At 39.2% G+C, this 121,662-nt stretch overlaps 1 protein-coding gene and 1 pseudogene across 1 annotated transcript; both read right to left on the bottom strand.

Annotated features, from left to right (window-relative positions):
- Positions 1 to 2,887: 2,887 nt before the first annotated feature.
- On the bottom strand, positions 2,888 to 120,392 carry sspo (SCO-spondin). The gene is made up of 111 exons (XM_062992294.1): positions 120,340 to 120,392; positions 118,422 to 118,631; positions 118,232 to 118,314; positions 115,538 to 115,708; positions 115,164 to 115,387; positions 113,641 to 113,743; positions 113,088 to 113,246; positions 111,510 to 111,595; positions 110,802 to 110,927; positions 110,558 to 110,714; positions 110,144 to 110,384; positions 109,213 to 109,354; positions 106,837 to 106,963; positions 105,687 to 105,859; positions 104,439 to 104,657; positions 101,961 to 102,126; positions 101,551 to 101,803; positions 97,821 to 98,004; positions 97,094 to 97,188; positions 96,455 to 96,711; positions 95,338 to 95,472; positions 95,009 to 95,211; positions 94,782 to 94,909; positions 93,507 to 93,616; positions 93,269 to 93,418; positions 92,971 to 93,064; positions 92,380 to 92,789; positions 91,874 to 92,110; positions 90,408 to 90,638; positions 90,170 to 90,292; positions 89,481 to 89,578; positions 88,863 to 89,079; positions 88,136 to 88,288; positions 87,299 to 87,436; positions 86,471 to 86,653; positions 86,046 to 86,196; positions 85,264 to 85,423; positions 85,050 to 85,101; positions 84,815 to 84,925; positions 84,216 to 84,464; positions 83,746 to 83,873; positions 81,473 to 81,614; positions 81,123 to 81,296; positions 79,938 to 80,188; positions 79,645 to 79,666; positions 79,015 to 79,135; positions 77,033 to 77,246; positions 76,809 to 76,950; positions 76,136 to 76,291; positions 74,963 to 75,157; positions 74,509 to 74,661; positions 74,250 to 74,411; positions 71,291 to 71,455; positions 71,018 to 71,209; positions 69,481 to 69,603; positions 63,695 to 63,824; positions 63,449 to 63,582; positions 63,278 to 63,367; positions 62,923 to 63,099; positions 61,790 to 61,960; positions 61,415 to 61,667; positions 61,252 to 61,298; positions 57,315 to 57,485; positions 55,847 to 55,981; positions 55,578 to 55,720; positions 55,356 to 55,450; positions 54,459 to 54,508; positions 54,205 to 54,375; positions 53,934 to 54,104; positions 51,547 to 51,626; positions 50,313 to 50,482; positions 50,156 to 50,202; positions 49,780 to 49,980; positions 48,873 to 49,043; positions 47,828 to 48,025; positions 47,492 to 47,591; positions 47,156 to 47,376; positions 46,002 to 46,151; positions 45,111 to 45,277; positions 44,771 to 44,916; positions 44,214 to 44,434; positions 43,960 to 43,995; positions 43,639 to 43,803; positions 43,255 to 43,464; positions 42,353 to 42,520; positions 41,988 to 42,122; positions 41,665 to 41,908; positions 39,819 to 39,971; positions 38,637 to 38,683; positions 37,981 to 38,151; positions 37,299 to 37,475; positions 34,862 to 35,043; positions 34,595 to 34,696; positions 32,063 to 32,199; positions 31,937 to 31,983; positions 31,559 to 31,828; positions 30,283 to 30,444; positions 29,982 to 30,098; positions 29,403 to 29,541; positions 27,420 to 27,616; positions 27,128 to 27,298; positions 23,502 to 23,629; positions 22,233 to 22,378; positions 20,075 to 20,121; positions 18,828 to 18,992; positions 16,485 to 16,708; positions 14,961 to 15,056; positions 13,007 to 13,067; positions 12,000 to 12,130; positions 4,287 to 4,437; positions 2,888 to 2,964 (listed from the first exon to the last, which is right to left on the bottom strand). The coding sequence occupies exons 1-111, from the start codon at positions 120,390 to 120,392 to the stop codon at positions 2,942 to 2,944; spliced, it is 16,914 nt and encodes a 5,637-aa protein (XP_062848364.1). The 3' UTR covers positions 2,888 to 2,941.
- On the bottom strand, positions 26,661 to 26,797 carry LOC134311009 (U1 spliceosomal RNA; annotated as a pseudogene).
- Positions 120,393 to 121,662: the final 1,270 nt, after the last annotated feature.

The following is a 121,662-nucleotide window of genomic DNA, read 5'->3' as shown; positions in this document are numbered from 1 at the left end:
ATTGAAAATGCATTTTGACACTTTTTCTCTGACCAATGCAGAAGGTGGATTGGTTGCTGTATGTTAACCCCAGGTATATGCAAGTGAATTGTATTGAGCAGTGGCTTGGCATCCTGCTCAGGGTGCTTTCCATGCAGCAGTGGTCCCACTAAGAGCAAAATGAAGCAATAAGTTAAAAAAAAGAAAGAAAAAAAAGAATGAATAGACACAGGTGAAGCCACCAACTGCTTCTTTTACAGCAGCCAGCAGCATGTTTTTACTAAGAGTTTAAACAGCATGCTGTGTACTGGAGCCACAACCAGCAGCAAGAAAATGATTCCCTGTCTGACCCTCCTTTTCCCTTCCCCAGGCACAGTCCATTGTGCCAGTGGCACTGCTGAGACTCAGATGCTTAGACTGCTGCCCCACCTGTCCACCCCATGATTCATATTATGGCTAATCACAGAAGTTTTCAGATTCAGGATTGTGTTAAGCATGTTTAGACATCTAAGCTTGTAGCCTTTGTTTATTCAACAAGCATGTATGCAATAAATATCTTAGTTTTTGAGTAAGTACTTTTTGAATTGTGACAATAGCATAACTGTACAGTTGACATTTATCTATTGGTTTTATATGACTAACTATAGCCAGATCAATAATACAAACAAACACCGACAGTTTTCACACAATAGATTCATGTTGTAGATGTAAAATACTATAAATGTTTAGTGCTGGTGGAACAATTCTTTATATCTGACTGGTTAATGCACCCTCAAAATTCACTCCTGGTAAACTTTTTTTGATGGATGATGGCGCATCATTTTGACTGATACTTCTCACTACTTCAATGGTAGCAGTACGTTTATGATGGAGAGTGTAAACACAGCATCACACACACACACACACATACTCAAAATAATGTGCATAATAAGACTGAATTATAACAATAAACACTACATTTTTTATATTTTCATTTTATTATCAACATCTTTAATCTATATAATATATATATATATATATATACAGTGTATCACAAAAGTGAGTACACCCCTCACATTTCTGCAAATATTTCATTATATCTTTTAATGGGACAACACTATAGACATGAAACTTGGATATAACTTAGAGTAGTCAGTGTACAGCTTGTATAGCAGTGTAGATTTACTGTCTTCTGAAAATAACTCAACACACAGCCATTAATGTCTAAATAGCTGGCAACATAAGTGAGTACACCCCACAGTGAACATGTCCAAATTGTGCCCAAATGTGTCGTTGTCCCTCCCTGGTGTCATGTGTCAAGGTCCCAGGTGTAAATGGGGAGCATGGCTGTTAAATTTGGTGTTTTGGGTACAATTCTCTCATACTGGCCACTGGATATTCAACATGGCACCTCATGGCAAAGAACTCTCTGAGGATGTGAGAAATAGAATGGTTGCTCTCCACAAAGATGGCCTGGGCTATAAGAAGATTGCTAACACCCTGAAACTGAGCTACAGCATGGTGGCCGAGGTCATACAGCGGTTTTCCAGGACAGATTCCACTCGGAACAGGCTTCGCCAGGGTCGACCAAAGAAGTTGAGTCCACGTGTTCGGCGTCATATCCAGAGGTTGGCTTTAAAAAATAGACACATGAGTGCTGCCAGCATTGCTGCAGAGGTTGAAGACGTGGGAGGTCAGCCTGTCAGTGCTCAGACCATACGCCGCACACTGCATCAACTCGGTCTGCATGGTCGTCATCCCAGAAGGAAGCTGACGCACAAGAAAGCCCGCAAACAGTTTGCTGAAGACAAGCAGTCCAAGAACATGGATTACTGGAATGCCCTGTTGTCTGACGAGACCAAGATAAACTTGTTTGGCTCAGATGGTGTCCAGCATGTGTGGCGGCGCCCTGGTGAGAAGTACCAAGACAACTGTATCTTGCCTACAGTCAAGCATGGTGGTGGTAGCATCATGGTCTTGGGCTGCATGAGTGTTGCTGGCACTGGGGAGCTGCGGTTCATTGAGGGAAACATGAATTCCAACATGTACTGTGACATTCTGAAACAGAGCATGATCCCCTCCCTTCGAAAACTGGGCCTCATGGCAGTTTTCCAACAGGATAACGACCCCAAACACAACCTCCAAGATGACAACTGCCTTGCTGAGGAAGCTGAAGGTAAAGGTGATGGACTAAACCCAATTGAGCACCTGTGGCGCATCCTCAAGTGGAAGGTGGAGGAGTTCAAGGTGTCTAACATCCACCAGCTCCGTGATGTCATCATGGAGGAGTGGAAGAGGATTCCAGTGGCAACCTGTGCAGCTCTGGTGAATTCCATGCCCAGGAGGGTTAAGGCAGTGCTGGATAATAATGGTGGTCACACAAAATATTGACACATTTGGGCACAATTTGGACATGTTCACTGTAGGGTGTACTCACTTATGTTGCCAGCCATTTAGACATTAATGGCTGTGTGTTGAGTTATTTTCAGAAGACAGTAAATCTACACTGCTATACAAGTTGTACACTGACTACTCTAAGTTATATCCAAGTTTTAGTTCTATAGTGTTGTCCCATGAAAATATATAATAAAATATTTGCAGAAATGTGAGGGGTGTACTCACTTTTGTGATACACTGTATATATATAAAAAGCCACACTGAAAAAAGGTATTCTGTATTTACTGACAAAATGTAGAAATCTTTGGTTATGCAGTCATGCAGTGCAGAGCAGAGTATAGGATTTGACTGATACAGCTCATTTTTAAAATGAAGTGTCACAGAATGTAAAACTGTTTGTCCTTTAAATTTTATAAGTCATAAAAAGCCATAATTTAAAAGCTGTACAAAACATAGTTATATAAGAGCTTCAGAAAGTTCTCTATAATAAGAATTCAGTCATATAATGACTACAAGCTACACAAAAATATACTGGAGGTGATAAAACCTTTTTCTTCTCCAAAGCTGTCAACTCCTTGAAAAGCGTTTAACGTTTGGACAGATCTCCTCCTGTAAGAAAGAGCAGAGAACATTAAATCAACAGCAGAAAACATAAGGTTAAGTACCACCTGCTGTGTGTGTATATGAACTTGAACTAAACATCATTGTTCACTGATCCATCAAATGACTGAACCAAAATCAAATGATAAAAACAGCTTGAAAGTATAGATTAAAAATGACCTGCCAATCCACACAAATCACTGTTTCACACTGTAGCTTATATATTACAGTCTATCACATTCTGACTACTGTTGCAGAGTCCATTAGAGTAAACATGGTTCTGTAACATCACACGGTGACAAATGTGAGCTGCTGAGCGACAGTCCAGCTATTCAATTAGCTAATGTAATCTGGCCCGCTGATGAATGGCTTAATGTGTCATTGCCTGAAGGGAGGGGGCGATACAATTACGCATGTCTGAAGCTCAAACACACAGCATAGCTAGAAGAGGGCTGTTTTTTTAGAAAGCTGAGATGGTAAACAGAGAGAAGGAGACAGGGTTGTCACGACAACAGAGAACGAATACCCTGGATACAGTAGCTTTGTGCAATTAGTCCCATGCTGAGGAACAGGGTACTGGATAATCTTTATAAATAAATCTATATCTATAAAAAAAAAATCTACTTAACAGATTAGATTTGCTTTACAAAGTTTGTATATATTTGCTTTAAATGACTTCATAAATGTGTGTGATAAGAAAGGAATCGTTTTTGGGTCCTTGATTAATGCAGCGCCAAAGTGTTACGCCAGTTCATTGTGATTCTGCATTTCAAACCTCGAGTTTAAATCTCAGCTCTGCTACTGGCCAACCAGGTGGCTACATGGACAAAATTGGCTTGACCAGGGAAGGGTGGGCAAGAGGGATTCTTAGGTGCTGCATTTATGACCTCTGCTGGTCGATAACACCTGCACCGGTGTGTAACTCTCCATGGGTGATAAGGATTTCCATATGAACCCGTTCGGTGCAGGTGAAATAAAGCGGTCGGCTACTGCACATGCCGGAGGCGAATGTGTTAGTGACGACTCTTCTCAGTCAGGAGTGGAGGTCAGCAGGAGTGGAGGTGAAATATGATCGGGTAACTAGATACGACCAGATTGGGAGAAAAATTGTGGGAAAATGCACTAAGAAAATAATAATAAATAAAGTGCAAGGATTTGCTGAATTTTAAGAAATGATAATTAGCTAGTCTAGCTATCATTTGGTAATATGCAAATATATGTTTGTATCCTATAAATGATCTTGTATGTAAGGAAAACTCACTGTTCTTAACAATTTAATAAACTGCTCATGGCCACAGCTTAGTGCCCTTGCTGACCCATCCTGTACTCACCCTGGCAGCTGGTACACTCACAACTATGTATGACAGGCAGCACCACTGGCTCGCTCTCCCCACTCAGACATTCCAGGCTTAGAAAGCGTACTGGGGTTAGAGGATCCAGCCTGTAACTGCAGCAGTCACACACGGTCTGCAAGTACGGCTCCTGTTACACACATACACACACACACACACACACACAGAGATAAAGACACAAAAGCAGTTAGTGAGTGACATATGACTGCCTGGTGCACACAACATATCAGAATAATTAAACTGTGCACACTACATGAATTATCGTAATTATTTTATGTCAGTGGTACAGGATTATTGATCAGAAGGTCACTGGTTCAAGCCCCACCACCATCAAGTTGCCACTGTTGGGCTTTTGAGTAAAGCCCTTTACCCTCAACTGCAAGTCATTTTGGATTTGCTACATGCATATTTAATGTAACCACAATCAGTCAGTGATAAAGAAGCAATTAAATAATTTAATATGGTTTACATACAGGGGTTGGACAAAATAACTGAAACACCTGTCATTTTAGTGTGGGAGGTTTCATGGCTAAATTGGACCAGTCTGGTGGCCAATCTTCATTAATTGCACATTGCACCAGTAAGAGCAGAGTGTGAAGGTTCAATTAGCAGGGTAAGAGCACAGTTTTGCTCAAAATATTGCAATGCACACAACATTATGGGTGACATACCAGAGTTCAAAAGAGGACAAATTGTTGGTGCACGTCTTGCTGGCGCATCTGTGACCGAGACAGCAAGTCTTTGTGATGTATCAAGAGCCACGGTATCCAGGGTAATGTCAGCATACCACCAAGAAGGACAAACCACATCCAACAGGATTAACTGTGGACGCAAGAGGAAGCTGTCTGAAAGGGATGTTCGGGTGCTAACCCGGATTGTATCCAAAAAACATAAAACCACGGCTGCCCAAATCACGGCAGAATTAAATGTGCACCTCAACTCTCCTGTTTCCATCAGAACTGTCCGTCGGGAGCTCCACAGGGTCGATATACACGGCCGGGCTGCTATAGCCAAACCTTTGGTCACTCGTGCCAATGCCAAACGTCGGTTTCAATGGTGCAAGGAGCGCAAATCTTGGGCTGTGGACAATGTGAAACATGTATTGTTCTCTGATGAGTCCACCTTTACTGTTTTCCCCACATCCGGGAGAGTTACGGTGTGGAGAAGCCCCAAAGAAGCGTACCACCCAGACTGTTGCATGCCCAGAGTGAAGCATGGGGGTGGATCAGTGATGGTTTGGGCTGCCATATCATGGCATTCCCTTGGCCCAATACTTGTGCTAGATGGGCGCGTCACTGCCAAGGACTACCGAACCATTCTGGAGGACCATGTGCATCCAATGGCGGTGCCGTGTATCAGGATGACAATGCACCAATACACACAGCAAGACTGGTGAAAGATTGGTTTGATGAACATGAAAGTGAAGTTGAACATCTCCCATGGCCTGCACAGTCACCAGATCTAAATATTATTGAGCCAATTTGGGGTGTTTTGGAGAAGCGAGTCAGGAAACGTTTTCCTCCACCAGCATCACGTAGTGACCTGGCCACTATCCTGCAAGAAGAATGGCTTAAAATCCCTCTGACCACTGTGCAGGACTTGTATATGTCATTTCCAAGACGAATTGATGCTGTATTGGCTGCAAAAGGAGGCCCTACACCATACTAATAAATTATTGTGGTCTAAAACCAGGTGTTTCAGTTATTTTGTCCAACCCCTGTATTTAGGTCATAGCTTAAGTTTGCAAGTATTTTTGTTTTTCATAATTATACTAAACATCAAATATGCAAAACTAATAAATAAATACATTTAAAGTTTTAACCCATAATATAGATTTTAATGATGGGTCTTTTGTTTGTGAGTTTCCAAAAAAACAAAAAAAAAAACAGGCTTGGTCAGATTTATATACTAAGCAACTAAGATTATCAATTTTACTTAATAATTAAATTAAAATGTCATTTAATGTTGTGGCATGGCTTTCTAATTGTTGATCATTCACAATAACTGATGATCATTTTGTGCCCTTATAAACAGGGCTAGTTTTTCTCTGCCCATATAAAATACCTGAAACAATACCATGTTTCCAGGTCAACTAACCCAAACTGTCATATTACGCTAAGAGAACGTTTGTCCGAAACAGGTCTGCCATGAACACAGATGCCACTGTCCACAGTTAAGTGAGCTTGAAATCACCATGAGCTCATAGGCTGATGTGCAAAGAATCGCTAGTTCAAAAATCAGCATCTTAAAGCTTAACTGATAACATGCTGATCACATGGACAAAGAAAAAGCAGGAACAGGGTCTTCTAACACAGCAGCCTCTAGGCACCTGTATTATAAAGCTTGTGATGTTTATAAAATTTTTGACCTCATCACCGAAATCTACTCACTCAAATGGTCAGTTTATTTACCAAACAAGTGGCACGTGTGCACCAGACATAAGGGTGATGAAAATAAAAGGAGAGAACAGGAGAGAACACAAGGAGAATCACATGTGAAAATAGAGAAAAGAAAGAACATAAATGACATAATTAAGAGGACGAGATACTGGGACTAGCAGTAGAGGGTGAAGGGGTGGAGGAAGAAAATATGAAATGCAACAACCAAAATCATTAACAATCTAAATATTATATTCACGGATCATTTATTTCTCTGACAATGAGCTTCTCTCTGCTTGAGTGGCATGATTGTGTAATTTATGGAAATGTCAGGAGGAACTGACTGTACGTGTTCAGCCGCAGGGAAAAGGGGTTCAAATAAGGGTGCTGCCACAAATATGAATGGGAAGAAAGGGGAAGGTGATAAAACTAAGATGCAAGGATATCAGACAGCAAGTGCTCTGCTTCTCGTCTCCATGGTAACTTGGGAGACTTTCCGAGCTAAAACATATTTTTAACAGTCACAAAAAAGAATGACAAAGATAGAAGTCACCAGAACTGATGGGTGGCTCAAAGAAACCTGGCCAAGACAAATCAGCACTTGAGAAGTTGCATGTTACCTTAGATCTTGTGTACTCTTAATTGGTCATAAAACAGACAAGGAGTAAGAAAAAAATCAACGTAATTTAATGTAAAGCAACTTTTAATCTGATCAAAGGGGCGTTTGACCCGCTGCCTGTAACATGTCCATTTAGGCTGATTACACCTAGACAAGGTGGTAGTCCGTGACAGTTCATCACACTCAGGGTATTTCAAACAGTTTAATGGGTCGATCCATGGTTTGGGGCCCACATTTTCATACAAACAAAAACCAGGATGCTAGAAATGTGCAACATCAAGACTGCCGTTAAGGGATGTCCCAACAAAATTAAGCTTGACATAATTAACGACCTGCTAACACAATGTTGACAAGTAAAGTATAGGTCATCCACCTGATATATTTTTTTATATTGGACTCAACATATCTTAAATCACACCAAAAATACAGATTAGCAATTACAGGTTCATATATTTATTACTATAGGAAATAAATAGCTGTTATAGCAGTGTACATAATTATTTTATACATTTATAGCATCAAGCAAATGCTTTAATCCAAAGTGACTTACAGCTAAGACTGCATACAGTGAAAGCAACTGAGAGCCCAACTAGTGGCAACTTGACAGTTGTGGGGCTAGAACCAGTAACCCTCTGATAACTAGTTCAATACCCTAACCACTCAGCTACCACTGCATACAAATCTCCAAGGTTACAAAAATCCATCTGATCGACTCGCTACCGCCAGGCAGTGTTATTGGTAAACACAACAGTACTGGTACTGGATTATTGATCAGATGGTCTCTGATCCCAGCCCCACCAACATTAATTTGCCACTGTTGGGCAAACAAAGCTTTTAACAGTTGCATATTTAATGTAACCACACAATCAATCAGTGATAAAGAATGAATAAATATTACATATATACGTATATACGTATATATATATATATATATATATATATATATATATATATATATATATATATATATATATATATATATACAGGGGTTGGACAAAATAACTGAAACACCTGGTTTTAGACCACAATAAATTATTAGTATGCTCAATAATATTTAGATCTGGTGACTGTGCAGGCCATGGGAGATGTTCAACTTCACTTTCATGTTCATCAAACCAATCTTTCACCAGTCTTGCTGTGTGTATTGGTGTATTGTCATCCTGATACACGGCACCGCCTTCAGGATACAATGTTTGAACCATTGGATGCACATGGTCCTCCAGAATGGTTCGGTAGTCCTTGGCAGTGACGCGCCCATCTAGCACAAGTATTGGGCCAAGGGAATGCCATGATATGGCAGCCCAAACCATCACTGATCCACCCCCATGCTTCACTCTAAGCATGCAACAGTCTGGGTGGTACGCTTCTTTGGGGCTTCTCCACACCGTAACTCTCCCGGATGTGGGGAAAACAATAAAGGTGGACTCATCAGAGAACAATACATGTTTCACATTGTCCACAGCCCAAGATTTGCGCTCCTTGCACCATTGAAACCGACGTTTGGCATTGGCACGAGTGACCAAAGGTTTGGCTATAGCAGCCCGGCCGTGTATATTGACCCTGTGGAGCTCCCGACGGACAGTTCTGGTGGAAACAGGAGAGTTGAGGTGCACATTTAATTCTGCCGTGATTTGGGCAGCCGTGGTTTTATGTTTTTTGGATACAATCCGGGTTAGCACCCGAACATCCCTTTCAGACAGCTTCCTCTTGCGTCCACAGTTAATCCTGTTGGATGTGGTTTGTCCTTCTTGGTGGTATGCTGACATTACCCTGGATACCGTGGCTCTTGATACATCACAAAGACTTGCTGTCTTGGTCACAGATGCGCCAGCAAGACGTGCACCAACAATTTGTCCTCTTTTGAACTCTGGTATGTCACCCATAATGTTGTGTGCATTGCAATATTTTGAGCAAAACTGTGCTCTTACCCTGCTAATTGAACCTTCACACTCTGCTCTTACTGGTGCAATGTGCAATTAATGAAGATTGGCCACCAGACTGGTCCAATTTAGCCATGAAACCTCCCACACTAAAATGACAGGTGTTTCAGTTATTTTGTCCAACCCCTGTACATATAAAACAAACAAACAACTAGTGGAAACTTGGCGGTAGTCGAACCAAATCACTCTGATCCTACATATATTTTCACTCACTCACTCACTCAACCGCTTATCCAGTTCAATGGGCGCAAGGAACACAGTTACACCCTGGACGGGGTGCCAGTCCATCGCAGACACACGTACATACACACACACACACACATACATACACACACCCATCCATCTATAGGGCAATTCAGTGTCTCCAGTTAACCAGACTGCATATATTGAACTGTGGGAGCTCCCAGAGAAAACCCACGCAGACACGGGGAGAACATGCATACTCCGCACAGAAAGGACCCAGACCGCCCGCCTGGGGATCGAACCCAGGACCTTCTTGCTGTGAGGCGACAGTGCTATCCCCTGAGCCACTGTGCCGCCCCATATATTTTCAATGGGATTCAATCATAACATTTGCAATATAATTGCCTTCACCTTAAAACAAGACTTGAGTGACCCTACTACACCAAAAGTATTTGTTCACCTATCCTAACTATTAAGTTCAGTTGTTTCAGCCACACCCATTGCATATATATAACAAGTGCATATAATCAATGTAAAATAAAACATACGCTTCCAACTTTGTGGCAGCAATTTGGGGAAGACAATTTCCTGTTACAGCATGACTGTGCCCCACATCCACATGCCAGGCCTTCACATCCAACAACAGTGTCTGACCTCACAAATTCTCTTTTAAATTAGGATATATACAGATATATATAAAGATTTATACAGATATACTCCTGGAAAGGCTTGAGAAATAATTCATTGTTTCTTTAAATAGGCCAGGAACTCCTGGTCCTTTTAGGGTCTCATCCAAAACTTCTTTAGAAAGACTTCGTTTATATTAACACTGCTTGTTTGGTGTTTGCCTGATGTTGGACTTACAAAAGCAGCAACTGTGCAAGAGTGGCCTGTTAGTTTTTTATATGTTAGCAAGGTTTTTGTGATTGTTGCAAGGAATAATATTTAAACAAATCCCATTTTTGACGTGTTTTTTCTCTTTAGAGTTTAAGCAGTTTTATGAACTTTCTCATCTGTTGATCAGAGAGGTCAGAGGTGAGTAGATTGACATAACGTCATCTTAGGGCAACAGAAGCAGAAAACCACATTGGATTTCTCTCCAAACAGGTTTAGCAGGAAATTTAGGCTACAGTGGGCACAGGCTCACTGACACTGGACATTTGAAGTAAACAGTATAAACAATATGGACACATCCTAACTTTTGTAAGCAGTTCAGATTTCTTGGCACACAATAAACCCTCTAATACAGCATATTTGGTATGGTATATAACAACTATTTACTATCCTATAATACCCATCTCCAGCATGATAATGCACCATTTTACATAGCACAAGTCTTTAACTGGCTCCATCAACATGACTAAAGTATCCAGATTTGAATTTAATACCTATATTTGACATGAGGTATGCTAGAGAGATTTGCACATATGTGTTGCAATATTGTAAACATAAATAAAAATCTCAAAGGAATGTTACTAAAACATTAAAGAATCTATACCATAAAAACCAGGGCTGTGCTGAGAGCAAAGCAGGGAAAGGGTTTGGATTCTACACAGTACTATTATGGTGTTCCTAATAGCATGGGGAGTGAGTATGTCATCTGTATGATGTCAAATCACATAATAAAGAAAATTACAATAATAACAAGAAAATTCCCTTCTGCCTGCACATTAGGGTCTGGTGTGGAAAATGAGATTGCATAAACAAGAACAAGCCCTGAGCAAAATAGTTCCTAAAACATGATTTACGAGGTGCAATAGCATCTAATACTCTGTAAAACAGAACAACATAAAATGTCCAAAGAGTGCTTAAGGCAATAAGGGTTTCCCTTGATTCTATTGTCTATTAACTGCAAAATAGCAAGCTTTGCCATTTCAGAGTAGCATAGCTAAACAAAAGGGCCATAATAATGAATGTTTATTTTATTTATTTATTTATTAGGATTTTAACACTTCGGTTACATGACAGAAATGGTAGTTGCTTGTTTCACAAGATTCATCAGTTTAATTTTCAAACACAGTCAATTTTGTATCTCCAATTCACCTCACTTGCATGTCTTTGGACTGTGGGAGGAAACCGGGGCTTTCGGAGGAAACCCACACAGACATGGGGAGAACATGCAAACTCCACACAGAAAGGGCCTGGACCGCCCCACCTGGGAATCGAACCTTTTTGCTGTAAGGCAACAGTGCTACCCACTGAGCCACCGTGCCGCCCAATAATGAAAGGAAACCAGTCTAATAAATAATGCAATCAAAATGGAAACAAAAGTGATTTAATGGTAGCAGTGGTCACAGAATAAAAGATTGGAAAAAATGTTATTGTCAGAGTTTGGCATTGACTGTCTTTGGTCACAGTGAATGTTAAAAAGGGTGAATCAGTTGCTAGCAAGCAGGCTGTATTGCGTGTTCTAAAAGCGATGATTTTAAATAACTTCCAAAGCTTTTTCTTTCAAATGAAGTGACAGCAAAACCAGACTAAAGATCAAACAGTGAACAGCAAACAAATTATTAAATAACAGAGCACATTATCCACCATGCAGTTTATATTTTTGTTATCGATTAGACCATACCTCCAGAATGACATCCGTTCCAGACAAACAGTGCCCCCTGCAGAAGCTGACTTCCACGTTGTCCAGACGACAGTCGCCCTTGGTGATGTTTCTGATTTCAGTGTGACGGTGGCACTGAGAGCTCGGCTCTTCTACACAAAAGAAAGGAGCACAACGGGAATGGAAATGGCCATTAAGGGACTAATTAAACAAAGTCGTTTGTTGCCGAGTTAATGAAAAAGGGAACAATTAGAGTGGAGGCCCACAGGGGCCATACTGAGTGTGAAAATCTTTAAGCACTGATTAGAACGCATGACAAATTGTTGTTGTGTTTAAATCCTTAAAAGAAATAATTATAACATTATAAGGACAATATACCTCATGGTAAGAAAATTTATTTTATTTATTTATTAGGATTTTAACGTCATGTTTTACACTTTGGACAGGTAACTACTGGTTACACAAGATTCATCAGTTCAAGTTTTAATGTCAAACACAGTCATGGACAATTTTGTATTTCCAATTCACCTCACTTGCATGTCTTTGGACTGTGGGAGAAAACCGGAGCTCTTGAAGGAAACCCATGCAGACATGGGGAGAACATGCAAACTCCACACAGAAAGGACCCAGACCACTCCACCTGGGAATCAACCCAGGACCTAATTGCTGTGAGGCGACAGTGCTACCCACTGAGCCACCGTGCCGCCCTTATGGTAAGAAAAAGTCAGAGTTTTTTCCTAGGTTTTATGTTTTATTTAACTATTTTTTGAAAGAAAAAAAAAAAAGACCTGCTGACGAGATGCCTGCACGCTTCTTGTGTGAAAAGTAAAATTCTGGCAACTTTTCTGATGAGTTGTTCAGTCTGCTAACAACTTTTCGTATCCATGTCAATGTGACACATAACAAAAGCATCTTCAGGATCACTGACAAAGTTCAGCAACTCCGGCCGGGCCACAAAGTCTAAAATGCACTAATAACCGAGTGTGTGAGTTGATGTAAGACATTGGCCAGTGTATTTTCATTCCTACCTGTGTATGCTTTCCTGCAGACTGGGCAACACTGTCCATCTTCTAGCACTTTGACTTCGCCCTGGGCACAACGAAAAGGAAAACAGAGCAAAGGAGCAAAGTCAGCGACAAACATCTTAGAATATCTCACAGACATTCGTGATTCATCTCTCCAGAGATGGTCAGTGACAGCAGGATAAGCCATCAGGCAGCAATAGCAGTCACTCTATATATCTCCCACTGTGCCCGGTTGTGGCTCTGCCCTTGAAGGTTATGTGTGCGATGGGGTGGGGTTAAAGGTCCACAAATTTTTTTTTTTAATTTAAAGCCAGAGTGACTGCAATTTACACGGGGAGAACAAAACATAAGAGTAAACTCTTATAATGATGTGGTGCATTAGCAAATACACCATAATTGTCTAATAATAGGTGTCACAGCTTACTAGAAGTAATCAAGTAATCAAGTATTCCTCACCCTACCGGCAGACCGGGCATCTATACAGACAATGATTAGCTCGTCTGTCAGGGTGGAATTGCCAGAAAGGGGTTCCTTATAACCGCTTCTTATTTATTTATTTATTTATTAGGATTTTAAAGGCAGGTTTTACAATTTTCGTTACATTCATGACAGGAACGGTAGTTACTCAATACACAAGATTCATCAGTTCAAGTTTTAATGTTAAACACAGTCATGGACAATTTTGTATCTCCAATTCACCTCACTTGCATGTCTTTGGACTGCTAGAGGACCCAGACCGCTCCACCTGGGAGTCAAACCCAGGACATTCTTGCTGTAAGGCGACAGTGCTACCCACCGAGCCACCGTGCCGCCCTATAACTGCTTCAACAGAAACAGGGAGAATGGAGATCGGTGCTTTACTCTCTATGGGTGACATGGATCTCCATATAAACCCGCCTGGTTAAGGTGAAAAGCAGTCGGGTACTGCACGTGTCAATAGAGAGAAAGCGAAATGCAATTGGGTAATTGGATATGACTATACATTGCAAAAAATTTAGATTTCCAATGCTAGTAAAGGCAGATTTAAACAGACTGATGGTTGTAATTATAGAGTCCCCTGATTAAATACTTGGTAGATTTTGCATAGACACTGTAAATCTCAGACTTATCACAAATGGACATTTTGGCCATAACACGTGGTAGTTTGTGTTACACCTCAGTTTTGTACATCTACTCCTGAGGATCCAAAATCAGTACTTAGTATCATATAATTGCAGCCCAGGATCTAATTTTCATACAGTCAGTAAAGCTAACAGCTCCTACTGTTCTAAAATAAACAAATTCTGTGTATTCAGGCTGTAAAGGCACATTTAAGTGTGAGGTGTGAAAACCCATAAAGAACAGGACATGTGCTCCCTTTTTGAGTGTTATGCAGAATGACAACAGAAATGAAATCTAAGATACAATGTTTGACCGGAGCAGTGGCCTGCACAATGACTCACTCTAACCACTTACTGTGTACAACACTCTTTTAGTCCTAAAGGAGCGGTGGATAGAAATTTGGCTCTAGTGATGACAAGGTGAAGTATACAGCAGCAGATTCCATTTACCCGTTGTAACCATAGTATCATAAGGTGCTAGCCATTCAGCCAGGAAGTGATGTTTTTATTTGTAAGCATAAAATTTTGGAGTAAGGGCACATCTATACTTGTATGATCACATTGTTTTAATGATGCTACACCTTATTTGTACTAATAACAACAATAAAATATTAACAGAAATATTTTTGCTCATAATTTGGGCTTCATATCCATTTATTCCACTTCTGCTGGACAGAATAAGTGCAAAATGTATCCAGCATACATGCGCCAACTCTAGTACATCATTTGGGTATTAACTGTACACTAAATATCTTTGCATACTCCATAAAAGAACACTTCCGATGCATTAACAGTACTTCACTTAATAAATAGCCATACTATTTTATAATGAAGTGAGCGGCCGGTGTATGCCTTACCTCGTCACACAGAAGTGGAGGGCAGTTGGATTTACACTGCTTTAGGCCATTTACACAAAGACAAGTTTGGCACTCTTCCTCCCACTCATAGCCAGGCTAAACAAAACACACACACACACACACACACACACACACACACACACACACACACACACACGAATTATGAACAGGAAAACAGAAAACAATATTTAATTTATAAAACATATTAATCTTTTAGATGATATCAACAAACTAGTTATTGATGAGAGTAATTATTACAGCAGCATTCTCTGAGCATTGAGCATTGAGAAGTAATCCATCACATTAATTAATAAGGTCTCTGAAAAATAACTTGCAAAGTAAACTACATCGCCATAAGTATGTGGATACATGGCCAGAAGCTTGCTGGACAACACAATTTAAAAGCATGGGCAAAAATCCCACAACAAGTTGGACTATAACCCTAAGAACGATTATATATATATAAAGTATTTTATTTTAAAAATACTTTATTTGACTGTTTGGGGAACAATTGTTGGCTTCAGTTTTAGCTCCAAGGCTTCATGACATACAATTGCAAAACAGTCATTAGCTGGTGGGGTGCAGGACTAAAAATGAAGCTACATAAATCAACAATTAATTTACTGTCAGACTAAGATGAACATATTTAAAATGTTCGTACTTTGGTTGCACAAAATAGCTAAAATAAATACCATCATGAATTTGCCCAGTACCTAATAATTATTTTTAAAACAGTTGTTAAGCAAACCAAACTATTTGTTAATACAGAAAACAAGACAACATGTTTCTATAGCTACATTAGAACTGTCAGCTTTAGAATTATGGGCACCATTGGTACAAATGAATAATTTTCATATGTCATTGTAGTTATTCACCCTAATCTTTCACTAAACTAAGATATAAAACTATTGCTATTTGAAGAACAGAAAATTACATTTGAATTATTGATTTTTTTAAATCCATATTTTAGTGTTATTGAAACCCTTGATGTACCCTAAATGTAGCATTATTTATATGCAAAACAGCATCAAGTCTTCCCTTACAATGACAATGACACTATTTTTTTATCCTTTACCATAGTTCTGGTGCTGACAAATATGATTATCTGGACAAACATACAAGGTAAGATTAGAAAATAAGGTGCAAAAACGCAATGAACACCACAGAGAGGTAGAATGTTCTCTTTGTGGTCACATGTGTTATTCTCTAATCTTTGGTCACTACAGCATATGTTACTTTGCTTATATCAGAGCCAATTAGTAGCATTTAAACACTAAGGTTTTGTATGTGTTTTGCCTAAGCCAGTGGCTTTCAAACCTTTAACCTGGGTACATAACAAGCTACCACAGTGGCCAAAAGTCAGGCTTGGGGCAGCACATGTGCATTAACGTAAAGAAATAATAAAACTATTGTTTTTAAGTGCAGGGCATGCCTACGTATGTTGTGGGTCACAGGTCAAGAACCCCTTGCCAATAACTAAGTATAATCTTACAATGGGAGGGCATGACTCAATGTTTTGAATACCTCTCTCAGTGTGCCGTCTTTCTCCTCACACTGGCAGAGAGCCGGGATCACACACAGGCCTTCAGCATTACGATAGTACCCGTCCTCACACACACAGCCCTCCGTGAGGCTGTTCAGTTCAGTGCAGTTTAGAGGTTCACTTCTGTAAATGTCCACACAGCTTCTCTCACACACATGCTCGGTTTCAGACATTCTTCTTCTCCAGTGTTCACCATCAGGACAGGCTGCAGCAACAAACACAGACTTTGGTGAACACTCCTCATACATACACACAGATATCATCGATTTCAATAACATCAAACTACAGTTGTTGAGTAGTAGAACTGCTAGAGGTAGGTATTTCGATTTCCAGTATAGAAGTGGTAGCTTGTTAAACTACACTACATTGCCAATATATAGTTTATTATATTGTATTATGGGCAACTCCATATTAACGTATGGAGCTACATATTATATGCGGCTATAACAGCCTCCACTCTTCGGGGAAAGCTTAAACTCTGTCTTTATAAACCTCGTTTTGTGCACAGTAGGAGCACAGTTATTAGCTTATAATTTGACATAATTCATTGCAAACACCTAAACTCAATAATTAAAAGGGTTGTAGAGAGGTAGCAAAATTAAGGTAACCTGGTTCAATGCCCACTCCACCAAGTTGCCATTGCTGGGCCCCTAAACAAAACCCTTAACCCTGGATTGCTTGCATTGTGTTTAGTCACAATTGTAAGTCGCTTTGGATAAAAGCATCTGCTAAATGCCATAAATGTACTTTTGGCCATATGGTGAATTTTAGTAACCAATATTCCTGTCATTTGATAAAGAGCACAACTGACTAGAGCTTAACCCTTTTAAGTCTGTATTTTCTGTATTTTTGAGATAATCTGTTAAATGACTACAAATGCTTAAGTGCCCTTATTTGTCTTTTGAAGTATGATGTTTGGTTAGATGAGATAAATATCACTGAAGTCACACTGTTGGTAACAGCAGTGGTCAAGTTCCAGGGGTTCAAATCCCAGGCTAAGCTTACAAAGGTAAATGGCGTTACATGATCCTAGACATTAAGGGGGCACATGTCAGTGCACCCTTAGTGCTGGTCCCAACCTTGAATAAATAAAGAGCTGTGTCAGACAGGGTTTTCGTGTGTTAAAACTATGCCAAATCAATTATTCCAACCCTTGATCCACTTTTTATGTATTTTTGGGCTATGTTGTGGATGGCTGCTAATGTCACTAGAAGATGTGTAAAGTTTAGCTTTACACTTACAATTCTGCCATTTGACAGACACTTTTATCCATACAAAATGAGCAATTAAGGCTTAAGGGCCTTGCTAATGCCAAGTTCACACTACACGACTTTCTGATTTGTCGGGTCGCTGTACAGTTCACACTACACGACTGAATCTTTTGCACTCGGGAGTCTTTAAGTCGGCGTGTATTTCACACTACACGACTGATCGGTGATAGGGGGTTTCACACTACACGATCTATCACCTACTGGAATCGCAGGCAAGCTTCTATGGTCTCCCAAACTACTTTTTTTTTTTTTTTTTTTTTTTTTTTTTTTTACAAAAACACACGTGAGAAGTGACGAGGGGTTTAATGATACCACGTCCAAAAATGCATGTCAACAAGTAGCGAGCGATCAAAGTTTGTGCGCTTATGTGAAGCGTAAAATCAAAGAGAAAAAAATAAATGAATCTGAGTGGATTTGGCAACACAAACAGTATGGATTGTTCTATTGAGAGTTGGAGGTTAATAAATATTTTTGCAATGCAGTGTTGGTGTTATGTTTTGTAGAGAACGAAGTCAGAAATACTGTAAAACGTGTGTGTGCCGGTGTATTCTGATATAAACTATATTATCCCCCTGTCCCACCTATTTACACTCCTCTCCTGCGTTTCCCCTCACACCGTATCTTGCGTTCTCATTGACTGTTCGACATAGCACTCATTGCCAGTCGGGCAACTGAGATCAGATATCTGACATGTTAGAAATCTCGATCCGGTCGCCGAGCGCTCGGCAAGCCGGTTGGATCGAGTTGTTGGATAGTTCACACTTAGCGATTGAGAGCCGAGTTTTGATCGCTGAGCGAACGCCGAGTTGCTCCCGAGCCGGCAAATCTAGCGCCGACCAGTCACCGAGCGAAAATCAGGGCAAAAATCGTGTAGTGTGAACTAGGCATAACAGGCCCAACAGTGACATCAGTGAGCACCAATAGCCCTAATAGGGAATAGCATTGTTAGAAAAAATCTCATTGAGAGTAAAATATAACACAATGGATACTCTTTGAATAGAAATGAAAAGATAAATAGAAACTACATTTATAATTCAATTTCTAAAATCTTACCACAGTCAGGCCCAGTACAGACTTTGGTCCTGTGGCTTGGGCCTTCACACTCGTGTCCCATGAACATCTTTGACTGTACAATAGATCGTCTAGAGTTCTGCACTCCAGAGCCACATGTCACTGAACACGAACTCCATTCGGACCAGCTGCCCCATTCACAGTCAACTATTACACAAAAATACACACTGATCATCAGTACAACATTTGTTACCATGCACTCTGTGTATTCCAGATGAACAAGAGTTCACACAGAAATAAGCTACAGTGTATAAATCAAGATGACCAATTGTGTAATCGTTTTAAATGAATCATTTTTGAATCAGCGAAGAGACATATTGGAATACGAGGTCTGTTCACATGATTAATTACAATTCTGCTCACTTTAAAGGATTAAAATGTGTGTGCTGGTCCTTTGACATTCTCATTTATTCTTTCTTTCATTTATTTATTAATCCATTTGGTCAAGGTAGTTCCACCCGGAAACACAGAGCACAGGGCATAAATACACTTTGGACAGAGCTCGATTTATCAAAGGTTAGCGTGTTCATTATTTCACTCGCTCGTTTAGACCTAGGGAAAATTTAGAGCAGACAATTAACCTTAGATTACCCCGAGGAAACCCACGCAGACATGAAGACCCTGCAAAAATCTGCACAGACAGTGTGCAGAGGCTAGAATTGAACCCAGGTCTGTGGAAAAGCCTAAGGATTAAACAATTTGTCTTGTCTTAACTACAAATCAGCTTCAATTGTTTATCTAAAAAACACAGTCAACTTGCTAACAAACAACATATGTATCAATACTGCACAAGCATGCAAAAAAGGTTCTTAAAACCTTCATCCAGGTCCTCCAGGCCATTTTAAAGCAGCCTTACAATTACTGCAATATTATTATTAACAATGGGATCACCATTCATGCAAGAGAAGTGACATTATAGAAAATCAACACCTTCTGACCAATCAAAAACCAGCAGTTTCAATGAAACCCCATTAGGATTCCAGTTAAAATATCACTGCATACTACTTTAAGGACATTTAAAAGTCCTAGTCAGAAATGGGTACAGCTGAAAAGAACGGAGGCTTTCGAATGACTGTTAAATGCATTTACATCACAGCTAAATTTACAGTGCCTCCTCCTAACAACCTCAAGTCTTGTGTTTTAAACTGTTTAAAAAAGTGCTACAACATTATTTTTTAGCTGACATAGTACACTGTGTTAAAAGGACACAAAGCTATATCTGCACTCACCATCACAGGAGTCCTCTGTACAGCTGAATACTCCATTTTCACAAATGCTTTAGAAAAAAGAAGAAAAAAAGTAAATGTACAACAACCATTTTTCACTATCTTCACTAGCTTCCTATTAAGTACCATGCACACTTCAAAACCCTGCTTCTTACATATGAAACTTAACCTCACTACACCTTATCTGTCCAATGTATTTCACTACAAGCTCACTCGCGGTCTTCTGCTGGTTGCTTACGGTTTTTCTATCCAACCTTCTTAGCTTCAGTGGCCGAGCCTTTTCCACATGTGTGCCATGCCTCTGGAACTCTCCCTTCACTTGTTCATCAATCTACTCCTCTCTCCATACCTTTAGTCTAGTCTATTACCTTCCTCAAGCTTAATCTTTCACTGACTTTTACTGTGCTCTTTTTATGTCTTATTCAATGCTGTTGTCCTGGTGTTAATGATTATTGCAAGCATCTTCCAGTTCTTAATAAGCACTATAAATCTCGTGTATTATTATTATTACCTAACAGCTTTTTCTGAAAAAGCTGGGACATTGTGTATAATGCAGTAAAAACAAGAATCTGTGATTTGTTGATTCCCTTGAATTGTTAACTGACAAAAGTAGTTGTCACTGATCAACTTTATTGTACTGTAGTTTGTAAATAGAAACACATTTAGAATTTTATGCCTGCAACACACTCCAAAAAAAGCTGGGACAGATGTATGTCTAAGCACTCTGTTCCATTACCTTTCCTATTAGTGAGAATTTTTAATGGTATGGAAACTGAGAACACTAAATGTTAATGTTTTGCAAGTGATTTTTTTCTCCATTCTTGCTTGATACAAGACTTAATCTGAGGTTGCCTGATTCTCCACTTCTTGTTTACCATACATTATTTATAGAAGACAGATCCGGACTGCAAGCCCACATACTCAGCGTCTATGAAGCCATGCTGTCATACTGCGTCTTGTTAAAATAATCATGCACTTCCCAGGAAAAGATGTTGTCTTGATGACAACATGTGTTTTTCTAAAATCCCTTTGCATCAATGGTGCCTTCACACATAACCCATGCAAGTAACCCATGCTCTGGGCACAGATGCTCCACATGCCATGACAGATGTTGGCTTCTGCACTGTTTGCTAAGAACAGTCTGAATGGTGCTTTTTATCTGAGCATGAAGAACTTACCCTATTGTCCTGAAAACAAGCTGAAATGTGAACTAATCTGACAACAGCACATGTTTCTACTGACTTTTAGTCCATCTCAGATGAGCTAATTTTCCAGCATTACTGCATAGAATTGATGTTTTTCTCTGTATGTAATAGATTTTCAGGTTGCATTTCTTCTTAGGTGACAATGGTTTTCCAAAGTACTCCTGAGTCCATGTGGCTACGTTTATCACAGCAGCATGACTGTTTCTCATGCAGTGCCGTCTAAGAGCTCGAAAGTAATTTTCAACCGTAGTTTCCAGACTTGCCCCACAGTCTGACTGAGATTACAATATAACGTACAGTAGATGGCGTTAGTAAGATCTAACTTACTAACATTCTTGCATTGAACAATGTCTTTATTTTTTTAAAGAAAGTGGTGTTTGCAAAGACTGAGTCTTTGGTGGATCCTCCTTTTATAGCCAATCATGATTTCCTCACCTGTTGCCAATTCACCTGCTTAGGTGTGGAATGTTTCAAAATGATGTAACTTGAATATTCTATAAACTTTTCACTCTGTTTTTACTCTGTTTACAAAATACATTAAGGTTGGTCAGCCAGAAAATGTTCCTTTGTCAGTTATGTAAAGATTAAGAGAATTCACATCACACATTTTTTTTAATTAATCGTATTTTACAAAATGTCCCAACTTTTTTGGAAATGGAATTTGTAATTTAAACAGTTACACACATGCATTCAAACAATGTCATAGTTTTGCAGTAGAATGACCATAACTTACACCTAACATCCACCATGTAAAAGCAACCTCACTAAACTATCGTAATACTTCTTACAGCAAGTTAACTGAGAGACAAATATTTTACGTGACACCATACATCTCATTTTTTTTTGTCACCTAGCATAAGTGACTTGATTGTACTCTGACTTAGGACATACATCACCTGTCATAATCAACATTTCAGCAATATCTCAAAGAAAACAGATGACTCTGAGATTATTACCATGCGTTACAATGATGTGGTATAACAGTGCCAGGAGGAAACTCCTCTTGTCCAAAGTCTAGTGTGACATTGTCCAACCTCAGCTGCAGTGACAGTGGGGAACAAGGGCATTCAGAGTGGGGCACACATGACCCATTAAGCATAACCTGTAAGCAAATAAGAAGGTTAGTTGAACTATATAGCTTTCTGTTTAAATTAAAGCTGTGTGAGTAAATAACAGTTCTATAAGCCATTGTTTGGTCATTCTTAACATAATTATTACTGAGTCCAGGGGAATTAAAAACAGAATGACTATTACTAGCACTTGAACTAAGTGCTGCAAAAAACAACATATTTCTTCTCTTAACATCTCAAAGCTGCAGTTATTAAAAACAGCTTCCCAACAATGTACTAATGTTAATAATTGGTGGTGTCTAAAAGGTTCCCCCTTGTGAATGACTGTTCTGGTAATTCCTGTTGATTATACAGCTGTTCTAAAGTATTTGGATTAAGTACAAAGATGCTTAATATCAATAAGATTGCATATAGAGTGTTTTTCTAAATTATTTACATTAACATAGAGCTGTTTTAAGTATTGCGGACATGACTGCTCTAAATAGTTTGGATTGAGTACTGAAGATGTTACAGTTGCATATGTGGTTGTTCAGTTAAATACTGTATATATGTGTTACATTTAGTTCAGTTAAAGAATAAAGCTATTTTCATTATAAGCTGTTGTTTTCAGGTGTTTAGAGCACAAGCTCTGGAATTGTGTGCTATTAATCTGACCAGGTGTCTGTGCCTGAAAGAGGGAGGTCATCATTATTACATGCAAATAGCATGACTCTCAATGCATACCTTATCGGCAGGTAAAAAGAAGCAGCAGTAAGAGCAGTGGTAGCTCAGGGGTTAAGGTACTGGACTAGTAATAATAAAATTACTGGTTCAAACCCCACCACCACAAGTTACCACTGTTGGGCCCTGAACAGGACCCTCAACCCTCAATTGCTCAAATTGTATTCAGTCAGAATTGTAAGTCGCTTTGGATAAAAGTGTCTGTTTTTCCAGAAAAGGGGGTGCAGAGGGGGTGAGTGGTAATCTGCCACTCTTCTCAGTCAGAGCAGGAGTGTTGCAGTTAGCAGAGGAACTGCAATTAGGAACTGTTTACCAGGAAGAGGTAGCAAATATTGGCTTTCCAATTAGTTAAAGGCACTGAGCAAAGCTGTTCTAAGACAATAAGGATTAATCAAAAGATGTTCTAAAACAATTAATCTAAGTACTTTGACTCACCATGTCAGGAGGGCAAGCACAGCCTGGCTTGCAGGGTCCCGGCAGACACTGGCTCTCAGGCCAGAGATCCTGGCAGGAAAACGGGCATGCACCTACACAAAGACTGAACACCTGGCCCTCAGGACACTCTGATGATTGTCAAAAATAAAAGGGCATTTATTTATTCATTTAAATGACATTTAGCAGATGCTTTTATCTAAAACTACTTACAGTTGTCACAGCATTCAGTGCAAAAAATTAAGGGGTTAAGACCCTTGCTCAGGGGTCCAACAGTGGGCCCAACCGAGGTGGGGCTTGAACCAGCAACCTTCTGATCACTAGTCCAGTACCTTAACTACAGTACTACCACTGCCCAATATTAATACAAATTGTTTGTTTTTGTGTGGTGCTCAATTGTGCCACTGGGGCTGAAGGGCTGCATATTGATGCCCATGGTTTTAGAATTGAAAGCAATGCATTCTGTCTTAGAATTCATAAAGCAGGACAGTAACCAAGTATTTTCCCCAAAGACTGTATACAGGTCATCCAGTCAAGGAGAGGCTATGGTCGCTCATATTCACTAACTCGGCCATTTGGGAATGATAGCGTAATCCATCTCCTCACAGCTTAGATTTAGTGCAAGCTGAAGGGCAAACCCTTACTTCTAAAGCAGTGTTTAAGGAAAATTGTTTAAACTAAGATCCTAATAATTTCTCCAGGATTTATTGCATGTTTTGCTGTTATTTGGAACAGTAATGTAATTTTAACATAATTTAGAAAATAATTTAGCTCAAAGGTGAAAGCTTGTAAGAATGGCACTGTTCTCTAGGAATGCCAGCTTCCATTAAAAATGCAGTGGGTACGTCATAAATGTGAAAAGAGAAAGGCTTTTTTATCTTCTGTTTTTTTGCAGCCCAGAAAAAAAATATACATTAAAATCTAAAACCTTTGTAGAAATACATATTTTTATGTGTATATATAAGGTCCTCATCTTTTATAAGAAACAAATTAGCCAAGTTTTAAATGAGTTAATACTTATACACCTAAAGTAGTACACTAAAGGCTTTAGGTATTAATTATTTAGATTTTAGGTTGGAGGTAACACTCTACTTAAAGACTTTTGGGATTAATTGGAATGTAAATTGCGAGCCAGGCCTTCTTGTCAACATCGGTGACTGATCTCACAAATGTTCTTTTGACTGAATGGTCACAATTTTAAATCTTGTGGAAAACCATCCTAGAAGAATAGAAGCTGGAATAGCTGCAGAGAGGCCCGAATTTGTATAAATAAGAAGAGGAGAGAAAGGACCTTATTTGTCATATACAGTGTATCACAAAAGTGAGTACACCCCTCACATTTCTGCAGATATTTAAGTATATCTTTTCATGGGACAACACTGACAAAATGACACTTTGACACAATGAAAAGTAGTCTGTGTGCAGCTTATATAACAGTGTAAATTTATTCTTCCCTCAAAATAACTCAATATACAGCCATTAATGTCTAAACCACCGGCAACAAAAGTGAGTACACCCCTTAGTGAAAGTTCCTGAAGTGTCAATATTTTGTGTGGCCACCATTATTTCTTAGAACTGCCTTAACTCTCCTGGGCATGGAGTTTACCAGAGCTTCACAGGTTGCCACTGGAATGCTTTTCCACTCCTCCATGACGACATCACGGAGCTGGCGGATATTCGAGACTTTGCGCTCCTCCACCTTCCGCTTGAGGATGCCCCAAAAATGTTCTATTGGGTTTAGGTCTGGAGACATGCTTGGCCAGTCCATCACCTTTACCCTCAGCCTCTTCAATAAAGCAGTGGTCGTCTTAGAGGTGTGTTTGGGGTCATTATCATGCTGGAACACTGCCCTGTGACCCAGTTTCCGGAGGGAGGGGATCATGCTCTGCTTCAGTATTTCACAGTACATATCGGAGATCGTGTGTCCCTCAATGAAATGTAACTCCCCAACACCTGCTGCACTCATGCAGCCCCAGACCATGGCATTCCCACCACCATGCTTGACTGTAGGCATGACACACTTATCTTTGTACTCCTCACCTGATTGCCGCCACACATGCTTGAGACCATCTGAACCAAACAAATTAATCTTGGTCTCATCAGACCATAGGACATGGTTCCAGTAATCCATGTCCTTTGTTGACATGTCTTCAGCAAACTGTTTGTGGGCTTTCTTGTGTAGAGACTTCAGAAGAGGCTTCCTTCTGGGGTGACAGCCATGCAGACCAATTTGATGTAGTGTGCGGCGTATGGTCTGAGCACTGACAGGCTGACCCCCCACCTTTTCAATCTCTGCAGCAATGCTGACAGCACTCCTGCGCCTATCTTTCAAAGACAGCAGTTGGATGTGACGCTGAGCACGTGCACTCAGCTTCTTTGGACGACAAACGCGAGGTCTGTTCTGAGTGGACCCTGCTCTTTTAAAATGCTGGATGATCTTGGCCACTGTGCTGCAGCTCAGTTTCAGGGTGTTGGCATCTTCTTGTAGCCTTGGCCATCTTCATGTAGCGCAACAATTCGTCTTTTAAGATCCTCAGAGAGTTCTTTGCCATGAGGTGCCATGTTGGAACTTTCAGTGACCAGTATGAGAGAGTGTGAGAGCTGTACTACTAAATTGAACACACCTGCTCCCTATGCACACCTGAGACCTAGTAACACTAACAAATCACATGACATTTTGGAGGGAAAATGACAAGCAGTGCTCAATTTGGACATTTAGGGGTGTAGTCTCTTAGGGGTGTACTCACTTTTGTTGCCGGTGGTTTAGACATTAATGGCTGTATATTGAGTTATTTTGAGGGAAGAATAAATTTACACTGTTATATAAGCTGCACACAGACTACTTTTCATTGTGTCAAAGTGTCATTTTGTCAGTGTTGTCCCATGAAAAGATATACTTAAATATCTGCAGAAATGTGAGGGGTGTACTCACTTTTGTGATACACTGTATACATATACAGTTGTACAGTACAACAAAATTATTTCTTCGCATATCCCAGCTTGTTTGGAAGCTGGGGTCAGAGCGCAGGGTCTGCCATATTACGCCGCCCCTGGAGCAGACAAGATTAAGGGCCTTGCTCAAGGGCAGAGGTGCGATTCGAACTCTATACCTTTCAATTGATAGTCCAAAGCTCTACCCACTAGGCTACCTCTGTCCCAAATCAGGGGAGAGCACCAAGGCAGTCCCCCACTATCAGAAATTATGCAGTTGAGATTCCCACATTTGGGAACACAACCGAAGTGCAATGGCTGAGCCTCGCCCTGGGTGAACCATGGTCTCGCCCTTGCCAGGTAAGTATGAAGAACAATGGTGGTGCAGTGATTTACTGCGCTAAGCCACTACAGCTGGGATCCAGGATAAGAATCCTCAGTGGTGCTATCAGTCAGTCGGCCATCAAAAAACAGACATGGTTGGCTACGTCTGGGGGTGGCCGAGGTCCAACGATGGATCAGCATCCTGTCCGGTTTGTGTTGCTATATTGCGCCCAGTGATTCTGGGAAAACCAGACCCACCATGACCAAAATAATACAACGGTTAAACATAAAATTAAAATAACAATGATACAATTAATTATTGTTTGTATTACTGCATGTGATTAAGCTTAATAATGTATGTGTGTTTTCCTCACCTGACAGACAGCTGTTAGTGTTGCAGGTAATGTGCTGCTCGATAGGAGATGGGCAGGCCAGTCCTCCAGGCTCTGGCTCCTGTAGAATGTTCTTCCTACGCATTGACATTCCTCCACCACAGGAAGCACTACACTCACTCCAGGAAGACCACTCACTTAGGACACAGCTCGCTAAGTACACATAACATCAGTGAGTCAGAGCAGCCCTGCGACCTGCCTCATATACAGCTGTTTAATAACATCTCAAAGTGTAGCTATACTGAAAACACCTTGAGATGAAGGTAGTGCATACCTGGGCAAGTGGGCAGAGTGCACTCCTGGTGCTGGATGGTTTCTGCACATGATGGTCCACTGGGTAAAGGTGTGCAGGCACGTGTGCGTGTTTTCTGTCCAGTCCCACATGACACTGAACATTCGCTCCAGGAGCCCCAAGGGTCGTAAACAGGGCAGGGCCGGTCTGTGCATACCAGTGACCCATTCACACACTTGCTGCAGGGAATAATTTAATTTCTTTAAAGCTCAGAAAGCACCATGTGTTCACAGCAGCATGCAACTAAGAGACATGCATCCACTCATTGGTCATGGTGAATGAAAAAGACACATCATATTTGACATGGACAGAATTAAAGGCTACCGTCCCTAATACTTGACAGAACAACCTTTGGCAACAATGACAGCCTTCAAACATTTTTGTAGCCATCTGTGAGCTTCTTGTAACTTATTGTCTTGCTGGTAGTTTCTTCCACTGGAAGTTACCAGTAGCAGACTGCAGCTCTTTACAAAGATTTTCAATTGGATTGAGATCAGGACTCATTGCTGGCCAGTTAAAAATAGTTCATTTTACATTATTAACCATTCTTGTGTTCTTTTGGGTGTGTTCTGTGTTCCATTACCCTGCAGTAGGAGCCATTTTTTCCTCTTCCTAAACCTAGTTTTCTTCTACATGAGAGTGGACTGCACTAAAATACTCTGACAATCATCTGATTTCATCGTTCAAGGCATTTAGTCCAAAAGGCAGCAAAGCAGCCCCAAAACATTATGGATCCTCAGCCACATTTTACTGCAGGTAAGGTGCACTTTTCTTTATAGACATTCATAAACATCACACAGCTATGCATTTCCAGAGCTCTATATTGGTTTCATCTGTCCATAGAACATTTTCCCAGAAGGATTGTAGTTTGTTTATGTACGTTTTGGCAAAAATTAGTTGGTCTTTGTATGACTTTCTTTAAGCAGTTGGGTACTCTTTGGCCTTTGTCCTTAAAGCCCTTTTTCATCCAGGGTGTGGTGTACTGTACAGAATGAAACCATCACTCCAGATATCTCCAGCTCAGCCTTAAATTCTTTGGATGTTTGTGGTTTCCTGACAACACTTTATACCACTTTTGATGAGTTTTCTTATCAATTTTCCTCCTTCCACCACATCCTAGAAGGTTCTTGACTGTTCCATAAGTGGCAAATTGAAAATCATTTTAAACTGTTAAAGAAACTGTATTTTTTTTACTGTACTGTAGCTTATGGTGATAATGCCACACCCCATTCATTCTACTCATTTATATATAGTTTCTTATGCAAATGTTTTGTGTAAGTCTTCATGGCTAATATTAGTTTTTGTAACTTACTGTCTGTGTCTGTATATTTAGTTTGTCTGGGTGTGTGCTCTATAAGTGCTTTATCCAGTCCTTGGCTTGCATTGAGCTTGAGCTGTATTTCCTCCTGTCACAATGGCGCACCTTTCTCCTCTTTGCTCAATAAAAGCCTTTAGGTAAGTAATCAATTTAAAGTGGACCCAAACCTTGCAGTACACATATTTTCCCCTTAGATGTTTAAGGTTTTTCTGTAGATTAACAATTAAAAGTTTTAGTTGGCTCAGGGTAACACAAAACGTTTGGCAGAGTTCAAGATTTAAATAACGGGTGTTAAAAATGCAAGGACTGGGTGCTCGAGTTTGGAAGAGGAATCACCCCATCAAACCCACCCCATCCTTCTCAGCTGCAGTTGCAGCAACTCCCTATGGTCCAATCAAGACACCGGAACAAGTGGTGGAGGAATAAAGAATGTGTAGAATGATTCTCCCTATATGTCATGGCTCTGAGCAAGGATGTCATGCTAGAAACAGGGGTTGCCAGATTGCGTAGAGAAACTAAATACATACAAATTCAGACAGATTATAAAAATGCAGAGATATTATAACTGAAAGTTTATATATGGTTTGGTTTAAAAACCTACCCTTACTAAATCCCCTTTTTTCACGTGTGTTTACGTGTGTTCTTACCAGGTGTTGCAGTCAACTGTGATATTCTGTCCAGGCATAAGCTCTAGCATGCCGTTCTCTGTAGAAAGCCCACAGCGGCAAGCTGGCACTCTTACACACGCCTTGTCCTGCAACAACCAGCCATCAGGACACCGGCAACCTGCACACACAAAGAGACGCTCTCTTAAAAAGGTTTTAATAAATAGTGCAGTTTTAGAAAGACACATACAAATTTGAATTGTTATAAAGCAGCAGTGATAAGAACCAGGTGTCTAGTAAGCTTAAAGTCTTTAAAACCTACTTCACAGAACGTAGATACTTTTGAGACATATTATGCAAATTTTATTCCATTTACTCCTTATTTAGTTACTGCTAATTTCCTTCTAGGACTCCCTCATCCCATGGCAACCACCAATCTGGGACGGTGAAGACTAGTGTCTAGGGGACAGTCTTTATAATTATTATTGCATCTTAACTGGCACTCAGAAAGCAGACATTACTGTTAGAACATTGCAGTTGTTGTAAGCCTCATGCTTCCTTGCGCCAATCAAAAACATTAAAGTTTAATGTCCCTAGAAAGGATAATTTTCTCAAATGTACCTGGATGGCAGACTCCTTGTAAACACTGCACATGCTCCCATAGATCAGCACAGCTACGAGGACACCGATTAGCACAGGAGGCGTCATAGATCCGTCCCCTGTCCTCGCAGCGCTCACCTGTAAGTCAACACAAAAAGCAAAAAAGATGAACCCTAAAATAAAAACCATAAAGTATAACCTGCCAGTTAATCTGTGTTTGTTTTTGCAATGTTCTATCAGTGTGCATTTTTATCCTTCGGCATGTGTAAGTTGATATATGTGGCTATTTACTATGTGTGTATATGAGTGTGTGTGTACATACTTGGACAGAGTCCCGTGTTGCAGCTCTGTGATTGGCTCTGGCGTTTCATGCAGTGGGGTGCGAGGACTGTCGCCAGGGCTTGGCGCTCCCGTTGGCGGAATCCCCCACTACAGGGCTCCTGACACACACTCCATGGCCCCCACGCACTCCACTGGCATGGGTCTGCAAATAACAACAAAATAATCTTTACATTTTCCAACCCCTTGAACACAGAAGTCTAGGATTATGAATTTGTCGTTATGCCAGCAACATTTATAAAGCTATAGTTAGAACTAAATAATTTATGTGTGTCTAAAACTGAAATCTTATATTCACAAATGTACTCAAAATGCTTATTGCTGTGCCCAAAGAGATAATTTTTTATCCTTTTAATTATGTTTTCAGAGTCCTTTACATGCTGCTTAACAAACTTCTTGCAGGCTGTTTTGTGCATTTAACTTAACTTAGCAATTCATGGATTGTGGAGGACATTGTTCTGTTCAATAGGTTCTCATATCTGTGCACAGGTCCTTTAAAGCTCTTTTAGAGTGACCATTGGGTTTCTTCTTACCTCTCTGACCAAGACTTTCTTGCCTGGATGCCCAATTTGGCAGGACAGCCAACTTTAATAAGTTCTAGGTTTGTTCCAAGCTTCTTCAATTTTAAATTTATTAAGTCCACTGTGCTCCTAGGAAAACCTAAAGCCTTAGACATTATTTTATATCCCAACTTGATCTATGCATCGACAACAGGCAGCTTCTTGGACTTTATGGTTTGTTTTTTTTGTCCTGTCAATGCAGTGTAAATTGTGAGCCCTTATAGACCCAGACCTGTGCATTTCCAATCTATGTCTAATCAATTCAGATAACAACAGGTGGACCCCAATTGCATTCTAGACACGTCTCAAGGACAATTAAAGCAAACAGGATGCACCTAAACACAGTATAGATGGACACAGTACAAAAAGGGTCCAAATACAATTTTCCATTTTAAATACATAATATATTTTAAAAACTTTTTGTATTCCTCTTTATGGGTGATTAAGTGTAGAGAGCTGAGTGAAAATGGAATTACATCCATTTAAAATTAAACACAACACAATCAAGTGCATCAAATGTCAAAGGATCTGAATTCTTTTTAAACCCACTGTGTAATAACAAAGATGGGTGTTTACACATGTAGTTTTGATGCAGAATGCACCGCATCTGCTTCAACGATGCACTGTTGCAAGGCCAGAACTTTTGTCCATAGACCTCAAGGTCATGACTCAGCGTAATTGAGACATCAGAATAACCACCTTTGCAAAGGTCAGGCTGGGGGCAAATCCTTTCCTCCAATAGGGGTCCGGAGCACTCTCCATTTTTTTCGTTGATAGGAAAACCAGAGACCAAGTCCAGACACGTTCGGTAGCGCCTTTGTACTGACACCAGACCTGAGGCGCCTGGGTGTACTTCTGCACCTCCGTCAACATCTATACCCTCACCCAGATGAGAGTCAAAATACTGAAGAGAGGAGGCAGGGATGCATGGAGAGCAGGAGGTCCACTCTGACCACTCACTGAGTGATGCTGTATAACAGAGAGAAGAATAGAAAACAGGAAACAATGAAAGTAAGCAATCAGCATAGTTTTTTTTTAGATTTGTTGATAAAGTTCCAGGCGTCTAGATACTGTTACCTTTACATTCTTGAGAATCACACCTCAAAGAACCATTATGGCACAAACTGAAAGATAAAAGAGAATATTTGAGAAAAATACATTTTAAATGTATGAATCTCAAAAATCAAGCATTGCTGTTCTTACCATGTGTTGCAGCCTATAGTGAGCAGTTCCCCTTCTGGAACAGTGACAGGGACAGGTGAGTCTGAGTCACTCTGGGGGAGGTGAACACACCCACATTGTTCAAGAGGCACACATGTCCCATTCTGCTGCAGAAGACCCTGCAAGCGCCCAGAGAGACATTGCATTTTTGTATGCTAATCACACTACAGTACATTGTGTCACCCTACTGCACAAAATTTATTAATCAACAAGGAACCCCACAGCACTCAGGTGGCACAACAATAAAACATGCTAGCACACCAGAGCTGACATCTTCAAACATGAGATCAAATCTCAGCTCTGCTACCGGCTGGCTGGGTGCCTACAACACCAAAAACAATAATTTGCTCATTCGTAGGGAGGGTGCCGGAGGGGATTCCTAATAACTGATGCAATTACAACCTCTGGATGCAAGCTGGCTGACTGTATATCAGTTTATGGCTCTCCGTGTGTGAATTTGATCCACATATGAACTCGCCTCATGCAGGTGAAAAGATGCAGTCAGCTACTACACGTGTGTGTTAGTCACAGCTCTCTTTGGGCAGGGGTGGAAGTCAGCATCAGTAAAGAGTATGCATAATGCAATCTGGTAATTGGATATGGCTAGATTGGGAGGAAAGTTGGGGGGAAAATGCAAAAAAAGGACCCCCACAAGACACCCTTCTCACCAGATTTAATGTAGGAGTTGGACCATTCACAACATTGCAATGACATGACTTATATGGTAATGACGTAGTGTTTGTTGGACTTGTATATTAGGTGCATAATAGCATACTATACAGCTGAGCCAGCGGTGGTAAAACACACAATGAATGAATGAACGAATAGCATGCTTAGCATGACATAGGCATTTTGCAAGTCAATACAAGCAGATGTCCTTTCTGAAATGAATGTTTTATAACTTGTTGCTATGCATATCCTTAGAATAAAGACTCGCAAGAGCAGTTGAGGATGCTTCACCTTTTCAAATCAAAGGAATTTATTTACGATCTTACAACTAAAGGCAAATGGCAAACAAAAGAGAACTGCTTTTTTAAACTTGTAAGTTGCTTGCAAGTGCTAGACCAGTATAATGCTATGCCTTACTCAAATACAGTTGTGCCTGCTCGCACTGTGTGTCCTTTGCAACCATAAGTCTATAACAGTGGTTTCCAAACTTTTTACAGTCCTGGACTACTGGATCATTAAACCTTGTGTCACCTCTTTAGCCCCTCTAACATGCATTTACATATGGTAAAAGATAAATGAGAAGTCTAAGAATAATGAGAAGGATATGTTGTAGGGCAGTTGTGGCCTAGCAGTTAAGGTAGACTAGTAAGCAGAAGGTTGCTGGTTCAAACCCCACCACCGTCAGGTTGCAACTGTTGGGCCCTTGAGCAAGGCCCTTAACCCTCAATTGCTTAGACTGTAAGTCACTTTGGATAGAAGCGTCTGCTAAATGCTGAAAATGTAAATGTAAATATGTTTGATGAGCCAAAACTTTGAACAGCAAAGGGTTTTCACAGCCAGCCATGATGAGTACCCACAAACAATAGACAAGAAGGTACAAGCCACAAACTGCAAAAAGGTCATTGGGCAGTCAAAACACACTGATGCCAGATGGCATGAAGGATATGGCATATGGTATGGACCATATGACACAGAAGGGCTACTGTGGCTCAAATTGCAGACCATATTAATACTGGTCATAAGGTGAACACATCACAATACACAGTGCATAAAACCTTTCTGTATATGGGGTTGCGAAGTCATAGGCCAGTCAAAATGCCCATGGTAACTCAAAAAGTGCCACAGCCTGAATGCAGGCATCAAAACTGAACATTGGAGCAAGACAAATCCTGTTTTCTCCAGGATCATGTGGATGGATGATTGTAAATGTGTGCATTATTTACTCATGTAAGCGATGGCACCAGGATGCACTGTAGGAAGTAGCAGAGTCCATGTCTTGGTGGGTCAGAGCTGTTTTGGCTCATCAGAACAAGTCCACAATGTTTGGTTGTAAATTAGTGTTTTGTTATTAAATCAATTGTCATTGGACAATCAAGAACTTTTTGCACAATAAGGTATGTACTTATACTGATGAAATATACTGACTATCTTATACTGATGAAAACAACATGTAGTTTTCAGAATTCATATCTAGTAGACATGTCTCCCAGTCCACATTATTCTATACTGAATACATGACAAATGAATACACCACCATTAGTGCCAATACTGTTTCATCTGCTATTTATTATTCTGCATGTGGTTTAACTTGAGAGCTTCCCAGTGATGAGAGAAAATAAGAAAACGCCCACAAACACACCACTAATGCACATCCGAAAATAGTCAGATGAACGCCACTGTGTTGATGTTAAGTCAGCCTTGATGTGAGTTATTTTTACCACTAAAATTAAAAGCACACATTTTTTTAAGCGCAGGTGAGACCCTATATAATTTAGTAACATAATTTAAATAGACTACTTTCAAAATATAGCTCATTAACGGCTCAGGTGAAAATGTAGAGCTGACCTGAGGGCAGTAGCAGCCTTCTGTACAACCTGAACGTCCCACACATGCATCTTGCTGGCCCTGTAGTGCACAATGCTTTTCACAAGGAGAAGCACAGCCTGGCTGGAATGGCTCCACACAGTCTAATGAAACCAACCACACACACACACACACACACACACACACACACACACACACACACACACACACACAAAGAGAGAGAGAGCTTCGTAAGCATATACATCAACACTACAAGAATGTACTAATGACCTGAACTTTTTCAGTCACCCACAAATGTTCAGCAGTAGACTCACCCAGGCAGTCCTTAGGTTCACATGGTCTGTTCTGCTGCTCAAGGTCTTTGCAGTGCTGCCCCCTAGTGGCTAAAGAGAGTGGCACACGATAGCGGTGCTGCACCTGAGACGTACAGGAACACGCTGTCCACTCGCTCCACTCGGACATGGGGCAATCTGAGAAAACAGGGAATAAGACACGTTAAGAAAGCAATAGTAAGAGAAAATGATGTCGTGCTTTATAAAATGTAAAATAACCTGTTAAAGCCTTTACTCGAACTGAAAGAATTCAGAAGAAAACATGTGTAACATGAAACTTAAATAAATAAACTTAAATAAAGCTTAGTTTTATTTTGTTTTTGACATCACATTTGCCTGGTTAAGGTTTGGTGATACTATGTCTTGTTTAGGTTTCTAATTTTTTTTAATAAGATATCTGAAGAAGGCGAAGAAGGACATCTGGAAACACTGGAGTGCTCATGAGTAAGAAGGGTGTGGTAATGGGGTGGATGCTAAATAGAGATTTGGCAATCCACCACTGTTGAGTCGTGCCCTACTGTGTGGCCTAATTTGGCCGGTAGAGGAGGGCACAGTGTCATTGTGAGAATAAAAAGTCACACTATGACTGTCACCTGTGACTCGTGAATGCTAACATGCTCCAGGTGGCAGGTGTCCTCTATATTGTGACCTATCCTGTCTTCCTTGTCAGCGCATTGGCTTGACGGTGTGATGTCGCATTGCTCGGTCCACTCAGGTTTTCGCTGACGCAGAGTGTCAGCATTCTGTCGATTTCTGGGAACTCGCCATTTAACGTCACGCCTTTCAAAGTCACAACTTTTACGTGGACGGACTCCCAACTCTCCATTGAGCATCCACCATTACATTATTATGAAGTTACTATAAAACATTAAATATAACATTATATATAATGTTTTTGCTCACACTGGTTTACTTTTGACTCGTCAGTACACCAGTGTGAGAGTAAGAATTGCATAAAAAAGTATTAAAAGTCCTGTTTTTGTAAAACTAAATTCCATTTCATTTTATTTACACTCCTCCATACAATGAAGACGATTCCCAAATAGAGTTTATTTCAGTCTGTGGCCTTAATTACATTGCAGGACTGTAATATTAACAGTGCTGTGAAAATGTATTTGCTCCTTTTCTGACTCTGTTATTGCATATTCTGAATGAATTTAGATCAATAATTCTCAATAAGTAAACAGTAATATTACACTAAGAGAATATCAGTAAAAACTAGGGCTGTCGAAGTTAACGCGATAATAACGCATTAACGCGATTTCAATTTAACGCGATTAAAAATAATAGTGCCGTTAACGCAAATTCTAGTTAATGTTGAGACTTGACTGGTAAAACTACAACGCTCGGTTACATTATGTTAACAAAAACGTTCTAATGTCGGACTTGCCACCGTTTTTCATTTGCGGTTTGTTAACATAATGTAACCGAGCGTTGTAGTGATGCACTTATAAAGAAATAAATACACGCTATATTCACAAGTTGTCGGGAGCAGAACACTTTTATTAACTTATTCTGTTACGTACCAAATACCGGAAAGCTGAGTCAAGCACGTTAGTCCATGCACTATGGAAGCCCCAAAGGGTCAAAACACACTCACTTCGTGTAGAAACGTCCATCAAACCATTGTCACGATACAACCACAGACAAGTCTGTTACAATAACTACGCCTTATCCCACCTGAAGCACCGCTGATCTACAATGTTTGCTGATGGAGAAATTCTAAACTACAATCTGACATTTACTGCCTAGTATGTGAGTGAATAAACTCCCTTACAGTTTTCTCTTGTCCCAGCAGTTTTTAACATCAGTACATTTAGCATAAAATGTGTTCACCATTTTAATTGTAACATTTCACATAAAAATCCTTGTTTTCTATAACATTTACACAGATTTTTTTAAATGCGATTAATCGCGATTAACTATATGAAATTCTGAGATTAATCGCGATAAAAAATTTTAATCGTTTGACAGCCCTAGTAAAAACACTTTTATTAAAACAATTGTATTGCTGTGCAGGACAAGGTCGTCCAGCACTTACATTACTGAAAAAAATAATTGTCTTCGTAACTTAATAACTGGTTGCATCACCATTAACCATTACAACTTCCTCATTTCCAGAAAAGTTGGGACGTTTAGTAAAATACAATAAAAAGATAAATGTGATTGTACTTTTGTCAGTTAAATAAAGACTCATGAACACTCAGTGTTTTCTGGTTTCCAGCTGCACTTTCTTCTTAATTTTCAATCCTTTTTAGAAAATGAGTTCTTTTTAACTTCTTTTGTTTAATTGTTAACAAGGCTGTGCAATGTTTTAAAGCAGTTTACCATGTTATTATATTTCATTTCTTTCTGTCTGTGCTCTAACACTATAACTAGAATCATGAGCTCACCTGGACAGGGACGCTTGTAACACAGACGTGTCTCTTCTTTGTGTCTCTCTGTATGTACATAAACAGGGCAGGCATCATCACCTTCATCCTCACACACACACCTCCTGTGTCTGGACACCACACCTGCACCGCAGCTCCGTGAACAGGAAGACCAGCTGGACCATGGACACAGGTCATCTGACAGTAGGACACAAGACCAGGATGTTGTTCAGCATCATGAGTCTCATGTTTCTCATAACATACACAATAGAAAACTGCTTGTTTCAATGCTTACATTTATAAATTCTCAAATACTGTCAAATATCAAACATAATTACAAAAATCTCCATGTGTCTTATTACGTATAAGCCAAAAGTAGAAATGATAATGGTTGAAGAACATCAAGCATGATGTTAGAAGTTAAGTAGGAGTCAATAGTAGAGTTAGTAGATGGACAAAATCAAATACTGTGAAAGCACAGATGTGTTAGCATTTAAATAAAAAAAAAGGAAGAATGTATAATTGAACTTTTGACCTATATTTTAATCAAATATCTGGATTTTGTCTCAGTTATAAATGATCATAACATAACCATTTATATTAAATGAAAATAAGTTTTGACATTTGGTTTCTTCTGTAAATAAGTAGTACCAACAATGAAACAAAAGCAAGAGCACTCAACATGAAAAGAGCATATGCATACCAAGACAGGGAGCTGCATCACACTCTTTGGTCTCTCTCTCTGGTCCAGAGCAGTGTGTGCCGTTGTTTCGGGGTGGGGGGTTAATGCAGGCCCGAGTGCGGATCTGACTTCCATGACCACACATCACAGAGCAGTCAGACCACACAGACCATGGAGTCCAACCTCCATTCACTGTAAAAACATCAAGCTTTTTAGGTACTAAAATCAATAATTTATAATTAACAAAATACAAAGTTATTGTTACATAATAATAATAGTCACTATTATGTCATTATTTTAGTACTATTATTGTTGTCCCTTTTATTATTATTATTGTTATTATTGTTGTTTTGTTTAAAATGTTAATTTTGTTTAATTTTATACTATTACAAAATAATTTTGTATATAAATTTTATGTACAAAATACATTTTAATAAAAAGTAAACTAAAACACTAGGATGGAAATTTAATAAATATATACATAAAAAAAAAACAAGATTTAACTAAAAACATAAATGTAATTAAATTACATGCTAAATATGCATAATGCCTGCATCCAGCTGAAACTGTACACACAAAAAGATTTCGATCCAAAGATTATTTTAGCTAGAATGTGTGTGTTGTTATACATTTATTTTGAATGTTATACATTTCAGGAAAGTATGGGCTGTTCCTACCTTGACAGTCAATGTCTTGGCAATACTCTCCTTCAGGTATACATGTGCTAAATACAACATAAAAAAACAACAATTATACAGCATGTCACAGTGTACATAACCTTTAGATGTTTTACATTACCATTTTATTTACTAGGAATTTAACGTCATATTTTACACACTGTAATTACATTAATGACAGGACAGGTAATTACTTTTTATACAAGGTTAATCAGTTTAAGTTTAATGTCCAACACAGTCATGGACAATTTTGTATCTCCAATTCACCATTTTGTATCTCCAAGTCTTTGGACTGTGGGAGGAAGCCGGTTCTCCTGGAGGAAACCCACACAGACATGGGGAGAACATGCAAACTCCACACAGAAACACTGCTTCACCTGGGATTTGAACCCAGGACCTTCACGCTGTGAGGCGACAGTACTACCCACCTAGCTACCATGCCGCCCATTACCATATTATTAGTCTTGCAAAGCCACGCTTTAAATTTGACAAGCTTAAGGTCCCGAGAATCTTTCGGCTTTTTTAGAATATTTTGTCTTAAGGGGTGACAGGAACTAAACCTACATGCACGGTAAAGCTTAAAGTTATGTTGATACTAAAAGCGGCTGTGTCTCAGATTGCGCACTACTGTACCAAACATCATGTCTATGTCTAATTTGTCACATATGTGACATATGTCTAATTAGTGCACATCACGTGGTACAGTTACACAGTATGACACACACACAGGATGCGATTTGGGATGCACGTAGTAAATCACCACTTGTGTAAAAGGAAACGTCTGCATGTGTAAAAATCATCAGATAACATGCCAGTTAAGTGTGAAGTTGTGTCCCACAAATAAGAACAATAGTGTAAAAATAAATATTATTCTATTCTGTTGTATGGTATAAACTGGATATTGAGCTGTAACTGTGCTAAGTGATGTTTTGTCACCCATGAGGATAGATACAAAAAGTACAACAGTACATCAATAAACTCAAATTGCAATTCAAAACACATTAACCTTCAAGCTTAAGCTTGTTTCTGTGCTGCTGTGTCTTACCTCAACACCTTTCATTGACAGATTTTTCAATAATGTATCCCAGATGTCAAATAAAGGCGAAATTTGTCACCCTATATCACACACACACCTAGCCAGATGTTTCACACAGAACCATAAAGACCCAGCCTCTCACTCACCACTGTTTACATTCTCCTTCTAACCATGTGTCGCCGACAGACAGTGACTTGTTGCCATGGAGACACAGCGGCGGGCAGTGCCCTAGGTCACATGGTTTGTGTTGAACTTCCTCAAACTGACAGTCAGCATCTGGAGTATCAGGAATCAGTGACCTAGAAAGACAGAACAGTTGTAAGTGCTCTACTGAAGAGAGCATGCAAAGTAATCTGTTTCTGTTTACTGTCTCCTGCTTCTCTCTGTTTCCATTCATCTGTCAATCTTCAGCTTTATATTTATTTAGACCCTTTACTATCCCCTTCACATTCGTCCATCCTCTTTTACCCAATTACAAGGTCACCAAAGTAAGTTTAAGCATGTATTGAAACTACATAGAGGTCTAGTCATCTTCAATAACAAACCAAATAGTTAGTGCTCTTTTATTTTTTTTAAAATAAAAAAACAAAGACGTGTTGAAGTATCTTTAATTAATTCATGTGATTAAGAGTTAGATTACTACAGCTGGGGACTTCCCTGTGCCTGTATATATGGGACCAGATTGAGTGCATCAATTCAAATGTATATGAAACATACATTTGCTAAAACAAAAAATTCAAGAAGCACCAGAAGCTACGTCTGCCATAAATTGGAAGCTGCCGGAACATGGGTGACATTGTCCACTGTCAATCATGCGGTATGGGCTGGGCTTAGAGGCAGCCAGGCGAATAAGAAATCCAGCTTTAAATAACTGGCACCTCACAGGGGCAATTAAAATATGTTGATGATCATAGACAAAGAAAAAGCATGTTGGTCTTGGATGCTGTAAAGATGCTTTGAGACAATGTCTATTGTAAAAAAGTGCTATTCAAATAAATTTGACTTGACTTGAATGCTTGATTAATTTCAAGTGTAGCTAAAACAGCCAAATCCACCTGATAACAAGCTTACAATTATTAACTACAAAAGTTAATCTGTAATGTCAGAGTGGCAAACAACTTTTAGTCACAATGGCTGGCAACCACAAACAGGGGAACCTAAAATGTTACTAGTTAAAAACCAACAGTTATTCAATAAAAAAGTAAGGTAAGTATATTTGTTTGTTTCTCTGGATGTTTAATGTCATGTTAACCCATTGGTACAAAAGCAGACATTATGCTGTTCTGGTGGTCTTTAAATGTGTCTTCAGATCAATATTTGTAAGGAGTTTGCTTCTGAGAAAAATCTTTGCTTTGGTTTGGCTGAAGATGTCTTTCACTGTATTGGTGAGGTGTGCAGTGTCTATAGGTTCTTAGGCCATGGGCTTCTGCTGTGTGCTGGTATAATTTTCTTGTCCATATATCAGTCGGTTCCCACTACTGCTGCTACCTGATCTGTGAACATTATTGTGTGGGAAGGGGAAGAATTTCATAAGGTAAGTGTTTGGGTGAATAAGTGGTTTTTATAAACTTAGCTATGTCCAGGACAATGTTGGGGTTAATGAGATTCCAAGGAAGGGAGCATTAACATTTGGTTTGGTGAGAGTGTTTATGCCCAAGTTAACATTCAGGTGTTTGATTCTTATTCCAAAAAGTTGTATGTTTGGTTTAGCTCTGTACAGTTGAGGGTACAGTGGTTCAAAGGAGTCAGTGTAGGATGGGTTTTGTGGGTTAAAGAGAAGTATAAATATAACAAAAGCTGAAATATGAAGCTCAAATAGCTTTGTTGTCATAACATTTTAATGTACAAGACATAGGCCTATCAAGGGGTGTAGCATCACGTTAACATTTTAACAAATAAATTTGACCTCCTGTCTAAACACAATCAAACAAAATCCAAACCAAATACATCATTTAAATTCTTTCACACATGTACTTAGCTGTAAGTCCTTACCTGAAGCGTGCTCTCTGTCCTGACCCACAGGTGACACTGCAGGAGGCCCAGCTGGACCAAGTGCTCCAGGAACAGCTGCTCTCTCTGGCACAACTGTGGTTGGTGCAGGACAGCACCCCGTCTACACAGCTGCAGTTATTGCAGCCCACTTGGTGTGTACTGCCTGCAGCCCAGCTCTGCCCCAGAGCATCCACACAGTCACACTGCCAAACCTTCACACACATGCCATCCTGCTGCAGCTCGCCTAAAATAGACATACAGACAAATGCTGAATCTATTGGCAAATAAACAAGTATGTAAGTGACAGGAATCTGTGTCCTTACCTCGAGGGCAGCGACAGCCTGGCTGGCACTCTGTATTGTTCTGGCACTGAATCTCCTGCTGTAGGTCTGAGCATCGCTGAGGGCAGTTGTTGGCGCATGGGACAAACGCATGACCTGGTGGGCATCCACGCTCATCTGGAATTTACAAATGAACTCAACAGCATTCTCAAACAACAATGCATACTAATTACTGTACATATTTCAATATGCAAATACAAAAAACCCAAAACATCCACATTTCTGTTTGAAACACTGCAACTGACTTAAAGGTGCCTGTTCCAGTGTTCCACAGTCTATTTACTTGTCATTCACTGATTAATAGCTTAAATACTATATCTAAATGACTGGTGGTTGGTAAATCATACCGCATGGTTTGGTGTTGCAGGGTTTGACCTGGTTTTTCTCTCCAACACAGTTGTGTCCCCCATTTTTGGGTGGAGGGCTAGAACAGGAGCGCGTGCGAACGGAACGCCCACCACCGCAAGTCTTGTCACAGAGGGACCATTGACTCCAGCGAGACCAGCTTCCATCCACTGAGAAATCACAAACATGGAAAGATCAACAGCTGTCATATTAAACTGAATTTTTAATTGTACAGACATGTAAAGTGAATAAAAATATTTTGTAAGGGCCAGGGTGAATCTGGTTTGAAGCTTAAGAGGTATATCTGTTATCTGAATAGGGTTTTCAGTTTTTGCTGTTCCTCATTTGGACAGCGGTTAACAGTACAGATACAAAAATGCATTTATTGTAGATGCAGAAACAGACAACATATATAATATGATTTTAATGGACTAAAGAACTACATAGTCAATCATCCTTTAATATAACATGTCTTGCTGCAGCCTTCAGAGAGAAAAAGCAGCAGAGATGGATTGCTTGATCGGTATGGACTTACTGTGTGCTGCAGACTGTGTGCTCAAATCGGGGCTGTAGCGGTCAGACTGACACTCTTAATTAATGTCTGGCTTATATTTGTATTTTGTCTTGTGCTATCTTATCTTAAGTAGTAGGCAGCAAAACAATAATGCAAAATACAAAAGGTGTTGTGGTGAGAATTAAAATGAGCAGTTCTTGACCAATTTGAAGCAGTTTTGCAAAGATGAGTGAGCTAAAATTCTTATACAGTAATATTAAATTAAAGTAAGTTACAATCATCGCTGCTAAATAAGGTGAAAAACTGAAAAAGGAACCATGTGTAAATGTAAGTAAGATGTAATATAGTCATTACAAATGATAAGCATAAGACACGTGGTAGGTCTCTAACCGCGGCAGGCACGGATGTTGCAGAAGCGATTCTCCACGTTTCCATCAATGACGTCTGGGCACCAGGTTCCATTAATACCAGGGGCAATGAAGCTGCGGACACGTTGCTGCTGACCGACACCACAGGAGCGTGAACACACACTCCATTCACCCCAGTTTGTCCACGAGCAGTTCCTATGGGCACATGCCTCATCCACACACACCCCACCATCTTCCATACAACAACACAGCCAGGTAAGTTTAAATGCAATTCAGAACATTGTGTCTGTGTGCCAGTGACATAAAAATTAACATATAACAAAATTGACGGTCAGATATACTAAGCTCAAGCTCAATTTGAGTAGATATGGTAATACACTATTTTGAAAAGTAGCTGCAGCTATACCAGGACACTGGGGAAGGTTGCAGATTCTCTGCTGTTCGCTCTGTCCTGAGCAGGCTGCACTGATGCACTTTCTGTGTCGAAACTTTAGTGCAGGAGGACCAGCATCACTACATGTTTTAGAGCATGAGCTCCATGATGTCCACTGGGAGAACCCCGAATCGTCATCTAAAAACAGAGGGAAGTCAAAAACAATGACACAATAACAAAGCAACATGGTTAAAATGGTTTTCTTAGTTGAGAAAGACAATAAAAATGTTTAAAGTATACAGATTGTAGATACAGATCCAGTTCAAATGATAAACATTGTGGTTGCAGGAGTACCTAGTGTAGGAGGCTCTTCTGTAGGAAGTACATTCACTGCAGGTACAGAGAAATATAAACAAATCAACTATAATTATCAACTAAGTATCAACTGACAATATGCATGATGCAAGCATTAAAAAGAAAACATGGTACTAAAGTTACTGTAAAGGCCATGCTCCTGGGCTAGACAGATATAATGTTATGTCGGATCACCATTTAAAAAAAATAAACAGAGATAACAAAATGTAGAGTAAACTTGTCATTTGCCTCACCTGGGCAGTCTGGTGTCTGGCAGTAGGCCATTTCCTGCAGGTCTCCAACGCAATCTTGACCCCCATGTGCAGGGCTTGGCTCAGTACAACTCCTATTGCGCACTTTCTGCCCCAGACCTCCACAGCTGAGTGAGCAAGGCCCCCAGGGTCCCCACTGACTTAGACCTCCATCACGAGGACAGGGCACCAGAGAGCAGTTCCAGACACCATGTTCACACAAGCTGTGAGGGATATCCAACAAGATCAAAGTTAAATTACTAATCAGGCTCAGTTTTAAAATGACAGTATTGGCTGGGCAAACTGAGCCATTGCAATGTTATTAGGCTTGCTGTATTTCAAATACATGCCAGACAATTTTATCAAGTGTATTAAATAACTACAGAATTAAACAACATAAAATTTTGTACTTTGTTACTTTTGTATATTTTTATATTTTGTATATCAGTCCACTAAAGCAAAAACACTGAGAATCTTGTGCTTGACCAAGGCAATTGATTCCACATTACTAAAATACACAAAAAACTTTCTGTAATAAAAAGAATTTTAACTTTTCTTACCAGGAGCTACACTCATGCATCAGCTCCTCTCCAGACATCAGTTCAGTTCCCATGGTAATATTCTGTAGGTCTGGTGTTAACTCTGGGGTCAGAGACACTCTCTGAAGTGAAGTCAATAGCTCCTGGCCCACTAGACATGGACACTCCTACACGTGACATACCAATTACAGTTAAATTATACAAGTAATTCATAACTAGCAACAGGGCAAAAATAACCCAGCTGCCTGTGAACATTCCTGGCTGTTTGTGGTCCTAATATTTTGGTTGCTTGATGCATATGCTCTCACTTGTCTACAGACATTAGATTAATAAACTAAATTAAATGTTACATTATTAATACCTGTAGGCAGGCTCCTTGGTGCTGGAAGGTGTTGGGTGGGCAGTGGCAACCTTCCTCACAGCCTTCTGAGTAACAGCCTTCAAGACCACTAACCTGAGCACAGCTGAACGGACAGCCCTCACCTCGCTCACACTCTCGATACAGACGGCCTGGAGGGCAGCCCACCTCTGATACAAACACACAAACACACATAGACAAATGCCCAGTTAGTATAAATACCACTCTAACCTGAATTTTATCTGATAAAAAAAACATATTTGGTGGACATGTAATTTTTTTTAATAGAATTTTTTGCTTGATGGTCTGTGGTGAAATGTTGGTGCGACTGCATTCTAGTACTTTGAGAGACATGAGGTAAATATTAGATTCACAGTCTATTAAAATGTCTAATAAAATGTCCAGTAAAATGACATCATGATTGTTTCGTGCTTTATGACCGTGGAAAGCAATCAATGAACCAAATCATTTCCATTGAAGTGGTTACCCATACATTTTGGTTCCACCTATTATGCTCAGCTGGCAGCAGAAATTGTCAAAAAAGGCATCCTTTGAATTTTACCAGGTATAAATGCCTCCAAAGTGCAAATAGGTCAAAGTTTACTCATTAGAGTAAATATTTTAATTGTTTTCATTGCTTTGAAGTTCACACTGGCTGTGATAAATAAAACATCAACTGGCTAATTGACTACATTTGATCAATAGTGTAATTTTACTTAAAATTCCTTTACTACAGCCAGAAAACATCCATTATTATAAATTTTTTTAATAATGCTAATCCTATTATTATTCTGTGTAAATCAGATTAGTCAGTGCTCTAAACTATAAGCTTTTTTTTCTTTTTTCTATTATTTTTTTTATTTAATTGTTGGATATAAAGTGTTTGTTACTTACCTAAGCATACTTGTGTGTTGCAGGTCTTGCTCTGTCGTGTCATACCACTGCAGGGGGGAATACGGCAGGATCGAGTGCGCCTCTGTTGTCCTCCGCCGCAGGTAACCGAACACACAGACCACGCTGACCAGCTGTACCATGGGCCAGTATCTGACGTAAACAGTAAACAAGCATTCAGACTTCTTTTCAAGCAAAAAAAAAAAAGAAAATAAACTTAAATTATGTATGAGTAAATAAATCATGAATGAATTTACATGCATATAATGTCTAAATTTAATATGCTACCATAAAATAATCTCAGTTTTAGTTTTTAACTGATTTTCTAAAAACTTTAAAAACATCTTTTTACTATGTTATTATGAATAACTATGTAAATCCACATTATATTAAATCCCCAACACAATAAAGTGAGCAAGGAATCAAGAGGTCTGAACATGTTTTGAATCCACTGTATAAAATAATATAACAAATATAAATGGGCAGAGGTTGCGGTTATAGTGCGTGTCTGTTAATCAGAAGGCTGCTGGTTTAAGCCCCACCACTACCCAAGTTGCCACTGTTGGGTCCTTTAATCCTCAGTTTACATTTTACATTTACATTTACATTTTCAGCATTTAGCAGACGCTCTTATCCAGAGCGACTTACAGAAGTGCTTCCATAGTGAACATTTCATTCCTTAAGTTTAGATAGACAACAGTCGAAGAACACAACTCTGCTAAAACCTGTTAGAACCAAAGTGCCTGTTTTTTTTGTTTTGTTTTTTTTTAATGGAAAAGATTGGAATAAAGTGTTAGTAAATAAGTACAAATCAGCCTAAGTGTTTAGTAAAAAGGTGTGTACAGTTAAATGCATTTGTGCATTTACTATAGTAAGTTGCTTTGGATAAAAGCATCTGCTGAATGCAGTCAATGTAAATAACATAAAATATAATATAAAAATAAAACCAACCAATAAAATCTGTAATTACAAATATTTATATAAATCTATATATAAATCTATATATAAATAACTCTTAAAATAAAATCTAATTTTAAAATCTAATATCATAGTATAGTGTTTACCACATCTGGTATATACCTGAATTAGACAAAATATAATTTGTACACTAACTTACTACAAAAGAGTCACCAGCAATTATGTTCCAGATTCTGTACCTGTGCATGCATGGTTGTTGCACTCCCTCTGCTGGTCACCAGCTCCACTGCACTCTCGTCCTTCTCCCTGAGGCACAGGGTTGTTACACTGCCGAAGCCGCAGCTGGATTCCACCACCACATAAGGTTGAACACTCTGACCAGGGACCCCACTGGCTCCAGCCTCCATCGATAACACAACCTGGAAGTGAGTCGCACTGCAAGACACCTGCCTGACAGGTGCTGAGAAAATAATAACATAAGTTCCAGAGACAGTAAGCTAAATACATGTCAAGAAATAAATATTTTTATGATGTATTTTTAAGGTTTAAATATTAATTGTTTTAGCTGAGGTTACCAGTTGCTGCAGTCAGTGAGGATGTTTTCTCCTGACTGTATGTACTGCCAATCCATCCTGCCCGGCCACTCCCATGATGAGTTGCTGATATTTAGATCCACTAAAATATGAGGGAAAAAAACAGAAATCCAGTTACTATAAGACTTTATTAGTTTTACGATTACAAGATTACAAAACCCCCAGATAAAAATAAAAGTTGTTTTTTATTAAAACCAGACATAAAATGTGAGCTATTTTTAATTTATATATTTAATACCTCACTTATTAAAAAGAAACATTATTTCATACATTAATAGTTATAGATTAACTGTCTATACAATTTTGTGTGTTTAATACCATTGGTGCTGTTTTGGAATTTGCAGCGACACTCCTCTCTTTCCACACACACTCCATCCTGGAGAACCATGTCACCCGGGCACCCACAGGTCAGACTGCACCCAGACACATCTACACACTCGGTGTCACCATGAAGATCTTCACATGAACGAGGGCATGGTTTTCCGCAAGGCCACTCCTCCTGACCTCCCCCACATTCTGAAAACAAGAGTGACAAAACAGTGAAAAAGTGATGAAATAAAGCTGAAATATTGTTAGCATTTATACATTTATAGTTGAATTACAGACTTTTCACTGCAAGCCAAAAACTAATACAATGTTAAATAAGCTTTCTCAAACAACTACCTACAACTATTATGAGTGAAGAAATAATATTGAGTTAATATCTAGTTGTTCTGACTATTGTAAACATGAAAATATCGATTATGAAACCCAACTATGGAAAATGTGTTATAAACAGCATCTGATAAACACACACATGTTGTAAACATGACCCTCACTCTAAAATATTCTCTATATTATGGTGTTAAATACATGTACTGAAACAATGTAACATCATTTTGCCAAAAATATTCCCTCATTTAATATTTTAATCATGGTGCAAAGAGCACTGTGTAGCACGTCTGTTCAAAATCCACCATAACTGTTTAATTTAATTTAATTTCCACTTGATGACTGCATATGATTGAACATTTTTATCCTGATGGAAGTATTGACCATTAGACAGGACACTAGGGGTCACTGAATAGTTTGCTGAGGATGAATATGATACTCATGTTAATCAGGTGTTGGAGTTAATTCACAGTGACCATTATATATGTCAGGTGATGAACACTGTTTGGCAAAGGCATCTGTTTTTTGGCATTTGAATGAAAAATATGTCCGTTAAATATAGTTAAAAGAGGAAAATGAGTGGAGCATTTAGATATACTTCAGCTATGTAAACTATGTAAAATACTGCATAAGAAAACTATACTGAGCTATTTTATATCATACTGTATGTACAACACAAGCTTACAACCCTGAATGCTGAAGGAAGACTGACCTGAGCAAACGGTTTGGTTGTCGTGGCAACCACGACTCTGCAGAGACTCGCCATGGCATGCTAGTCCTCCAAATCGAGCAGGAGGGCTGTTACACTCCCGCCTTCTTACAGACACACCTGCACAGGCGTCACACTCTGACCATGCACTCCACAAACTCCAAGATCCATGAACTACAAATAGAGAAGAGAGTAAGACAAACCCACAGTGAGTATCTTCTTCAACCAATAATCAGACAAAAAAGCTGTCCCAATAGAGAATGTGTGGAGAATTTTAAAAATGAAAAATGTGATGACAACACCGTACTGTTGCACACCTTAAGTCTTGTTTGTAAAAACAATGAGACAAAATAAATGAATTAATGCCTTTACCGTAACACTGAAAATTTCTGTGAGTGCTTGAAGACAAAGCTAGCCAGGTATTCAGTAACATTACTAGATGCTCTTTGATTTGTGATAAAAACATTGTATCAAATTTGCGAGAATCATTGTCACTAGTTGTCTAACACATTTGACCCATACTGTAGTTAGAATCCCAAGTCAAAGCTGAACTAAAGGAAGCACAATAGTAGACTGATTCCAGCTAAAAGAGATTTCAAACAACACCAAGTAAACTCACAGGATGGCTAACTGGGCAAAAATCTGTGTAATTTTTTTTCTTTCAATTCACTTATTTTTTACTGTCCTTTCCAAGGTTTCAAGCAATCACTGTGGTTGCAGTTTAGCAAGATTAACTTGGTGAAGTGTTCTTATTAGGAAGCATAGACCCCAAACTTGCAAACAAACGCAAATTTCCGTTTTTGGCTTTTTGTGACAGAATACGTTCCTTTCACTTCCTTAGAAAACTGTTGTATTAAACATTTGATGTCAGTATTTCCTGCATGATAGACAGTTGTACAATGTGTGCAACCTGGGCAGAAGGTGATCGAAGAACAAGGTTGTCTTTCTATTTCCACCCCAAGGCCATTGTGCACCTCCTGCTGGCCTAGACACGCTGCCCCTCGGGACACAGGAACCGGACAAGCACAGCTCCTATAGCGAGAGACCCATTCAGCCCCACATGTCTTTGAGCATGGTGTCCAGGTAGACCATTCACACCAGCCACCATCCACTGACAGAGAGAAAGAATAGAAGTAGAATTATTATTCTGTATTATTATATTAATTAATTATATAATTATTATATATGACAAGAGTTCACTGTATAAAGAGTTTTTACTTAAGAAATACAAAAGCATGTGTGTAAGAATGGAAGTGCATTCTCAAACAGGAAACTTGTTGGCAAACCTGGACATGGGTGGCTGCTACAAGTAAGCTGTCCTGCATGACAGGTACTGTAAAAAACAAACATGTCTATTAAATAGGTCACAAACGATGTCACAAAGGATACAGGGGCATTAATGATCTTTTAGTTCCATATATGATCTCCCTATGTCTACCTTACCAGTTGTTGCAGCCATCAGGAGTGAGGATTGTTTCTCCAGGTTCGATGCGCTGTCCGGTGGTCAGGTCCAGGCAAGGACACTGATCTCTTTCTACACATGCTGTGCCATTAACACTCAATACTTTTTCATCCGTACAGTAACATCCAGGCTCACATCGCCACTCACAGTGCTGTGTGATAATTATTGTTATTATAATTATCATCATCATCATCATCAAAGTAATTTACATCATCATTATCATCATTAGATTTGGCATCGGTATCTTTAGTAGTATCTGACTTATTCCTATTTCCTAACTGTTCCTTAAATTCTTTTAATAAATTTTTGTAGTAAAGTAAAACAAGAGTAGGGTGCTGTGGCTCAGTGGGTAGCATTGTCACCTCACAGCAAGCGGTCCAAGTACTTTCTTTGTGAGGTTTGCATGTTCTCCCCATGTCTGTGTGGGTTTCCTCCAGGGCTCAGGTTTGCTCCTACAGACATACTAAAGTCCCTCTAGGTATGAGAGTATGTGTGTGTGTTTGCCCTGTGATGGGCTGGACCTGTCCGGGGTCTCTGCCTTTCACCCAGTGAATCGGACCCACCGCGACCGCAACAAGATTAAGCGGTGGTAAAACAGACAATGAATGAGTGAATGAATAAAATAAGAGTAAATGTGGGAGCTGCTTTCCAGGCTGTAAAAACATACAGTGCACAAAGGGGGGCAACATTGTATGTAAAACTGAGTTTTCCTCTTCTAGTCAGATAATTTCATCATTACAGTAAACACAAAAATTTTATTTATTTAACAACATTCTTAGGACTATGTTTACATGAAGTCACATTCATGTCAGGGGAGTCTAAGTTTATGTTAAGGAATATGTCTGTTAATAATTTTTACATTAGTTTATTGGGGAGACAGCATTTTGAGCACAGCTGAATATTGGGGCAGACAGGGTTGCCAGATTTGTATTACAAAATCAGCTCAGAACAGGCTTTAATAAGTGGCCAAGCTCTTACAGCTTTACTCGTTTTTTACAGACCCACTTTTGAACATATATTTTTCAAATGCATAAGTATGAAGCTGAGGTGCACTTTGAAGGTTGCCAAAACATAAAACATGAAACATAAACCTAAAAATTAGACTTGGTTGCCAGTTCTACACACAAAGCCGTTTACACAGAGTGTGGCCTAATGGCTTTTGAAACTGGTGCAAAGACCTTAGTAAATCTAGACAGATATTTGCAGAGTACTTACAGCAAGCTCGTCACATGTGCGTGGACACGAGGGCCCACAGCTACTGAACACGGAACCTGGCACGTCTGAACATGAACTCACTGAAAACACAAAACAACACACAGTTAATATTTATAAGCAAGTCACACAAACAGTCATATCAGATACAGACTGATATTACATTTTGCAGTCACACTTATTTTAAGCAGATAAAATTAAAAGTGTAACAATACTGGTCCATATAATTTTCATTTTATAGTAAATACATATGTAATTGACAATTGAAGATATAATTGACAATTTATCTAACACCACAGCTATACAATTAAAAATAATATAAATAAATAAAAATACAATTAAAGTGCAACACAGCAACATACGTAGGTCCTGGGATTCTGGGTTTAATTCTTGCCTTCGATTATTGCCTATAAGGATTTCTCCAGGTTTAAGTAACTGTATATATGGTAATTTAAAATTATTAAATTATGTAATCATGTCAATTATGGAATATGATTGCAACCAACCAGAATGGTCAAAAAAATATAAAAAAAAAACAATCTTATAAAGTTTGAGATTCACCATCAAGCATCATTTTAAGGTGGGACTGCCTTTTCTGACACATGGTAACAGGAGCAAAACATGAGATTTTTTTGCTTTATTAATCTTATTTAAAATAACTTGGACTGTAAATAAAAAATATGTGCACGTGTATGAAGGTGTAAAGAAGTCGTCTGTCGGGTTTTATGAAGTTTATTTTATTTTGCATGTTTAGAAATTTGTTTTTCTCTTTTTGTTGCCTCAGGGCAACGTTGTGCATTAAGGGGTACTTTTCAAGGATGTTTTTGACTATGTTTTAGAATGTTATAATGTATTATCACATGTATTTGTGTACAGTATAAGCTCCGAATTCAAATGTGGTTTTTTTCTCATTTAAATTAACTTTTTTCATACTTTTTGATAAAAAAAATGGACATAAGGGTGTTTTTATGGAAGACAGGAACAGGATCGCCATGTTAGGCAAATGCCATCTGAAAGTGAAGACAGCACTGACAATGAGGAGGAGTGGAGTGTAGAAAAAGGTTTGAGCAAAAATGAAAATATGGGGTTTTAATTTCATACAGCAGACAACATACAAAAAAGTAGTTGAGGAATATTGGAGCAATATCAAGCTGTGGCAATAATTGTTTTAATATTGTGTTTTTGTTTTTGTTTTTGTAGTTATTCCTAAATCCCTTGATGGAAAACACACCTTTGCCTCTACAGTACCCCCTGAATGGTTACACATTTCTTTGTCAGCCAGTGAAATGTTGGCATGTATACAGATAGAATTGTGCTAACAATGGCATAATAAGAAGTGACCTCATGCATCTTTGTGTCTAAGTCCCAATTTGCACATAGTTTGTGCAATTACAAATAAGATGTCAGGAAGAGAGAGCGACCCAGTGGTGGGATTTCCCAACAGTATTAGGAGAAGAAGGGGAAGCAGGGCCCCACAGCACCTATCCCTAACCAACATATCAGACTGGACAATATCTTACACTGGCCAATAATGTGTGACAAGAAGGGAAGATGCGGGGTTTTCTGGGTTCACTAGAATGCCCAAAGTTATGTGCAAAAGTGTAACGTACCACATCACAGCAGAGAAGAAATGTTTTTTAAAGTTTCATGAGCGAAGTCTTAGTCTTAGTGCATGAGACAACACATTACATAATACAAACCTATGTCCATGTCCAAAAAAATACACGTTTCACGGTTTTTTTTTTTTATTGTTTGTTGACATTGTTGAAGATTTTCTGATTTTGTATTGCTCTCTGAATAGTTAATTATGATCTGTTTATTCATAATTTTCTCTGAGAATCTGTACCATTGTTGCACAACGTTGCCCTTAGGCAACAAAAAATATTTTGTGATGGGGGGATACAAATATATTTTATCAATAAAATGTCCCAAAATAAAAAAATAAAAAATTCATGTAACACCAAAATGCATGCAGTAGAGGGTTAACAGTCAAAAAGTCCAGCAGCATAAGTATATGGACACTTAAAATATCAAACAGTTTGTTTATAATATTAGGGAAAACCCTGATTAAACTTTGCTATTTATTTGACTTTAAGTACATTTGTTTTGTTTGTTTGATTCTTAGTGCCATGCCAGCTGCTATGGCTGTTATCAAGGATGAACAATAGATTCCATCTTTAAAAAGTCAAAGTGGGGTTAGATCTATAATGTGCAAATAAAGTGCAAACAACAGCCATGCATTCCTGATTTCTTCTATGTTTACATTTTTGTCAAGATTAGTTATTTTAATTGTTCAAGACAACCTGAGTAAACAAAAATTACTGAAATAAATCAGTCTGGAAAGGGTTACAAACCATCTATTCAAGTTTCTGGTAAAAAATGTTATTTACCTGGGCAATGCTCTGTGTTACAAGCGATAATTTCAGTTTTGAGCCCTTCACAGAAGTCTCCCTCTCCATCAGGGGTCGGGCTGTCGCATTCACGTCGGCGGCTCTGCACACCACCACCACAAGACCTGGTACAGTCTGTCCAGGAAGACCACTCACTCCATCCTCCATCACCTTTCAATGAGACCGGCGGCATTTAATGAAAAACTTTTTTTCTCTTATGTAACAGTTTCTTCTTAAGCTACTGTTAATAAGTGTGAAAAGGTTTACTCACTGCTGCATGGTGACTGTACACACACTTGGTCCTGCCGGTCTGGTCCTAGGCAAGGCAGTCCAGCACCAGCCCTCTCAGGATTAGAGCAAAAATGATAGCGTGACTGAAAACCAACTCCACATGACACAGAACACACACTCCACGGAGTCCACACTGACCAGCCACCATCCACTGTAAGGAGATTGTATCTAATTATTAACTCAATACAATACAAATCTACAAGGGTAGAACAAAGAAACACACAGAAAACTTACCATTACACTCCATATGTGTGCAGTTCACCAGTCGACCAGATTCACAAGTGCTGTAAGACAAAGTATTGATGAAAAGTATTGGTATTGAGACACTAAATACAGTAAATGCATTTAAAAATGTAAGAATTTAAGACAGGTGTCATTGGTAATTCATCAGTTTTATAAATTACTTCATACTCATATTGAGAATTAGGGCGATTTCTGAGCAATTTCTGCACTTCTTTAAATGTTCTTCTGAGATCTTTTGGATTAGTCATCACAATGTATTGTTTCTGGCTTTCTCCATTCTGAATTAATGACACTCGCTGTGGTTCTACTGAGTACTAGGCTAAGAAATGGCTTTGTGATTCTTTTTGACAGAAATATTTCTGGTAATTCTCATGATAGAGTGTTCCTGCCGAACATCCTGGTAAGGTTCAGAATTGAGGGGAGTGGTAGTTAAGTTCAGAACTTAAAGGCAGTGTAGCTCAGTGGTTACGGTACTGGACTAGTAATGAGAAAGTTTCTGGTTCCAGCCTAACCACCAACAAGCTGCCACAGTTGGGCCCCTAAACAAGACCTTTAACCCACAGTTGCTTCAATTACTTAAACTGTGAGACTGTGATTCTGCTAAATGCCATAATGGAAATGAAAGATGTTTACTGAAGTCAACTTAATACTCTACAGAACTGGCTGAACTTAAGCCTGCCTGTGTTCGCTTAACTAAAGTGGCTTGTCCATTAAATTTTACAAAGACAATATGGGTGTCGAATAAATTCCTAACCAGTGTGCTGGCACTGTATTATCTTTTGTCAGTTTAAGTTCAAAAAGTCAAAAGAATGAACAGATCTCAGACTTTTTTTCTTGCATTTTACAGTAATGGGGTTTGAGTGTGCTGTTTGGATGTGAATTTATTACCAGTTGTTGCAGTCTTTATTGACCACAGCTCCAGGCTCATACTGTTCACCATCCACATCACAGCGGCACAGAGACAGAGGTACACATCGTCCATCCTAATAAAAGCACAGCATGATCATGCGTTACCCTGAGGACCAGCAAAAAGTAATACAAAACAGAACAGATATCCTTACATCCACCCCTCTCTGAATCAAAAATACCAGTACACAACCATAAACATACCTGGAGGGCAGAACCCAGTGGGCACTGACATCCAGGAGAACAGGAGAAGTTCAACGCGCTTTCTTTTCCTAGATCAGAGCAGAGCAAGACTTCTCTCAGACAGTCCGTCCACTCCTGACCCACAGCACAGCCACGCCCATCACCTACCACAGAAAACATTCAAAGTATTAGAAAAAAAGGTGATGGTTTTAAAATAATAGTTTATATAAATAGATATAAAAATGCTAGCACTTTCACACATGAATACACTATCATCTTTATGTACTCACTGCAGGGATGCAGGTTGCAGGCACTAAACTGTTGCGGTGTGCCATGTACCCTCAATGGTCCTCGAGTTCTGTTCCTGTATCCCCCACCACATGGTACTGAGCATTCAGACCATGGACTCCATGGACCCAGTATGCCTGCAAGCACACAAATATAACCTCAAAGACAAATCCAGGCTTCTGTTTAGCCATTTAGCACTTTATATGTGTAAATTCATTCACCAGTAAATACCATTTAACCAGTACATTATTACAGTCACTGCTGTTACACTATGACTGAAAAACCAGTATAGTTGTACTTGACTGCACTACCTCTAGATGCTGCTGGTGTCTCAGCAACAGCAAAAACAGGTTTGTGTGTTCAGTTCTATTATGTATGTAGTATTGTGTATCATGATAAATATCTTTAGAAGCAATACAAAACAAAATCTGCTACAAACTCACAATATTTGATTATAAGTAATAGGAAAATGGCTCCTACATTCTTTAATTTCAACACAGACAGTTTTTGGAACAGATAACATGCAGGAAGCTCAGTTTAAGTAAATTGGAACATATTTAACGATTTGTCTGAGTCTGACTTTTTTTTTTAAGTATGCCTCCTCTAACACATGCACAGTTATAGCCGGCCACTTCTTAATCAGCAGCCAGCAATGAGGGCTCACACAGAGCTTTACTGCATACAGAGTCAGGCCAATGTCCACGCGAGTCTCCCCAACAATCAGCCAGCACCTTAGCTATTGACAGGAACGCATTATGAAGCGACCCCATCAGACCTCTCACCAGCAGACATAGCCAGTTATTGACACCCAGCCAGATCAAGGGCACAGCTGAGATACGAACTTAGATATAGTGTGCTAGCACATTAAACCATATTGGCGCCACCCGAGCACCCACAGCCACTAACATTTAACTTCAACACAACTGTTTGGTTAGATTGAATTCTGCCTTGCATCTTGGATGATCTTGGATGATTACTTTAAACAAACGTAGCAGTTAAAATGTTACATTAAAACATAAAAAATAATGAAGCTATAAATAAATTATTTACATTTAAATATAGTGCTGTGAAAAGTATTTGCCAACTTTATGGTTTCTTATGTAAACACTGCTCGAAAAGCCTCCAATGTATCCAGAACTATTATACAATAAAGAGTGGGCCAGCTATGTAAAATACTCATTGTAAGGGTGGCACAACAAGTTATTAAGTTGTGAAGAGTGGGGGAAATTATTTTTTCACATTGGTGATATTGGTTTCAAACTAATCATTTAAAAACTGCATTTTTTGTTTAATCGTGTTGTCTTTATCTTATATTAAAAAACTTGGAAGACCAAAAATTTAAATGTGACAAATTAGCAAAAATACTAGAAATTGGATGAGGTGCAAATACTTTTTCACAGCACTGTATGTTTAAAACATGTCTGTTTAATAAGTAATATAATCTCCACAAAATAGCCCATTAATACCTACCACTACAAGGGTAGATGCTACATGTGTCCAGCTGAATGCGATCACCCCTGCACGAACGGCCCCCGAATGCTGGTGGTGGGTTGGTCCCTGATCTGTAACGCCTCCTGACGCCCACATCACATGTCCTGCTGCATGAGCTCCAGGAGGTCCACTCACTCCAACCACAGTCAACTAAGTTAATGAGTGACATAAAATATGACAAGAAGTATTTTTACTTTATAGTATCTTTAAAACAGTACTAATATTGACACTATAAACATTAAATGTTTGTGAGACAGTGTTAAAAGGTCACCCTGTTTGTAATTAATGTCAGATACCTTCAGTATGCACTGCTTAAGAATTACAAAAGTTAAGATAAAAACCTTCAGTCAACGTCACCCAAATTCACAGGTGTAAAATAGTTCAATAAATCAATTTTTAAAAAGTTTAATATTTTAGCTCAGTACTGGTGATTTTGGTTAATAATAAGAATTCCATAACCACTAACATTTATTTGAGCTAACCTTGATATTGATACATGAATTTTGTTTATATATATACAGTGTATCACAAAAGTGAGTACACCCCTCACATTTCTGCAGATATTTAAGTATATCTTTTCATGGGACAACACTGACAAAATGACACTTTGACACAATGAAAAGTAGTCTGTGTGCAGCTTATATAACAGTGTAAATTTATTCTTCCCTCAAAATAACTCAATATACAGCCATTAATGTCTAAACCACCTGCAACAAAAGTGAGTACACCCCTTAGTGAAAGTTCCTGAAGTGTCAATATTTTGTGTGGCCACCATTATTTCCCAGAACTGCCTTAACTCTCCTGGGCATGGAGTTTACCAGAGCTTCACAGGTTGCCACTGGAATGCTTTTCCACTCCTCCATGACGACATCACGGAGCTGGCGGATATTCGAGACTTTGCGCTCCTCCACCTTCCGCTTGAGGATGCCCCAAAGATGTTCTATTGGGTTTAGGTCTGGAGACATGCTTGGCCAGTCCATCACCTTTACCCTCAGCCTCTTCAATAAAGCAGTGGTCGTCTTAGAGGCGTGTTTGGGGTCATTATCATGCTGGAACACTGCCCTGCGACCTAGTTTCCGGAAGGATGGGATCATGCTCTGCTTCAGTATTTCACAGTACATATTGGAGTTCATGTTTCCCTCAATGAAATGTAACTCCCCAACACCTGCTGCACTCATGCAGCCCCAGACCATGGCATTCCCACCACCATGCTTGACTGTAGGCATGACACACTTATCTTTGTACACCTCACCTGATTGCCGCCACACATGCTTGAGACCGTCTGAACCAAACAAATTAATCTTGGTCTCATCAGACCATAGGACATGGTTCCAGTAATCCATGTCCTTTGTTGACATGTCTTCAGCAAACTGTTTGCGGGCTTTCTTGTGTAGAGACTTCAGAAGAGGCTTCCTTCTGGGGTGACAGCCATGCAGACCAATTTGATGTAGTGTGCGGCGTATGGTCTGAGCACTGACAGGCTGACCCCCCACCTTTTCAATCTCTGCAGCAATGCTGACAGCACTCCTGCGCCTATCTTTCAAAGACAGCAGTTGGATGTGATGCTGAGCACGTGCACTCAGCTTCTTTGGACGACCAATGCGAGGTCTGTTCTGAGTGGACCCTGCTCTTTTAAAACGCTGGATGATCTTGGCCACTGTGCTGCAGCTCAGTTTCAGGGTGTTGGCAATCTTCTTGTAGCCTTGGCCATCTTCATGTAGCGCAACAATTCGTCTTTTAAGATCCTCAGAGAGTTCTTTGCCATGAGGTGCCATGTTGGAACTTTTAGTGACAAAGTATGAGAGAGTGTGAGAGCTGTACTACTAAATTGAACACACCTGCTCCCTATGCACACCTGAGACCTAGTAACACTAACAAATCACATGACATTTTGGAGGGAAAATGACAAGCAGTGCTCAATTTGGACATTTAGGGGTGTAGTCTCTTAGGGGTGTACTCACTTTTGTTGCCGGTGGTTTAGACATTAATGGCTGTATATTGAGTTATTTTGAGGGAAGAATAAATTTACACTGTTATATAAGCTGCACACAGACTACTTTTCATTGTCAAAGTGTCATTTTGTCAGTGTTGTCCCATGAAAAGATATACTTAAATATCTGCAGAAATGTGATGGGTGTACTCACTTTTGTGATACACTGTATATATATAAAATACTTTTAATACAGAATTGTATTCTCATATATTACAGTGGGGCCAAAAAGTATTTAGTCAGCCACTGATTGTGCAAGTTCTCCTACTTAGAAAGATGAGAGAGGTCTGTAACTATGAAAGACAAAATGAGAAAAAAAAATCCAGGAAATCACATTGTAGGATTTGTAAAGAATTTATTTCTAAATTATGGTGGAAAAGAAGTATTTGGTCAATAACAAAAGTTCAACTCAATACTTTGTAACATAACCTTTGTTGGCAATGACAGAGGTCAAACGTTTCCTGTAAGTCTTCACCAGGTTTGCACACACTGTAGCTGGTATTTTGGCCCATTCCTCCATGCAGATCTCCTCTAGAGCAGTGATGTTTTGGGGCTGTCGCTGGGCAACATCGACTTTCAACTCCCTCCACAAATTTTCTATGGGGTTGAGGTCTGGAGACTGGCTAGGTCACTTCAGGACCTTGAAATGCTTTTTACGGAGCCACTCCTTCGTTGCCCGAGCAGTGTGTTTGGGATCATTGTCATGCTGGAAGACCCAGCCACGTTCCATCTTCAATGCTCTCACTGATGGAAGGAGGTTTTGGCTTAAAATCTCACGATACATGGCCCCGTTCATTCTTCCCTTAACACGGATCAGTCGTCCTGTCCCCTTTGCAAAAAAATGATGTTTCCACCCCCATGCTTCACAGTAGGTATGGTGTTCTTGGGATGCAACTCAGCATTCTTCTTCCTCCAAACACGACGAGTTGAGTTTTTACCAAAAAGTTCCATTTTGGTTTCATCTGACCACATGATATTCTCCCAATCCTCTTCTGGATCATCTATATGCTCTCTGGCAAACTTCAGATGGGCCTGGACATGTACTGGCTTAAGCAGGGGGACACGCCTGGCACTGCAGGATTTGAGTCCCTCTCGGCATAGTGTGTTACTGATGGTAGCCTTTGTTACTTTGGTCCCAGCTCTCTGCAGGTCATTCATCAGGTCCCTCCGTGTAGTTCTGGGATTTTTGCTCACCGTTCTCATGATTGTTTTGACCCCACGGGATGAGATCTTGTGTGGGGCCCCAGATCGAGGGAGATTATCAATGGTCTTGTATGTCTTCCATTTTCTTACAATTGCTCCCACAGTTGATTTATTCACACCAACCTGCTTGCCTATTGTAGATTCACTCTTCCCAGCCTGGTGCAGGTCTACAATTTTCTTCCTGGTGTCCTTCGACAGCTCTTTGGTCTTGGCCATGGTTGAGTTTGGAGTCTGACTGTTTGAGGCTGTGGACAGGTGTCTTTTATACAGATAACGAGGTCAAACAGGTGCCATTAATACAGGTAACGAGTGGAGGACAGAAGAGCTTCTTAAAGAAAAAGTTACAGGTCTGTGAGAGCCAGATATCTTGCTTGTTTGTGGGTGACCAAATACTTATTTTCCACCATAATTTAGAAATAAATTCTTTAAAAATCCTACAATGTGATTTCCTGGATTTTTTTTCTCATTTTGTCTCTCATAGTTGAAGTGTACCTACCTGAAAATTACATACCTCTCTCATCTTTCTAAGTAGGAGAACTTGCACAATCAGTGGCTGACTAAATACTTTTTGGCCCCACTGTACAAGACTTAGTGTTCACAACCATTGTTCTTCTGTTACGACTTCATAATATTTACTAATATTTTCCATTTGTAGAAAACTCAGTATTTTGTTATTGCATTCCTAAAATGTCTGGTTCGGTGTAAACAAGTACTCCATCTCACCAGGACAAGGAACTGTGCCACACTGCATCTCTCCATTATTGCAAGTGCTGTTAACACAAAAACACACAAATATGTGACTACTAAAATACATTAATGTAGCTGTAATGAAAAAGGTCATTATTAGCTATCAAATTTTAATATGAGATAGTTTCAGAAGACATACCAGTTGTTGCATGTATCATGTGGCACTGTGTCACCCTGTGAATAGAGAACCCCTTGGTGGTAACAGGGACACTGATTAAGTAACACACAGGAGTTGTTGAACAGGTAGAAGCCTGGAGAGCAATAGCAGCCATCATAACACTCGGTGGCACACTCTACTGAGGGCATGGCATCGAGACACACACGTGGACATGCTCCACCCTGAGCCTGGCACTGCTCTATGGTCAAGTAGCTCAGACCAGCTGGACACACACCTGGACAACAAAAAAACACACCTGCATTCATTTGGCTGTTTTATTAGTACAGTCTGTTAAGTGTTTTGAGTGTCAGACTAATTTAAGACTAATTTAAGTGCATAAAGAGTGAGCAGTGAAACCTGTGCAGGGATTAGAGTTGCAGTCTTTGGTCTGTATGTGAGGGCCCAGGCAGCTGCTGCCCCCATACAGAGGAGGAGGAGAGCTACAGAACCGTTCTCGTGTCTGAATTCCAGAGTCACACTCTGAGGAGCAATCAGACCAAGCTGACCATGCCGACCAGCCACCATTTACTAGAGTACACAAAAAGAAAAATATAAATTATTCTTAAATATTATACATATGATAATTTTAGAAAGTGTATCAATAAAATAAAATAATTTACACTGAGAGATTGCAGGGACCATCATACAAAACTTTGTTTGTTACTCTTTCAAATGAAGACACATGGCATCCCAAAGATTATTAAAATCAAAAAATTACTTGTCTAATAAGCCAAATGCTAAATGGACTGGTCTATATTTGTAAGTCAGTTTTGGATTCTTTTTGATAGACACATAAGTAAACCAATATTGGCAGTGGTAGCTCAGCGGTGAAGTTACTGGACTAGTAATTGTTGCCAGTTCAAGCCCCACCATTGCCAAGTTGCCACCGTTGGGCACCTGAGCAAGGCCCTTAACCTTCAATTGCTTAAATTGTATTTACTGAGAAATGTAAGTCGCTTTGGATAAAAGCATCTGCTAAATGCCGCTAATGTAAATACTGAAGCGTAGGTATTTACTACTTGGTTTGTTAGGCACCTAACAAATTTACCATCAATCAGATGCACTGGTAACTATTTTGGCTTTCACACAACATAGCAAACATGTTTAAGCATCTGAAGTGTAACTACCCCAAAAACTACGCCTAATCGTAGATATTATTTGGACAGAATGTGTGTGCAACAGCTCCACAGACAGAAACAGAGCTGTATCAAACAACAATATCATTTGAAAAATGATAGGTAAAAATGAGATGGAAAGACATCACTGTTGCTGTGACACTTTACCAGATCAATATATAAAACAATAAAAATCGTCTTTAATAAACAAATTCTAATTCCTAATACATTCCTAATTACTGACCCATAATTTGGATCTGGCTTTGATCCTTACTTCCAGCCATTTAATGTATATGTTCAAAGCTTGTTCCATTTTCACTGCAAGTACTGCTGCTATAAAAATGTCTGAACATCTGGTTATATGCAGGTGTTTACCTGGACAGTGCACCGTGTTGCAGGGCTCTTGCTCTTCCTGCTTCTCTTTGTCAACACAGTTGGTGCTAGAGTTATTACAGCTCTTAAAGCGGCGTCTCATACCCACAGCATCAACGTGATGGAAACATGTCTTACTGCACTCTGACCATACTGACCATTCACTCCATAGAGTTCCATCTGCAATCAAAAATGTTAAACACCAACAATAGATAACAGGTTAAAATGTAAAATCGTATGATAACATGCTCTAGGTGGCACTATAGAATTGGTAATAAATGATTACAGGGTGTAATCTAAGAGAGCCAAAATTGCACGTTGTTTGTGAACAAATGTAAAATATGTTGTGGGATCTGACCTGGTGGGCAGGGTGTGTAGCACTGCCGTGCCTCTGTAGAGTCTCCAACACATGGCTCTATACTAACTGCTTCAGAATCACTTGGAGAAACTGACCTATTTGAGGGGGAAATAATATTATGTTAGAAAGTGGCTAACAATAATTTGTACTAATAATTTGTACTAACTATACTAATATACCTAAAGCGCTGCTGTATGCCGATTCCACAGTGGCTGTCACATGGTGTCCATGCGGACCAGGCTGACCAGTTACACTGGCCAATACAGCTGGAGTTGTCACAGAAAACATGACCATCTCGACACACGCTGCAAGAATCATCATGCAGAAAAAACTTACATTAAATGACTTAAATATTGTATTAATTCTTCATTAAAGAGAAATGAAAATCTATTTCAAGGTATGCTTAAATTCACTGACCAGACTGTACAATTGTCTTTAATGACCTCCTCCCCTGGCTGTAGCACTGAACCATCCCAAAAGCACACACATTTGCTAGCACTGACACAGTGGCCGTCTTGAAAAAACAAATCAATCGGACAGCGGCACCCTGGAAAACAAGGTTAAAAATGTTAGTAAATATTATCTTGCTAGGTAGGCAGCAATCTTTAGTGGTTTAAAATACTGGACTGCTGTTGGAATACTTTAATATTTTATACAGACCCAGCTTCCTGTAGCTATCAAAGCTTTTAAGCTTATGCTTCCATGGGAATTCAATTTAACAAAACAAAAAAAGATTAAATAAATATCTAGTCATTCCTTTTTAATGAAGGTGTTTGTGTAAGTTCAAGTAAGATTTCAAGAGAGCTTTGATACAATTAACATGCCCTTAAACATATAGAAATTCCAAAAATTAACAATCTGAAAAAAATAAGGCAATCTTTCAGAAAAACAGGTGCAGAGAATTACATCTGGTTTTGGCAAAAAAGAACAGGCACAAACTGGCTACTGCTATTTGCTCAAATTTGGTAAAAAGGTGTAAGGAACTACAAGCCCCATGATGCATTGTATACTTCATCATCTAAATATCCAACACCTGAAACTCATTTGATGCCTCAGGACCATAAAAGACCCTTTCTAGCGCTCACTCTTTGCACAAGTATTCTCCATGGTTTTAGATGTTTCTTTTATCTATTCCTAGCAGCGCTGTTTGTCTAGTTTAACAGCTAGCTTAGCTTTTGTGTTCCTTGGTTAGTGTTAGCAGGTTAACTGAGGTGGAAGTAGCAGAAAGTTAGCTCAGACAGATTTTCAAGCAGCATTTATTTTATTTTCTTTTTAAAAGCAAATATTTACAGGGAGCACATGAGGTAAAGTGAGAAATTACAGCAAATTTCACCAACTAGATAAGAAAAAACGGAATTATTAGGCTTGCTAGACAATCCAGGCTATAGCACAAGACATAGCCCACAGACTAACTGCTAACATGCACTTGCTTCCAGTGTTGCCAACTCCTCAGTAAGGAAAGTAGCTATTGGCTGTCCTAAAAGTCGCTAGAAGTCGCTAAATGACGTCATTGCCTAATTTGCATATGATCCATTTGCATGTAATTGACGCTGTAGAAGAGGAATAACATCGTGGGAAAGACAAAAAGTGGGTAAAAAAACACCCTAAATATGTTTAGAACTACAAATGAACATTATTCTGTTAATTCGTGGTTTGTTTTTGGTTTTTAAGAAAATACTGAGCTACTCTGGGCAGGGTTGCCAGATTGCGACAGTAATTTTCAGCCAAAATGCATGAAAAAACGCCCAAAACACAGGATAAGCAGATGGTGTTTAGCATTTCACAAATAATAAACCAGTTAAACCATCATGACCTACAAATTAATATCTTAAAATGTACAGATCAGTAATTATACATTATAAAGGACAAATTTTTTTTGCTTGCATGTCTTTAAAGTAGCCTACCAAGTTTGTAAAATGCATTATTTGTTAGGACACACAACCCTTTGCATGTAAATAAAAATAAACTTGCAAGCAATGAAAGTTCAACCTCTCGTACATATGAGACTTGCTTACCTTCATATTCAACTCAAATCACTTGTCTAACATATGAATCACTGTATTGATGGGCGTGGCAACAGTGTCTTGGACTGGAAAGAATAACCTGTCAATCAAACTTTTGACAACGGGTTGGATGTGGTGGGAGAAGGTAGACCTATTTATATTCCACCTGCTTTAGCAATAGCTTTTTTTATTTATATTTTAAGCTGCCAAAATAATTACAAACCAGCCCAAATTTTGTCCACCTGCCAAAGTGTGTTTTTCCCTGCCAATTTCCAACAAAATCCGCTCATTTTGGTTGAAACCCGCCCAATCTGGCAACAGTGACTGTGATACTGACCGCCCGTGCTTGAGGACAGTAACTGCAGAACAATGTGTGTTTTCACGTTCGAGTCTCCAAAACTCTCCAATAACACCAGAAAAAGTCGCTAGATTTGTCGCTAGTCGCTTTTTTGAAAAAAAGTCGCTAGAGGGGTCTGAAAAGTCGCTAAATATAGCGACAATGCCGCTAAGTTGGCAACACTGGTGCCAGGTTCCATTTACTTAAGTAGCCTCTGCCCCGCCTTTAGACCAATCCAGCTACAGTCACTTTATTCACATTTGAAATTCATACAACAAAGAAAGTATAAACAATGGCAGTAAATGCTTACACAAATGTATAAACCCAAACAATATAAACTCAAGCACAAACCATTAATTTTCATATTAAATCCAGGACAAAAACCATAACAGGAAAACACTAAACCCCCCTGCTCTAGCTGAAGGAATGGTACATTCCACTCCTAGTGGCGGGAAACTCCACTATAACTGAGCTATACAGAACAACGAACTCAGTGTTTGTGGTGTTTCAAGGTTATAGTGTATAAGTATTTAGTCCTTAAATTCCAAATAAAAGTTAAATAAATGCTGAGCTGAGCAACACAGTTGTTGGTGTTGTCAGAGCACATAACTTTAAACTTCAAAAAATAGTGAGAGGCTCTGTTAAACACATACACGCCAAACAATAATCAGGTGTTGCTAACAGGGATAACTTTTAACAGAAATACCTTTATTTCCGGCAAGTATGTACACTGCCTTATCTATTTATAGTTTTAAAAGTACATATTCTTAAGTGTTAGTATTTAGTTAGTCTGTAGGTTAGGTTTTTTTCCCCCACTTACTGTTCGTTAGCAGAGCATTAGCATAATATTTAAGTGTAGTCATCTTTATCTTGTATATTTCTTAGCATCCTTATTTTAGTCACATTACCCCTTTTTGTTTCTGTGGTTTTTATATACAGTAATCCCTCCTTGATCGCGGGGGTTGCGTTCCAAAACCCTCCACGAAAGGTGAAAATCCGCGAAGTAAAAACATGTGTTTATATGGTTATTTTTATAACCCGATTCCATCGGCTTTAGCATTTAGCATCTTGTCATTAAAACCAATGGATTGAGGTAGCACAGCATGCTAACGTCAATATAACATCTCTCTTCATGTAACGATAACGGTTAAATTTCCTGACAAGCCCGAACTTGCAAATAAAAACACTCGGTACAAGTTTATACAAGATAAAAATCAGTAATATTTTATTTACGTTTGAAAAGAACTCCATTCGTTTGTCCGTATTGTCAGCCATGTTTATTTTTCTGCGAGAGAGGAGCACCTGACCCACAATGAATTCTGGAATTGTCTTGATCACTAAGGAAGCGTCGGATGCTCACTCGTTTTTGAGTGAAAATAACGTTGAAACGTTAAGAAGTGAGGATATTAAGGCATCTAGGATTTGGAACAGCCGCCTAATCGGGAGCGCGCACAGGATGACGTAAAATGCGTCTATGTAGAGAGAGAGCTAGCTTTTCAAACACACCCCTTGTCTGCAGAATTCCGCGAACCAGCGAAAAATCCACGATTTATATTTAGACATGCTTGCAAATAAAATCCGCAATAGAGTGAAGCCGCAAAAGTCGAAGCGCGATATAGCGAGGGATTACTGTATTATATAACATGTATTGTACAAGTAATTAGAGTTAATAAATGCCTAATATTAGTGCTTAATAAACTTTTTTTTCAGCTCCTTTTGTGTAATTTTTTTCCACAAAGGGCAACAATGCATGTGAAACCAGGTACAAAATATTAAGCATATAAAGCCCAAGTCTTTATAATCATTTAAGAAAATAAAGTTGGGTATGGGTTAGGGGTGGGTGATATGGCCTTTAAGTAATATTACGATATTTGGGGATATTTTAGCGATACCGATATTCACTAGAGATATATAAGAACTTTTTTTTAAAAGTTTATTTAAAAAAAAAACTTTTGTTTTGCAGACAGGAAATCGAAGATACAAATGTTACTAAATGTACATTAAATTAAGCATCACTTCCAGTACAGTAACCTTCAAATGAAATAGAATATTCCCTGCTAAACAAAGCCTTATAACATCAATTCCAAAACTAAATACAATGTGTACATTGAGTGCAAATGAAAATGTAGCCTTCAAGTGTGGAGTGGAAACGAAATTCAGTCAATATTTATACAAGTAAACACTTATTACAACAGCAGCAATTTCTTTGTCTAATCAACAAATCTTCAATAACAGTGAAGAGGAAAATATTTTAACCTTCAAATCTGTTTCAACTGTTAGTGTTGGCGTAGCGGCTAACTTAGCACTTAACTCGACATTCGTCATACAGTTGAGGCAATGCTATTTGCGAGAAATATTTCCTTCCATGGATGTTGTACCTTTGGTCCAGCTTCTTAACAAGCCGCTTAAATCCTTCCCTTTCCACCTTTTGGATAGGCACCATGTCCTTAGCTAACCAAAATGTGACTGCTTCAGTACTTTCACTCCACCGCTTGCTTTTTTTGTCATACGGAGTACCACTTGCGAATGCCCCCGCTATGGTCGCCTGAGTGATGTTAGGTTTGGCGTGTTCGTTCACTGACAGTTTTTGGCCTCACATCATTCTCGGACTCACGCGGGTGCTTCTGCTTTAGGTGGTGAAATAAATTTGATGTGTTGCCACCTTTTGTCGTCAGTACTTTTGCACGTTTTGCAAATTAGTCGTTTGTTTGGAGTCTGACCTTCTGTATCTGAAAAACTTCCACACTAGTGATGTAGCTCCCCTTTTAGGAACTAGTTCGTCCTCAGTGTTAACTCTGGTGCTACTCTCTACATTGGTCACCATTATTTCACTGTTATGTGCTTGAGAGCAAGTGACGCAGGTTTGCTAACAATTCTGCGATATGGCAAAAATCATATCGGATTTACAACTATACCGGTATTATCGTGAACGATATTATATCGCCCACCCCTAGTATGGGTTTGATTCCCTGGCCAGGGTCCTTTCTGTGTGAAATTTGTGTGTTCTTATTGGTTTATTCAGGGTGTTCTGGTTTTATCCCACATGTCCAAAGACATGCAGTCAGATCAATTGGACCTACTAAAAGTAGTGAGCAGGCGTGCTTTATAATGGACTCTTGACCTGTCTGAGTTATTTTTTATTTTATTTTATTTTTATATTTTCCCCCTTTTTCTCCCCCTTTAGCGCATCCAATTGTCCAATTTTGCATGTGCTTCCTCCCTGTCTATGCCGAACCCTGCCCTGACAGAGGAGATCGAAGCTAACCAACATCCCCTCCGAAACACTGGCAGCAGCCGGATGCATCTTTGCCACCCACACATTGATGAGTTTTGGCGCCACCTAGTGTTGCATGCGGAGAGACACACCCTAAGGGCACCCTCCCTCATCTCTTGTGTAGGCGCCTCTTAATCAGCCGGCAGAGATCGTAATCGCGTTCTGACAGAGAGAGAGACCCACCCCCTCCGGTCTCCAATCCCCCCCCCCCCCTGAACAACAGGCCAATCGTTGTTCATATAGCCGCCCAGCCTTCGACCGGCTGAAGGCAGAGCTGGATTCGAAACGACGCACTTTTGAAATCCAGCTCTGGTTGCAGCGCGTGTTTTTACCGCTTCGCCACCTGAGCGGCTCTGTCTGAAGTATTTCTTGACTTTTACTCAATAAATTGGACCCATCGTGATCCTGGCTACGATAATGCGATGGCATTAAAGACAATAAAATAAATGAAATGTTGATCCTAAATCTGTAGCAGTATTAGCACTGAAGTTTTATTATTACTGCATTATAAATAAAAATATTGCCTCTTTTCTGGTGTGGGTTTTGGGTTATGAATTGCAATAAAGCATCTGCATTAGGTGTGTGATACCTGTAAGGCAGTCAGATGAACAGTTCCTTTCGGAGTTAAAGTCAGAACAAGTCTGAGGACACAGCTCCACTCGTCCCTCCACACAGTCTGCTTCTGTCACTAACACCATGCCATTAGTGCAGCCTGGAATAAACAACAGACCTCAGTCACAGCAAGCCATGTTAACAAATGCCCAAAAATTCACATACAGAAAAATAAACATTCACATAGAAACAAATGCAGGGTTTATTTGGATTGGGTGGTTGGATAATTGCATAAAACATCAACATTTGAGTTTGTGGTAATCAAATACTATTTTTACTTGATTCTTACGTTTTACTTGAATCTCACTTCAACATGTGGTCAAAAGTGTTTGTAAATTATGCTCTAAACCTGTTCTAATTCTAGGGTAGCTGCTGCAAAGCAACATGAGTCCTGTCATCCAGGGTTTTATCCCCAGTCGCACAAGAAAAGTTTTGCAAGTTCTCTCTGTATGTGTTTGCTCTCGATATCCACTTTTTTTACTTGTCAAAACATGAAGTGAATGATTGCATTAGTATGTGCCATCTGCAATGAATCTAAAGCACCCTGTCCACTATGTATTCCTGCCCTGAGACCATTGTGTTAGGGTGGCACCAGATCAGTTGTAATCCTGACCAGGATGAATTGTGTGTTTGACACATCATTGTGGTGGATGTACAGCGTATATACACTGATCAGGATTATGACCACCTCCTTGTTTCTACACTCACTATTTATTTTATCAGCTCCACATACCATATAGAAGCACTTTGTAGTTCTACAATTACTGACTGTAGTCCATCTGTTTCTCTGCATGCTTTGTTAGCCCCCTTTCACCATGTTCTTCAATGGTCTGGACCACTACAGAGCAGGTATTATTTGGATGGTGGATCATTCTCAGCACTGCAGTGACATTGATGGTGGTGGTGTGTTAGTGTGTGTTGTGCTGGTATGAGTGGATCAGACACAGCAGTGCTGAAGTTTTTAAACACCTCACTGTCACTGCTGGACTGAGAATAGTCTACCAACCACCAACCAACAGTGCCCCGTGGGCAGCGTCCTGTGACCACTGCTGAAAGCCTAGAAGATGACCAACTCAAACAGCAGCAATAGGTGAGCGATCGTCTCTGACTTTACATTTACAAGGTGGACCAACTAGGTAGGAGTGTCTAATAGAGTGGACAGTGAGTGGACACGGTATTTAAAAACTCCAGCAGCGCTGCTGTGTGATCCACTCATACCAGCACAACACACACTAACACACCACCACCATGTCATTGTCACTGCAGTGCTGAGAATGATCCTCCACATAAATAATACCTGCTATGTGGTGGTCCTGGTGGGGGTCCTGACCATTTGAAGAACAGGGTGAAAGCAGGTTATAAAAGTGAAGAGAAACAGATGGACTACAGTCAGTAATTGTAGAACTACAAACTGCTTCTATATGGTAAGTGGAGCTGATAAAATGGACAGTGAGTGTAGAAACAAGGAGGTGGTTTTAATGTCATGGCTGATCGGTGTGTATATACACACACACCTGTATGAGAGTCAGTACCGGTTCCACATGGGTCTGTGTTGCAGCTCTGGGTCTGCATGGTCATCCCCTCACACTCTTTTCCACCATTTTTTACTGGAGGGTTTGAGCAAGATCTGTTCCTCATCCTCAGGCCACCACCACAGTCTGCATCACACACTGACCACTCGCTCCACTCTGCCCACTGCCCGTCAACTAGGGGAATGCAGAAAAAAAACCTCATGATTGAGTTTCCACATACTTTTGGTTGAATTGTGTGTGTGTGTGTGCTCTTACCAGGACAGGCCTGGAGAAAGCAAGCCCTGCTGTCGAACTGAGCACCTCCGCAGGAACCTCCAAGCCGGGCATCTCTCAAAATTTTGCGCTGACGAAAGAGAGATCCCAGCCCACATGACACACTGCACTGACTCCATGCCGTCCATGGAGACAGCACACAGTCTACTGCAGATCAAAGACAAACACTAGAATAGTCAGACTCTACGGTGGACTTCATGTCTGGTGTCAGTAAGTGAAACTGGGTTTGTCAAAATAAAATCCATTGTTTGTTGAACTTGATGCCAACCCAACAGCACAGTAGATTAGAGATTTACAAAAAATAGGTGGCACAAAGCGCGATCATTACTGTTGGTGTCCCGTTTCAGGGCCCTGGGGACACGCCAAGTCACTGAGAGACTTTGCATGTTCCCCTGTGTCCATGTACTTTTTCCTTTTCCCCCCCAAACCAGAATGGATTGGCCACTCTGCTACTACTAGGTGTGAGTTAGTTAATGGGTGAGTATATGATGCCCTGGCTTTGTACCTACTACAAGCTAAATCGGGTTCTAGTGATAATTGAATTAAGTTTTAAGTCACATGTTGGCGCACAGCGTGTTTTTTGTATCTTTGCTTCTTTTCTGGTTGACATGGTGTCTCAGCTTGAACGATACGTTGCACAGCAACATTAGTTTTCTCCAGGATTCTGGCTTCCTTATACCAGAATGCAGCTGGTGGATTTACTGTTCTCAGTTGTCCCTAGTTGTAAATAAATGCATGAGTGAGGGTGTATCTGCTTTGCACCCAATTTTTTATTTATTTTTTAATGCATTTTCTCCCCATTTTCCTCCTGATTTAACGCACTCAATTTTGTCCTCCGCTGCTAAGAGATACCCGATTGCATCCGAGGAGAGCACGTCGCTGTAAACGCCTCTTCCGACACATGCACAGCCCTCCTCTTCTCGCCCCTGCATTCTGCACAGGCGTCTCTTCCGCCAATTAGGGTCCTTACACAGCGTATGAAGACCCACCCACCCACCCACACATAATCCGGCCCCCACCCTGCAGATATGGTGGCCAATTAGTATCTGCTGCATGCACTTCCAATTATGCCCGCTAGATGGCGCCCAGCCGACCTGTGGCAACACCGAGTTTCGAACCGATGAGTTCAGAATCTCTGTGCTCTTGTGCAAGCGGAATATCCCGCTGTGCCACCTGGGCACTGCACCCAATTTTTTCTCGATGTCTTTGTGGTTTCCTCATATAAATAATTTAACTCTTATACAGTGTATCACAAAAGTGAGTACACCCCTCACATTTCTGCAAATATATTATTATATCTTTTCATGGGACAACACTATAGACATGAAACTTGGATATAACTTAGTAGTCAGTGTACAACTTGTATAGCAGTGTAGATTTACTGTCTTCTGAAAATAACTCAACACACAGCCATTAATGTCTAAATGGCTGGCAACATAAGTGAGTACACCCCACAGTGAACATGTCCAAATTGTGCCCAAAGTGTCAATATTTTGTGTGACCACCATTATTATCCAGCACTGCCTTAACCCTCCTGGGCATGGAATTCACCAGAGCTGCACAGGTTGCTACTGGAATCCTCTTCCACTCCTCCATGATGACATCACGGAGCTGGTGGATGTTAGACACCTTGAACTCCTCCACCTTCCACTTGAGGATGCGCCATAGGTGCTCAATTGGGTTTAGTCCATCACCTTTACCTTCAGCTTCCTCAGCAAGGCAGTAGTCATCTTGGAGGTTGTGTTTGGGGTCGTTATCCTGTTGGAAAACTGCCATGAGGCCCAGTTTTCGAAGGGAGGTGATCATGCTCTGTTTCAGAATGTCACAGTACATGTTGGAATTCATGTTTCCCTCAATGAACTGCAGCTCCCCAGTGCCAGCAACACTCATGCAGCCCAAGACCATGATGCTACCACCACCATGCTTGACTGTCGGCAAGATACAGTTGTCTTGGTACTTCTCACCAGGGCGCCGCCACACATGCTGGACACCATCTGAGCCAAACAAGTTTATCTTGGTCTCGTCAGACCACAGGGCATTCCAGTAATCCATGTTCTTGGACTGCTTGTCTTCAGCAAACTGTTTGCGGGCTTTCTTGTGCGTCAGCTTCCTTCTGGGATGACGACCATGCAGACCGAGTTGATGCAGTGTGCGGCGTATGGTCTGAGCACTGACAGGCTGACCTCCCACGTCTTCAACCTCTGCAGCAATGCTGGCAGCACTCATGTGTCTATTTTTTAAAGCCAACCTCTGGATATGACGCCGAACACGTGGACTCAACTTCTTTGGTCGACCCTGGCGAAGCCTGTTCCGAGTGGAACCTGTCCTGGAAAACCGCTGTATGACCTTGGCCACCATGCTGTAGTTCAGTTTCAGGGTGTTAGCAATCTTCTTATAGCCCAGGCCATCTTTGTGGAGAGCAACAATTCTATTTCTCACATCCTCAGAGAGTTCTTTGCCATGAGGTGCCATGTTGAATATCCAGTGGCCAGTATGAGAGAATTGTACCCAAAACACCAAATTTAACAGCCCTGCTCCCCATTTACACCTGGGACCTTGACACATGACACCAGGGAGGGACAACGACACATTTGGGCACAATTTGGACATGTTCACTGTGGGGTGTACTCACTTATGTTGCCAGCTATTTAGACATTAATGGCTGTGTGTTGAGTTATTTTCAGAAGACAGTAAATCTACACTGCTATACAAGCTGTACACTGACTACTCTAAGTTATATCCAAGTTTCATGTCTATAGTGTTGTCCCATGAAAAGATATAATGAAATATTTGCAGAAATGTGAGGGGTGTACTCACTTTTGTGATACACTGTATATTTTAAAACCAGGGTCATTTACATGAAGTTTGCCATAAAGGCAAAAATACCTTTTTAAATACTCACTTGAGTCGGTCAATAATGTGTTTGTATTAATCAGCTTACCACAATTTCTCTCATCTGAGCCATCAGCACAGTCTTTGTGGAAATTACACTTCTTGTCCAGGCGCACACACTCTCCACTACCACAGGTGAATTGTTTGGCAGAGCAGGGACTGGGCACCAGTGGGCGGTGTGTAGGTGTTGGTGGAGGTACTGTTGAGAAACCTAACAGATAAAATTGTGCACTTTAGCGAATAGACTTAATTACAAAAGTACAGCGAAATGTGAATTGACATTGTGACAATTTGGTAAATACAAGTACCACAGTTGTGTTCGTCTGAGCCATCTGGACAGTCCTCTCGGCCATCACACACAAGTGCCGCATCCACACAGCCAAAGGTCTTGCAGATAAACTGGCCCTCAACACATACCACTCTAGGTAAACCATCGTGAGGTGTTGTTGCATTCCACAACCCTGTAAAACAGTTACATCTTAGCCCCACAATCCTGCTGCATTGTTTTTCATGTGTTTTTATAGACTTCTTCTTTGCCATCTCTGCCCACTAAATGAATAGTAAATCAGAATATCTACCCACACACATTTCTCAAAATGATTTGCAGTGATAGAATACACAAGCACTGAATTGATGTATCTGTTAATGTAAGCAAAGCTATGTTCATGTACTCAATGCATGTTCAATGCATCTCCATTTTAACAAGGTTCATGACTACCTTTTTACTATCTTTTTAAGGAATTAGTAGAAGGCTGTTTGTACCTGGCTCTCCAGTTGGTCCACGAGGGCCTATACCTGGTGTACCAGTGGAAGAACCTGTAGCCACTCCAGGGTGACCATCTTGGGGAGTCTTGGTGTGCAGTCCTGGAGGCCCAGATGTGTAATTCCTGGTACCAGGACCCCCTGCTGATGCTGTGTAATTATGTAACCCTGGAAGTCCTGGAGTAGGAACTGTACCTGATGGTAGATAGAAGAATAAAATACAAGTTTTTTTTTTATTGTAATAACTGATTACAAGGTACATTATGTGAAAGATCATATGTTAACTTAGTGATTGTTGATCACTTGATTATTGTTGATCACTAACAAATGTGTCTCCCTAAATAACAAAACAAAATATAAACAGGCATAAATATGCAATTTTTTCAAGTGGCTGTAGTGTAGTCCGTAAACTAAAACATAAACAAGTCCATTAATATATGTACAGTATAAGCAAGTGAACCCTTTGAAATTACCAAGGATGTCTGCCGGTCTGATTTTTATCTAAGTCACAATTACAGACAAACACATCATAACAAAACTTTTTATTAAACTCATTGAGTAAACATACACATTGCAGTGTTTGACTTCTCCGAGAGCTAATTGGCAAAAGGCTTCACAGTTAAGGAGATATGAATTTCACAGATGCTTTGCCCATTAAATAAAGGCATGACAATCATGTTTTTCTCAAGAAAGATTGGTTAATGTGAAGCATCATGGTTTGGCATTGCTTTGCTACCTCAAGGCGTGGATGCCTTGCTATCAGTGAGGAAATAATCAATTCAAAGGTAAATCAAAACATTTCAAACAAGAATGTGAAGGCAGTAGTCCATTAATTTAGGCTGCAGAGATGTTGGGACATACACGGTCTTACTACAAAGCACACAATAAATCAATTAAATAAATGCAGAAAAAAAAAAAGGTTTGTGTTTTGGAATGGCCAAGTCGAAGCAAAGGTGGAGGTTAATGCTGCTAAAGGGGAATCTGCACATTATTAAATTTAAGGGTTCACTTACTTTTTCTCCCTGCACTGTAAACGTTTACTCAATGTGAGAACCAGGTAATTCACAAAGTAAGGGTTCACTTAGTATTTCTTGAAGCTGTAACTAAAAAGCACTAAACTAATATGTACTGTTTCTGTTGTGCCATTCAGGAATAAATCAACATTAGACTCACCACAGTGTAGCTCATCTGAGTGGTCTTCACAGTCCAGCTTTCCATCACAGAGAACTAAAACAGGCATGCACTCCCCACTCCGACACGCAAACTGACCTGGCTTACATCGTCTCTCAGTCACCACACCAACAGGTGCTGTGGGAGTGACCAGCTCTTCTGAAAGGGAAAAAAATAAAATGTTTTATTAATTTATTTTTCATGTTTCACGACCACTTTATCCTGATGGATCTGGTTTTCCAGGAATCACTGGTTGCAGTGCAGTTACACATCCCGAACAGGATGGCAATTCATCACGGGCCTCTGCCACCCCCAGACATGGCTAATCATGTATGTATATAGACGCTCAACCGGCCGATAGCACTGCTGGGGATTTGAAACCTGGATCCCAGCAGTAATGGGCTGGTGTACTTTACTGCTGCACCAACCATGTGCCTAAAACAATGGTTGCAGTAGCTAAAAGGACAATACCCACTTAAAAAGCTTAGTTCAAAGTGTAAAGATTTAATTTTGTATAATCATTATACTTAAATCTGCATGTAAACTTTGTATTAAATACAATTTCACAATCAAGATTTAACAAACCTCTCCAACAAATGCAGATTAAATAATAAAAAAAAAAAATCATACTTTTTTAATATCTTAATTTCTTCATGAACAAAAGAAACAAACCCACCTTCTCTGCAACCTAGAATCTCCACTCTGAGGTAAAAGGTATGACGGTACTGCACTGGTATGATCCGCAAGTAGCGAGCCCTCACCAGCCTGCCCAGCCAGCGCGTGACTGGAGTTCTGCCCACCATCCTCACATCAAAGATCTATCAAGAAAAAAATACATTAAAATATTAATTAATTTGTGGACGGGTCTAAGAGGCAAATATAAGGGTAATAACCTCATACCTTCGGGGCTGAGCCTTTGACCCCAGTCTCAGTGAAGTCTGTGTAGTTGTTCTCTGTCAGAGCAAAAGCCAGACGGTACTGGCTGAGATAGCCCCACATATGCTCACTACCTTGAGTGATTACACCTGACACCCACGTCGGCTCTAAGAAATCCACCTGAAAGTAGGGCTGGGGGTCTCCTGGTAATGGGCTCCAACCTGGTTCCATCACTAAACTGTTTAGAAAAAAATTAAAGGAATGATGCACATGCAATACAGTATAGACATTACTTGATGCTTTAACTTTTATTTACAGCAAAATGTATATAGATTCATTTGTGTTTCCTTAAGGTTTTATAAACTGCACTAGCAGCACCTCTAAAAACTAACAAACAGCGCTTGACAAGACATGACGTTTAAGTGTGAGTTTTTGAGAACCACTTGAAGGTAGGGATGTCCCGATCACGTTTTTTTGTTCCCGATACCGATCCCGATTATTAATTTTGATCCCGATCCGATACCGAGTCTCAAACCGATACTTGTATTTTCTAGATATTGTGTAGATAAGAACTGGATAATACTGTTCACACAGTGCACACTTCAAGAACATAACAGTTATTCAAATTAATCCAATGTATATGTTTAACAACTAAACAGCTCTGCAGTGCTGAAAGGAAAAATGCTGCATCCAAGCTATTGCTTAATGTTTTGTATTTTTACAAAATCAATCAAAATGAGTGAGATAATTACAGTTTTACTTTAAACTTTACATTCGAAGAAAAAAAAATCTGTTTAATGCAGTGACACGCTAAAAATGAACAGAAATCTGTGTAGCAGCTTAACTTGAATATAAGAAAAAAAGTTACTTAAAAGCATTACAGTAAAACCTGAATACCAAAATAAAATGGAAAGGCTCTTTTGTTATGAAGGAAAGCCAGTTTTTAAAGTGCTTGTATTGTGACAATGGTTTGATGGACGTTTCTATGTGAAGTGAGTGTGTTTTGACCCTTTGGGGCTTCCATAGTGCATGGAATAGCGTGCTTGACTCTAGCTGCCCGCTATTCGGTACCGTAACAGAAGAAGTTAATAAAGTGTTCTGCTCCCGACAATATGTGAATATACCGTGTATTTATTTCTTTATTAAACGAGTGCATCACTACGTTGTTTTGTAAACCGGAGTGATCCTTGACTCACACACCATATAAACAGTAAAATTGTACAGTAATGAACGCAGCTCTGCTCCTACCGCCTCGTGCAACGCTCACAGTGCAGAAATGATGTCGCTGCTGGACTTGTTTCACTTTCCAATTTAAAGTATTTCCACACAGCGGACATGCTGATGTAAAACAAAAGATCGGGATTACGATCGGGTTTAGTAAAGCCGATTACGATCAGTTAAAAATGCCTTGATCGGCCCCGATCCCGATCTTTGAGATCGGATCGGGACATCCCTACTTGAAGGTAGCATTTGCCACACGTGTCTACATGATCCACAATTTACAGGGGCCATATATTCAGCCTATAATGGTCTGTGGTGGATACTTACTACACTGAATATCCTCAAGTGTCTCTATTGAACCTTTATTGAAATTTTTACACAATATTTCCAGTATTTTAATTTTACAAACTATGTATGCTTTCCCTATATCAGGGTTATTTTGTGTGGAATTATAATATGTAATCCAAATCAAGTTCATTTCAGTTCCAGGTGTTAACACTACAAAATATTGATGGTGAGTACTTGTGCAAGACCTGTATCTGTCTGTAAATGAAACACGTAGAATTATTATCGATTAATAATGATGCAATAATATTTGTATGGAATATTACTGGCTGCCTTAGAAATTGGTCATTTTGTCACAAAATCATTGAAGCAGCGAGAGAAAATATACAATTCAATCACAGGTCCGTTATATAACAAACTTAGACAAAAGATAAAAAGAAAACCTTGCAGATTGGATATTTATCCAACTTTTTTGTCACTGCACATGACCACATACTCACACATTGGGGACGATGTTAAGACGGCCTGTGTCAGCTGGGTTATTCTCCCTGGATGATGATGCAGTAATCTGACCATAGTGAACACGGCCATCCTCCAATCCCAGAGGAGAGGAACAGACATCTGTGGAACAGGGACACTACATTGACCAATCACATCTGAATTCATTTCTGTCACAACTACCAGTTAAAACTGTTCAGCTTTAACCATCAGCAACTTGTCTTTTACTATTGATATCAGAATTGAAAGTGGTATGAGGTAACAGTTATAACCATTTTAAATTTCATTAAACTCTTGCATTCCTTAAATTTAAGTTTGGCAAACATCTAAACATACTTAAAACACATTAATTTAGCCTCAAGTTATTTATTTTGATGATAATTCTGTACAAAAACCCCTAATGAGCAAGCCAAGGGCAACAGTGACAATTAAAATTACATTTAATAAGGAAGAGACCTTAAGAGGGACCAGATTCAACAGGGACCTCCACCCTCCTTGGGTGGTCTAGGGAATATTGAGATTTGGATGAAATCCAATCACAAATAAATACATACTGACAGAAGTGATTTGCTGTAAGACAAGTTAAAAGTTGCTATGGGAAGAAAACAAGGCAATTCAAGACCGGTATTTACCCAAGTATCCAGGTTTCCCACCCTGTAAAAGAAAAACAAAGACAGAGGATCTGTCATTAGCATCCATCACCACATCTTTTATGCAGCCTGCAGCTACTTACAACTCTAACTAGAGCATATGTCTAGAAAACAGCTGGACACCGTAACAATCAACTTAATGTAAAGTAAAGCATTTGTTAAATTTCATTTATTTTCTATGTTATAGAGTAATGCTACATAAATATTCCTTTCTATGTGTTTTTTTCTAGTTTCTAGTTGTAGAATAGATTTGTGTGTTTTGTGTTAAAACCTACAGGTGAAGCTGTGGTAATTGGTGTTCTCGGGAATGTGACAGCAGCCATACTGGGGGTCCTGAGTGGAGCTGCGGTCGGGGTGACATGGGTATGATTTGGAGAGGAGCCACAGCCTCTTTCATCAGCTCCATCAGGACACTGAGGGAATCCATCACAGAGCTGTGTTGATTTAATACATCCACCTGGAGGAGGGCATGAGAACTGATCCCTTGGGCAACCTCTGGAGCTTGGGGTAGGAAATGGCTGAGTGCCTAAATGATACAACACATTTTAGAGTGAGGAAATACACTGATGAAAATGGATACTGGTTAAAAAATGGGTAAATATGTGAAACGTTAATGAAAACAAGATCACATTCAATATATATGTTTGTTTATTTATTTTAGTATTTTAACGTCATGTTTTACACTTTGGTTACATTCATGACAGGACAGGTAGTTACTCATTACACAAGATTCATTCAGGTCAAGTTTAATGTGAAACACAGTTATGGACAATTTTGTATCTCCAATTCACCTCACTTGCATGTCTTGGACTGTAGGAGGAAACCGGAGCTCCCAGAGGAAACCCACACAGACATGGGGAGAACATGCAAACTCCACACAGAAAGGACCCGGACCGGTCCACCTGGTAATCATACCCGAGGCTTTCTTGCAATAAGGCAACAGTGCTACCCAGCGAACCACCGTGCCGCCCCTACTATACAGTATATGTAAGTACATACATTCTATATGTCACAAAAGCAATGCAGCTGCAAATCAGAGATGTGACTTTTTGTTTCTCTTTTATTTCTTTATAATTATACATATGTTACATGCAATCATTCCACTTCTGATGAGTCAAATCATTAGCAGCAAAAATGTGCATGGCAATGCCTGCTTCATTACAATTATGCATGTCATGGTCAGAAATATATATAATGATGGGCAGCATATATAAATGAATGGGCTACTTATATAGTCATGGTATCATATTTTGGCTCACTGATGTGAATTATATATTAAGTATATATTAAGTAAATCTATTAAATTACTAATGAGAGGTATGGTTCACATAACTGATTTATGCTAAAACAGAAAAATCAGCAATGGCAGTACTAAATCATTCTTGTGGCATTTATTAATCCAAACAATTATTGGCGTATAAGGCGTATAATGGAAATGTATACACAAACAGAAAGCCTACCACAGCTGAGTTCATCTGAGCCATCTCCACAGTCATTGACCCCGTCACATACAACTCCCTGACGCCCACTCGGAACACATCTGCCGTTTCCACACTGGAACTCCCTCTCTCTGCACGGCTTGGATGAGGAAGACATAGTCACCAAGGGAGCAGCAGTAGTAAGCCATTTATAATCTAAGTAAGAGAGAGATACCAAATTTCAGTTCAGTATCATAAAAGACAGGACAACAGTAGAACAATAACCTGTGTTTATATTGAGCCTAGAATACCTGGAGCCAGGAAAAATATACACTGTAATATACACTGCCAAACACAATCGGAGGCAACTAGAGATAATAAACTATACTCACCATCCCCACAGCCCATGAGCTCCACTCGGAGGTAAATGCCATTCTGAAAGTCATGAGGCAGCACTTGTACAAACCGAGCTAACACCATCCTGTCTAGTCTGGTCTGTGCCACACTTCGGTCATCATGATTACCCAGGAACACCTACAAATAGGTCAATGATCATGTAATAAGCCAGGGTAAATAAATCCATATCAAAACCTTTCCTAAGAATCTTATGCTACTGACACACATGTATCGTCATATTCCTTCTCATTCATCTTTCAGACTAAATGAAGTGACAAGAACGTAGGTTAGTGAGTTGATAAATTACTGCATGCAATTCTTACATTACTGAGTATTTTATATATCCTTCCTAGCATCTATGGTATTTACACAGTTAAGGGAAAGAGAAGGGTTGGCGTTTACTGCGGTCCACTTCTCAAGTACCATGCGCAAACCAGTGAAGAGTAGTGCAACAAAATGAAACGAAATAACATTATTATAATACTGTCTAGTTCCTTCAGATTTAACAGTTAGACCAAGAGGTAGAGGTAGACCAATCTGTATATACATCTTATACAGAATACATCTTATGTAGTGTTCCGTAGAACAATGTCTTAGCCTTAGAATTTAATCACAATTCATGATTTTGTATTATTAGTGTTACATCTAAACAGTCAGTTATTCAGTTGTGATTTGTCCAGTCACTAAACACTACCCATGGTGCTTCATGCAATAGATGCCATAGATTTGCCAGCTGTGTCAGTGTGACAGGATTTGGCTTAATTCTAGTGAAAAGGTAGCATGTAGGATAAGAACTTTGGGGCCACAAAGTATTTAGTCAGCCACTGATTGTGCAGGTTCTCCTATTTAGAAAGATGAGAGAGGTCTGTAATTTTCATCATAGCTACACTTCAACTAGAGACAAAATGAGAAAAAAAAATCCAGGAAATCACACTGTAGGATTTTTTAAGAATTTATTTGTAAATTATGGTGGAAAATAAGTATTTGGTCAATAACAAAAGTTCAACTCAATACTTTGTAACATAACCTTTGTTGGCAATGACAGAGGTCAAACGTTTCCTGTAAGTCTTCACCAGGTTTGCACACACTGTAGTTTTGGCCCATTCCTCCATGCAGATCTCCTCTAGAGCGGTGATGTTTTGGGGCTATCGCTGGGCAACATGGACTTTCAACTCCCTCCACAAATTTTCTATGGGGTTGAGGTCTGGAGACTGGCTAGGCCACTCCAGGACCTTGAAATGCTTTTTACAGAGCCACTCCTTCATTGCCTGAGTGGTGTGTTTGGGATCATTGTCATGCTGGAAGACCCAGCCACGTTCCATCTTCAATGCTCTCACTGATGGAAGGAGGTTCATCAGGTCTTTCCGTGTAGTTCTGGGATTTTTGCTCACCATTCTCATGATCATTTTGACCCCACGGGATGAGATCTTGCGTGAGGCCCCAGATCGAGAGAGATTATCAATGGTCTTGTATGTCTTCCATTTTCTTACAATTGCTCCCACAGTTGATTTACTCACACCAACCTGCTTGCCCATTGTAGATTCACTCTTCCCAGCCTGGTGCAGGTCTACAATTTTCTTCCTGGTGTCCTTCGACAGCTCTTTGGTCTTGGCCATGGTTGAGTTTGGAGTCTGACTGTTTGAGGCTGTGGACAGGTGTCTTTTATACAGATAACGAGGTCAAACAGGTGCCATTAATACAGGTAACGAGTGGAGGAAAGAAGAGCTTCTTAAAGAAGAAGTTACAGGTCTGTGAGAGCCAGAAATCTTGCTTGTTTGTGGGTGACCAAATACTTATTTTCCACCATAATTTACAAATAAATTCTTTAAAAATCCTACAATGTGATTTCCTGGATTTTTTTTTCTCATTTTGTCTCTCATAGTTGAAGTGTACCTATGATGAAAATTACAGACCTCTCTCATCTTTCTAAGTAGGAGAACTTGCACAATCAGTGGCTGACTAAATACTTTTTGGCCCCACTGTATTGTGTTAGTTTATGAATGCCTCAGTTTTCTGGCAGGTCTTGCCATGTCTTCCACCAGACCCTAAAAGTAATTAAAATGCAGCCAAAATGTTAAATTGTAAGTAGATCAAATGAAAAATTATAACTCATGACACGTATTATTTTTAGAATCTCATAGGCCCTTTCTGAGAGCATATAATGGAGTGTTTAGATAAACTTTTCAAAACAAATATCATCTTCTAACTTCATTTTTTTAATGTTGTTACTTGTATTTTGTGGCCTATACAGTTTTAAAAACAGACTTACCCTGGCTTTAGGGCGAGCATCTGTAATGAGCTCCTTATATGTGTACCACTGGATGCCATCACTACTAAACTGCATATAGAAACTGGACACAAAGGTGTCAAAATGTCCACCTCCCTGAGTAAGCAACCCTAAAACAGAACACAGACCAGAAGTTTTATTTTTATATCGGGAGAACATAAAACAGAGGGGTTCAAACACTGTAATTAAAGCAAGGGTATCATAAGGCCGACAAAACACAGAGCAGGGTTGGCTTATTTATATGAAGAAAATAAAGAACCCATGACTATACCACACTCTTCTGCTCATAAAGAGTGAACATATGATGAAATGGGAAAACATGACATGATGCTCTTTACCTTGAACCCACTAAAAGCAAAATTATGCACCTTCAAAAGCTTATCACATTCGACCAGAAGGAGCTTACATTTAAAGAATCATATTTTATCCATGTTTTGCTCTCTGTATTTCACCTGTGATGTTGTAAGGCTTTAGTAGGTCGATCTGAAGGTAAGGGGCCTGGCTGTGGTTTGTATGGCTGTGAGGAGAAGTTGGAGGAAGCTCTCTGTACTGCTCAGGTTTAGGACTCCAGCCCTGCAGATCACTGTGCGGGTTTTGGAAATGGAGGCGTCCTGCAGAGGGTGGATGATCTTGCTGCTGTGACGAGGCACTAAAACTGGAGGCAGGTAAAGACTGAACTCCCAATGGAGACCAGCACTCATCTGAAAAAAGTAGTTAAATAAGTCCTGATGAATGTGGCAAGAATATATTTTTTGCTTAAAATAAAAGAGTATAATCATTACAACTACTATATAATGACAACCTATATTTCTTTTGCATTTAAGAGCTAATATAAAATTGCTTAGTAAAAGCAATTAATAAGCAAATCTTTTACATTTTGAATAAAACAATTAGATTTAATGATATGACATTAGGTTAAAATTATAAAAAGATGACAGTGACAACTGAAGATATATAATTAGGAAAGTTTTAAATGACCAAAACTAATAAATTTCCTCAGTGCTTCTCTTTGATACTTGTCATAGCAGGAATTTAGTTATTTTATACTGACCTCCAGGTGGGAGAGGAAATGTAGGCACTAATGGTGGACCCTCTGGTGCTTTGGATGACTTAATCGTGATTGGCAAAACTGCTGGTGTTGGAGTCACACTGCCATTATAAGCTGAAATCAAAAGCAGATTACAGATTAAACAAAATGTCTGATTTGAATAAGATGAATAAGATGAATAAGATGTGTGTACCTATATACATGTATAACAATAATTTATGTAGAGTTGGTCAATTACCAGTGTTTTCACAATAGCAACACTTGTCCTTTCCTGTTATTAGAGTTTGACCCTGCATAACAAAAGATGTGGCTCTTAAATAAGACAGACTGGTAAGGAAATAGCATGCAATATTTAATTCTGTAATACAAAAAGGAAAAGCTAGTTTCTTAATAAAAATACATCATAATACTGACTATATAATAGCTTTGTAAAGAAAAACACAGGAACACACCTGAGGGCATCCAGAAACAGTGTATGGGCAGAAAGGGGCACACTGCACTGTAAGATTGGGTAAACAGTTACAAAGCTGGCACTGACTTCCTTTCCAGCGATCACCCACTGCGTGGAATTCTCCCTGATACTCACATTCTTCACAAGGCTTTGTCTGACACCTACGATCAATGCAGAATGCATTTATTTGTCATGTGTGACACACATGTACAGTACAATGGAAATCTTTTTCTGTGTATCTCAGCTTGTTTGGAAGCTGGGGTCAGTAACCTGAGCACAGGGTAAAATACTTATAAGGATAATATAGGGCAGATAAAACACCTTTATTTGTCGTATATACATATACACTTGTACAGTACAATGAAAAATTCTTTACTCGCATTTGCTAGCTTCTTTGAAAGCTTTGGGGTCAGAGCGCAGGGGCAGCCATTATACGGCGCCGCTGAAGCCACGAGGTTTAAGAGCCTTACTCAGGTGCCCAGCAGTGGCTGCATGACAGAGCCAGGATTCGAACCCTTAACCCTCTAGCTGGTAACCAAAAACATCTATACCCACTAGGCTACCACTGTCCCAACAACTACACTTTTATTGAAGCAATTGCATACACTATAAGTGATATAATTAATGATATTTGGCTTTTTCACTTTCACTGTATGTTTCTTTCAAGGTTGATCACTGATTATATTTTTAAACAAGTCATTTGTACTGGATACCATTTCCTAATTAATCTGATAAAAAAAAAAAAAAAAAAAGAGCCAATAAAATCATTCTGAACACTCTTACCGCCTGGCCTTTCTGTAAATTCCACGACAATGTCTGCCATTGCCATGTTTGGAGGGATTATTTGGGCTTCGAAAAGACCACTGGACACTCTGTACCCCACATGGACCCAAACACTCCCCCCACGGGGACCAGGATGACCAGCCACAATGCACTGATAGATGTACACAAAGACAGAAAGAAAATGGTTAACTTGAAATAATTTTTCACCTATTAAGTTCCTTTTTGTAATGCATAAACTTGGCATTATATTCAGAGAACATTCCGATATTTTTCCTCACTGAATCATTCCCAGTGTCTTTGTCTTTTCTATTATGTCAGTTTTAGGCTAAATCTGTTTTCCTCTCAAGTAATTGCACAGTGCTTGTCTACTATGACCACAAATTTCTGATGTGTGTGTGTGTCTGTCTGTCTTTGTGTAGGTATACCTGTGCACTCCGGGATGGGCAGGCAGTGCTGTGGTCGACCTCTATCACACCTGCAAATTTCACAGCCCATCTTGACCTGCTGGCCTGGCCAGTAGCGCACACCTGACACCTCACACAGACACTCCTCCGGCAACACACACTTCTGCAAGTGGTTCATCACTTTCCCCTCTGGACACCAGCAACCTTCACAGAAAGACGGACAGAACAATGTAAGAGCGAAAACTCTAAAAGTGAGAAATTGGGACATGGTGAAGTGTAAAATAAAAAAATGTACATAGGGTTTATCCAGGCCCTGAATGTATTGAGCAATGAATTAGAATCTTGCAAGCAGGCTTTTATTTAGCCTGCATGGGCAGAAGAGCATTTGAGCAATTTGGCAAAATAATTAGTTATTAATTGCCGTTTAAGTGTCATCGGTATTCACTTAGTTAGTTAATGAATATATCATTTGTTAATTCCCTTAAACATTTACTTAACTGACAACAGTACCATGTAGATCTGTATCCTATTAATAATTATGGTGCATCATGAAGGAAGAATCAGACAATGGCGACCACAGACTGTTGGGCAGCTGAAGTCTTATCAAGCTAAAAAATTTACTTTGACAAGTACAACTATTAGTGTCCTCAGTTCTTAAACCATTAAAAGTGTAATTAATAGGAAAGGTGATGAAACGCAGTGGTAAACATGCCTCAATTTTAATTTTTATAGGAAATATTTGTACTTTTGTGAGGTGAAACATGTCTTAACATGTACAGTCTGGTGCAGAAAATTAAAGAACTTGCATTACATTCTTGTATATGTTGTGTGTACAATTTTTAGGTTTACCTGTGAAGCACTGAGTGCTGGAATCACAGGAGGAATCACTGGATACATGAGCACAAGTTTCAGGACAAGGGGCACAAGTGTGTGAAACCAAACCAGCAGGACAGGAGACGTTAGTGCAGGTATCCTGTGGACAAGGCTCTAGAAATAACAACAGAATGAAAAATACCAGTGGATACTTACCTATTAATATAAAACATTTATCAATATTCTATATAGACAAATGTATGTGAGCAACCATGTGAATTATTAATTTCAAATTCCTACACTGTGATACTGCCCTTTTGGTACGGTCTTATGCTGGTGTCTAATGCCAGCTTTCTTAAGGTTTCTGGTGTTGTGGTTTCCTTGGAAGCGTGTTCAGAAACTCGGTGCTGGTGTGCTAGCTAAATATCCTGCTGGGCCACCATTTTTGGGTTTCTTTTTATTGTTTTAATTTTTATGGGTTTTTTTTCTAAATACATATTTAGATCTAGGAATCGCAGTGCTTTAAGGTCCACATGTGATTCACAGCCCTGTAGCTAAAAATCTTGGATTGCAGGGTTCAAATGAAAATTACTCCAAAAAATGAAGCCACATTTATTCATTTTATTTTGCAATTCCAGTTTAAGTAAGTGCAAGATATTGAGTGCATGTGATAAGTCACCTTTAGCAATCAGAATTACAACATTTCAAAAATGCAGTTGTGTACAAACAGATTGATTTTACATCCGTCAGTGGACTTTGTGTCTTCATGAGTCACCATGATAGGTGCTTCATTAACATGATTTCAACCAGTGGCAAAAAGTGGAAAACTTATCAGCAGATTTTGTGTGATTGTGTGTGAGAGTCTATACTCACTGATCTCCATGTTCAGGGCTGTCTCTCCTGGGAGCTCAGTGCAGGCTCGGCCTCCATTCTGGGGTGGAACACACACTCTTTGGCGGATCTCAACTCCCCCACATCCTTTGGTGCAGTTAGACCACGTTGTCCACGCTGACCAGTATCCATCAACTGTCAACATACAGATATACACACTTGCATGAGTCAAAACAGGCCTATTGATGACACAATCTTAGTTTATTATTTGGTTTATTTTAATTCAGTAGTGATAATTATGTATATAGCCCAATATAATGATTCATTTTAAAGTACACTACTTTCATTTCCCAGATACTCAGATATAAATGCATGCATTCTGAGAGGAATGGGTACATTAATGTTTTCCTCTACCACTGCACTAAACTGGTTTGATTGTCCAAATTGTTTGACATTATATTAACATACACTATATTGACACAAGTTGGACATCCCATTCGAAAAGTATGGGCTTAAATAACTAATAATAATAATAACTTGTCAAACCATGTCTTTACAGTATTCAATTTGTGCTTGGGGCACAGTCATACCCGAACAGGAAAGAGTCATCCCCACACTGTTTCCACGAAGTTAGAGGTATATAATTGTATGGCATTATTTTTGAAACATTAGCAAAGTGTGTGGCTAGATACTGCATACTTTTGCTCATATACAGTAAATATGTTTACTTCCTACAATGATTTCTTAAGAGTGAGAAGAAATGTCTCACCTGGACATGCTGTGGAGTAGCACTGTTGTTTTTGTGTGTCCTCTCCCCTGCAGTGGGTAAGTGCATCCCCTTCGGGGCAGAGTCTGTGTCTGCTCATAATGCCAGAGCCACAGGAGCGACTACAGGGGCTCCAGGGTCCCCAATGGCCCCAACTCCTACAGCCTTTCTCATCTGAGGGGCCTTCAACATCAGGGCAGTCTGCTACTTCATCACATACCTGCAAAGGGTCAGTACTCATTGTTTAAAACACACCTGTTTACTGTTAAGTGAAGACTTAACATTATGTTGCTATGTCTGAAAAGACAGTGGAAGGTTTGTAGTGCATTCAAGAAAGTCCAACAATGCACTGTGATAGAAGCAACTTAGGAATAAAGAGCACAAAAAAGTTTTTTTAGAAAACAGAAAGGTACTCTTTAAAAACAGTATTATTACATACAGTAACATAAAATACAATATAACAGGGTTTTACAATTAGTATATAACAATGATAAGCATTTTATAGTGTAATATTATTCTGGATACATTTTCACAAATAACATTGAGCTTTTTTAGCATTGTTAAGACAAAAGCATATAATTAATGGTTTGTAATGCTATATAAATCATAGTCTTGACATACTAATTTAAATGGGACACAGGATCCATCCAGGCAAGTGAACTCAGGACAGATGTGAGAAGTGTTGCCATCAGTTGGACCAGGAGTGGTGCTGGGCTTTACTGTTTAAAGAAAAAGGTAAGTTTTAATAATTTTCTATTTATTTAACACTAAATCCTTTGCTTGTTATTCTTTACTGTATACTGCCAAATATATAATGATTGACACTATCTATAAAATTAAGTATCACTTATAATACATGTAAATACAGGCTTGATACAAACCAAAAAATGCTTAATTAACACAACATTTTTGATAGCTTAACTTATTAAAACTCTACTAGTGGGTCCAAAATTGATAATATTTTTTTCATACAACAACATACTGAGAAAATGATGGCTCCAATTTAGAAAGGTACCTTTAAAGCTTAGAATCATTATTTTTCTCTGACCACATCTGCAATTTAGCAGTGTTAGCACAGCAGTTCTAAGCTCACATTGAACCACTGTCATGTTGCCAGTGTTGTACTTTCATTCATCTAACTTGACCTCAGGGAATGTATTAAACTTGACAGTATATGCCAGTGTGACATAAGAAAGCTAACAGTGAACCAATAGACAATAGGAAAGTCTGAAATGACTGCTGGATGAAACATAAACATTCAATGCATTTAATTAACTGCTTTAAAACATTTAATGAAATACTTTAATTACCACAAAGCAGTTCGTCCTCTCCTTTTGGACAGTCTGGAATGCCGTTACACACACTGGATATGTTCACACAAGTTCTGTTATCACATGAGAAGCTGCCAGGGCAGGGTGGAATTCGAGTGGACCCTGTCATGTGGAAACACAGCACAAGAAAATCAATCCTAGCTGATTAATAAGACAAATCTACCATCCTAATGACCGATCATGTTAGTTATGTATGTTAATTGCAGAAATGTCTCACCGCAGTTGTCCACATTTTCATCAGAGGCATCCCTGCAGTGTGGTGTTCCATCACACAGATGCACATGCTGAACACACTGGTCTCCACTAAGACAGAGAACCTGATCAGGTTCACAAACCCGAGCACACTGCTGCTCATCACTTCCATCCAGACAGTCGGTCTCTCCATCACAACGCCAAGCAAGCGGCACACACTGTCCATTTAAACAGCCAAACTCATGCTGGTCACAGTCTGAAACACAAAAAGGCAGTTTCGAGTAAATGTACATCTCCAGTATCTTCATTCAATTCTGGTCCTCCTGAAAATAGATCATTCAGATTAAACACAGTAGATTAATTCCAATTTCGTTGTGCAAGTGTACAAGTACAATGTGCAATGACTATAATGGATTCGTATTCTTATTAATTTGTAACCACGCATTGGAAGTTACATTCTTTCATTTAAAACAAGGCTTGCCAAAAGTATGTTGACACCACTCCTTACTGAGTGGTAATACGTTCAGCCATATCCATTGCCAATGCAATTAATTATATTAAATCATTTTTTGTTTGTAAATGAGATAAATGGAACACTGTTTCCTGGGTACAAAGCTATGTTAATAAAAAAACATGGTTTAATGAGCTTGGTGTGGGGAAACTCCAGTTGCCTGCACATAAAAGGGCATGTCCATTGCAATTCTCTACGCAATTCTCTTGCAACCTCTGCATAAAACCCATGCTGGCATTGAAGAAGATTTTTTTTTTCCCATCCGTGATGGTGATGATAGGGCCTGCAATAAAATAAGTGTGTTTCAGGACAAACCCAGGACAAACATTGCACCTTGTCCTTTATCTGTTTCTAAAAATATGTTTTTGTATGTTCAATATTTTCCCATTTTTTAGTATTAATTATATTTTTAGACGTCCATGTATACCTGCTTAAATGTTCATTTCCTCAACTTATTACTAATTACTAGAAATTGCTAATTACAGATGCCACAATTATCTTTACTAAACTCCTTGCAATCCCCACAGAAACCTCCTGAACTTGCTGTTTAAGAAATCCTGAATAAAAAGCATCTCATTTTTTCCCCTTAATTTAAAAAATCAAAAACTGAAGTCTCTTATATAAAAAGAGTATTTAGACCCTTTATTCAATACTTTAATTTTAACTTAAAAAAAAGCTTTTTTGGCAGCAGTTGCAAGTTTTCTTGAATATGCCTGGTGATTAAATGTACAGTAGATTGGTGGATAAAAATGGCAGTTATATAAATTCTAAATAAAAATGGGCCAAATAAAGAGGTAATTGTATTCACATTTTTTTTCTGGGACACTTTCTCTGACATGTACATGGATTTGTACAGAAAGCTTCAGCACATACAGCAGACTTCTTCTAATTCAAATTCAAAGATGTAGCACACAAAGGCTTTGATAAATGATTAGGTAATAAAACAGAACTCTTTATACATACAGAAGTGAGTATAGTACCTTTAACAGGACAGATTACTTCATCAATCCCAGACGGGCAGTCTTTATGGCCATCACAAACTCTTGCTGCAGGTATACATTGATCACCGGGGCACTGGAACTCTCCAGGAGTACAAACACACCCGCGCTCATCACTAAAGTCGCCACAGTCATCATGACCATCACAGCGATGCAAATAGAGTATGCAGCGTCCGGCTGAACAGCGGAACTCCTCTTCAGCACACACCACTCCACAGTCTGTTTCACAGATAACAAGACAAAACTGCTGGATTAATGTGAATTTGTAAACTTGCCAAATGTAAATAAAGAAGGTCTAATCCTTAAGGCCATAATGTTTAATAATAAAAAAATAAAAATAAAATTTATATTACCAGTGTTGTTACTCATTTGGATTCCAAGATTCTAACTAAAACATTACCCTAATTACTTAAATTCATATATCAGTTACCAGTAAATTACCAGTAGTGAAACAATTACTGCCAGTTAAAATGTAGCCCTGTATTCACCTCGTTCATCCGAGTCATCAGCAAACCCACAGTCCAGTCGTCCATCACATACATTAGCGGCTGACAGACAGCGTCCATTAGCACAAAGGAACTCCCCAGGTGGACAACCTGGAACTGCTGAACCCGGAGCACAGAACTCCTCATCAGACTGGTCGGCACAGTCAGGGTGGCCATTACAGCGGAGCTCCAGGGGTAAACACGCCCCTCCGGAGCAGCGGAACTGTCCAGGAGGACAGGTGGAGGGGCAGAGCTCGTCTGAACCATCTCCACAGTCATCCTCATTATCACAGAGCCACAGGGAGGGAATACAGCGGCGAGGGCCATTATCACACTGAAACTCGGTGTCTTGACAGGGAGCAGTGAGAGTGCATGCTGGGCCGACACAGTGCCACGTACCATTAGAGCAGTAACTGAAATACACAGTACATGGTTATCAAAATTGATAAAAGCCAATAGTCTTCCATTCTAATTTAAATCATAAAACTTTAAAAAGAATCTTTTTTGGTAAATCTGCAACATATAGTACAATGTAATATTTGTCTATTGTCAATTTAATATCTGTCTACTGTAACCATCAATATTTAGACTGACCAGTTCTGACAGTTTTGAGTTATAGCTGCTCCAGGAGGAAAGAGGGAGCCTTCCCACTCACATGGGCACTTAGACAGAGAAATGCAGCTGTCACCTTCAACAGAAAAACAGCAGAATAACCTCAATTTAATATATTAAGCTTCACATGAAGATTATAGATTTGCTTTTATTTAAGGTAAAGATATTAATGTAAGGTTTTGCACAAGGAACCGTACTATGGGCATATCAGATACAAAAGCAATAAATATCAGCTTTGTTTCTTTTAATATAAATACTGCTGTAATTAAATCAGGCTAACCATGGCGGACAGTGCCAGGAGGGCAGAAGCAGCCCTCGACACAGGAGATGGAACTGCAGTGAGAGTCCACACTAGAAGAGCTTCCAGGACAGACAGCAGAGCACGCAGGACCACAAGCTTCATACACCAAACCATCCTCACACTGCATAGCTACAGAGAGAAAAGGTGAAAACAATCCAGATTATATCAGTACTAGAATTTGTATTTTTGTATTTGTCACTGGAAAAGTAGTGCTTACGGCAAAGCTCCTGAGATCGCCAGCGGATATAGACTCCTCTGCGGTTGCACTCTTCAGCATAGGCGGCTATGGCTGTGCAAAGACACTCACAGTCTCCTCCAGAGTCACAGCTGCATCACAGAGACCAAGTAAACCACTTACACTGGAATCTGTAATCCCAAAACCTTCTGCCCATGGCACACTAACATGTCCCCCAGCCCATTTATACACAATTTAAACTTTTGAACAGAACCTAATAATTAAACACTTTAGAAGATTAATACAGTTTGATTTCTAGGATTTACTGTTCTAACAAGAAAACTCAATTATAACATTTATTGTACACATTTTCTGATGGTTGACTCTCTATACTGTAGATACAGGGAGGGCCAGAAATCTAAGGCCATTAGCGAACATGCGTCTATTTGGCATTTTTATTATTTTGAATTACAATGTTTTTCATTAAGAATCATATTTGTAGATGCTTGTCTGCAATCAGTCAATCACCACACTACCAATATCTGACTAATTAAAATAACTAGTGAGCATCTTTTCCCTCCAATGGTCTTTTGTAAACTTATATTATTTTAAATCAGTATCCAAATTAATGTAGTTTTACATTTTCTAGAGTAAACCAATATATTAAAATATAACGCAAATTATTTTAAATTATAACACCTTTTAAATTTTATATTATCTGGAAATCTAATGCTAGCTATTTGAATATTATTTTAAGTACTAAGTTGGTTAAACCTTTATAATTTGATAGCTTATTTTTTGCGAAACAACAATATAATTGTATATTTGGTCTTATTATTTAGTAACCTTGTATTTCCTTGTTATTTTAAGTCGGGACACATATTTTTACAGAATTAAATATGCGGTGGTAAACTTAATATCTTTGGCGTCAACTCTCTATTACCAAAAATGTGCAATCTGACTAATGAATCTTTTTGGGCCTAAACTTGTAGCACAACTGTTCAATGATCACTTGAATGGAACTGAAAAATATAAACTAATCAACAGCCACAGTGACAATAATAGCAATAATAAGCAGGGGGTCAAATCAAGGGAGCTTAATGGCTCCTCCCAATAAAATAGTAGCTAGAAGTGGTGCAGTCTAAAATGCTAGCCCACCGAGACCCTTTGATTTAACATTATCTTTGTTAAATCAAATTAGTAAACGCAATGCAGGTATGTCTTACCCAAACATCATTCCAAACAATAGCAACACAGCACATTAAACTAAATTAGAGACCTTAGAGATTACATTACATTACAGACTACATTACTTACCCACAGGCATCAAAGACACACCAGTCATAATATTGTTGATATGGTACTTCAGCATGACAGAGGGCAAAGAGATCCTGGGTAATCACAGCACATTTTTTCTTTGCCCAATAAACTCTATGGGGATTGATCTAATAAGCCACCACACAAATATAACAGACATTGTTAAATTGTTGTTAAAATTATATTAGTAATATTTACAGAAATAATGAAAGGTAAAATTCACTCACACTGCAAGGATCCCGCAGGTCTTGCTCAGTGACATCAGGGCAAGTAGGGCTAACCTTCCAGGAGTTCCCAAACAGCTCTGGTGTGGACTCAACTATGCCCTGCCTTGTGGTGAAATCATTTTCTGAGTCTCCGTCAAAGTTACCACACAAACCCCCAACTCGGCCTCGCAAGTGGGATGCCAGTTGCACATAAACACGCATACCTTTAACAGAAAGCATTATTTATTATTTACCACAAAACAAAATGATGTATTTTCTCTGCTTAAGCATCTTATTGTCAGCAGGTCGATGCTGTGAGAGGATTTGACAAGAACAAATCTGGGACATACCTCCATCCCAAAGTAGTGTAACTCCAAGACGAGAAGAAAGAGACACAAACAGGCCAACTTTCTCCACCATTAATCCACTGCCTGAGTAGGACTTGGGAAGAGTCACTGGCATTCCATTTACTGTCACAGCTTTGCCTGACAAATCAAGCACAAGTGAAAATATTTTCAAATCTCTGACCCAATAATACAATCGAAACAGTAGAAAATAATTTTAACATGCACTTTTATATCATAAAACTCACTGACAAACCATTAACTGCAGCATTGTTTTCATTCTATTAATGCCTATTTCCTCTTTTCTTCCATATTCAGTTACCCAGCTGTATCTCTCCTCCACTGCTGCACACCCCTATCCTGACCAAGCAGGGCAGTACCTAACACACACCCCTTCTGAGACTTGAAGTAGCCAACCACTTTTTTTACCTGTATCTTTTGTGGAGAAGCCACAAAAGCCATTGAGCCACCAGAAGCCATAATTGCACAATGCAGTAACACACCACAGACAAGGCAAGGCAAGGCCGGGCAAGTTTATTTGTATAGCACCTTTCATACACAGTGGCAATTCAAAGTGCTTTACATAAGGAAAAATTAAAAGCATTAAAACATTCCTGAGATCTAGAACCTCAGAAAGACTTCTTGCAAACAAGACAAGACATTAATCCATCACCCATGCCACAGACATTGCCAATCATAAAGCAATAGTGGGTTAGCGTAATTTACTGTTGTGCCCTTGATTTAATTTCTTATTAATCTGTAAATCTTTTTTGTTAAGGTATTTTTGTTTAACTCAAGTATATTTTTAATTTATTCCAATCTTTAGAGCACTGAAGGTGTAATAGTGAACAAAGCATTTCTCAACCAGGTGAAAGTTTGCTGAATACTGTATATCATAACAAATTCTTATCAGTTTTAATGCCCATGATTCTGGATTGTCCACCCAGCTCATGATTGGATAAACAACTACTTTTGGCCATATAGTGTTTCTGTTGAAATAGCAAGTGGATCCCTTTCTTTGTCAGATGTTTAAAGTTTGTACAGATGTTTAAAGTGCAAGTATGTCCCTTTCTTTGTCAGACTATTGTGTAATGAGAGACTTTGGTGTGTTTGAAAGGCTGACCTCTGAGCAGGTGAATGGCGGTGTTGCCAATGCGCAGTGTAACAGATTTGGTGCAGGTAACTCCAGTGCTGCCACAGGGAACATTCTCAGCAGTAACGCTGAACAGGCCTCCTGTCTCCTGAACCAGCATGTATTCACAATCTCCCAGAAAGGAGAAACAGCGCCCATCAAAGGTCACGTAGTGTGGGTCACCTGTGGCCACACATGTCCCAGCACATAAAAGCTGGGTGCAGTGCCATCGCTGCCGCTTACATACACTGTAAGAAAAATTGGTGTTTGGGATTAGAGCAAGATAATGACTAAGATAATGATGACTGTTCTAATGTCATTATGCCATGTAGTCCATTATAAGGGCCAGTTGAAATTGCATGAATGTTTGTCAATTAATGGATTTAAATCCATTAATGTTACAGATATGTAGTAGAGAGATGGCTCTGTGTCTTATGACGTTTTAAACAAAACAGCTATCAATTCTTGCCTGATTAAGAAAAAATCTAATTAATAGTATTTAATTATTTGGCCTAAATGTAGCATGTCTCCTCCAGGGACAGGGAGACATTTCCCTGGTTTGACAATGTCATTGTGCCATTAGAGTGCTTGTAAATAAATTACATGAATAATTAGTTCCTCATTGCTCACCATGTGTTACAGTCTTTAGAGATGGTATCGTTGGTAAAGAAGAGTCTGCCATTGTGGTGACATGGGCACTCATTAGGATCGACACACTGATCTCCCTACAGAAAAAAATCCAATAACAAACACTGGAATGAGCAAGCAGGACCATTTTTTAAAGGAAAGCTACACATGTTTAAAGTAAGGTTAAATCCCATAGCTGAATATTTATTTAAGGATTTTTACTAAAAGTATAGTGGGTCCAGTGCCACCTGGAAAGAATGGTCTAATGTAAGGAATACACACTGGTCCAGACACCAATCCATCACAAAGCAACACTTTAACACTCACTAACTTATGCAAAGGGGGGCAGCAGATTATAGGAGACAATCTACCCTCTCAGGAGAGAAGATAAATGAAGCTACTCAATGGAAATTCCCATGGATTTGGGAAAAAAAACATGCAAAACCCCTCACATACAGTATAAAGATATTTAACTATGTAAGTATGAATTTCTTAGGTGCTAAAAGGCAGTTAAAATTTAAAACAGTGCTGAGTACAATCATGTACATATTACAAAACCTGTGTTGAACTTTATGTGAGAACTTAAAAACAAAGCTTGTAACAAAATATTTTAGTCTTTTAAATGCATATATTTGTTTGTAACGTTAAAATTGTGCAGCATAAACCAACATAAATGTGAATGTGTTGATGTTTATTTGCTATGAATGATCTATTAATGAATACGACATACCAAAAGCACGGTTCCCTCAGGACAGACACAGCCAAAGATGGGCTCTGTGCAGACCACTTGAGGATTGTCCAGATCAGAGCACGTTCTCAGACATGAGCGAGGTGAGAAGACGAGTGATCCTGGACATTCCCTGACCTCAGGACAGGTATGTTCAGTACAGTTCCATACACCACGTCCACACACACTAATGACAAAGAAAAATTCAGAGAAAGAGAAGAATCAGAACCAGGTACCTTCTGACCGACAACTTTTGATCATGTAAAGGCTGTTAGATGATTCAATTAGCATTTTTAAAATAAAAATTTAATGAAACAGCTGTAATTAAAACCTGGTTATTTAAAACTCACATACAGTGGGGCCAAAAAGTATTTAGTCAGCCACTGATTGTGCAAGTTCTCCTACTTAGAAAGATGAGAGAGGTCTGTAATTCTCATCATAGGTACACTTCAACTATGAGAGACAAAATGAGAAAAAAAAATCCAGGAAATCACATTGTAGGATTTTTTAAGAATTTATTTGTAAATTATGGTGGAAAATAAGTATTTGGTCAATAACAAAAGTTCAACTCAATACTTTGTAACATAACCTTTGTTGGCAATGACAGGTCAAACGTTTACTGTAAGTCTTCACCAGGTTTGCACACCCCCATGCTTCACAGTAGGTATGGTGTTCTTGGGATGCAACTCAGCATTCCTCTTCCTCCAAACACAACGAGTTGAGTTTTTACAAAAAGTTCCATTTTGGTTTCATCTGACCACATGATATTCTCCCAGTCCTCTTCTGGATCATCCATATGCTCTCTGGCAAACTTCAGACGGGCCTGGACATGTACTGGCTTAAGCAGGGGGACACACCTGGCACTGCAGGATTTGAGTCCCTCTCGGCGTAGTGTGTTACTGATGGTAGCCTTTGTTACTTTGGTCCCAGCTCTCTGCAGGTCATTCATCAGGTCCCTCCGTGTAGTTCTGGGATTTTTGCTCACCGTTCTCATGATCAATTTGACCCCACGGGATGAGATCTTGCGTGGGGCCCCAGATCGAGGGAGATTATCAATGGTCTTGTATGTCTTCCATTTTCTTACAATTGCTCCCACAGTTGATTTATTCACACCAACCTGCTTGCCTATTGTAGATTCACTCTTCCCAGCCTGGTGCAGGTCTACAATTTTCTTCCTGGTGTCCTTCGACAGCTCTTTGGTCTTGGCCATGGTTGAGTTTGGAGTCTGACTGTTTGAGGCTGTGGACAGGTGTCTTTTATACAGATATCGAGGTCAAACAGGTGCCATTAATACAGGTAATGAGTGGAGGACAAAAGAGCTTCTTAAAGAAGAAGTTACAGGTCTGTGAGAGCCAGAAATCTTGCTTGTTTGTGGGTGACCAAATACTTATTTTCCACCATAATTTACAAATAAATTCTTTAAAAATCCTACAATGTGATTTCCTGGATTTTTTTTTCTCATTTTGTCTCTCATAATTGATAGTGTACCTATGATGAAAATAACAGACCTCTCTCATCTTTCTAAGTAGGAGAACTTGCACAATCAGTGGCTGACTAAATACTTTTTGGCCCCACTGTACATTAAAAGATTAATGTCAGAAATAGTCATGACGTAGAATTTTGATGGTTATGAGATTAACTATAGCAGTATATTATGATTTCCCCTAAAGCAGATTTGACTTACCCTAGTTTATAAATAAATGGCATGGCAAACGGGCATGATTTTGTGACTTGGTGACACTGATCTCCACGGCCCCATTATAATATACTTTTGATTTTTGTTCTCATGGGGCTCCAGCAGATTCATGTTGAAAAACTGTTGTTTACTTGTACTAGACTAAGGAAATGTTTACTAAGGAAACACTTCAGTATGTCACTCTGGATAAGAGTATCTGCTAAATGATGTAAATATAAATATCACACTAATGTTTACATATGTGCTTATGTAAAAAATAAGAAACGGGCACAGTAGGTCAAGCCATGGTGTTGTCATGAGGTGAAAGAAATACAATGAAATCAACCTATCCCGATTAGCTACACAGCGGGTCATAGAATGACTTCATCAGATTTCTACAACCTCAGTAAGTATTGGCATTTTTAAATACATCATTACTTGACATATATTTTCCACAAGGTTTGCTGACAAATATGCAGCAAACCTGTGGATATGCAGTATTATCTGATCTGTAATAGTAAGGTTAATTAGGCCTGGTATAAGTTCACCCCAGTTTATCAACCTTTTAAACATTAGCCATGCCATTGCTGGAAATATGTCAAACCAATCACACAGAGGTTTGACAGTTCCAGAAGACAAATAGTCTGTGTAACCTGCTGACATTAAATATGTAGCTATTGTTTCATGAACACGCTTTTAAGCTGAATCATAGTGACTGTGATAAAGGTAATAAAAAACTCACCTTTATATGCCATAAAACCTATGATGATAAAATATTATCAGATAATAACTGGGACATGCCTTTTACAACTAACCTTTCTTTCACAACACTGCATGGGTCTCAGTGGTGCTACCATTCTGGTCAGGTGATCATTATACAAAATTTGCTGTAGTTGTTGGATATGAAGGAATGAAGGCGGTGACACAAGCGCCGGTACAATAAATAAAGAATAGCACAATCCTCTGTAAGTGACTCCTAGTGTTAATCTGCGGGTGGGTATAAATACTTATGTTGGTGTAGAAGTGTGCTAGTTGCTGCCCACTTAGGGCTGACAGGGGTGTCATGCAGCCAGCAGAGGTTGCCAAAGAGCACAGGTGAATTATTTCTATGCAAATTGGGAGGGGGGAGGAGGAAGGGGGGGCAAAACCTCTCTCAGAGATTGTCAAGACAGGTGAGGATTTAAGGTCTCGAAGACCCATGTTGCTCTGTGGCACCCACACCAAAAGCACCACCATGTCTCAGTGATTTGTGTTTTAGTGTTTTCAATTATGGTATACTGTTTAAGTTTGTTAAATCAAATGTTTTATATAGCTTTAGCTTTGTTCTCCACTTCACTGTTTGTCTTAATTCTTTAGCCTGCTGGATAAAACTTCCAGAAGGGAAGTTTAAATATTAAGCATCAATGTTCAGCTTTATTTAACTTGAGAACTTAACCTGGAATTGTATGCAAGTACAGGGTTACAAGGATGTCTCTACTTCTATTCTGCTTTGTAATTGTGTGTAGTGTACGTCAGTGTGGGTCATATTGAAGAGATACAAAGCCATGGCAAGCGATTCCAGTAAACTTAACTAGTCACCATGCCATATTTTCCCAGCCAGCACAAAAGCAGGTTTACCACGCATCATGTGAATGCAGCCTAAGACAGTTGATCCCTACTTAATATATAGTATTGGATACAATTCGTGGGCATCAAACTTCAGTGAGATGAAGTCCAAGTGAATTTTTGCCAGATGACTACAGGTGATTTTTCACCAGATTTTATTCACATCCAGTGTGTCTGTCACCTGGCTAACAGTTTACTTGGTTCTATCATAGCCATTATATTTAAAACTCCAAATCACTAAAACTACATTGTGGTTCAGTCCTACAGTTCAAGTATCAGCTTCTGATTGTTCCACTGTTCTATGGAACTGGGCTGTTAAGAAATGCTACTTTTGAAGTTGTAAGTACCACAAAAGTAAGTATTGGGTTGATAATAAGACTTCACTTGATGACACAATACCAAGTAATGTCTATTTCAAGATCAATCCTACAGTATATTTCATTTATTTCTTACCAGCTATTGCAGCTGATCTGCACAGAGCTTCCTGGTGGATGGACAACCCCAGCATGGACACACGGGCACATGCTGACTGGAACACACTGACCCTGGTCATCCTTTGCCAGACCTGCAGGACACTGGCAGCCTGGTACACAACTCTGACTGCCTGCATTTTCTTGGCAGCTCCATTTCTGCTGTAAGTCTGTACATGAGCCTCCACACGGCCGTCCACATTCCTGATACACCTGCCCCCCTGAGCACTGCACCGCTAGACAGAACAAAATTACAAACAGAATATATAAAAGAACAGAACTATAAAGTAAGTTGCTATTTTTAAAGTAATTACACTATTGCTGTATATGATTTCTGATGCTTTTATTCATACAATTGCTAAAGCTTAGGCAGACATTGCTTAAAGCACTTACGGCAAAAGGTATTGTTTCTCCAGCTCACCAACACCCCCTCCTGTGCACATTGTTGAGCATAGGCCAGAAGTACAGTACAATGGCACTGTGTGTTGGGGGTACAGCTACACACTTCAGTCAGACACAGGCGCATGTAGGGCTCCCGGTCCACCACATCATGACAGGCCTGAAAAGGGGTAAAAGTTGATTTTGGCAATGGCAATTTTCTCATTAAACTACACTCAATCACCCTTAATAACAAAGTTAAAACTTGCTTTCATAGTTTTTTAAAATTAATTTAAACAAAAACCTCTAATTCACAAAAGTATTCAGCCACTTTACTTAATACTTTGTAAAAGCCCCTTCTGTCCCTCAGTTGTTACCAGTCTCATTGTCCATGCCGCTGAGAAGCACCCTCATAAAATGATACAACCATGTTTTAACCTAGGTGCTTGATGTTCTGCCAAAAGATGTTCTGCCTCATTCTCAGACCAGAGAATTCTTTCCTTATGTTGCCAAAGTCCTTTTTATGCTGTACAGCAAACTCCAGGCTGGCTGTCATATAACGTTTTCTCAACAGTGTTTTACAGTGTTTTACTCAACAGCTACTCTTGCCACACTGCCATAAAGGAGTTAATGGAGTGCTGTCCATGCAACAGGTTCTTTCCTCATTGCATTAGAAATTTGGAGCTTGCCTAGAGTGACTGTTGGGTTCTTTCTTACCTCCTTGACCAAGGCTTTTCCTGTTGAATACCTAATTTGACCAGATTTATAACTAGCCAGGTTCAAGGTTATGCCAGGCTTCTTCCATTTCAGTATTATTGATGTCACTGGGATCCCAAGAACACTCAACAGAGATAATTAATGTGTGTTCATTAAGGCAGGGCTTTTCTTTGGACAGAACAGTACTTTTTAATGGATGCTAAAATATCTTATATTTTTATATGAAAGTATAAAAAAGAATATATTTTGCTAGGGTTCATTTTTAATTGATAAGATGATAAGGTGATTAAGAGATTTGTAATATATAAAGTATATGGAAATGACACTGCAAGCTAAGTCATGAACTGTTAACTTCATGTCTCATGGATGGACATAATTTGTCATTGTTATGAACCCTGCACTATGGCTAAGCTAATGTAAGATTTGTTACTCTATTTGTATGTGAAATAATTGCTCAAGTTGTTCAGATTTACGCAGAGTGGACATCATAAAATAATCTAAACAATAAGCTTTTGTGCAGCTACACAATAGCATTAGCTAACAGCTAAGCCATTCCTGGAATGCATATCCAGCATTATGGGGCTCAGAGCTAAACATCTGGGATACATTATCATACATTATACAACAGTTAGTTCCGACCTTACAATCTGATTGGTTGAGAAGCGTTCTAACCGTGCTGATATTCGTGATAACAGCACGGCCTTTTCACACCACAACTGTATTACTCCACTGACGTGTTGCCAGTAACGACAAGCTTCATGCACACAAATGCGCACGCAGGTGACACAGCCTTTTTTCCCCGATCGCGTTTTAAATCCGCAATCTGATACACAATCTAGTGCACTGTGTAGGGAACATAAATCCGCGATCTGATACACAATCTAGCGCACTGTGTAGGGAACATAAATCCGTGATCTGATACACAATCTAGCGCACTGTGTAGGGAACATAAATCCGTGATCTGATACACAATCTAGTGCACTATGTAGGGAACATTAATGTGTTTGTGACGTGAACAGTTAGCTTAATAGCCCAGTTAGCAGCTCCTAAGAGTTCTGTTCTCACCCATATCCTTTGGTGTGTGTGAGAGGTTTTTTATTTCTTTTTTCCCTTCGGCAGTTCTTGCCTTTTTCTTCTGGTTGTTCTTACCTCCCTAAAATGAGTTTTTGCAACTTGGGATGTCTGCTTTGTAGTGTTAAACTTTATATTCGTTGTGGAACTACTTTTTGGCAGAAGGTATTGTCAATATTAAAGCATATTTATTATGAAATTCAGGGCTTCTTTGATTTATTTTCTTTCTTTATTTTGTAAAAACTGTTGTATAAAAGCAATAGAACACTTGAGGTCGTGTGTTATCGCGAATAACATCACGGCTGTGATCTTCGCGATAACACACTCCCTCTCGTGTTCTATTGCTTAAATACTACAGATAAAGATTTTGTGTATCATAAGGTTAACTAATTTAATAGATTACTTAAAATACATGGATTAAGTTTATTTCTGATAGTCATGTTTCAAACAATGTGAAGGTAAGAGATTTTGTGCTTTCTACTCTTTATTGTTACCAATTTGGCTTGGCTTGCTAGCAACTGATTATGACAGGTAGACAAGCAAGGAAAATTCCAAAGAAACTATCAATGTAAAAAACAGCTCCCAAATTTTTAATTAAAAATTAAAAATCCCAAAAAGTATTTAGCAAAACTAAGTCAAATTCATGAAGCTGAAAAGTTTACATTACTTCACAGACTCTTAAGCTATGTATCATTTCATACTAACCTGAAACACTGGACTGTGGATAACTGCACAGACACTCTCTGCATACTGTCTGCGCTGGGTGTAGGTGCTACAGGGGTCTGAGGTCACTGTTAAGGGTAAAGAACATGAACGAAGACTGAACTTGGTGGCAAAAGAGGACACACTGTTTTCAACGTCCCCCTCTGGTGTGGTGAAGTCATCATGTTGATTCCAGGTCAGTGTTCCACACAGGCCCCTCACCTATAAGGGTGCAGAAGTACACATTGACATGAATACACATGAAAAAATAATTTTTTTTTGCAATTCTCCCAATTTTATCCGAAATTGGATATATCTAATAGGATATATCTAATTTCCCCCATAATTCTTTGGAACCCTGATTTTGCATGACTATATTGTTGACTGAGAATGGCCGTAGACTTGTACACATCTCTTTCAAAGTGTATATCCATACCCTTAAGCATGAGGGAAGCTTTCTTTTCCTACATCGCTTGTGTCACTACCTTAACCAGCAGACGTTTGCAATCCTTCCTTCCCTCAAAGATTTCCACTTGTTTCTGTAGAGTGCCCAACTAAGACTGGTGCAGTTGCATATGGTAACTTTTGGATATTGGATTTTTGGTCAGTAATTTTTGTCCATTTTTCAATTAAAGGTTCAAGAGAATCAACACATCATAGATTTTTATTTTTAATGCATTTTACAAAATGTCCCATCTTGTCTGGAAATTTGATTTATATTATCAATATATCAATTACTTTTATGTAACTTGTTTTTATTATCTTAATACTACCTCATAAAAAAGTTGAAAATGTTTTATACCCATAAACAATGTGTTTCCTTTTAACAATATTAAAATTGTATGTGGTTTTTGGCTTGTACTGAGCTTAACATTATTTCCTCTTATGATAAAAGAGCATCTTTCCTTCCTTTGATCAATAAAAATCTTCTAACTGATGCATTTATAAGCTACAACAAAAATTGGTTTAATAGTCCTATGCTGTAGAGGCTTTTTTTAGTTAGTTGAGCAGACCACAAAATAAATTTAGTATGTTCCTGGGTAAGTAAGTAAGTAAGTAAGTAAGTAAGTAAGTAAATTTTATTTATAAAGCACTCTTAAAACAACTTACGTTGACCAAAGTGCTGTACATCGAATGGGTGGTGGTAAGTAATTACATAGTCTTTAACAATTAACAATCAATGACACTGCAATATTTTATCAACCAAATCAAAAAGCAGACTATAGTGAAGTGACTAAAGTCATGGTGTACCTTAAGAGCAAAGCTTGGCTGCAGAGTGATGAGGATGAAAGGACCTTCAGTGTGCCACAGCAGCTGAGCCCCAAATGCCTGGACCAGCAAGAAACTGGAGGAGGATCTCTGCACGGCCAGGTCAGGCGTCAACACTGGCAAAGCCTCCTGCTGCCCATTCAGCATCACTGAGCCTGAGAAAGCTGTGAGTTAAAACAATTTTATTTAATTCTTAAATTGAACTGGAGAGTTAAACCAATTCTGTCATCAGAGAAAGGTGCAAACGCCAACATCTGTTATGATATGGGGATACATCGGTCTCTATGGAATGGGTGATTTGCATGCGTTATATACGTACTATTGGCTTGGAGGCATATATTGCTAAGTAGTACATGGTTATTTCAGCTAGACATTCTAGATCTGTCTTTTATTGAAAATGGATTTTCTTCCTGAAGTGAAGAACCAGACAACACCAACCATTCAGACCCACTCTACCAGGGCTTACATAACTCTTCCAGTCTAGACTGTAAATGATTGATTGACATGAATAGTAGAATTGTTTTGTGTTATCTAAGTGTTTGTCTGGTATTGTGCAAAGGTCAGTTCACATTTTTATTAGTGTTAAATGCAAAAAATAGGTCATTCCAAAGTCATATTTTCATAATTCATAATTTAATTCATAATTCAAATAACTCATAATTTATTCTTTGCAACTGTTGGAAAATGTTAATAAATTGAATAATAATAAAATAGATGGGTAAAATAGAAAATATATATAATATATCGATTTACCCCTTATATTTAACACCCTTGTACACTCTGCAAGCCTTGCTACTTACATAACACCCTTGCTGGCAAGGTAGAAGAGCCATGCTTTCTGGTACAGTATGTGTAAAGATGCATACCCATTCTTTACATCAGCCAGATGTAGACTCTTATATAGATCATGAATATGTATGGCAGTTCACACTATACCCTTTGTATTTCTCCGTAGCTTTTGCTGAAGCATTGATTAGTGGTCCTTGTTGCAGCAACAAGATGATTGCTTATCTAACTCTTTCTCCCTCAGACACAACCAGTTGTGCCTGTTGAACGCCTAACCAGACCACTGGAGTACAGACAAAGTTTAAACATTCAAACTTATGTATAGTTAGAAAGGCAAACTAGTCACCTGTGTTAGTTAAGGTCACTGTTGTATGAAGGGCAGTGATGATTATCTCATATGGGCATTGCTTGCCACCTCTTGTCACACACACTCCACTTCTGATGGTAACTGTTAACTTCTTATCCAAAAAATCCTACAAAAAACACAGGAGATCACAAGGGACAAGTTTTGCAGGGTAAATTGTTTACTTATTTGATACAGTGCCATTAAAAAGTATGTCCCACCCTTCCTGGTTTCTTCTATTTTAGCATGTTACACTTAATAATTTTGTATCTTTACACTAGTTTTATATAGAAGGGAAAATGATTGAGGACAACATACAGTTTTTAATATTTTAATTTGTTGAAGTATAAAGTATATGTATATGTGGACCGCCTTTAGCTTTGATTACGGCACACATTCGCTGTGGCATCGTTTCCACAAGCTTCTGCAATGTCACAACATTTATTTCTGTCCAGAGTTGCATTAATTCTTCCCCAAGATCTTGTATTGATGATGGGAGATTTGGACCACTGCGCAAAGTCTTCTCCAGCACATCCCAAAGATTCTCAATGGGGTTCAGGTCTGGACTCTGTGGTGGCCAATCCATGTGTGAAAATGATGTCTCATGCTCCCTGAACCACTCTTTCACAATTTGAGCCAGATGAATCCTTGCATTGTCATCTTGGAATATGCCCGTGCCATCAGGGAAGAAAAAATCCATTGATGGAATAACCTGGTGGTTCAGTATATTCAGGTAGTCAGCTGACCTCATTCTTTGGGCACATAACGTTGCTGAACCTAGACCTGACCAACTGCAGCAACCCCAGATCATAGCACTGCCCCCACAGGCTTGTACGGTAGGCACTAGGCATGATGGGTGCATCACTTCAGCCGCCTCTCTTCTTACCCTGATGCGCCCATCACTCTGGAACAGGGTAAATCTGGACTCATCAGACCACATGACCTTCTTCCATTGCTCCAGAGTCCAATCTTTATGCTCCCTAGCAAATTGAAGCTGTTTTTGCCGGTTAGTTTCACTGACAAGTGGTTTTCTTAAGGCTACACAGCTGTTTAGTCCCAATCCCTTGAGTTCCCTTCACATTGTGCGTGTGGAAATGCTCTTACTTTCACTATTAAACATATCCCTGAGTTCTACTGTAGTTTTTCTATCATTTGATTTCACCAAACGTTTCCACTTTGTAATAATGTGTTGGACAGTTCTTAACCCGATTTTAGTAGTTTCAGCAATCTCCTTAGATGTTTTCTCTGCTTGATGCATGCCAATAATTTGACCCTTCTGAAACAGATTAACATCTTTTCCACGACCACAGGATGTGTCTTTCGACATGGTTGTTTAACAAATGAGAAGCTACTCACTGCATCAATTAGGGTTAAATAACTTGTTGCCAGCTGAAACAATTAACCATGCAGTAATTATCCAATGGGAGGCTCTTACCTATTTGCTTAGTTAAATCCAGGTGGTGACCTTTATATATATATACTGTATATATATATATATATATATATATATACCGATCAGCCAAAACATTATGACAACCTCCTTGTTTCTCCAGCTGAGCATTTTAAAGTTGTGGATCATTCTCAGCACTGCAGTGACAATGACATGGTGGTGGTGTGTTAGTGTGTGTTGTGCTGGTATGAGTGGATCAGACACAGCAGCGCTGCTGGAGTTTTTAAATACCGTGTCCACTCACTGTCCACTCTATTAGACACTCCTACCTAGTTGGTCCACCTTGTAGATGTAAAGTCAAAGAAGTTTAAAAACTCAGTCAGCATTTCTGTGTCTTATCCACTCATACCAGCACAACACACACTAACACACCACCACCATATCAGTGTCACTGCAGTGCTGAGAATGATCCACCACCTAAATAATACCTGCTCTGTAGTGGTCCTGTGGGGGTTCTGACCATTAAAGAACAGGCTGAAAGCAGGCTAAAAAAAGTATGTAGAGAAACAGATGGACTACTGTCAGTAATTGTAGAACTACAAAGTGCTTCTATATGATAAGTGGAGCTGATGAAATGGACAGTGAGTGTAGAAACAAGGAGGTGGTCATAATGTTATGCCTGATCGGGGTATATATGCTTCAACCAGTGACCTTCTATTCACCAGTCCCTAAGCTACCATTGCCCTAATAATTGTGATAAATAGGGAGGAATTAAAGAACATAAAGGGACAAATACTTTTATATGGGACCTTATCTCAGGAGTTAAATATTCTTATCTGTTATCTGTTAGTAGCCTTGTCTGTAATATTAAGTAATCTTTGATAATGAGCCTTTTCTGATTAATGTTTACTGAACTTTCACTAAAAAAAAGAAAAAAACTGCAAAATGCAATAAAGGCGATAGCATCAGTAATGTACGTCGTATCTCACCTCAGTGGCTATAAACTGACAGTCACCAGATTGGAGGCTATACCTCTTCTTATCAAAGGTACTGATATGCATTGCCCCAATAATGCTGCACTGAGCTTTACACCTCTCTGCAGAGCACTGCCACTGACCTTCCCGACACACACTAAAGAAGAAGGATAGGAAAAACAAAGCGCATAGACACATCACATATGTAAAATTCATGTTTTTAAAGTGGATTGCTCTAAAAAAAAATATTAACACAGATTAAACATATCAGGACATGCAAAAAAAATCTAATTCATAAATAAATCCTCTTCATAAACAAGTTGAATCATAGACTTATATGACATCAGCACACGTTTCCACTGTCTTTTGAACCACCTGAGATGAGCTCAAACCCAGAGAACTCTGCAGCATTTCTGCATAGAATTGATGTTTGGCTTTCTCTTTGTGTAATAGATTTTCAGGGTGCATTTCTTCATGCAATGGTGGACTGTGTTAAGTGACAGTGGTTTTCTGAGGTACTCCCAAGCTCATGTGGCTATATTCATTACAGAAATCATAAGATTTCTCATGGAGAGCCGTCTGAGAGCTCAAAGGTCAGGACACATTCAAAAGTGGTTTCCGACTTTGTTCTACACGGACTGAGATTTCTCCAGATTCCCTAAATCTTTTTGCAGTAATATGTATGGTAGATGGTGACACCATCGCTGATTGCAAAGGCTAGGCCTTTGGTGAATAATTCTGTTATACCCAGTTATGATACCTTAACTTACCTAAGCAGGTGAATTAGTAACAGTTATCAGTTTTTTCTTGATAACTTACATTTTTTGATGATATCATGCACTGTAGGGAGTGATATACATTAAGTATGTGGAATACTTTCTGAGGAGGATTATTTTAAAACTATTGTATTGTTCACTAACAATTTTTTGAAAAGTGGTACACCTACCAGGTGTTACACTTCTGTTTAATGATGTCTCCCTCCTGATATGTATGTCTCCTGTAGAAGCAGGGACATTGGTTCCGCCGTAAACACTGGCCTTCATGCAGATAAAGCCCAGGAGGACACTCACAACCCCCCACACACTCCTCCCGACACTGGGCCGAAGCCGGTGGGAGTGCTGAGGAACAGCTGGGAGGACAGGAAGATACACAGTCAGAGAAGAGCTGACCCCTGGGACACACTCGCTCTGTAAGACACATGAAAGGCAGAAAGTAAATAAAAGAATAAACCGAAGGAAGAAATGAATACCAAAGAAGATAAGCTGGTATTTAAAGCTTTCTTATGCTTGCCTAAAGGCTCAGTGAGGATTTGTGCTATTATGTCTATATTTATATTTATATAACGAAATGAAACACGTACCACAGAGACCAGGTCTCCTCCAGCTCAGGATAACATGTTGTTGGGCGCACTCGCGAGCATAGCTGGCTAATGTGTCACACACAGCCATCTCTCTGTCACTTGCACCCGTACTGCAGTACACATACAGGCAGGTATCTATATAGGGACCTGGATCCACCTGTGCATAAGAACAAATATTAATTGAAGAATTTAATAGTAAAAAATGTTTAGGTGAATCTATAAAGTACTCCGCCAGCTCTCTAACCCAATGATGGCAGTGGGAAAAGGGAATCTCTTTAAGCTGATGACATGTTGACTCCGCAGATTTCCGCAAATTCACATCACCAGTGAGATCACAGCTGTGGCCCAGCTCTGCTGCATCACTACAACCCTGGGAAAGTCAACAACATTCATGTATTCATACATTTTCAGTTGGCCTAACAGTCAGAAATGCCTAAAACTTCCCAATAGACCACAGTGTGTTACAACACTAAAGGCATACTGATAGGCCTGACTATAAAACTGTAGTAAACATGTCTCAGTTTGCTAGTCTGCAATGTGTTTGTTTATTAGGATTTTAACATCATGTTATACACTTTTGGTTACATTCATGACAGGAACGGTAGTTACTCATTACACAAGATTCATCACTTCTCAAGGTTATATCGAACACAGTCATGGACAATTTTGTATCTCCAATTCACCTCACTTGCATGTCTTTGGACTGTGGGAGTAAACCGGAGCACCCGTAGGAAACCCACGCAGACACGGGAGAAAATGCAAACTCCACACAGAAAGGACCCAGACCACCCCACCTGGGGATAAAACCCAGGACCTAATTGCTGTGAGGCGACAGTGCTACCCACTTAGCCACCGTGCCGCCCCTGCAATGTGAAGTCTGGTACATTTTTGTAACAAGTTGACTCTAACCAACCGAAAGAGAATTTGTTTTGGGGCACTATGCACAAAGTACCTCTGTTTTTTGGTCTGAAACACGCCATGAGTTTCCAAAACTTGCAGCATACTGCGACACACTTCCACTCCTACTGGTAAAGTCATCTGTAGTAACATGGAGAACAATTAAAGCCACACAACCAAGAGACAAGGTCAGCATAATCAACACATACAGTGCTAGGAAAAAGTATTTCATAAAGTATTTCATGTCATATCTTTTTTTTTTTTTTTTTTTTTCAGATTTTCCAACTACTTTTAAGGATTTTTAACTTCATGTTTTACACACTTTGGTTACATTCATGACAGAACAGACAGAACAGAGCTCCCGGAGAAAACCCATGCAGACATGGGGAGAACATGCAAACTCCACAAAGAATCTGGGAATCCCACCCCGAAGTTTATTCAAAACTTGTTTCACCCATCTGAAAAAAGTTACTGCACCAGTAGCTAATAAATCAGTTAACCAAATTTACATTTTGTACAATTTTACTGCCTGTTGAATCTAAACATCACTTAAATTAAACCTGTCTGGCAGTGTGAAGCAGGCTAGAAGGTCTCAAAAAGCAGCACATAATGACACTTTCTAAGGAGATTCAAATACAGATGTGAAACAAAGACTTGAAATCTGGAAATTGCTAAGACTCTAAAACTCCAGCGCACTACAATGAGAGTCATTATACACAAATAGAAAAACCTTGAAACAGTGGTAAAGCTTCCTAGGAGTGGCCAGCCTAAATACATTTGCACGTCAAAAGCCTATCCAGGAGGTCACAAAAGAACCCAGACAAACATCTAAAGAACTGCAGACCTTACTTCCATCAGTTACGATGTACACATGTACAATGTACATAACTGCAGAATAAGAAAGACACTGGGCAAAAATTACATCCATGGGAGTGTTAAAAATATTTCTTGATGACCGTCCACATTTTTTGGATAATATTCTGATTGATGAGTCAAAGATAGAACTTTCTGGAAGACATGGGTCCCATTCTATTTGGCATAAAGCTGATGCTGCATTCAATCATAGAAACATCATTACAGTACCACCACCATGTTTGACTGTTGGTATGGTCTGGGGCTGCTTTGGTCTTCCTGTACAATTTGTCAAAAATGATGAAACCATTAATGTTATAAGCTTAAGAACAGTTGTGTTATTCTGCAGAACAGTGATCAGATGCACACAAGCAAGTCCACCTCTGAATAGTTTTGAATTGGCCAAGTCAAAGTCCTGACTTGAATCTTATTGAGGTGTGGCAAGACCTTCGATAGGCAGTTCATGCTCAAAAATCCTCAAATGCAGCTAAATAAAAACAATTCCGCAAGGAAAAGTGAATCAAAATTACTCCACATCAATATAAAAGCCAAGTTAACTCAAATGTTTGTTTGACATGGTTACTGCCAATAATGGCACAACCAGTTATTTGCTGCCCCAACTTTTTTGAAATTTGGTACAAACCTAAAATACACTGTGTGTAAATTAGTTGTAAACATATGCTGCACTAGATGTAAATTTAGTAATAAAAACAAAACATTTGGGGGCATTATATTTGTATTGGGATGTATGTTGGGGAGAGGAATACCACTGTTCACTTACCATCTGCATTGTTGTTGTATAGTCCACACAAGCCCCTTGTTGCACCAAAGTGTTCTGCATTAACTGTCAGGTATACTGTGTTTCCCATGTCGAATTTCACTCTTATGCCCAATCCACTTTCAACAAACACAAAATCTCCCAACCAGTGAATACTCACTCCTACAAAAAAAGTCAATACAAGTAAATGTATGATTATTAATAATGAAATTAAAATAATGAAATTAAAATAATGAAATTAAAATAAATGTCACAAATAATTATTTTTTACAATTCAAAATTAGATATATTAATCAGAATTAGCCATCGGGTTAATCTACAAAATTTAATTTACTTAATTTAATTGAATAAATTTTAAGAGATAATTAGGTAACAGACAGTGTGTTTTGAAACGTACATGCACCTGTTAATGACCTATACTAATAAACTGTAAGATCATCTTATCTGGTTAAGATAACCTTATCTTGTAGTTCTCAAGTCTACAGTAAATGGATAAACAAGAATACGTGCATTACAACAGATTGCATGCAAGTTATTCGAATAAGGCAATTCATACCATTTTGAAACAAAGGTTCTCCCTGTTGTAATAAGGCACCGTTGAGCGTTATATTATCCTTATTTACAGACACCAGATCAAGTCCCAACATCATGCGCAGTGCCTAAAAAATCAGAAAAGGTTTTTTCTTTAACAGTATTTATTTGCAGCAAAGGTACCAAATGAAAGAAATTCCAGACATATGTAATACTAAACCTATTAGTCAGTGTTTTCAACACATCCTTTAATCAAGCGAAAACTTTGTTACAACCAAATGTATGTACTATTATTTACTTTAAACCAATTCTTACCTTTTTTCTTTTACTGAAAGTAATTTTACTTTAGAAATGTTGTATTCATGTTTAATGGACTTTAGGTCTGGCAGTTGGCTAGGCCACTCCAGTACAATTAGAAACTTGACTTGAAGCAACTCCAGAGTTGTTTTCGTTGCATGCTTTAGATTATTCTTGTGTTGTAAGGTGAACTGTGGTCCCAGTCTGCGTTTTGCGTGCATCATTTGTCCCTTGGTTCTTACCAGTCTCCCTGTTTTTGTTCTGAAAAGCACCCCATAGCATGATGCTCTGTGCTTGCTGTTCTGTCCAGAGTCCTTCACATGCCATTTAGCTAGCTCCAAGTCAGCTGTCACATGCTACTCTGCTAAAGGCCTTATTGATAAAGTGCTGCAGAGATGGTTGTCCATACATCCAAATCCCCCATCTTTTTACAGAATGCTTGGAGCTTTTTTAGATTAAGCATTGGGCTCTTTCTGACCTCTGTGAGGCTCTTCTTGCCCTGATGCCTAATTTAGCTCTGCAGCCAACACTAGTAAGGTTTAAGGCTGTGTCAACTTTCTTCAGTTTTAAAGTTACTGTAGCCCTTGTGGTTCTGGGACACTCAAAGCATTAGATATTCTTTTATATCCCTGCCCTGATCTATGTCTTTCCACAATTGGATTGGACAATCAGTCCACAATTGGACAATCAGTCCCCTGACTCGTTTTATGTCCTGACAATATAGTGTAAATTATGTCCTGTATAGACTCAGGTGTGTGCCTTTCCAATCAATTCAAATAGCAACAGATGGACTTCAACTGATTTCTAGATACATCTCAAGAATAATTAAAGCATAATGCACCTGACCAAAAATTTAAAATCAGCAATACTATGTAGGAGTTGAATAATTCTGACATGGCAATATTAACAAAATATCCTGCTAATTTAAATTACACCGTCATCTATTTTCTCTGTTCATTTGCTGGATCATTTAACCGATTAAATAGGTATAAATCTTTGTTTTCTTTTTGATGGATTGAACAACTTCCAATTGCAACAGTATATATCATTTTATAAGCTATTCTGAAAATGTGAATTAATCTGCTGGAAACCTTCCCTGCTTTCCAGTTTTTTATATTGGATCAAGACCTTTCACGTCCCTGACCAGGATAGAGAAGTTGGTGAAAATGAAATGAAATGAAATTCCAAATACGCTGGTTAGTCCACCTAGCTTGCGGCTTAGCAAGCTGTTTGTGTGTGTTTATTTTGTACCTTGCTGCAGTGTCCTCCACCATCACATACAGTGCTGATATAGACAGTCCAGGTACCATCAGTGGAAGAGGCCAGCACGTAGGTGCAACCACCATGAAAATGGAAGTGCTTTTTGTCAAAGGAGCGATAATGTGCTCCACCCCAGCTCAAGCAAGTGGCAGAGGCTTTGGAGTCTCTAACTGCACCTAAAAGTCCCCTGCGAAAAAAGGGTGATGGCTGAGCATCTGAGGACACAGAACAATGAGAAGCAAATGACTAATTTGTAAAAAAAAAACAGATGTCATAATTACATCATGAAAGCCTGAAAAACTGTTTTCTTTAGCTGTATTTATTATTAGAAATGTCCATATTTGTACAATGAAATAATAAAACACCTGGCAACAGTGTGTAAGAACAAGACAGGCAGGTCTGGTCAGAAGCGTTTTTCCAGCTAAGACCCCACATGCTACCACAGCACTGCTCAAGCGCCATAAGAGAGGAATTCTGAACACCAGGGAACTCCTCACAATTCCATGTAGAAAAACACAGACCTCTAATACTCACTCCTAGAAATGAAAGCAAAAACAAGAATGTATAATGTAAGAATATAATTCCAAATAACATACAGTGTATCACAAAAGTGAGTACACCCCTCACATTTCTGCAAATATTTCATTATATCTTTTCATGGGACAACACTATAGACATGAAACTTGGATATAACTTAGAGTAGTCAGTGTACAGCTTGTATAGCAGTGTAGATTTACTGTCTTCTGAAAATAACTCAACACACAGCCATTAATGTCTAAATGGCTGGCAACATAAGTGAGTACACCCCACAGTGAACATGTCCAAATTGTGCCCAAATGTGTCGTTGTCCCTCCCTGGTGTCATGTGTCAAGGTCCCAGGTGTAAATGGGGAGCAGGGCTGTTAAATTTGGTGTTTTGGGTACAATTCTCTCATACTGGCCACTGGATATTCAACATGGCACCTCATGGCAAAGAACTCTCTGAGGATGTGAGAAATAGAATTGTTGCTCTCCACAAAGATGGCCTGGGCTATAAGAAGATCGCTAACACCCTGAAACTGAGCTACAGCATGGTGGCCAAGGTCATACAGCGGTTTTCCAGGACAGGTTCCACTCGGAACAGGCTTCGCCAGGGTCGACCAAAGAAGTTGAGTCCACGTGTTCGGCGTCATATCCAGAGGTTGGCTTTAAAAAATAGACACATGAGTGCTGCCAGCATTGCTGCAGAGGTTGAAGACGTGGGAGGTCAGCCTGTCAGTGCTCAGACCATACGCCGCACACTGCATCAAATCGGTCTGCATGGTCGTCATCCCAGAAGGAAGCTGACGCACAAGAAAGCCAGCAAACAGTTTGCTGAAAACAAGCAGTCCAAGAACATGGATTACTGGAATGCCCTGTGGTCTGACGAGACCAAGATAAACTTGTTTGGCTCAGATGGTGTCCAGCATGTGTGGCGGCGCCCTGGTGAGAAGTACCAAGACAACTGTATCTTGCCTACAGTCAAGCATGGTGGTGGTAGCATCATGGTCTTGGGCTGCATGAGTGTTGCTGGCACTGGGGAGCTGCAGTTCATTGAGGGAAACATGAATTCCAACATGTACTGTGACATTTTGAAACAGAGCATGATCCCCTCCCTTCGAAAACTGGGCCTTATGGCAGTTTTCCAACAGGATAACGACCCCAGACACAACCTCCAAGATGACAACTGCCTTGCTGAGGAAGCTGAAGGTAAAGGTGATGGACTAAACCCAATTGAGCACCTGTGGCGCATCCTCAAGTGGAAGGTGGAGGAGTTCAAGGTGTCTAACATCCACCAGCTCCGTGATGTCATCATGGAGGAGTGGAAGAGGATTCCAGTAGCAACCTGTGCAGCTCTGGTGAATTCCATGCCCAGGAGGGTTAAGGCAGTGCTGGATAATAATGGTGGTCACACAAAATATTGAGACTTTGGGCAAAATTTGGACATGTTCACTGTGGGGTGTACTCACTTATGTTGCCAGCCATTTAGACATTAATGGCTGTGTGTTGATTTATTTTCAGAAGACAGTAAATCTACACTGCTATTCAAGCTGTACACTGACTACTCTAAGTTATATCCAAGTTTCATGTCTATAGTGTTGTCCTATGAAAAGATATAATGAAATATTTGCAGAAATGTGAGGGGTGTACTCACTTTTGTGATACATTGTACATGCATAACATATAAATTGCCAGTCAAAACATGTATTATTCACCGATTTCTATCATTCCTTTAGTCATGACTTGTCTCTGCCATGTTGTCCTCTGCCATATTGTCAATCTGTCCTTTAATTTTCCTTATAAGGGCCTTTAGGATTTCCTGCTATCATGGTTGTCATCTGCTTTTCAAGGATTTTGGATGTTTCCTCCACCAATCATAAACCTTTAATTATCTTCCTGTAGTTCTGCTTTTCTAATTATATGCTCAGCATACATGTTGAACAGAAATTGTGACAGAATGCAGTCTTGTTTAACTCCTTTGACAATGTGGAACCAGTTGGTTTTTCCATTTTCTGTTATGATTGTGGTTTGTTAATCAGTAGGATTCGTCATTAGAATGATGAAATGTTCTGATGTTTCCATCATCCTTTCAATAATTGCTACAAATAATTGCTTCAACACATTCAAAAGCTTTGCTGTAATTAGTAAAGCTGACTTCCATCTAAAATTTAATTTTAGAAGGAATTTGGTGAAAATTAGGGAAACTTTGCCACATAAAACCTGTTAGCAATGGGTGTGGCTAAAACATCTGAATTCAGTGAATAGGACGGGTGTCCACACACGTTTCACCATATAGTGATGGATAGACATTAGGTTTTTTAACACCACAATATTATTATAATTAATAATTTCACCAATTAATAAATATTGAAAAACATTTTTATTATCATCATGTGCCTTTTTGTATTATCCCTGATACCAATAGTGATTGAAGGCTAAGAAAACACAAGAAACAAAATTTAGGTCAGTGCTAGTGTATGGAATATGTGGTATTTGACTGGATATTTATATATAATTTATATATATAGTTAGATGTCTTACCCTGTGAGCAGTGGGGGCCAGCCCAGCCTTCACAACACACCCTCACTGTTTTATTCACTGCTTCACTCACAATGTTTGCAGCCCTACAGCAGACACACACAGCTGCATAATTACTCTCACATAAAAGCAATTCTGTTATTCAGCGTTCAACGAGTAGAGAATGTATATGTGAACCGAGTCTTTTCCTTACTTGAATAGATAGCAGGAAGCTCTGGGGCCCTGTCTTTTGTAATACGTGGCAATACCATCATCACCGCCATGTGTGTGGCGCATTCTGTCTACATCCAGCCTCCAGCCTTGAGTGTTGAATTGGTACACCTCTGAGCATGCCGCCTCAAGCTGCAAGCGGGGAGTGATGATCTTTTCAACTTTCTCTTCCACTGTGTGCTCACACCAGTGACTAACAGTCAAAAGATTAAGAAAATTTCAGGTTAAAATAAACTGATACATATGCCACAGTAAATAATAAAACAGTAAAAAAAATACATTGGATTGGTGCTCTGTTCAGGAAATTCCCATCCTACGACCACTGATTTTGGGTAAACCAGACCCACTTTTTTCTTTAAAAAGGATAAAGCAGCTACTAAAAACTCTTGAAATCAAAACAAATTCATTTATATTGCACTTTTTACATAAACATTGTCTCAAAGCAACTTTACATAAACCAGCACCACTAAAAAAAACCCTGTTGTGCAAGCCAAGGACAACAGAGAAAAAATTGCCTAAAATTACAAGGAAGAAACCTCTCTCATCTTTGGGTGGCCTAAAGGATCATCTGAATGAATTAGAATTAGAATAAACAAATTAGAATTAGACTGAAGTATGGTACTTTTATTAAAATGTAAAAGAAGGTAAAATAACTTTATATACTTTAGTATGACTTTTATATACTAAAAATACTTTATTTTGATTAGTGTCAAGGCAGGCTGCTTGCATGGTTTGGGTGACTTGCATATGTGTGAAGGTACCATTGACGTGAAGGTGTATGTTTGTATTTTTATTTTGTTTATTTGTTTATTTTACATTTCTCGTTTTTTCCCTCCCAGTCGTGTCTAATTCCCAATTGCATTTTCTTCGCTGCTGCACCACTTTTTCCATGGCTGAGAAGAGGTGCAGACTATCGCACACCCCCCCCATAACACATGTACAGTAGCCATACACTTCTTTTCACTGGCCAGAGGTGCTTTGTACACCATAAGTCGTATCGCTCATGGAAAGTTATACACCACTGTTTGTGAATCATCCAACTCTTGAGAAAGTTGCTCGACCAGCCAGCAACGGGCCCTATTTGCAGCAGCAGTGTGGAACCCATTCAACCTTCCTCCCTCAGGCAGAGTCAATTGTGCCTGTTGGACACCTGATCAGGTCGATTGCACAGCTGAGATTTGAATTTGAGAGCTAATTTTGCACATGGTATAACAGTGTGGCTTCACAGACACAGATTCCTGATCTACTAGTGAAAGTATGTATGTATGTAAAGCATGTATTGTGCATCATGAGGAGGAGAATGAGACAACTGTAGGCAGGGATTGCTTGGATTAAATTGAGGTCTTGGATTAAGCAAAAAAGAGTAAACATGCCTTTGTCCCAACCTTTTTTTGAGTGTTTTAAAGGCATTAAATTATAAATTTGTTTATTATAAATAATTATAAATTATGTTTTTGTTATGTTTATACTGCATTTAAAAAAGATGCCCAAAGATGCCCAACTTTTTTGAAAATGTACTTTGTAAAAAGAGATTTAGTATTTTCTATTTTAATTAAGAGCTTAGGGAGCATTCGGTTATTAAGTTATTATGTTATTGATTTTTAAACACAGCAAAAAATTCAGCCAAGATATAAATATGTGTATGTGTGATAGTCTCTGTAGTCAAAACATGACTCCTCTTGCCTTCAGGTAAACGTACATTTTTCCAGTTGAAGCTTTTTTTCAATTTTTTCATTTTTCAGAATAATCAAGCCGGGCAGGAAATTTTTCACACCAGCTTAACTACATTCTAAAAGAAAAGCTATAACTTGCCCCAGTGCAAGCTGCAGCTTGAACTCATTCACTATAAGGTAATTTACAGCTAACATGACGGTGGATTGTAGATAGAGGATGAGATTTACCCTTTTCCCATGACCAGGTGAAGACCCAATAAAAACACAAGCAAAGCTTTCATAATGTCTTCAGGGCTGATATTCCTCAGCATTGTGCAAGGATTACTAGAAAAACAAAATATATATATATATAAGTTAAACATTATTATTAGTCATATTTTTTTTATAAGTAAACATTTTACACAAGTAATATTTATCTCAAAGTAGCACAGAAATGATGCAAAATACCTTAATTTGAGTTCTGTATTAGAACCACACTAACTTGTCTTTCACAAAAATAAACATGGCACATTTAATAATATCAATTAAATATTCGAAGCATTATTGTGTATCATAGATTCTACACAAATACAGTTGTCACATATGGCTAACGTCTAATCAGAACTATTCCAACTTGCTCTACTTTGCTGTACTAACATTTAAACAATATAATCCCTAATATAAATGTTTTTTTTTCATCATGCACCCATAAATAATACATTAATAAACTATTAATAATTTATGTTGGCTCACCTAAGACTTAAAAAATACCACATTATGCCATGTGTGGCTTATATCATGTAAAGCTTTTACCTTTCCTCTCAATATTTTCTCTCGTAACATCCAGTAGACATCTTTATCCTTATACAAATCACAAATATTTTCTCCTAATAAACTTTTTTTTTTCAATTAATTAATTTTTTTGGCTTTTTGTCAGTGTTACATCCTTTGAAAATGTTTATTCCTGTATCACAGTTCCTCACGAAGGATTATGAACCCACTTTCAAACCGGACTTGTGTTTTTTCTTAAATGAAGGGGGATTCACAGACCTGTGGCAGCATCTGAGAGACACACAATTGGAGGAGAATTCACCAGGTCACAGCTGCTAGGTCAACCATTAGCTCTTCATTTGGCAATGACAGTGCATTGTGCCCACCCACTGTTGTGCGTACCCATCCAGAGAGGACAAAGGGGTAAGGAGGTTAAGTCCAGTTCCTTTTGCTGAAGGCCTGTTTGTGCAAGTCTAATCCTATAAAGAAATTCTTCAGTGGAAGGATTTCAGGGCAGTTTATTTAATAAAGAGTGTCAATAGCGAAGGGCATGGGGCATGCGGCCTGACTAGAAATGCTAACCAGAAAAGGACTAAACACAGCTGCTCCCACACTTACTGTAATGTACCACAGATTTCTTCTCAGTCTGCGTCATTCACAGCCATTATAGAAAATAAACATGGCAATAAAAAAGCAAAGCAATTCTCAAGAGTTCTTAAAACAGTGAAGACGGTTTATTGTTCGTAATGGAAAATTAAGAGAAAATATGGAAAATTTCAGAATATTGTCTCTTTTTAGAGC

Source organism: Trichomycterus rosablanca, chromosome 3 (genome assembly GCF_030014385.1).
Source record: "Trichomycterus rosablanca isolate fTriRos1 chromosome 3, fTriRos1.hap1, whole genome shotgun sequence".
NCBI classification, from domain to species: Eukaryota; Metazoa; Chordata; class Actinopteri; order Siluriformes; family Trichomycteridae; genus Trichomycterus; species Trichomycterus rosablanca.
This window is presented reverse-complemented; position numbering and strand designations above follow the sequence as displayed.

Excerpts from the sequence above, each read along its gene's own strand:
- sspo (XM_062992294.1), bottom strand. The coding sequence starts at position 120,392 with ATGAAAGCTTTGCTTGTGTTTTTATTGGGTCTTCACCTGGTCATGGGA. Across the intron at positions 63,368-63,448 it reads GCAGCGCTTTAGGTATATTA|TTTCTCCAAGTGATTCTGAA; the intron begins GTATAGTTAGTA and ends CAAATAGGTCAG. Across the intron at positions 31,829-31,936 it reads TGATTCTCAAGAATGTAAAG|CATCACTCAGTGAGTGGTCA; the intron begins GTAACAGTATCT and ends TCTGTTATACAG.